Source organism: Canis aureus, chromosome X, assembly GCF_053574225.1.
Source record: "Canis aureus isolate CA01 chromosome X, VMU_Caureus_v.1.0, whole genome shotgun sequence".
NCBI lineage: Eukaryota > Metazoa > Chordata > Mammalia > Carnivora > Canidae > Canis > Canis aureus.
Genome location: NC_135649.1, coordinates 105338338 through 105482516, shown reverse-complemented (window position 1 = coordinate 105482516; position 144179 = coordinate 105338338). Strand labels below are relative to the sequence as shown.

The 144179-nt window shown below is 42.9% G+C and overlaps 1 protein-coding gene, 2 long non-coding RNA genes and 1 pseudogene across 4 annotated transcripts; 3 read left to right on the top strand and 1 right to left on the bottom strand.

Annotated features, from left to right (window-relative positions):
• Positions 1-977: 977 nt before the first annotated feature.
• Positions 978-1298, top strand: LOC144308535 (large ribosomal subunit protein eL43 pseudogene; annotated as a pseudogene).
• Positions 1299-30229: 28931 nt separating this feature from the next.
• LOC144307993 (uncharacterized) lies at positions 30230-72314 on the bottom strand. The gene is made up of 4 exons (XR_013374648.1): positions 72223-72314; positions 51651-51775; positions 49470-49591; positions 30230-30386 (listed from the first exon to the last, which is right to left on the bottom strand). It is a non-coding gene; the product is annotated as an uncharacterized LOC144307993 (long non-coding RNA).
• LOC144307992 (uncharacterized) lies at positions 40110-49803 on the top strand. Of its 2 annotated transcripts, none has more exons than XR_013374647.1 (4): positions 40110-40355; positions 43489-43573; positions 48476-48688; positions 49548-49803. It is a non-coding gene; the product is annotated as an uncharacterized LOC144307992 (long non-coding RNA). The 2 variants fall into 2 exon arrangements; XR_013374646.1 differs by having other exon boundaries at positions 49545-49803.
• A 13400-nt stretch (positions 72315-85714) lies between the features above and the next one.
• Positions 85715-142163, top strand: PTCHD1 (patched domain containing 1). The gene is made up of 3 exons (XM_077890406.1): positions 85715-86093; positions 122708-123368; positions 135271-142163. The coding sequence occupies exons 1-3, from the start codon at positions 85743-85745 to the stop codon at positions 136923-136925; spliced, it is 2667 nt and encodes an 888-aa protein (XP_077746532.1). The 5' UTR covers positions 85715-85742; the 3' UTR covers positions 136926-142163.
• The last annotated feature ends 2016 nt before the right edge of the window (positions 142164-144179 follow it).

The following is a 144179-nucleotide window of genomic DNA, read 5'->3' as shown; positions in this document are numbered from 1 at the left end:
TCTCCATTGTAGAAGTTGAAAGCCCAATACTTCATTTCTTAGCTTCCTTTGTCCCTAGGGGTAGGCATGTGGAATGTGGCCCAGTTCTGTTTAATGAAACAAAACCACAAGCCTAACAAAGACTTTTGGAAAAGCTTTTGATCCCTTTAGAAAAAGACAGGTAGGAAAGGAGAGCTGGTAGGTAGACCATTTTACCCTTTTTTCCCCAACAACATGAATGTAGAAGTGATGACTAACGCTATAGTAGCCATCTTATGACTATGACATGGCAACCATTAGAACAGAAGGCCAGCACGCTCAGGACTGGTTCCCTGATAACATCATTAAGGCATCTTCTGTAAGAAAATTTTTTGTTAAAGTACACTTCTGTGTTACTTGCAAATGAACACAACGTACACAGGCACCCAATGATCTATTTGTAATATCTTAACTCTTCTGCCTCGCTTTCCATATCTTTACTAACCTGGTCCCCATGTGCAGATCCATCGTTTACAAACACACTCCCTCAGGGATCCCGGGGTGGCTCAGCGGTTTAGTGCCTGCCTTCTGCCCAGGGCATGATCTTGGAGACCAGGGATCGAGTCCCACATCGGGCTCCCAGCATGGAGCCTGCTTCTCCCTCTGCCTGTGTCTCTGCCTCTCTCTGTGTGTCTCTAATGAGTAAATAAAATAAAATAAAAAAACACACTCCCTCAAGTAAGACTGTTCTCCTTCCATGTCTGAGTTATTGGATTGCCCTCTCCCTACTCATTTGCCAATCCAATTACAATCTATCCTCCAACACTGAGCTCATATCCAACTTCCTCCATAAAGTTCAACCCAAAATGAATGCTTTCCTTTTGTGAAACCCAGTTGAGAGTTGATCTTCTAAAAACTCAGCCTAGTTTTTGTGTTCTCAATGTTGCTTAGGTGACTGCTTCTTAACATTTAAGTAGAAATGACCAGGCTCTCTGGGATGAGACCTGGTTTGCAGGGACATGGCTAAACGCACCAAGAAGTTTGGAATTATCGGTAAATATGAGACCCATTATGGTGCCTCCCTCAGGAAAAAGGTGAAGAATATTGAAATAAGCCAGCACATCAAGTACACTTGCTCCTACTATGGCAAAACGAAGATGAAAAGATGAGCTATGGAGTTCATCTTTTGTGAGCTTTTGTGGTTCCTGCATGAAAACGGTAGCCAGTGGTACCTGGACCTACAACACCACTTCTGCCATCACAGTAAAGTCTACCATCAGAAGACTGAAGGGGTTGAAAGACCAGTAGAAGCTCCACCATTTGAAACATTGCTAGCCTATAACACATGGGTTAATTTACGTAACAACAGCAACAACCAGAGAGTGACCATTTCTTATGGAAGGATCTCCATGGTTCCAAATGGTACAGGTCTTAGAACACAGCACAACAAATGCTGATTATGATTAACGGGACAGTGTCCCTGGTATACCAACAGGCTGGCTGATACTTAACTAATTTTTAGTTACTCATCTGAAAGTTAGAATGTACTTTGGTATAGAAAATCCAACCAATCTACTTATGTAAACATGCCAAGAGAAGGGCAACTCCTCAGCCCAAGGCAATATTCATCCATTTGTCCATTCATCCATCAAGTCATTATCAGGTATCTATGTCATAGAACAACTTATTTTCATGAGCTATCTTTTTTTTAAGAAAAAGATTTTATTTATTTATTCATGAGAGACACAGAGAGAGAGAGAGGCAGAGACACAGGCAGAGGGAGAAGAAGGCTCCATGCAGGCAGCCCGATGTGGGACTCGACCCTGGGACTCTAGGATCACCCTGGGCCAAAGAGAGACACTAAACCACTGAGCCACCCAGGCATCCCTTTCATGAGCTATCTTAACACATCTCCACTTCCACCTCCCTCTCTACTACTTTCTAGAACACATACATTTTTCTATGATCATAAGCTGTAACTCAGACTTCCTAATTGTTCCATATTGCCTAGGTGATCTACACCAACCCCTACAGAGCCTGTTTTTTTCCGACACTGATCTCAGGTACGTATTAGGAGAAAAGCAATCTGTACGATTCACACCAGCTATGCATCAATGACAGCCCCTTTATGGGTCCCATGTGCTCCTGTCTTTTTAATGGATTATCTTTCAATTCAAAAGAATTTCACTCCGGATGCAAGTTGAGAAAGTTCAGACTACATGTAAGGCAATCTCAGGTATCCAGTAAAATACTTTTCTCTTCTGAGCCTAGCAGCAAGTCAAGCATCAATTTATTTATGAACCTAAAAGATCCTTTTAAAAAACAGATTTATTTAGGTATGCTTGACACACAATAAACCACCCATGTTTCAAGTGTACAACTTGATAAATTCTGATGTGTATATACTCATGAAATCATCAAGACTATGAACATCCCCAACACCTCTAAAAGCTTCCTGTCTTTTTGTATCTACTGACCTGCTGTCACAATATGCTAGTTTGCATTTCTTACTTTATGTAAATGGGATCACATAGTATAGATGGATAGGACAGATTTTTTTGGATTCTTTTCATCAATATAATCATTTTGGCATCTGTTCATCTTGGGTTTTCTTTTTTTAATATATCAATAGACCATTCCTTTAAATTGCTGAGTAGTATTATATGGACATACCATATTTTTCTTATCCATTCACCTGTTGATGGATATTTGGACTTTTACTAGCATTTCCCAGATAGAAGCATCAGAGGCCCTGTTAACAGGTACAGAGGTGAGAACACTTAATATCATGTATTTACAAGTAGGGAATTACCTATGGCTTGGAAACAATTCTCCATGTGTTTCTCACCTTCTGGCAGGTCTTCTGAGCAAAGCATTGAACCCTCTTGTTTCAGAGTAACTCCTCAAGGCTGTTTGCGTTTCACAGAGCCAGGACCAGAAGGAAGCAGACATGGCACCTCAGGTTCCAAATTGAGAGAGATACTCACCCCATAGGTGAGTACCTCCTTCAATGTTGTGCTTCAGCTCCTCACTTGCCTGACACTAACCCTGAACCTAGATAGCCAACAGTCTTGGCAGCTAGAGATAGTGTGTCCCCCGCAGCACCACCCCCACCACTACTACCCAGAGCACAAAGCAGGTGTGTTCGTTCTCCAGGATTATAAAGGGACTAGATCCTTCCAGGGCAAAGGATGGGCAAGTATGCCAACAAGCCCCTTCAAAAGATTGTGTTTCCTATGTTCAGATCCTAACCTGAGCTATAAATGCACCATGCAGGCAACATCTACCCAGCCCCACCTCTGCGTCACCTCCATAGGACTTATAGGAATTGGTTCAAACAGGACGTTGATGCTGACAATAGGATCATGAGTAATGAAGTCTCTGGTCTCTGGCTAGGGAACTAGATACTTCTTTCAGCATCTATGATACTGTGGCTGGCTCAGTTATTAGTCTGCAAACAGAGAAAAATCTCAGGCCCTTCAGTTTTTGACAACGATTACCACAGAGTGATGCCAAATCCATTATCTGGACACCCAGCCGAGAGAGAACTTTTAGGTAGTGCAGACACCTGCTGCATGCTCTTGGGTAAAAAGCTTGACAGAATTCATTCTAACCCCTCTGTGTACCCCATTATCACACACATTTTTCATTTGGCAAGCATTTATTCAACTCTTACTACCTGCCAAACACTAGGTCATAGAAAATAGGATTTTTTGCCCTCCTGGTTTCACTGCCTAGTGGAGAGAGCAGAAAGAAAAAAATTGTAATTCATAGAGATTGCTACTGTAACCAAGATGAGAAGCCAGGGAAGGCTTCAGAGGAGGTGGTGTTTGCATCGAGTCTTGAGAGAACTATAGGCATCCATTGGGGTTGAAGATGGGAGTTGGAGAGAACAGGCATGTTCAAAGTTACACATACATGCAAGAGAAACTTAAGTTCAGAGAATGATGAGGGAATTACAGACGCTAAAGAATAGATGCTAAAGAAAAGTTTGTGTGTGGAGAGGGAGGCAAAAGAGAGGGAGTGATCATGGGAGGAAGTGAGGAGTATTAGGAGAGAAACTCTAAAGATGTAGATAGAAAAGAAGGATCTGGAATGCAAAACTAAGGAACTGGGGCTTTACAAATGGATGCTTCAGGGGCACCTGGGTGGCTCAGTGGTTGAGCCTCTGCCTTTGGCTCACATTGTGATCCCGGGGTCCTGGGATGGAGTCCCACGTCAGGCTCCCTGCAGGGAGCCTGATTCTCGCTCTGCCTATGTATCTGCCTCTCTCTGTGTCTCTCATCAATGAATAAATAAAATCTTTGAAAAATAAACCAAAACCAAAAGGATGCTTCAGAGTTGGCTTTCACCAGTTTTACTTTTTAAGTGGGGAATCCATGCTACTTATGTTTATCACTTTGAATTATAATCATTTGTATCTAAAGAAATTCCCCCACTGCTAGGGTCGAGCTCCTGTGGGACTAAGGGACTCCATCTTGTTCACTTTTGCCCTCCAATTCCACTCTAGAACAGAGTTGCTACTCAAAAAAAATGGTACTAACAAATTAGTTACTCAGCAAAAATTAACTTCTCCTCTCAGATAATCTCTATATATGATGCACCTCAAAATGTCCCATTTGTGAATAATTAAGACAAATAAATAAAAAATACAGATGTTTCTGATATTTTTGAAAAAATTATCATTCCAGGTTATAGCTTACAATTTTTCTCACATTTTTCATTACTTTATTCATGAGTTGGCTTTTTTAAATCACTTTGTGTAGGATACTAATACAGTACTTATCTCTAAAATAAATTTCATATTCTTATTAAATATACTTCTTTTAAATTTATAAGGTGCCATGTATTATTCATTGGAAAGTCTTAGCTCATACCACAGATTATATATCACTTTTTCCATGTATCATAAGTGGTCATTTAGATTGAAATCAAAATTATATTTAACTGAACTCATAGCTGGTGAGTTATCCTCCCTTTTTAAACTTATTTTCTGGCCACATGTCTCTACCAAATGTTATAGATGAAAAATCTTTCATTAAGACACTTGTAGTAAGAAGCAATATACCAATATTTTTTATCCTAAAATATTTTCTTGGGCCTAGAAATTTTGATATGCTCATAATGCAGAAAACCCCTGAGTGAAAACATAGCCTTTATTTACAAAGAAGATAGATTATATGTAGATATATATTCCACTGAGATATTAGAAACCCACAATTTACTGAATTCTATCCTTTTCTCTTTCAGTTCAAATGTCTTTGTTCAAAAAATATATTATAGGAAACTTCTACTGATCAAAATTATTATTTTAAATGCACCGTAACATTTTTAAAAGTTCACATATACAATTTTGCCTGCAATGACAAGGATCTGAATTAAGTGCAGAGTCTTTCTAAAAGTCTTTCCTTTTTGGAGAAAAACTTACGACTTTCTGAGGGTGATCAGACTCAAATGTGAATAAGAAATACCTAACACAAGACTTGATCATAGTAACCAACCAGCCACCTTCTTTTTTCCTAAGGTGATTTTGCCATCTAGAAACATAAGCCCCAGCTTCACTCCTCTTTCCTTGCTTTCTTCTTGAAGCAACTGTAATTGCTTCTTAAAAAATAGCACTATTATGTTGTGCCAAATCTCACCAATGTTAGTTATTACCACATTTCTCATGACATTTTGAAGTCTTGCAAAATAAGGTGTAAAGAATAACCAAGCATGTTTTGTACTTTTATTTAATCAACCATTTTGTTTGCAGAAACTCAACTTAGTTCCATTCTGTAAGCACAGACCTACCCAGATACTCCACTGTGATGGAAGCCTCTTAAGAGTGGAGATGAAACCCAACTCCACAGCTAGCAAAAATGAATGATCCAACTTTAGAGAACAGGGTCCTGTGATGGAAGGAAAAAAGCCTGGAGTCTTTTTTGAACCATGCTGCCTCCTACGCAGATCATAAGGCACCCTAAGCTTCTTTTTTTTTCTCATCTGAATATAGAAATAATTAATGCCTACCTCTCAAAATGGTGTAAAGTTCAAATGGCACAATTCAAGGAAAAGCAGTTCATAAATTCAGTCTAGTTTGAGTTTTATATTTTTCCCTTTGCACACGTACTTTCATTATATCCAAATTACATACATACACACATACCTTTTTAAACACCCATACACACACATATAAATAAAACCTAAGACCCCTCGGACCTCCAGCCTTAATCACAGTATAAGAAAGAATTTTGATGGTTTGAAGCTGACAGTCAAGAAAGAATTCTTTAAAAGTCTTTGGTGCAAAAAGGTGATTTTATTAAAGCACAGGGACAAGACTCATGAACAGCAAGAGCTGTACTGGGGTCACAAGGAGTGGACCATTACATACTTCCAAGTTGGGAGCAGGTTAGGGATAGCATAAGTCCCTAAGGAATTTTGGAAGCAAGGTTTCCAGGACCTTGAGGGGGCTAGCTATTGTTGGGAAAAGGTCATTTATTACTGTCTAATAAAATCTTAGTCATGAGACCCTTCAGATGTATATCAGTGGGCCATATGTTGGGGGATGATTGCCTGCATGTATCTCTGGGGGTATAGATAAAAAGCAAGTTTCCAAATGAATTTTTACATGTTAAAGTAGACTTACAGGATCATGAGAGTTGGGCTAAGATTGACTTTTGTCTTTAGCAAAGTATCAACATTGAGGCAGTAGAAGCACTATATTAACGTCACTCTGCCTGTTTCAAGGACTTGTCAATGCGCTGTAGGTAGTAAGGAAATTTAATAATTTCTCTTCTGCCTTCGTTTCCCTCATCAACAGTGTTCATCTCCCCTTTCACTGAGCAACCATTACCAGTTGTTCATTAGCAAGCATGTGTTTTGAGCACCTGATCACACCGATTGTATGGAGAGATCCACTTCCATATTCTATAATTGCAGTTTGTTATTCCTGTGAAGAGACCACATCTTCTGTATTTACTCTCAACAGATATTTATAGGGTTTCTTCTACTGTCTCCACATAAATAAGACTAAGATTAATATCCTCATACTCTCCCCAGACACCAGTGAGAGTGTACAGGGCATGCCCCTGAAGGTAGAAGGCCTAGGTGAGGAGGATACAGGTATTCTATACTTGCCAACTCACAGCAGTGAAAGCTTTTTCGAAGGGGCTCTACAAATTCACACTTGCTAGCAGTGGACATATTCTCGTATCGTCAGTCTTTTCAGACTTAAGTTTGCTGGTTGAAAGTGAAAATAACTTCACATGTCGTATTAGAGATTTCCATTTCTACTCTGAATTCACTATGTATAGTCTTGCTTGTGTTTCTCCTTTTATTGAGGTACAGGGGTTCTTGATGCATTTTGGATACTAATCTTTTGTTAGGTATGCTAAAAATACTCTCCCCCTATGCAGCCTTTCTCTCAGTTATGTGTTTAATAGTGTCCTCCGAGTTCCAGAAGTCTCCACCTTGATATACTCAAATGTAGTCTTTTCCTTCTATGCTTAGTCATTGGTACTTTAAAATGTCTTCTTCTCTTCATGGTCATAAAGATGTTATTTCACAATTTCTGTGAACATTTTAAAGGTTTCTTTTTAAACTAAACATCAATTCCTCTGGAATTTTTTTTTTTGCATACAATCTGTTGGAAAACATTATCAAAAAGGCTGCAACAACAACAACAACAACAACAACAAAGGCTGTAATCACCTTTTGACCCAGGCACTGGACCTGAAAACTTAAAGCCTCTTCACCCCTCCCGTCCTTGGAATGTGGCTTGCCTTTCCCTCTTCCAGAGACTGTTCCAGAAACATAACCTTGAGACGGTGATGTTATGCTGAAAACAACTACATGGTGGCATCTTCAGCAACTTTTAAGATTTGGATGGCAGGTGTGAGGATCAATGCATCTTGCTGCCCTCCACCACCCCACCACCCCCACCTCAAGACAAGTCTCCTATGGACCTTCCTCTTGTTATTATTAAAACTGCCACCTGCCATCACAGAGTGGTCTTCCTCTTCTGTTGGTGTGTCCCTGCCTCTAAGGGGACTGGTTTCAGAGGACACAGAGAATGCTCCCAAGAGGGTTGTGAACGTACACAGTCTGAGGAAGCAATCTTCTTTTTCAATATAAAATTCCTTTCCTAACAGGATTTATTGAACAATCCAATTCCTTGTTAATTTTTACTGCTGCCCCATAGAACTATCTTCCATTTCTTTCTACATTGTCTATTTGGACTCTGATCTATTGATCTCCTCCTGCACCAATAGTATGCTGAAGGATCTTGGTATTATAATAAATTCCTAAATTAATCTGAGGATAATCAACATCTTTAATACTGAGTGTTCATTCCAGTTGAGTAGTATAGCTCGTATATACTTTTTATATAATTCAGTAATGTTTCGTTTGTCCTTAAAGATCTTCCATTTATATCTTAGGTTTGTAGTTTTATCAGGTTTTGATTTTTATTCCTATAGTGAAAAGGATATTTTCTCTAATCTCTTTGATTGCTGCTGGTATGTGGTCATGTTATTTTTTTTTTAAATACTGATCTTATCTCAAAAACCCTGGCTGAACTAATAATATAGGTTTATCTTCTTGGATTTTCTATAAACAGTCCACAAATAATCAAATTCAGACTTTAAGCACTTAGGAGTTTTCCCTATTCTACTCAATTTTGAAGACCTCCAGTAAAATATTAGGTAGGAGAAACCGACACCCTCATCATGTCCCAGACTCAACCTAAATGGGCATGCTTAGTCATCAAGGTGAAGTAGGATGTCTGTGCATTCCTAGTTCATATTTACCATGAGATTTTATCACTAATGGGTTTTTAAAGCTTTCTTCTCTTTTTGGCCATTGACTGAAGTAGATGTACACATCTGTTGTATTTTTACTTTGCTAAGGTAGCAAATTCCACTGATAAGCTTTTCTAGTGCCTGAACATTCTTGAATTTGTGGTATAAATTCCCTCTTGATTTTACAGCTTTGCTGTTTATCCGATTTTTGTGGGTTTTCTTTTCAATGTTCACAAGGTGAGACTGGCCCACAGTTTTCAGTTGACTTTATTTGGTTATAGCTCTAGCCATAGAAAATGTTTTATGAATTTTTCTTATGCTCAACAGCAAGTCTTAAACTAAAACATAAAAGGGTTGCCTAGTCCTTTAAGTTTTGGTAAAAGTTTACTCCTAAAAGTGGTTCGTCTTCAAGTTATTTTGAGGGAGAGGTTTATTTTAAAGCACAGTTTTTATGCATTATTGAACTTTGTATTCATATTTGCTATTTCTTGGGTCAATAATATTGTGTATGTGTGCATATACATGTATATACATTTATACATTAGGATGTCTAAATGCTTACTTCTAGAAAATCTCTATTATGCAAGTTTAAATTCAATGACCATTTTAACTCTATTGTTCATGTGTATATGCTACTTTTTTTCATTCCTAAATACTGGTTCTCCACCTTATTTTCTTAGTCACTCACCAAAGGTTTGCCTCTGTATCTCTTTTTAAGGATTTAACTGTTGGTTGTATAAATCATGTAAACCAATTTTTATTTTATTAAAAGTTCTATCTTTACTTCCTCTTTGGCTTTACTCTTCTTTCTGGTTTTTCTTTTACAGTTTCTAGAGTTCTATCTTAAACATATTTCATTTTATTTTTAAGGCAGACCGTGAAAGAATTTCTTTCTTTTCCACCTCCCTATCTATACTGTGTTTCAGCCATGACTATGTCCATACCAGTTATGGAAGTCCTTCTACAAGATGCAGTTCCCACAACAGCTTCTTCTGGGAGACTCCACTTCAGGCTTAGATTTGGCCCAATTCCAGGCTGTGGCCCATTCAGGAAGTTAGTTTTGGAATTTAAAAAAGTAATGTTTAAAAGGCACTTTAAGCATTTTTATGGTGAGAATGCATCATCTTATCAACTAGCACAAACTAAGAAACAGTCTTTGGTGTGGGCTGTGAACACTAGGTTTTAACTACTATCTTTTTATAAAAAATTCAAAATCTCTCTACCTCTGTCAATTATACACAATTATCCATTAACATCTCAATATAAAAGTCAGTCATTATATGAACTTAAGTTATGTCTAAGAAATCTTCATTTTGTCAATCTTCATCCCTTGCTTTGAAGCCAATACCTCTCCCAACTTCCATGTATATTCTCAGCTTTAAGTCAACTGCCTTCAACATGAAGGCAAACATCAATGAAATTGCGTTCTATGAATACTCACTTCCAAAACCCAATCGTTTGAAGTGCTTTACTGCATGTGTAACATGTTGTTCTCCTATTTTCTTTGAGAGCAGCAATATGAAACACAATCACTAGAATATAGTCAAAACCTTTAAACTAAGTTGTCCTGAGAGTAACAAAAAAGAGTCTTAAAGGGATTATCTTTCTTTAAAACATTAGACTTCTGGTCATCAAAATCGTTCCTATTTTTATTTAAATTTACTTTTGTAAGTCAGAAGGTTCTAACTGCAGTAGGATTTATAGTGTGCTTTTCTATACATGAAATTTACTCTTCACAAAAGGCCATTATTGTTCTACCAAAACTAAGCGAGGTAAAGAGACCTGTGCAGCAACATAAAGACTGAACCAAGACTCCCATTGAGGACACTCAGACCTGGGCCTTTGCTGCTTCTTCCAGTCAGGCTTTTTAAATTAATTCAATGGGAGAAAAATCACTATAGCAAACAAGACTTAAAAGATTCACTTAATGACCCCTTAGAGTTTGCTACAAGAGTTCAGTGCCACAAAACTGCTAGGTGCAGGTTATTGTAATAACATCTAATTTGCATTTAAACAGCCAACTTTGTGGTCCATGATTTAAGAGATATTCCACCCCAACAGGAAAAACTTTGTTGGGATATCAGCAACAATCACCACAATCCAGTTTTAGAACATTTTCATCTCCTCAATAAATCCTTCCTGCCATTTACATATATTCCCTTCACTTCCCTGTGCCCCCAGTGACTATGTCCATACCAGGCAACATAGGTTGCCTGTGTCCTAGGCAACCATTAATCTACTTTCTGCCTCTTTAGATTTAGAATCCTAATGTAGTCTCCCGTACCTGGCTTCATTCACTTAGAACATTCCTGAGGCTCATCCATGTATCAGTAATTTCTTCCTTTTTACTGCTGAATATACCAAATTGTATCCATTCATCAGTTGGTAGAATTTCCAGTTCCTTCTTCTGGTTCCCCAACATATTTTACTGCTGTGTGGTAGCTCATGGTCCATTTTGGGGGTATTTCTTTCTAGAACTCTAACTTCCTAAATGCTAGGTATAGCTACAGAACATCATATCTGATGCCTCAGCTCCCTCTGCCACCTCTGACCACCCCCCTCAGCCACCAATCCAATGGGTTTTAACAAAATTGGCTTTTAAAGAACCGTAAAACCATTATAGGACTTCATTCACCTCCATTTTAAATAACCAACTATGAACAGGGTCATTTATTTAAGGCATTTTTCCAGCATCTGAAGATATAGTTATCATACAACTCAGTGATTCTACTAAAAGTCATGGAATGACACACATAAAATGGGTCCATTTTAAGGTATATAAATCATTTCTCAATAGTTTTTTTTTTAAGGTTGGGGAAGATAGATGATAAAATAAGGGTATAAAAACCGAAATGAGAACGTTCAAGCTGTCAACCAGAGCAGCTGACACCCCTACCACAGCCTACAGGATGAGTCCATTAGGAATTTATTAGATGCAGGGTAATCCTGCTGGTAGAAACCCACTATATGCTCTGAGCTCTGTACTCTCACTCACATGAGAAGCCTTAGCCTCTTGCACATTGGCCAAATCCATGCAAGTGGATTAAAAAAGCAACATCATACTATGTTATCAGAACAAGTTTTGAACCATCAGAACCACTTTTGAGTAGTGCATTTGCCACTTTTTAAGCAAATTAAGTTACCCAAGATTTAGGATAGATTTAACAAATGAAATCTAAGATACCATGTTAAATTTCAATTTATGATGAACAATCTACCAGTATTATGTATATCCCATGCAACATCCAAGGCATACTTATACTATAGCATACTTGGTACGTTCTTACTGACAAGTTATTTTTTGTCTATCTGAAATGTAAATATAACCAGGTGTCCTGTATTTTAGCTAGCAACCCTTCAAAATCTAGTATCCCCTTGTTATTATGAGACTATTAAAACCACATTATAATACACTAAGATTACATTGCCTACTTAGATATATTAGCAACTTATCTCTAAGAATTAGCTTCTCATTTAATGGTCCTTCTGCCTCAACTACCTGTTTAGATATTCCATCATCCTCTAAGTGTGGAGCGCCATCCTGAACCACAGCTGGCTTTAGTGGGATGTTAAATCACCAAGGTCTTTCTCACTTCATCTCCTAATGGATAAAGTCTTGGAACCCTACAACAAACCTGGTATACACCAGCCATTCACAATGGCTTGTCTTGGGCATAACGCAGGCTGTAATTCCTGTCAAAACAGAATCCAGTCTGGTATAGAAAACAAAGTGCTTAGAACAGAGAGGAAATCAAGAACATGGGTAAGCACAGGCTGACAGCATAGAGAAATGAAGGAAGCAGACATCAGATATGGAGCAGTTCCGGGACTAGCTATCTCCCCCTGGACTCTTAGATGCCACCACCTATTTGTTCCCCCAGTTTTGTGAGGACATCCTTTTACGGTGACACCAATTTAAGTCAAGCCCATGTAGGCTAGATTTTTTTCAGATTATATACATATGTATTTTTATTTTATTTTTATTTAAATGCAATTAACATTTAGTATTAGTTTCAGAGGTAGAGTTCAGTGATTCAGTCTTACATATAACATCCAGTGCTCATTCCATTATGTGCCCTCCTTAATGTCCATCACCCAGTTATTCCATCCCCCCCCCACCTCCCCTCAGTTTGTTTCCTAGAATTAAGAGTCTCTTATTGTTTGTCTCCCTCTGATTTTTGTCTTGTTTTATTTTTCCCCTCCCTTCCCCTAGGCTCCTGCTCCTCTGTTTCTTAAATTCCACATACGAGTGAAATTATGTGTCTTTCTCTGATGGACTCCTCGGCCCCCTACTTAGCATAATATCCTCTAATTCCATCCACATTATTGCAAATGGCAAGGTTTCATTTTTTGATGGCTGAGTAATATTCCATTATATGCATGAGTATATATATATATACACATATATATGGATATGTATACATACATACATATACATGTATGTATATATATGGATATATATGGATATGTGTGTGTGTGTGTGTCTTCTTAATCCATTCATCTGTCAATGGACATCTGGGCTCTTTCCACAGTTTGGCTATTGTGGCTATTGCTGCTATAAACATTAAGGTGCAGGTGCCCCTTCAGATCATTACATATCTATCTTTGAGGTAAATATCCAGTAGTGCAATTGCTGTGTCATAGGGTAGCTCTATTTTCAACTTTTTGAGGAACCTCCATACGGTCTTCCAGAGTGGCTGCACCAGCTTGCATTCCCACCAGCAGTGGAAGAGGGCTTCCCTTTCTCCTATGCTAGATTTCAGACAGTTACTGAACCAACTCTCTCAGGCCCTAGAATAGCAACAATGCAAAGTACACTCATTCATCTACCTTGACAGCAGCAGGATCAGGCAAAGAATCAGATCAAGTAACTCTTTCACCACTTCGATTCTAAAAGCAATACTAAGAAGTGTAGAAAAATTTTTAAAAAAAAATCCACAGGGAACATGCAATTCTATTACCTAATGACAACCTGTGAGGGAAAAAAAGTAATGTTATATGCCATTTTATTAGGATGATACTTTGCTTCACCCAAAAGATTTTCAAAATATTTCCATCTTAATGAGTATTTAATACCCCAGAGGGTAACACTTACAGTAACCATTTGTTGCCCATTTCCTATTAATTGTACTAATAAAAAGTAGTCTTGTATACCTTTATTCACTTTAACCTCATTTCCATTATGACAAATTCCTAGAAAGCCCATTACTAGCTAAGACAATTTCCAGATTTCTTTTGAGATAGGTTATACTAATTTATACTCCCTTTTGTACTGAAGATAGTTAAGGGCCTGCTTTTATAAGCTCCACATCTCCCTGCCAAAGCCTTCTTGCAATTTTAAGGCAAAAAAAATTTGCTGTTATTTTAAGAGCACAAGATAACAGACTTAATCTTTACCTGTGACCCCAGAATGGTCTTGGTCTTCACAGAATATCTAAGAGGAGGAACCACTGAGTCCACAAATATGAAGCCAATGTCTGTACTCCACCCTCTAGTGCCTACAGACTTCTGTGGAAGTGAAATGTAACCTTATATAACATTTAGTGAGCTCACTCTTTGGGGTTTAAGTAGATATCTGATTAAGAATGTGAGAATATGACCAGCCAGTCAGAATCAAAAGCAGTGCTGGGTAGTTATGCTATGTGCTCAGGTATCGGGATTCCAAGAATGTATCACCCAATGGTCCGTGTATATTGCAATCTGTCCATTGGAGGATGGGTGTAGGTGAACCTGAGCAACATGTAGTTCAGAGAAGTGAAAGCCAAGAGCACTAATAGAGACAGGAATTCATGAGTCTTAGTAGTCAATATCCACAGTGTGGTCATAAAAAAAAGTTTATTTTTTAAAATTTTTTAAGCAGCAGACATATTTTAGTCTCCAACTAATTCACTCTACCTGACAAGCCAGCTGGAAGGAGAAAGCTGTAGATTTGTTTGAACGACAGGATACACAACCTTCTATGATAACAAAACACATGTGATTTTAGTTAGAAAAGACTTAAGTAGTCTACAGAACCAAAAGGATTTTAAGACAAGAATCATGGGAACTGACAATTCTAGGAGGCCTAGGCATAGGCAAAAGTAAACCTTCTTAGAGTAAAAGTCTAAGCTACTTCGAGGCTACCTGTGCTTTGGGAATAAGAGAAACTCCAATACAAAAAGGCAGGAATGCAGTAGTTCAGAAGTCTCAGAGTGGTGGTAAATGCTGAGAAAAGCCTTCTGGTTGATTAGGAGGACTTTGGGAGGGGAACAGCTATTATTACATAGTATTCTGTAACAAGGCAAGCTCCAGGCTCCAGGCCACCCTGTTTCCCAAGGATTGCCTCTAACACCAAGGTTATAAGGCATAAAGACTGTCAAAGCCTACAGGCCCTGGTAACCCTAGCCAGGTAGTGGTTCTGCCTGGCTGAGGAAAGCCTGAAGTGCTTCCTAACTTAGACTGCCTGGCCTCTCCAAGTCTGGAGTATTTCATGTGGTTTCATTTTTGTTTTGTTTTAAACAAGGATTTTATTTCTTAGAAAATTCTCTCAACTTTAAGTTGGGTGTATCACACCCACAAAAAACAAAATACGATACAGACCTTAAGAATGGATTCTGATTGTTTAAAAACTCTAGACATTAAAAGTTGTTAAACATAAGTGGGCCTCGGATTTAAAAAAAAATTATAGGGCAGCCCGGGTGGCTCAGTGGTTTAGCGCCGCCTTCGGCCCAGGGCATGATCCTGGAGTCCCTGGATCGAGTCCCGAATCGGGCTCCCTCTGTGGAGCCTGCTTCTCCCTCTGCCTGTGTCTCTGCCTGTCTCTGTCTCTCTCTCTCTCTCTCTGTCTCTCTCTCTCTCTCATAAACAAAATCTTTTAAAAAAATAAATTATAATATCCCCATTTATGCTGACATTTGTAGTTTTGTGTTAAAGTCCTTAAAGATAAGCAAATAAGTCTTAATATCTTGAGCTAATTATTTATGAAGAATTACTTGGCTTTAACATGACTCTGCTACATACTCAACAATTCTGTATTAAGTATTTTCCTACTTGTGTTCCATTCCCTTATTTATCCTCTTCTCTCTTCAGGTTACAGAGACCCAGAGCAGCACAGGCAATAGAAAAGGAAAATAGGTAGGGCAACATTTGCTTTTCAGTAGGTCTTTCATCAAATTCAAGTTGGTCTTTTGCCTTGTCCTTACCTTTTTCTTTTGCTGTAAAGTGTTTTGGAAGAATGATTCAACATGATCTCTGGACAAAAATAGCGTTGAAAATTTAGAATCACAGCAGTTCCCTAGATATACTCACTGTCACTCAACCAGTGGTGCTCACTCTTCATTTTCCTATACTCAAATTAGAAGTGTTGTAGATTTGTATTAATACCATATGCCATTAATATCCTTGGGCTAAATTCTTTCATTTTCATCTAATTGTTGGAGGAAGCCAAGAGGAAGATAGATTCCAATATAGAATATACTTCTCTAGATCCATTTCTGTACAAGCTTGGAACAGAATCCTGAGTTCTATTTTAATGAGTATTAAAATATGTTGTTAAATCCTTGTCTGTTGCTTAAGACCTAAGTAAACCCAAGCTGGGGAATCAGATCAAAAACCTCTGATGTAAGGCAGGCATACATTCGGAAATGATTATTAATAACCAATTCATTAAATCTTTACTTCCCTGCTTGATATGCCATAAAGTCAAAGTAGGGTCTTTGCAGGCTAAGTTCAACCTCAAGAGTTACTTAAGACCTTTCACAATTTTCCAAAGTACTCTTTATCTCACACTGGGAGGTGGGAGGAATCCCCTAGAGCTCTGGCTTTTCCTGCCAAGTTGGGAGGATCTGGCAACTTTAGGCAACAGTCAGCTGGGTCTCCTTAGCTGCTGTCCTCTTAGGACCCAGCACATGTCTCCATTCACTACAATCCTCTTTTCCTTACCACCACTCCCAGCCCACTTCTCTCATTTATAGAACTTTCTTGCCACTGCTGGTCTTTGAATTAGCCACCCACTCTCCTAGGCAGAGAGGGCCTCAGTCTTTCTGGTTCTCCAACACAAGAAGATCCTTAGGCCTCGACAGCCCCTGACCAGAACACAAGGAGGCTAAACAAGACCTTACAATACAGCCACTAAGTAGATAACCACACAGCCCATCTCCCAACTGTCCAGTTGGCCAAAGTTTAACTTCCAGGCTCAGGATTAGATCCAGAGGGTATCGAAGTCAAAGAGGTCAGATGGTAAGGAAACCAGTCCAAGGTCACACAGGCATTTAAAGCTGTGCAGAGTACAGGACCCAGGGGCGTTTTTTGTTTTTATTGTTTCTCATGCTCTGGTAATCTACTGGCCAGAGGACCAAGAGTCAGTGAGGAATCTTCCCCCAAACAATTATTAGGCCTTTCTAGGGGGTCGACCTGAGGATTCCTGGGTTAGACCCAGGGAGAACAGCTGACCAACCCTGGAGTACTCTGTGGACTTCATGCCACCCCACCAGTAAGCTGTCGTTGCAGTCAAGCAGGCTATAGAGCAAGAGGAAGACAACCCCTGGGAGAATAGAGTCTGTAAGACTTGAGTTTTGACATTTGCCACTTTGGTTTTTATTTTCTACTTTGGGTTCCAACAGAGGGATTAAAGAAGAGCAACAAATGCAGCAAACCTCTGGTCTACTGATGCTCTCGCCCAGCCTCCAGGATATCCAAAGGACAGACCAAGTTTTGCCATGAGATAAACCTTTATTTTCCATGATCAAAGCTGCCTATCCACAGAGGTATCCAAGCCATGGAGCCTTCAGAGTAAGGGTACATCCTCTTGAGGCTGACATGAAGGTCACTTTGGCCACTTCTTCCCTTAGGGGGAGAGCAGGTGAGGGAAAAAGGAAGAGGACCAATTTTGAATGGCAAATGGAAGATGCCAGTAGAAGCTGGAGGATAATCAGGCTATAGAAAATGGTATTGAGGGGCGCCTGGGTGGCTCAGTGGTTAAGCATCTGTCTTCAGCTCAAGGTGTGATCCCAGTCCCAGGATCGAGTCCCATATTGGGCTCCCCACAGGGAGCCTGCTTCTCCCTCTGCCTATGTCTCTGCCTCTCTGTCTCTCATGAAAAAATAATTAAAATCTTTTAAAAAAAAAGAAGAAAATGGCATTGAAAACAGCATACAGCTGTGATACTCAACCTGGGGCCAGGTCACCATCAGCATCACCCAAGAGCTTGCTGAAAATGCAAATTCTCAGGCCCTATACCAGATCCATGAAACCTGAGGATGAGGCCCGAGAGTTGAGCTGAGCCAGCCCTCCAGGTGATGCTTTTCCACAACCTAAGAAGAAGAGAAGCACTAACCAAACACAGCTCTACAGAATTCATACAGTGAAACACATAGGATTCCAGGAGACTAGAAAAGCCCTCTCCTAGCCCTTGGGTGACTTTTAGTCTTCCATTGGCATAGGGATCTGCTACTCACACTACACAGATTCACTAGCAAAATAGATCCCATACAGAAGGAGCATGCTCTTGAAAAAGCATGCCTATACATCTAAGAATTCATAATAAAAAAAGCCATTTCAATCTGCTTTCAGACTTAATCCTTTTTGAAAAGAAATATTACAGGTGAAGGATCAACAGCCCCTTTCAATCTAGTTGCTACTGCAATGTGAGGGACTTGTTCCAGAATTTCAGCAGCTTTAAGAGCAAGCATGAGGCTCAACTCTGACATTCAGCCTCAGTCCATCTCCCTTACCACCAGGGCTCCACCTCACTGACCACCTGCAGATCGGAGGTGACAGGGTAAGCTGCACTTCACTTTAAGTCTATAAATAACCACTTACAAATGCTACATACAAGGATGAAAATTATACTGATTAATCTTACACACAGAATTCCCACTAAACTCCATTGTACTAGGAACACCTGTAACAATATGAATTGTCCACTACCTGCAGGGGCATTTCATTCAATTCCCCTATTTACAGATGAACAAACTGAGCAGAGTAATAAACCTGTCAAAAGCCACAGACTTCAACAGCAGCCTACGCCTGTAATCCCCCCTTTGTGACTACCAGTGGCACCATACTGATCTCCATTTTTTAGTGCTGCCCAGTTGGCACTAAGAACTATCCTCGCCTTCTCCAAAATAAGCACACGTGCTTTTAGTATGCACGCTCCATTTTGCCCAGCTACTGGCCATCAAGGAAGCACATTAGTTACCCAAACCTCCAACAATCAGAATTAGCTTTGCTGCTTTAACCTTGCGAACTTGAAGAACCAGAACTTTCCTGAGGTCCCTATGCTGACACAAGAATATGACTGCCTCTAATTATAATAAGCCTATTAGCAACTACTATTTACTTAAGCACCTACCACTTGAAGCCCTGTATTAGACCCTTTACATGAAGTCTTATTTGACTAGGAAGACCATCTGAGGTTTGTTGAGTTATTCAAGGTCACATAGCTAGGAGGAAGGAGGCCTGTGATGCAAACCCAAGTTGGACTCTAGAACCCATTCTTTTTTTTAAGATTTATTTATTCATGAGAGACACAGAGAGAGGAGCAGAGGCATAGGCAGAGGGAGAGGCAGGCTCCCTGCGGGGAGCCCAATATGGGACTCGATCTCAGGACCCCAGAATCACAACCTGAGCCAAAGGCAGACGCTCAACCATTGAGCCACCCAGGCGTCCCAAACCCATTCTCTTTTACCACACTGCTAATAAGGAAGGGCCTATCCACCTGGGTCTCCAGCTTGATGGTCCAGGTTTCCTGCCTCTGGAGATATAGCCCGATTCTGAATCCGGGCAGTCCTGACTGAGGTCCTCATACTCCATACATGTCTTAATCACCCTCTCCCCATAATGACTGGGTCTGACACTTAGACTCTTAGTTACTGGATTGAGTCCTGTTCCTAGAGAGATGGGCAACTGGCAACAAGACCGGTTATTGGTCACTGTTCAGACCACTACTGCTGGCCCCATTCACCATACAAGCCCTGGGGTAGTGTTAGTTCACCCAGGCTGATCCACTTTCAACACTTTCCCCAGGCTAAATGCTGGTGACAGATGTCTGAATGGTCACCTGCTACAGGCCAGCATTAAATTAAGTACTTGGAATATAGTGTTGACTGTGGAGTGATGCTCATCCACCCCAGAACCTCGGGCTGCCTCTCATCCAAGCCCACGTAAGACAATGGCAAACAAAGATATAGAACTATTCATTTGGTGTGTTGATAATATGGGCTAGGCCTTGCCAAAGAAATATCCCAAGTGAAAAATCTCAAACATACACAAAGCACTTCTGGGTTCCTGCACAGTTACGGGTCGTTTGTCATAGTCCATATTGTCAGTTGGAAACCCACCCAAAAAAAGTTAGTAGTAGTTACATCAGTGGTGATTAAGTTGGAAAAAGTTACATGCTAAGATTGAGTCATGAATGCTCAGGTGGTAGCAACTGATCCTCCAGAAGCTATTCCACAGAGCAGTTCTTTCCAACATGCATACACATCACCTGGGGTTGCCGGTAAAATGCAGATGCTAATTCAATAGGTCTGAGGTAGGGCCTGAAGCTACGTACTTCTAATGAGTTCCCCTAACTCAGCTGATGGTGCTGATCCTCAGACTACACTTTGGGTAGCAAGCTCCTAAGCATCACTGACACAGGCTTAAGAGGTAGAGAAGATGGATGAAAAATGCAGCATAGGGAATGTAGTCAATAATATTATGACTTCGTATGGTGACAGATGGTAACTACACTGTTCATGGTGAGCACTGCATAATGCATAAATTGTCGAGTCACTAGGTTGTACACCTGAAATATAATGCTTTATGCTAATTATACTCGAATAAAAAATACAAATACTAGAAAAAACATTTAGGTACCAAAAAATAAAATTAAATAAATTATAATGTACAGTTGATCTTTGAACAACACAGGAGTTAGGGGCACCAACCTCCCACACAGTCAAAAATCTACATGTTGACTGTCCAAAAAATTACCATTATCACACTGTTGTCTGAAAGCTCTAAGTGTAACAGTCAATTAACCCATATTTTGCATGTCATATGTATTATATACTATTTTTTATAATCAAGCTAGGGAAAAGACAAAATCATAAGAGAAAAAACATTTAGGGCAGCCCGGGGGGGCTCAGCGGTTTAGTGCCGCCTTCAGCCCAGGGTGTGATCCTGGAGACCTGGGATCGAGTCCCATGTCAGGCTCCCTGCAGAGAGCCTGCTTCTCTCTCTGCCTGTGTCTCTGCCTCTCTCTCTCTGTCTCTCATGAATAAATAAATAAAATTTTTAAAAAAGAAAAAACATTTACAGTACTGTATCAAAACAAATCCTCATGTAAGTGGACACATACATTTCAAACCCATGTTTTTCAAGGGTCAACTGCATTTACTCTGAACAAAGTTATGTATGTAGGTGGCACTAGAACCTTTCAGCCATGTTGCATGATCTCACCAGAAAAGTAACCATTCAGCTAAGAAAAAGCCAGAATGGAGTCCCAAGACATAAGGGAGACGGAGACTGGGGTTAAGGAGTCTGAAAACAACAGAGAAATCAACAAAAGGAGGAAATAAAGCAACAGATAAATAGAGACAAAGTTGTTCAATTGAATATTCAACATTTACAAAGCAATAATAAGGTAGCCTGGAATACCTACTGAAGTCAAGCCTGCCTAACACAGACAAATGCCCCACTAGAATGAAGCAATTCCAAGATGCCAGACACACTGGCACAAAACAGGCAAACCCCGAAGTCTTCACAGCAAACAAGCAGGAATCAGTACAGACAAACCAACGACACCAGAGTGGGCACAGTCACAGAGAACTAGGCAAACAGATCGATTCCCAGATACAGGAAATAAACTTACCCTGGGATCTCCAGCTTCCAGCAGGGGCTAAGCAAGGGAAATCGAAGTACCTACTCCCCCAGGAACTAATACGTCCAGCAAGGAACTCGGCCAAGGACAAAGTATGGGAGCTGGAACACTGAGCACAGGCCCAGACCCACGCATTACACCGAGCCACCTGCCAAGGTACATGGTACTGGACCAACTAAATGCCACTGTGTGACGCAGAATCAGTGAGCATGAGGGAAGCAGCTGTCATTGTGAACATGGGCAGAGTGCCAGGTATGCTGGTAAAGCGGACTCTCGGAGCATAGTCCTGAACCAGCAGATCAGCTTCACCTGGGAGCCTGTTAAGGAACATAAATTCCCAGCCCTACTCCAAACCTACTGAACCAGAAGCTCGGGGTGGATCCTCGCAGTCTGGGTTTTAGCAAGTTCTCGGGTGATCCTGAGCACATGCAGGAAGCTGTGGGAGAGGTCACTGGAAGTTTAAGGGGACAGAAAAGGCCAGGTGTGGCAAAGCAAAGACTCTATAAGTAGCCTTAACAAGGGTGCTTCTAAAGAGCTAGTAAAGACTGGGGCCTGTTGACAGGGGGAAGGAAATCCAGTAAAGAGAATGTCAGAAAATAATAATAAAACATGCTCGGGGATCAACGAAGTTGGGCGATGATATTCAGTGGTAGAGTTGTCAGTGCTGAAGAATTATCCAACCATGTGTGTGGTACTCATGTGTGATATTTTGATTCTGATGAGAGAAATCGTGAGCATCAAGAAGGATCAACTCACAACAGGCGTTCAGAAACTTTCTCCTGTGGTATTTCAAGAGACTCCCCCAGAAGAAGTCCTATTTGGCACAATGCTTGTGAAGGTATCTTCTCAGAGGGAGGAAAAACAAACTTGAGGAAAACAAATGCAGTGGTCTAACGTGATCAGTTTGAGAGAAACATTGAGAAGCAATTTTGTTTTAAATATGAACACTGGTGTAGGACAAAAGACAAAAAAAGTGGAAGTTTTTAATTATACTGATCGAGTCAGCAAACACGTGTTGAACATCTACTCTTGTCAGAAACTGAGGATACAAGACCAAATAGAACATAATCTCTTTCCAAATATTTGCAGTATAGTGATAAGGGGGTAGAGAAGACAAGAAATTAACGGTTGACACAGCTGCACTAGAGGTTCACCCAAGGAGCTGTGGGAGCATAGTATTTCTCCAGAAAGCACCAAAGACCTCTTTTTGAAAGGCGGTAACAGTTTGAGTCTGGAGAACAGCAGACTGAAAGAACATCTTAGCAGAGGGAATGACCCATGGGAGGATGTGGAGGCAGGGAAGGCCTTCTGGGAAGGAAATATCGGAGGCTTAGAATGGCTTGGGGCGGGGGAGAGATGGCATGAGACTAGAGAACTAGCAGGCAGCTCCTGATGACCCTGGGCGCCACCCTGCTAACACTGGTGGGCCACGGAGGACCAGGAACACATCGGTGTGCCCTTCAGAAAGACCACTCTTAGTCCTATGGTGAATGGATGGAAGAGAAGGTCACAAGGACGGCTGGCAGGAGCAGTAAGGAAAAGGTGGCCACAATGCTAGTGACAGGCTAGGACCTCAGAGCTCAGGAATGCAGAAATGATGCCCTTCTAAGGGGTGGTAGCAAAGCCTAGGACATGACAGGACTGAGACACACTTTTGCACCAGGATCGATTGGGGGATGGGCCCGAGTAATTTGTAACCAATACTTAGCAACAAAGTGGTGATCAAGTTCATTATTTTCATAAACTTTCTAGTTTATAATTTAAGGCCATCCCTGTAATGATGTCAGTTTAACGTTTCAACCTGCTTCCTGGAGTAGAGGAAAAACGTCGTGGGCAGCCCACAATAATTGTTGAACATCTTCCCTGAGCAAGGCATCTGAGCACACAGCAGTGACAGGATGGGGAGGCGCACCCTCCTTCTTGGGAGTTTGCCAGATGCCCGCAAGGAGCAACAGGCTATATACCTCACTGCCGGGATCAAGTTCCCCTCCCCTCAGGCCATCTGACCGGTGTTCCAGCACATCACTGAGATAAAGGAAAGGCAGTCAGGCCACAGCCCTCTTCTTTTCCCTCTAACCTCAAGGGGGAAGAACGCTGGCAGACATTGAGGAAGGTCACCTTTAAAAGCTCCCCAAAACAGTACTCTGGCATTAGAGGCTTCTATGTGAGGAGCAACGTATGTAACCTTTCTCTTCTTCTGCTGCTGGATTCCTTCCCCCTTGGGATTTGTATCAAGAGATGGAAACTGTGGGTGACTTTGGCTAGGGAAAGGAGCACCCTTACCTCGAAAGGCCAAGCAGGGCCAGGGAGAGGTTCTCAGGAAAGGATGTCAGCTTGGGACTGGCAGTGCCCCAAATCTCAGGGAAGAGTAGGGGTCAGGGGAGGATAGCAAGTGATTTATCAAGATTCCTGCAAATTCTGGATCAGCTTACCAATTAGGAAAGAAGATGTGATTCTGCTCAACGCTGAGGTCTGGACTATAAAAACAGAGGGAGGGGTGCCTGGGTGGTTCAGTCTGTTGAGTATTCGACTCTTGGTGTCAGCTTGGGTCATGATCTCAGGGTGGTGGGATCCAGCCCCACCTCACTCTCTGCACTTAGTGCAGAGCGTGCTGGAGGTTCTCTCCCTCCCTCTCCCTCTGCCCCTCCCCCTACTCACACATTCTCAATCTCAAATAAATACATACGTTTAAAAAAAAAAAAACCAGAGCACAGGCTCAGGTTCCTCTGATTATGTCTTAGACTCTCAAACACAGTGTATTCACACTCCAACTCTGCTCCCAGAGTGCTAACACCAAATGAGGTCTAGACGACAGACAGTTTAATACTGAGGAATAGAAAGCTTAAATGTTCTAAAGGCCCTGGAGGGATTTACAATAAAATATTAAATAGCATAGCAGATTTTCCTGTGTGGCAGGATTATAGGTAATTTTAAAATCTTCTTCACTCTGATCATCAGAAACTTTCATAATGAATATGATTTCCATTAGTAAAAATAGAAATTAAAATTACTTAAAAATTTCATTATTTATTATTATCATGCTGGACAAAAAAATTCAACATTAAGAAATTGACATCATTCCACATATATATGATATATATGAGCACATAAGAAAAGAGCAGATGCAGAGGGACAAGTCCATGAGAGGAAGTAAAGATTTGAGAATAACTGGTCATCACTGAAAATACTGGCTGTTCTATGGCTCAAAGATATGTAAAACCCAACCAAATGCTACCAAAGGATTATTATCTACAACTGAGAATATACTAGACTGTAAATTTTCATATATATGCCCTGACATGCTAGTATCCCATTTCAATGCACTGAATTGTATATTAGCTTCCTTAGATAGAAGAACTACAGTAGAAAGCAGCTCAAAGACTTCAAAAAAGAGACAATAAAATAATAATGGTCAATACACTCTGGTCCATTCATGCAATGGAATATTACTCAGCAGTAAAAAAGTACAAACTATCAACACATGTAATACTTCAGGCAGACCCAAAGGCATGATGCCTAGTGGAAAAAAAATCACTCTCAAAAGGTTACATACTGTATGCTTTTATCTACATAAAATCCTCAGCATGATAAAACTATTATAGAGGTAGAGAGCAGATGAGTAGTTGCCAAGGCATATAAACGCAAAGAGGCAGCACAAGGGAGTTACTCTGTGATGATGGGACAGTGCTACATCTAGATTGTACTGGTGGTTACACTGAATAAGACTGAACAGAACTACATACACACAGAGACACACACATACACAAATAAGTGCATGTAAAAATGGTGAAAAACAAAGATCTGTAGTCTTGTCAACAGTGTTGTACCAATGTCAATTTCTTGATTTGATATACTCCAGCTGTGTAATACATCACCATTGGGGAAAACCGGAGGAAGGATACACAGGATGCTATGCACTATTTTTGCAACTTTCTGTGAGTCTGTAATTATTTCAAGATACAAAAAATTTAAAACATGTCTAAGTTGGTACATAAACTCTATGCATATATTTTTCTTCTTTTGCAAATGGGAAATTTCTCTTAAGTATTTAATATTAAAGTAATACAGTATAAGGGTGACCACCAGATAAATTTAGTATTATAGTATAAGAAAAGGTCCTTTAAAGAACTGGCACATGAAAGCAAAGATGAAAATAGAAGAGCCTGATACAAAATGCACTGACTATAGAAATGGCCAAATACAAATAAAACTAGCTAAGTTAACCGTATTTTTTAAAAAATATATAGTGTACCAACCCTTCCTATTTCCCAAATTATCTACACGTAAAATCCTTATAGTTGTGGTTTTATTTCTGTATACAAAAGCAAAGTGTGTAATATATATATATCAGTTCAGCTCAGAGAGGGTGGGTAGCAATGAATATATATTTTTTTAAAGAGTACATCTCTTTTTACAACTTAAGCTTGTAAAGAGAACAGAGAATTACAGTGGATGGTAGAGCGGGAGTGGAGGGCTTCACAGTGAAGGCGGAGAGATAAGGAAAGTTGAGAGGACAGAGACCAGGTCCCCTTGGTAGCATGGAGGAAGGAGGGAGCGGAGATGTGCGTAGAGGCCTGCTGGAGACCAGATGCTCAGGGTTGTGTCTGTGGCCCGCAATGGGACCCTGAGAGGGTCAGAAAGGCAGTAAGCATTTGGATGGAGAATTTTCACCTTAGCCTGCAAGAGGCAAAGTGGAACTATGAACATCTTATTGAAATACAAATTCTGCTGCAGTCAACCCTATACAGTCTCCATGTGGATCTCACCTTGGCCAGTCTGCCCCGTCCTGGGAAGGGGAAGAGTGGGGCCTGGGGCCATGGTAGAAAGGTACATCTAAGAGATTGCTGGGCTCCTCTGGGGAATGTCAGGGGAATCGATCACAAGTCGCTTTTTGGCCCACCATTCCAAAGCATGGCTCTGCATTGACATTGGTTGACAGTAGGTTCTGTTCCTAAACTTTAACCTCCCGTTTCTAAGCACTGTCTGTTTCTAAAAAGCACTGGCAGTAACCACAAGGCGAGTTTAAGTTCATTTTAGTCCTTTGTGAGGTCCCAATTCTTTTAGAATGAATCTTGGCAGGACCCCCTGGTCTTTAGTCTCAACATAATCCAGAAATGAAACAACAGGCACAAGAGGAAGAAAGGGACATTTGAAAGGCAGGATGGACAAAATAATAGCAAGAACATTTATGTAGCACTTACTAGGTGTCCAGTTCGAAGGGCAGTCTTGTGTTACCTTAATCATCACAAAAACCCTGTTAGGCAGGCACTATTATTATCACTATCCCCACCATACACACCAGGAAACTGAGGCACAGGAACATGAAGCAACTTGCCCTAAGACACACAGCTGTACATGGAAAGCTTTGCTTTAAGCCCTGTCTCAATTTGGTGGAAATAGGAAAGTGACAAAGAAATAAGAAACAGGGATTCTCCCCCAAAGGGATGTTGTCTTCGATCAAGTATTTGCCTCTGTTCTAGTGCTGGTATTTCCTACTTAATCCCACATCTTGAATTCATAAGAGCACTTTTCAATAATATGTTTTCTGCTCAGAAAACAACTTCAAAGAAACAAGTGCAATAAACCAAAGATATAGGTCAGAGGCAAGGTAACCAGCATGAAAAGAGATGTAAAACTATTTTCCCACTTTGAGTAATTCAGCTTCAAACAAGCCCAAAGTCTCTTGAAATCAGATATCCTGTAGCAGGTCCGATTCCACATTCCAGAAAGAAAACCCAGAAAATAACCAACTGCCACATATGGCATTATTAGATCCAGTGGAATGGTGTGGTATTGGTCTACAACAGTGGTTCTCAAACTTAGGCGTGGGTCACAATCACCTGGAGAGCTGATAAAGAACACAGAGGCCCAGTTTTGTTCATGTGAAGCAGGGTCTGGGCCTTGGTATTTTACCAGACTCCCAGATGACTCTTCTATCTGCCAAAATTCGAGAGCCACTGTCTACAGGCTTCTGGGTTCTGGTAACTGGTAGAAGAGTCTGGGATGGCAAAGCAGCTCATTTGGCTGATATAAGCTTCACACATCACAGCTATATTCCACCTCTTGGGTGAGTATGTTCAGCACTGCTCTTATCCACCTCATAGAACTGCAGTTTACTTGTCTGCTCCTCCCAATGTAAGCTCAATCTTGCCCAGGCTTATGCCTCCAAAATGGAATCCAATGTCTACACATAATACTTAGCAAAAAATATTTGTGGAATGAAGGAATTGATGGATATCTACCAGTAGTAAAATTATAGAATGGGAGTGTTGAAAATAGTATTCAATTGTCTCTAACTCTAACTCCAAAGAGCATATCATTCAAATATTGAAAGAGTTCTGCAATGTGTGCAGCCACTCCAGGGGTTACTTCCTTTCAGTACCAAGGAACTGATTGAATGACTAGTTAGCGATGCTGGATTCTGAGCCTGCATTATCTTTTTCAGTAGGGAACCTGGGTACATATTAACCTCCTAGGGTCTCCTAAACTTCGCCCTAAAACATGGATTATTCTATTAGTCAGCCACCACATAAGGGGTATTTGGACAAATCAATTAATGACCTGACCATTTACAAAAATACCAAGTGCTTTTTAGATGCTTATTATATGGCCCTGGTCCTAATAATGCTGCTACAGGAATTTCTGTCATTGAATTATATGTTGTTTAAATGTAAAAGAATGACCTTTAAATCATTAAACAAATGAACTGCTATCAATTGAACAAGAGTAGTTTTTTTTACAACTTGAAATAATCCAACACAAGAAATACATACAAAAATGGCATCACACTCTCTCTGAACATGGCTTCTATTGAATAACAGAGCACTTCCCAGTTCTTATGCTACACGGGCATGGTTGCCCACCTAATAGGCTGTGTCAGGGTGATTTAAGAGTATCGGATCAGAAAAAAAAAGATTAGGGTGCCTGGGTGGCTCAGTAGTTGAGCTCTGCCTTTGGCTCAGGTTGTGATCCTGAGGTCCTGGGATCGAGTCCAGCATCAGGCTCCCCACGGGGAGCCTGCTTCTCCCTCTGCCTATGTCTCTGCCTCTCTCTCTCTCTCTCTCATGAATAAATAAATAAAATCTTTAAAAAAAATTAAAAACAAGATTGGTACTTGCTTCCAGCTTGGAGAGCAGTGAACCTGCTTTCTTCATCTTTAAAATGGAGAAAATAATTGTATACTCCTTAATGGGTTACCAGAAGAGATCACGTGACAAAAGTGTTGAGCTTAATGCCTGCCACAAAATAAGTGTTCAATAAATGTTGTACTGTCATTACTGTCATTCTTCCATGCCACTTAGTGTCTAGGGTTTGGATAGCTTCATCTCTCTGCCTGTTAGCTCCCACCCATCATAACACAACACCATCTAGGTCAGTCCTATCCTAACAGCCTAAACTGTTGGGGAACACTTTCTGTAGATGGTAACACTTGAACTAGATCTTAAAAGATGAGCGAGATAGACCAGAGAGCCCCAGCATTCACACTCATCCATGGTCTAGTCAGCTGCAGTCAAGGAGGGCTGAAGACACATGGAGCAGAACATGGCCACCCAAATGAGTTTTCTTTGAGTGGGGACACTTGGTTCTAAAATGGGGCTATGCAGAATGCCCTGCTGAACCACCCTGACATTCCTACCAATCTTCAAGCTTGGTTAGCTTTCCACACTTCCTGGGCATATTTGTATGCCTGTGTGTGTAACAAACTAACAGAAAATACTGGTAGCTAATCCCTTTGTGTTTTACACAGACTCAAAGACCTTCTTCGAATCTGTAGCAGCAGGAAACATTTCCATTTTCAATATGGGCCTGCCATCTGTCCAAAACTTGCTTCTAGAGCACTACCTTTCCTCCACGGCCCTTCCCTACCACACAGGGATATTCCCAGCAGTCTCTCACAGTACCATAAGCAATTAGTTGCTATTTGCTAGGTGCCTACTGTGAGCCAGGCACTTTGCATACAATTTCCTTGAAGTACATATAATTATCCCATTTCACAGATGGAGAAATCAAAGGCTCCAAGAGGTTAGGTAACTTGCCCAAGGTCACACGGTTGGTAAAGCTGAGCTGGGGTTTGAACCGGGATCTGTCTGCCACGGTAACAAGTTCCTTTACTCCCCCCAGTGCCTGCAGTGGGGGAGTGAAGGGATATTTTGCTTTGGGGTACGTCTGCAGCATTTTTTGAACCCACCGTGTCGTGCTCGCGTCACTTTGTTTCACCATAGCCACATAAGCAGAAATTGCTTTGGAAACTGCTGTCCCTGGGCTGGGCTTACATCCAGCTCCAAGCTGCACTGTGGGGGGAGCAGTGCTTCTATTAAATTAATATGCTCCAACACGAGTGCATCATTCCAGTCACCTGAGAATAGGAAAAGCCTTATCAAGAACTTGCTATTCATTTCAAGCCACTTTAATCCCCTCTGGTTTGATGCAAATTCATTTCATTAATAATTAACAGTACTTGGCAATGCTTCCCTTCAGTCCCAGTTCTCGGTCAGCATTCCACTTTGCTGAACCTGAGAGAAATAAGGGTCGAACCAAGGGAGAAAAGAAAATAAGAGAGCCAGGATCCAGCATTAACCCACCCACCCAGACCCCCTACAGAAAAGGCAAGCTAACTATTGAAGCAACAAACATTGGCATTATCTGTGAGACAGTTGGATGATCCCTGTAGTTCATCTTCTTAATATTACATCTTTAATGAGCTCATCCATGCTTTGATAGCATGGCTTTAAACCTTCCTTTTGGGTAGATATTATAGATCAGTGGTTCTCAGCCTTGGCCAGGAATCAGAATCACCTCCAGAGCTGAAAAAAAAATCACATAAAACCTAAAGCTTAACATCCACATACCTTGTGACCCAGCAATTCCACTCTGAGGCATATGCCCTCCAGAAATACACTCACATGTGCACTAAAAATGTATTAGGATGCTCAGAAAAGCACACAGTAGCCCCAAACTGGAAGCCACCCAAATGCCCATCAACAATGGAATAGGAAATACATTTTCAAAGGATGGAATAATATACAGCATGTCAATGAATGATATACAACTACACACAACAGTATAGAGGAATCTTGTATACATAAATAATATTGAGGATAAAGGCAGGACACAAAGGAGTAAATACCATATGATTTTTTTTCAGTTTTTTAAAATTTAAATTCGATTTGCCAACATATAATATAACACCCAGTGCTCATCCCATCAAGTGCCCTCCTCAGTGCCCATCACCCAGCTACCCCATCCCTCCATGCACCTCCCCTTCCGCAATCCTTTGTTTCCCAGAGTTAGGAGTCTCTCATGGTTTGTCTGTATGATTTTAACTAAATAAACAGCAAAAACAGGCAAAACTAATCTGCAGTGGTAGAAGTCAGGATAGTGATTAGAGCTGGGGGATTAGTGACTGGAAAGGCCTTCTGGGCTGCTGATTATGTTCTGATTCTTGATCTGGATGCTGGTTACTTGAATATGTTTACTTGTGAAAATTCAATCTATACACTTATGATGTGTATGTGCCTTTCTGTGTATATATCACCCCCAGTGTAAAGTTTAAAATATACACACATGAACCTATTGCCCCCAGCTGCATAGCCTCTACCCCCTCCACACATATGTAAATACCCCCTTACTTCCTCTGGGGAGCCAAATTTGACAAACTCAAGGCCCTCCCACACCCTTTTCTGAAGCTTCTCCAATAATTTGACATAACCAGTATCATCTCAATGTCCTTAGCTTTTGTTGGCCTTCCACCATTTGCAGTAAACTTTGGTGGGAAAACTAATTCCATTACCAGCTGCATAGTATTAAAATGTGGGAACTGAAAAAAATCAAATCAATTCACTGAGCAAAGTATCAACTGAGAATACCATAGAGGTGCTCATCTTCAACTTTCCAAAAAGGAGCCATGGAGGAACTTGAGGGTTTTTGCTACTGGGGCCCTAGTTAACCTCACATAGCCTGTCCTTCCTAGGAACAGTCGCAAAACAGAAACAGCGTAACACTTATGCAAGGCATTGCTGTAAATGACTTATATAAATTGACTCAGGTATGCATCATAATATTATTTGAGGTAGGAATCACTGTCTCCATGTTACAAATGAGGAAACAGAGAGGTTAAACAACTTATACATGGCCGTGCAGCTAGTAAGGTCGAGAACCCTGATTTGAATTCTCATAGTTTGGCTTTAAAATCACTGCTCTTACCTATTTCACTATATTCCTGTATATGTTATGTTTTTTAGTATCTTCTTCCCATTTTAAATGGACTATATTTAATGCATTTGTAGTAAGTGGCAAGCTATGTCCACTTGAATACTGGCATCTCTGCCAAAAATGACCCGTGAAATGGCTGAAATGAATAATACAGGTTTCCAACTCACACCTGCCAGAACGACTAAAATTAACAACACAAGAAACAACAGGTAGTGGTGGCAAGGATGCAGAGAAAGGGGAACCCTCATCCACGGTTCCTGGGAATGCAAACTGGTGTAATCATTCTGGAGAACAGTATGGAGGTTCCTCAAAAAGTTAAAGATAGAACTACCTATGTGCCAGCAATTGGCACTACTAGGTATTTACCCAAGGACATAAAATACAGACTCAGAGGAGTACAAACTCCTGGATGTTTATAGCAGCATTATCAACAATAGCCAAACTATGGAGACAGCCCAAATGTCCATCAACTGACGAATGGATAAAGATGTGGGGTGCGTGTGTGTGTGTGTGTGTGTATTACTCAGCCATTAAAAAGAATGAAATCCTGTTAAGCAACATACGTCAATCAGAGAAAGACAAATACTATATGATTTCACTCCTATATGGTATTTAAGAAACAAAACAGATGAACGTATGGGAAGGCAGGGGAACAAAAAGAAGAGAGAGGGAAACAAATCACAAGAGACTCTTAACAACACAGAACAAACAGAGGGTTGATGGAGGGATGTGGGTGGGGGATGGGATACACGGGTGAGGGTATTAAGGAGGGCACTTGTGATGAGCACTGAGTAGTGTATGTAAGTGATGAATTACTACTGAATTCTACTCCTGAAACCAATATTGCACCGTATGTTAACTAACTAGAATTTAAATTTAAATTTAAAAATAACCATAGTCACATTTCTCCAAAAAATAATATAGGTTTCACATAAATTTTTTCCAGCTTTATTGAGATATTACTGATATATAATGTATTTAGTTTAAGGTGTACAGCATGATGATTTGATACACATATATATTATAAAATGTTTACCACAAGAAGGTTAGTTAGCACCTCTACCCCCTCCCATAATTAACATTTAGCTGTAGTGATAACATGTAAGATCTCTTAATAATTTCCAAGTATATACACACGCAGTATTGTTAATTATAATCACCATATACTATACATTAGATTCTTCGAACTTACTCATCTTATAGCTAGAAGTCTGTAATCTTTGACCAATATCTCCCCATTTCCTTATCCCTCAAATTCCTGGTAACCACTACCACTCTATTCTCTGTTTTGATGAATTCAGCATTTTTAGATTCCATATATAAGTTAGAACATACAGTATTTGTCTTTCTCTGTCTGGCTTAATGTCACTTAGCATAATGCCCTCAAGGTCCATCCATACTGTCCCAAAGGACAGGATTTTCATTTTTCTGGCTGAATAATCTACCATTGTAAATATATACCAAATTTTCTTTATCCATTCATCCACTGACGGACACTTAAGCTGTTTCCATATCTTGACTATTGCGAATAGTGCTGTGATGAATATAGAGGTGCAGTTAAATATTCAAGATAGTAATTTCACTTCTTTTGGGTATATACTCAGAAGTGGAATTGCTGGATCATAGCTATTTTTAATTTTCTGAGGAACCTCCACTCTGTTTTCTAAAGTGGCTACACCAATTTACATTTCCACCAATAGTGCACAAGGGTTCCCTTTTCTCCATATCTTTGCCAACTCCTGTTGGCCCTTATCTTTTTTATAACAGCCATTCTACAGGTGTGAGGTGATATTTCACTGTGGTTGTGATTGGTATTTCCCTGATGATTTGTGCTATTGAGCATCTTTTTATGTACCTGTTGGCCATTTGTATATCTTCTTTGGAAAAATGTCTATTCAAATCCTTTGCCTATTTTAAAATCAGACTGTTTGGTTTTTATGTAAGTACTATACATTTTTTATTACTATAGCTTTGTAATAATGTTTGAAATTAGGAAGTGTGATGCTTCCAGCTTTGTTCTTTCTTCAGATTTCTTTGGCTACCCAATGTCTTTTATGTTTCCAGAAACATTTTAGGATTTTTCTTCTATTCTGTGAAAAATGCCATTGGAATTCTGATAGGGATTTCTTTGAATCTATAGATGACTTTGGGTAGTATGGACATATTCACAATATCAACTTTGCTGATCCATGAACACAGAGTATCTTCCTGTTTATATGTGTCTTCTTCAATTTCTTTCATCAATGTCTTGTAATTTTCAGTGTACAGATCTTTCAATCACACACATCCTTGGTTAAATTTGATGCTATTTTATCAAAAGTAATGAAATCCTTAGGAATAAATTTAGCCAAGCATGTGATTAGGATTTTTGTCTCTTTTTCTTTTTCAGATAGTTCATTGTTAGTGTCCAGAAATACAACTGATTTTTTTAATATTGACTTTGTTTCCTGTGACTTTACTGAATTCTCTTATTAATTCTTACAGTGTTTTGGTGGAGTACTTCAGGTTTTCTATATATAAGATCATATCATTTACAATCAGAGAATATTTTACTCCTTCCTTTCTGACTTGGATGCATTTTTAGTTCTTTTTCTTGCCTGACTGCTCTGGCTAGGACTTCCAGTACTATGCTGAATAGGAGTGATAAGAGTAAGCACCTCCGTCTTGTTCCTGATCTTGGAGGAAAAGCTTTCAACCTTTCATAACTGAGTATGTTGGCTGTGGGCTTGTCATATGTGGCCTTTCTTATGTTGAAGTATGTTCCTTCTACACCCAATTTGTTCAGAGATTATATTATAAAAGGATGTTGACTTTTGTCGAATGCTTTTTCAGTGTCTATTGAGATGATCATATAATTTTTATCTTTCATTCTATTAATATATATAGTGACTCTCGCTCTCTTGTTTTTCCATCCCTTCACTTGGAACCTATGAGTATCCCTAAAGCTGAAGTGAGTCTCTGGAAGTCTTTGGAAGGCAGCATGGGGTTTGTTTCTTAATTCATTTGGCTATACCTTTGGATTAGATCATTTTATTCATTTGCATTTAAAGTAATTATTAATAGGTAAAGACTTACTAATGCCATCTTATTAACAGTTTTCTGGCTCTTTCTTAGTTCCTTTCTTCCTTTCATCCTCTTTTGCTGCCTTCTTTGTGAATTGATATTTTTCCATATTAGTATGCTTTGACTCCCTTCTCTTTATCTTTTGTATACCTACTGCATGTTTTTGTTTCATGATTATCATGAGGCTTACAAAATATCTTACAACAGTGTATTTTTTAAGACTTTATTTATTTATTCATGAGAGACTCAGAGAGAGAGAGGCAGAGACATAGGCAGAGGGAGAAGCAGACTTTCCGCAAGGAGCCCAATGTGGGACTTGGTCCCAAGATCCTGGGATCACGATCTGAGCCAAAGGCAGCTGCTCAACCGCTGAGCCACCCAGGTGCCCCATAACAGTGTCTTTTAAACTGATGAAAACAGGGACACCTGGGTGGCTCAGTGGTTGAGCATCTGCCTTTGGCTCAGGGCATGATCCTAGTGTCCTGGGATCGAGTCCCACATCAGGTTCCCTGTGAGAAGCCTGCTTCTCCATCTGCCTATGTCTCTGCCTCTCTCTGTCTTTCATGAATGAATAAATAAAATCTCTAAGAAAAATAAACTGATGAAAACATAACTTTGATCACATACAAAAAAATCTACCTTTTTACAATCCACCCCATATTTTGTTTTTGATGTCATAATTTACTTCGTTTTATATTGTATATCCATTGACAAATTATTGTAGCTATAGTTATTTTTAAAACTTTTTTCTTTTAAACTTTTAAGCTAGAATTAGGTAATTAACATACCACCATATTACATTATTAGAGTATTCCAAATTTGACTCTATACCTACCTTTACCAGTATCTTTATATATTTTCATATGTTTTTATGTTACTAATTAGTATCTTTTCTTTTCAGTTTGCCAAACAAGTATTTCTTGTAAGGCAAGCCTAGTGGTAATCACCTCCCTCTGCTTTAGTTTATTTGGAAAAGTCTTTATCTCTCCCTCATTCCTGAAAGACACATTTGTGAGGTGGATTATTCTTGGTTGGTAGTTTGTTTTTTTCTCCCAACACTTTGAATATATGATACAATTCTATCCTGGCCTGCAAGGGTTCTACAGAGAAATCCACTGAAAGCCTTTTATGGGTTCTTTCATATGTGAGATTTTTTTTTCTCCTGCTATTTAAACATTTCCTATTTGCCTGAATTTAGACAGTTTTATTATAATGTATCTTGGAGAAGACCACGTGGGGTTGAAATTTTGGGGTGAACTGTTAGATTCATGAACTTAGATGTCTACATCTCTCCCCAGATTTAAGCAGTTCTCATCCATTATTTCTTTAAATAAGCTTTGTGCCTCTTTCTCTCTCTTCATTTTCTGGGACTCCAAAAATGCATAGATTGTTACTTTTAATAGTGCCCTTTACTCCACAAAGGCTTTCTTCACTCTTTTTCACTCTTTTTTTCCTTTTGCTCATCTGCTGAATGATTTCAACTGATATGTCTTCAAGTTCACTAATTCTTTCTTCTACTTGACTGAATCTCCTAGTGAATCTCTCTATTGAATTCTTCAGTTTAGTCACTATAATTTTCAACTCTAGGATTTGTTTGCTTATTTTTAATGGTTTCTATTTCTTTGTTAAACTTCTGATTTTGTTCATGCATTGCTTTGCTAATTTCATTTGATTGTTTTATTGTAGTTCATAGAACTTCTTTAGGAAGATTACTCTGAATTCTTTGTCAGACAATTCACAGATCTTCATTTCTTTAAAGTCAGCCATTGGAGTTTTATTTGCTTCCTTTGGTGGTGTCATGTTTCCTTAATTATTCATAATCTTTGTGGCCTTGCAATGGTATCTGTGCATTATTTAAGGAGATAAACAACTCTTTCAATCTTTACAGACCATCGTAGCAAGCAAAACTCTTCTCCAGTCAGCTGGTCCAGAGACTGTGGGTGGGCCATCTGGTGGTATCAGTGGGCTGGCTTGCTGCTAGAGTCACTGGTCAGGCAGGTCTGGGGCCTGGATCAGCAAGTGGGCAGACCTGGTGCACAGATACACAGGGACCAGCCTGACTGTGTCCATGGAGTGGGCCTGGTGCTAGGCCTGCCAGGGGGACTGGATTCATAGGTGCCCACCTGGATCTTATGTTTACAGGGAATGATTGGGAATCTTGGGCCACAGAAACTACCTAGACTTGCAGAAGTCAGGTGATGCTGAAATATTCCAGGAGCCTGGTAGCACTGAAGCCACCCTGTGTCATGGCACCTGGCCAGCAGGGTAAGCTGGGAGCCTGGGTTTATAGGAATCCAGTGGAAGCCTGGTGTCACAGGGGTTGCCTGGCAGCCTGAGTTTCCAAAAGCCCATCAGGAGCCTGGGGCCACAGGAGCAGCCTAGGGCCATTGGAATCTGCAGGTCCTGGGGTGAGCTGGAGCCTTATGTCAAAGATACCACCTGGGCCCATGGGAGCAACCTGGGGCCATAGCAGCTACCAGCAGTTGCTAAAGCCAGCATGGACCAGGGTGATATGGGGGCCTGGTTTCCCCAGAGCCTACTGGAAGCCCACAGCAATTCCTCAAATGTTGGGAGAAATGGCAGGTCAACCATGAAACAAAAATTCCCTGACCTCAAGAAATGTAGTTAATTACCCATTAGCAAGCAGTTAGTGAGTGCCTCCTCTGTGGTAGGCATTGTGCTGATGCAGTGGACCTAATGGTGAGCACAGTCAAGGGCAAGATCCAATCCACCTCCTCATCCAACAGACAGACAGTGATTCAATAGCAGAGGAGTTACTGTAAGTGATCACAGTACCACAAAAATTTATAAGATAGGGAAGCATCCTAGTTAGGGAGATCAGGGAATGCTTCCTTGAAGAAGTGATGATGACATGAAATCTGAAGGATGAGTAGGAGGCCAAAGGGAAGGTGGGTGGGGCTATAGAAAGAGCTTACTATGCATGCATAAATAATTGTAATGCAAATCAGAATGAACAAGTATTATAATAGACATTAAAAAGCACAATAGAACTTCAGGATCTTTTTCCTTTTTCATTATATAAATCACATAAAATTATCATATTTCAAGTATGAACCCAGAAACCCTAGCATTAGTTTTGTAATTGGTCTCAAAAGCCTGGAACACAATAAGACAAAAACCCTGCAGGACAGGAATTTGAAATAATACTTTTAAGTCAGCAAATGTTGAAAGATCCAAGACATCAAAGCAAAAAGGGAAATAATGGTATTTACCTTTTCTGATGAAAACTAGCAACATAGAAGGAAAAAGAAAAGACTAAGATGCTAAAATCATCAGTCACAGAAGGTATTCCTACAACACTATAGGCCAGAACCTCCCTACCTCATCACCCACCATTGCTGTGGTTAGCTCTAGCAGAAAAGTAAGGACATCTCATTAGGCCAAAAGGCCTAAGGACATCTCATTTGGCATGAGGCCAAAAGACCTCATGCAAGATACAAAGAATCTGGTTAAGTACAAGTTCTGAGACTGCTCAATAGGTTCAGAATAAATCCAGAAGGAAATAATGAATAGTCTTTGCAAATCCCTACCATCTCTTGCTACAACCCCCATCCAAACTGTTCTCTATTTGCCACAATCAACTAATGTGACCTTTTGAAAATATAATTCTGTCATGGGCCACATACATCTCACACAAAAAAAACAAGCAAACAAATAAAAAACAAACAAAAAAACAGAAAACTTTCAGTGTCACACACTTAAGGTAAAGATATAGCTCCTAAAAGTAGCCTGCAGGGGCTATCTGGTCTAGCTTCTGCCAACTTCTCCAACCCTATCTTGCACCTCACCCACTTTCTCCTTATATGTTTCCCCAACGACAGCCTTCTTTCAGTCTCTCATATTCAACCGTAGTCCTTGTTACCTCAGGGCCTTTGCATATGTTGCTCCTTCTAACTGGAATGGTCTCTTTATCCCTAGTTGATTGCTGCTGCTCATTCTCTAGTTCTTGGCCCCTGTTTAAGATAAACTGTTTCTCTGCCTTAACTCTCCCTATTACAGGCTCAAGTATCTCTTCTCCATGGCACATGTACATATATCATCTTGATTATTTAACTAATGTCAGTTCCTCAAACAGAAAGGCTGGAATTTTGTCTGCTGTAAAGTACAAAGAAAGCAAAAGAAGAGTGGGATTCCAGAAGGCCCTCCGCTGCTAATAATTTACATTTTAGACTAATGTTTGTTTTTCTCTTTTATAAAATTAAACATAATTATCTGTATTCCCTACCTGTCCCATTGGGAGTTTGGAGGAATTAATGAGATGATGTTTGTGGAGTGCCTGAGGCCCCTTGGATACACTATTATTAGAACTGTTAGGTAAAACATTGCTTTTGGTAATCCATGGGGTAACATCCAGATGAGAAAGTTGACACCAGGAAAAAAAAATGGTAAAGTGAAACATTAAAGACAAATTGCTATTTGGTGATTTTTCAGTGATGAAAATCATCCTTTCCTTCTGAACTTCTAACAGCACTCTCCCATCCAGTAGCCACTAGCCACATATGGCCATTTAATTTAAATGGAGAAACTGAATTTTAAATAGCCTCACATGGCCAGTGGCTTCCTCATTGGATAGTGAAGATACAGAGCAATTCCATCAACAAGAACAAAAAAATTCCAATGGACAGAACTGTAAATCTAGGAGGGCACTCTCTTGTTGATGCTTCACATGTGAATCCTGTTATGTGACACTTTTAAACCCTCATCCAGAGTAGGGGTTTGGAACTTTATCAGCTAGGAGAACAATTACTCATAGAACTAAAAGTACATGGTTTCCTTTCAAACTCATTTGTTTTGCCTTTTGTGTGCTGCCTTTGCCTGGCTGACACTAAGAACATGGGCAGTGCAGAAGGGGTTAAATGTTTCTCGTTCCCTTGCCCCCCCCCCACCTTGTTTCTCAGTGTCCTATCTACAAAATAAGCACTGAAGTCTGGGCAGGTAGTAGAATAAAGCCATCTGAGTGACCATGAATACAGAGTTTCATAGCTAAAAACTGCTATGTCCCCTTGTCCATAAGATGACATACAGGTCATTAATATATTCTCATAGGGAACGAAGCCCCTCTGGTATGAAATGCTGCTGCATCTCATTTTTCTCTTTATACTATTTTAATCTCATTGGATTGGGGGGTGGGGTGGGGAACAGAAATGAGCCCAATGCATTCTAACTTTGTGTGGGTGTCTCCCTGGCTTGGTTACCAAAGAAACCATTATGTTCCATACTATTGAAATAATGGCTCTACCAGCACTCTAAATCCTTTCTTCTTTTCTAGCCTGACTGCACTGCACATTTAAAGCCACCATTTATTGGCCAGCAGAAGAGAAGGGTTTCTGGAAATGCCATGGCCTTTCCTATACTGTTTTAAGCCTCAGTCTCAAGATTTCAACCTGAGAAGTCAGCTTCCAAGGCCAGTATCTCCCAAGCAGAGCCAGGATGCTGTCTCCATGCGCCACTGCACTGCCAAACTGCATAAGTGAAAGGTATTTGCAGACATCCTGTGAGGCTGCCAAAAGCCTCCTGCCACCCGTGCTGTGAGGCTTCTCTCTTGCTGCAGTCGTGAGGACACTGCTGCTCCAGCCCAGAAGCGTGGTGGGGAATGTGGCTGTGATGAGCACTGGCCTGTCATCCTGGGTGCAAGGGATCACCCTCTCATGGAGGCTCACGGCGGATCCCTAGAGCAATGAATACAGCGGCTGGGACCACCTGTTACCACGGCTGCCAGGTGGTCGGGCTGTGTCCTCCAGAGAAAACCTCTCACTCCAAAGAAAACCCGGGAGCCCAGGATGCTAATGTCTCTAGGGAGGTTTTCTAGAAAAGGACTCGGTTTTCACCCCCTACTGACATTTGCCATCTCCACCCACTTTTTTCCTGGCTTTACTGAGATATTACTGATATATAACATTTGTAAGTTTAAAGTGTACAATGTGATATCTTGATACACATATATACTGCAAGATGATTACCACAGTAAGGCTAGCTAACACCTCTATCACCTCACATAATTAACTTTTTTGTGTGGTGAGAACATTTAAGGTCCCTCTTACCAACTTTCAGGTATATAATAGAGGATGGTCAGCTATAGTCACCATGCTCTACATTAGACCCCTAGGACTCATTCATTTTACGATTGGAAGTTTGCACCTTACGACCAACTCCTTATGTGTATATGAAGGCCTGATGCACTGGGCAAGTTCTCCATGAATCTGAGGCAGCCAGGAACTAAGGAGTGAAGTCTTTTTATAAACTTCCAGGTCTCTGTAACACAGGGTTCCGAGCTACTCTCTCTAGCAGTGTGGCTACTCTTTTGGAGGCTTTACAAAGATGTTAGAGAGCTTCCAAATTTCTCTCTTATAGGCATCTAAGTATAAATCTGGTGAAATTTTGCAATCTGTTCAACCACAAGAATGTTACTGATTACAACTTGAGAACAAGCAATTATTCTTAAAGCTAGTAGTTGCTTCCACCAAGACAAACCCACACCCCCACATATAAAACAAAATTTTAAGTGAGGGGCCTCCAAACTATTTGGATAAAGCAAGCATCCTACCTGTACGAGAGATTTTTGCATACCCCTGAATATATATACGCTTATTCATAAAGCACATACATGTTCTATTACACTAATATATTATCACATTATAAAACATGTGCCCAAAATTGAAATATCAAAAACATTAAAAATGAAAATGTAATCTTTTAAAAATTATGCTTAATTTTGTTTCATTCATTAGAGGTACAAAAGTCACTCCTGCTCTCACTGGCAAAATATGAAATTTTTGAGTAGTATGATCCAACATACTCTTCCTTTCTTAATTTAGTTCAAAAGTCACATATTACCTCTCTAGCACTCATTAGGAAATTTTAGATTGACTTTTTTTGGTATATTTTTTTATTGGAGTTCGATTTGCCCACATATAGCATAACACCCAGTGCTCATCCTGTCAAGTGCCCCCCTCAGTGCCCATCACCCAGTCACCCCATCCTCCTGCCCACCTCCCCTTCCACTACCCCTTGTACGTTTCCCAGAGTTAGGTGACTCTCGTGTTCTGTCACCTTCACTGATATTTCCCATTCATTTTCTCTCCTTTCCCCTTCATTCCCTTTCACTATTTTTTATATTCCCCAAACGAATGAGACCACATAATGTTTGTCCTTTTCCGATTGACTTACTTCACTCAGCATAATACCCTCCAGTTCCATCCACGTTGAAGCAAATGGTGGGTATTTGTTGTTTCTAATGGCTGAGTAATATTCCATTGTATACATAGACCACATCTTCTTTATCCATTCATCTTTCGATGGACAAAAGTCATGCTAAATTCCGCTAATGCGGATTCTTAATAGCTATAACTTAATAGTAATAATAATAATAATAATAATAATAATAATGATGATGATGTGTTTTAAAAATAGATCATATTTATAAGCCCTTAACCGGGTACATGTAAACTTTAGTAAGTGGTAACTACCTAAAAACATATAATGAGCCATGGACCCACTGTCAATACCTCTTTGCCCTCAGGATATGTGATAGGGTGACCATGTAACATACAGACCAAGGAGGGGCATCTGTGTCCTTCTGTATATTAAATACTAGCAGAGTCATAGCAGAGTCATCATATTATGAAAATAAAAGTACTGGATGCCTAATTAAATTAGAATTTCAAATACATGACAAACACTACTTTATCCCAATGGGGGCATACTTAGACTTAAAAATTGTTGTTTATCTGAAACTCACATTTAAGTAGGCAGCCTGTCTTTTATCTGGCAACACTAAATATTAGAAAAGCTTAATTTGTTTCTTCTCTTTTTTTCCTTTTTTTTTAAAAAAGATTTTATTTATTTATCCATGAGAGACACAGAGAGATGCAGAGAGAGAGGCAGAGACACAAGCAGAGGGAGAAGCAGGCTCCATGCAGAGAGCCCGACGTGGGACTCGATCCTGGGTCTCCAGGATCACGCCCTGGGCTGAAGGCAACGCTAAACCACTGAGCCATCCAGGCTGCCCTTTTTTCCCTTTTTTTTAACCAAAAGTAAATACACATTGGAGTTCTAATATTTGTTTTCTGCATGCTCAGAAGTGGAGACCCCTTCTAGGAAGCTCTCACCAGAGTCCATGAGCAAAGCAGTAGCTTCCTCAAATACCTAACACAGCCAACGCTGATTAAAAACACACTCCCTTTCATTTAAGTTCCTTAAAGTATTCCCTCCCAACGCTCTCACTATACTTTAGTAGCATCCCAAGTCAATGATATGACTGATTGATACAGAACCTTCATTTTTCTGGCCAGTAAGTATATTCACAAGCAGAGTCAAAATCACAAGTAAAGAAGGAGGTTGGGGCCACATGTGTGGGTGTGGGTGTCAACTCACCCACCCTTGCTCCACCTCTAGTTACCTGTTCCACCACCACCAATGATACCCAGTATGCTGATCAACATCAAATCGGACCACAATACAGAAATGCAGTGATTATGGCCTAAGGAGTTCAAGAGAACACATGGTTGGAAGATGTGTCTTTGTGCATTAACGCTATAAAATTCTGAAAGGTAAATTTAACATGACCCTAAAATTACTTCTCGTTCACACTTTCCTGCCTACTTTGTCCAGCATCGACAAAGCCTGGTAGATTACCTCGGGAAAATCCGTGGCAGCTGGGATCTGTGGCAGTGTGACGGCTGATGCAGTATCACAGGTAATGAAATAGCCAGCATTAAATAAGGGTCCCAGGGAAAATGAACGGCAAGAAGATCTCGGTTGTTCCAATATAAACAGGTTCCAAAGAGCCATGGTATTGTGAGTCTATCTCTTTCTCAGGAAGTAAGCAAGGGGTGCTAGGTGACACAAGCCAGGAACGGTGTATTTGACAATAAAGAACACTAATTAGGTGGTACCGAGATCTGAACGAGAAGACATGATGGCTGGACACAACAAAGAATCTTCACATGTATTGATCTGACAATAAACACATATGTAAATAGCACATCTCTACTCATCCACTGTCCTAAATCTTCATCAGTAAAATGCTAAACCTCACATGCATCCATGAATTTTTATAGTACAATTTTTATTCAATTGCTTACATAGATAGAGGTCACACACAAAATATTTGTCAGGTGCCCCCCTGACATTTTAGGGGCAACCCTAATAGCAGGCAATCCCAAAGTTCTACTGTGCTGCTCTAATATGCAATTTCAAGATGGTGCAGAGCCTCAGGATATGGTCATGGGCAAGGTCATTCTCTACAAAGGACAATAATTATGGAGTGCCAGCTCTGTGCCTGATACTGTGCTCAGGGCTATGCATACATTATCTCATTTTCTACTCACAAGAGGCCAGGAGAAATAGTAAGTTGCTTTGTTTTGAGCCACCGCATGTGAGAATACTGTGTTAAGCAACAATATGTCATTGAAAGAGGTTAATCTGAACTTTTTGTTTCATTCATTTGCCCCGAACTGCTGTGGAGCAAGCAGCTCTCAGATCCTTTCATCTCCTGTTTACGACTGCAGAACTAGGAAGCAACAGGAAAGACACTGGCAAGAGCAGGCCGACAGATTTCCCATGAGGAGGTATATAGACGGCAGAGGCAGAACAAGAGGCCTTGGACCCCAGACTGGACCCTGACCCTGCCTTTGGACCATCCCGCCTCACTAACAGGGCAAATTCTGCAGTGACCTGACTGCCCTGGGCTCTGCTGCCCCTTAAGTGTGCCATGCCCAGACTAGGAAAGTAGGTCTTACTTTCCCTGGAGCCAGACGCATAGCGTCCTGGCTGGGGTCCCCTGTCATCTCTGGGATGGCCCTTTCATTATCAAGCAAAACTTCATCCTCTTTTTTTTCACACCACATGGAGGCAAGAGAGGAACAGAGAGTGAGTCTGGGCCCTGCAAATGCATTCAGACCAACTAACATGGAACTGGGGGCAGGTGACATGAACAGCTGGACCCTGGTGAGCTTCTTCAGTCATTTCACCTAAGACCCCAGTGCTACTTACTGCCAGCTCCCTTCTGAGAGTGGATGCCTGACTGAGCCTTTCTCCTCTCTTACGTGACCTCAAACAAGACAATGCACAGAGGTCATCATTAGTGCCTGGTGCCGGGAAAAATGAGGACTGCTTCCCAGCAAGTCTACATCACACAAAATGCTCCGGCATGACAAGACACAGGGGAATACTGGGAACTTTGTCCTTTCTCCTTGCCGATTGGCATTTGACCTTTATTTCTAAGGTGTTTTTTAATTCAGTAAGACATGGGCCAAAGAGAACGGAAGTGAACTTATAATAACAATGTACACATATAATGCATGTCTGTGTGTATGAGAGAGAGAGAGAGAGAGAGAGAGAATGAATACAGGCCAAAGGAGCAGCAGAAGTGTCAGTCACTGCTGGTCTCTGTGTTCATTTCTCTACAAACTGAATCGTTTAGGAGGAATCAGATCAGAGCATACAGCAGGGAATGAAACAGACAAAACTCCTCACAGAGCTTAATTTAAGATTGTGGGGAGAAGTGCAAGAGAGACACAATAAATAAAATACATAAATCATACGGTATGTGAGACACGGATAAGTGGCGTGGAGAAAAATAAAGCAGTAAGTGAGGATGAGGGAGTAGAGGTAGGGGGGTACATTTTTAAATAGGGTGGTTAAGGAAGGCCTCGGTGAGGATAGGGCAGGCAGCACTTATCTAACTTCTTTGCCCAAGGAAACGAGCTTGGGGCAACTCACAGAAAAGAGGAGACGCTGCTTTGAAAAGCAGTTTCAGCTGGGGAGGAGAAGCATTCCCAATTAGGAATTGTATTTGGCTGCTGATAAGTAAAATACCAGTGGTTTAAATAGGATAGGGGCTTTTTCTCTTGCATAAAAGAAGCATGAGGATAGGCACTTCAGAGACATGGGACGTCTCCATGTTGTCATCCAGGCCTTGGGCTCCTTGTACCTTTCTGCCTCCCCTGCCTGAGCTCTCAGCTGTCATTTTCAAGTCTGCTGCAGGCCAAAGCAGTTGCTTTATCACCAGCCATCACACCTGTGTTCCAAGCTGACCTGTGCCTCTTATAGTGTCTTCCCATAGGTCTCAGCCAGCGTGTTTTGCCTACACATCATTGGCCACCCCTAGTTATAAGGGAAGCTGAGAATGCATTTTAGCCAGAATGTAACTTCTCATAATAAGATTAAGCTTTTAAAAAAAAAAACTAAGGAAAAAGAATGGCAATTAGCCTTACAACTCAGGAAAGAAGGGTAGGGTGGAAGGAATGCTCCAGTCTACAAAATGGAGGCTTTCTATTCTATCGCAGCGGATAGCACAGCCTCCCAAAGACTAAGGCTGTAGCTGCAGAGCCCATGGTACCTGCAGGAGTCTGTGCGTAACACTTCATGGGATAGAACCTCCAGGAGCAAGATCACCAGCCCCCTATCCCCGGGGGGCGGTGCCCCCCCAGCTCCTATTTTGTCTTGCATCAAATTGTGGCCCTTAAGTTTCAAAGAACCCGAAAGCTCACCTGGATCAACCAACACTTGAATCCTCCCTCAGCATTCCAGAAAGATCTCTACCCAGCAGTGCATACCAAAAACCTAGGAGTAATCTGGATTCCTCTTCTCTAACAACACTTTCCTAGGGTAGCCAACCTCCATCAAAGATTCATCACCCTTTCTGACCTTCCTTCTGCTACCAGTGTCTACAAGCAGCAGCATCCTTGACCCGGTGGCCAGCAGCCCAGAACTGGCCTCTCTGGTTCCACTCTCATATCCCTACATTCCATGTACCACACAGCAGCCAGGACGCCATTTGAATCATGTAAACCCAGCCACATCACTTTCTTTTTTTTTAATAAATTTATTTTTTATTGGTGTTCAATTTGCCAACATACAGAATAACACCCAGTGCTCATCCCGTCAAGTGCCACATCACTTTCTTACTTAAAACCCTTTGCTGGCCTCTCAAGACACTGAGATCAAAACCCAAACACCACAATCTGGATGCTCCCCATCTCTCTGTCTCTTTGCGACCCAGCCCCCCAACCCCTGCTCTGCTCAGGCACTTAAGTCACACTGGCCTTTTTGTTACTTGAACACACCAACGTCCTTCCTCCCTTGGAGTTTATACTGGAATGTTCTTCCCCCACAAGGCTGGATCCTTCTCACCATTCATATCTCCACTAAAATATCCCACCTCCTCAGAAAGACCTTCCCTGACTAAGTCTGCCTAATGACATCTCATCCCTACTAGACACTCCCTAGCACATCACTTTATTTTCTTCAGGAATACACTAGTTAAATTTAACATGTTCATACATTGGTTTTCTTGTTCACTGTCACCATTACTAAGTTCCGTGAAGGCAGAAATACTGCTTCTTTTGTTCTATCTCTAGCACCATGGTGAATGGCACATGGTGGGCCCTCAACAGCAGTGAATGAATAATATCATTTGAAATGCCCTCATTCTCCTAGTCACTCTTCCCTGGACACACCGCAGTCTATTATAAGCCCTCAAACAGGCTCCAAGAAATACAACTCAATTCTTAGAATTGTATCATTAGCAAAGAACAGCATAGCACTTTTGAGCATTACATAATGTCCCCTGACCTGGTTCAGTGGCTGATTTAGAAAATGAGTTGTTGATGGGGTGCCTGGGTGGCTCAGTCCATTAAGCATCTGCCTTTGGCTCAGGTCATGATCCAGGGTCCTAGCATCAAGCCCCACATCAGGCTCCCTGGTCAGTGGGGAGACTGCTTTTCCCTCTCTCTTTGCCCCTCCCCCTGGCTCATCCTCTCTCTCTCAAATAAATAAATAAAATATTTTCTTAAAAAAAAAAGGAAATTAGTTTTTGCATATGGATGGCATGGATCCATTTTGAGAATTTTCAGGGGTCAGAGACCCAGGTCAGAAATCACTGCCCCACAGCTGGTCCTTTAATGATATCTGATTAGAGTCAAGTTTCCAACAGCCCAGCAACTGAGAGAGTCTCCCTAAAATCAGCTTGAGATACACAGGTATACACTGGAGATATCTCAAAGCCAAAATTCTTATCATGTAACCATTCTTCTGATTTTAATGTTGACTTTCTATTTTTAGAAATAATCTAGATTTTAGACTTTTATTGCCTATTATTACAATTTTTTGAGGTGCTGTAGAGACTTCTATGCATTCATAATACATCATTTCTCTTCCTCCTGGGCAAAGAGCTAGACAGACAGGAGGGGCTACGTCACTGAATTCCAGCCAACAAAATCTGGGTAGAAGTGATCTACACCACATGACAGAAGGGCACTGGGTCCCTGAATGATTGAGTGGAACAGAGTCACCAACACTCTCTACCTGAGCTGGAATGTGACATCAGTGAAAAATAAACTCTCATTGTACTAAACCACTGAGATTTTTTGAATCGTTTGTTATGACACTTATCCTACCCTGATTTACACAGAGGAATAAAATAAAGACCCTGCAATAATAATAATGTTAAATTTTCAAAGAGAAAACAATTCAGCTTTTTGCAATCTCAGCTACTGGGGTTGTTACGAATAATGTAGTTTTAACATCAGTGGGTGATGAGCAGAAAGCTTTGAGGCTTCTCAGATGACATAAACATAGTGTATTTGCTTTTCAGGTGCTGGAAATGTGTCTGACTAATACATGAAAGAAATATTTTAAAAGGCTGACTTGGAGAAAATGCTCAACATGGAGAGAACAAAATTTTTCCAAAAAGGAAAACAACTCAGTCTGGTCCCAAAGCCTTCCCCAGGCTCTCACAGAGGGACATCAAAAGTGAAGTAAAATGCCTGGACTTATTCTGAAATTTAAGGAAAATTTTCTCATGAAGGTAGGATGCTACTTAGTTATCATTTCATTTATTTTTCTAAAGTGATTTTTTTAGGGGGAGGAAGAGGGGCAAAGGGAGAAGGAGAGAGAGAGAGAATCCCAAGCAGTCTCAATGCCCAGTGCAGAGCCCAACCTAGGGTTTGATCCCATGACCCTGAAAGCATGGCAGGGGCCTGAGCAGAAATCAAGAATCAGACACTTCACCAACTGAGCCCCACAGGCGTCCCAAGTGATTGTTTTTAATCAAGGAAAACTGTCCAAAGTCTTTATCCTGAACTCCTTGGGATTCATAGGATCAAACTGAACCACTCTTCTATATGACCACCCTTCAAATATTGCCAACTAACACTTTATACTCAGGCCATTAGATCTTCCTGAGAATCAGGAAATTCTATGCAATTTCGGTTTTTCCTACAGACTTCCTGCCTCTCCATATATTTAGTAAGAATAATAGTCATGAACAGTAATAATATTAGCATCTGTAGTGCACATGATAATTGACAAGTAGCTTTCATGCCCATTATCAAGTTATACTACTTGGCGATACTCTTCATTATCCATTTCTTTCTGTTCTCCGTGTGTGGCATTTGCAAAATTGTAATGTCCCAACTTTGTAATGTTTCCTGGACTACCACGGCCCCACTCACTAATTACATGCAGTAGAGTTAGCATGCATTACAATTTTATTCGTAAAATATGGATGTATTCTACCAGAAGAGCAAAAGCATCAATTATCTCCATCAAAAATTTAACTTGCACTGTTTTTCTAAAATTATACTTACCACATTTCTACAGTTTCCTTTTTCAAATCCTTTGTTTCTCTTATCGTTTCCAATATGCCCCACTCTCTTGTCCAGCAGGATCAAGTTTCCAGGTTTCCAGCCTGTGTTGTGAAGCCCATGGCCTGCCAATGTTTTAAATAAAGCAGAACTTTAGAAAAATGATTACATGAGTACAGATGAAAAGGCTATCTTTGGGTGGTGTGACTGCTTTCTGACTTATGTTCCTTTAGGTTTTCCAAGGTGGTTTTTTTTTTGTTTTTTGTTTTTGTTTTTTGTTTTTTGTTTTGTTTTTGTTTTTGTTTTGCATTGAGCATGTAATTCATTTTGTAAGTAGAGAGAAAGTAAAAAAATAATTAACCATAAAGCACTTCTTTGAGCCATGTAGCTTTACTACCTCACTACATATTAGAATTGGTTTGGGTTCATTTTGGTCTTGGTTGTCTCTTGTCCTAAACCTCATAATGGAAAGAAGTGATAGAGCAAAATGCGTTGTCTCTGGCAGAATTCTCTCCCCTCCAAAGAAGACTGTTTAGAAATGAACATTTTTTGAGGCACCTGTTTCCTTTCCATGAGGATGACAGATAAAGCTTGATTGAGAGAAATGCCAATCGTGTCATGAGGCAGATGAATTAACTTTCTAATATTTCTTTCCTGACAGTAAATCTCAAGTTTTACTCCTCTGCTTAGCAAAATATTTTTAGAAATATCGTTTGTTCAATAGAGATGATGCATTTTACTACTTTTTAGAGCAAACCATTGATCCCTATCACCGTGGCATTAGGTAGGCCTCACAAATCATCTCGGCATGTGCCCTCAGCCTCAAATAAATCACTGACAGAGTGGGAAAGCAAAGGGAAATGCCAATCAGAACTAAGGAGCCAAGAGGAAAATTGTGCGGTATCTCTATTTATGAAATTTCCTCTCTCTTAAAGTCTTTGGGTATTCTAATTTTTTTAAAAAATTTATGATTAGGAACAGTTACCACTGTCAAACCAAGACCAACCTTGACATGATAAATTTTTTAAAAAATTTATGATAGTCACACAGAGAGAGAGAGAGAGAGAGAGAGGCAGAGACATAGGCAGAGGGAGAAGCAGGCTCCATGCACCGGGAGCCCGACATGGGATTCGATCCCGGGTCTCCAGAATCGCGCCCTGGGCCAAAGGCAGGCGCTAAACCGCTGCGCCACCCAGGGATCCCCTGGGTATTCTAATTTCTTTTGCAATTTCCTTTTGAGAATTTCTCTCACTAAATACATTTTAGTATAGTGCAAATTTTCCCAGCAGGTACTTTTGGGTTCTTGAAAAATTCTATACAGATTCCCACTAAATACCACCCAGAGTGAATCTCTACATAATAGGTCAAGAAATGATCAACAGGATGAATGGACCTTACATGTATGTATGTACATATACCCACACACTGGTATTTATTGGCTCAATTTTATAGTTCCTATCAGAAAATCAACTATTGTCCAACTGAAAAATTTTCATCTACTTTGTTTACATTCGTTTTATAATCAGGGAGGCTTGGGTGAAAATCTTTAAACATAGATAAACTCCCTTCAGGTTCCTAAGGATTCTCTCTCAATTGCTGGAGACTTCCTTCCTGGGTAAAGTAAAGTAAGTTTCTCTCCATTTTCTCCCGCCTTATTACACAAAGTTTTTCATCTCCTGAGCTCAAGGAACATACTGCTGGGGCTTTCTTAGCACAAAAAGAAAGAATAGGGAGAGGTGCTGGCTCTCAAACCAAGGACCCATGATTCAGCAGCCATGTCAAGGTTGGTCTTGGTTTGACAGTGGTAACTGTTCCTAATCATGGAGATTTCTGGCTACCAATAATACTATCTTGCCTTGAGAAGGTTTGGCTAGAGCAAAAAAGGATTAGTGATCTGTCCAGAACCTGCTAATATTTTCCCTTAAATACAATTATATTCTGTTACAATATTTCCACAGAATCCCACAGTAACTTTATTCCCCACTACAAAAAGAAAGGTGGAAAGGAGAAAAAGAAATCAATAGAAGTGTTAGCCACAAATAAAAAAAGAAACAAAATTCTGATTAGTAAAGGTAAAAGTCCTATTGCAGTGGCATTTGAACTAGGGTAGGATAGACTGCTGTCATAAATAGTCCCGCAGATATATAACAGTTCAAGCACAATAGAATTGTATTTCTCGCTCACAGGATAGTCCAAAGTATGCTTCCTGGTCAGTTGGTGGCTCTTCTTCCATGAGGCAATTCAGAAATTCAGACTCCTTTTACCTGTGGTTCTGGAATCCCTGGGGCTTTGTAGTTATCTGCACCCAGCTGACAAGGAAAGAGAGTATGTTGGAGCTGACTAAGGGAGGAAGTAACAAGTATCTTCTACTCATACTCCCATTGGCGAGAACTAGTCACGTGACCAAACTTGACTGCAAGGGAAGCTGGGAAATGCAATCAAGCTGGGTGCTCTAGAAGAAATGAAAAAATAATTTGGTAAACAGCCAGCAATCTCTGCTATAACTGGTCTGAAACCACCGGTTTTATTCATTTATTTTTATTTTCTGTTAGTCACTTTTGCATTCCGGAATCCCGAATATTTCTGCTCAATACTTAACAGGGCAGACATCTCATAAAATGCTCGATGAATGCTGCAAGTCAGGAAATGAATCACTGTGAGATTTCATTCTATTATTTATATTTTATATATAGTATATTCTCTTTTTATATAATTTTATATATTTAATGTAATATTTAATATTAATCTACTATTAAGACAGTCTAAAACTAATTCCAATCTCATATTTGATTCAATCTTCCTCCCGTTCAGGCTGACTAGTGAGTGGCTCGGGAGACTTGGAATTGGGCGGTGGGAGGTGTGGGACCCAGGAAATTTAACAAAAATCCCCTACCCCTGGACAAGCAGAGCAGGACTGACTCCATTTTGTGCTGCACCTGCCTTGTGCCGACCTGCTTAGGGCACTGCCCCGCCCTAGTCAAGACCAGGGCACACCCTAATCGGAAATCGGCTCAGTGATAGGCCAGTTCAAATGGATACTTTAGGGTAAAATGTAATTCAATCGGCCACCTGCGTGTGGACCGACATGACTGTGCAACTCTCTGTGTATCCCATTGGCCACTGGTCCCTATAAAGCTGCTACACCTCTTGGTCTCGGGGTCCAAGTCCCTGCTCCGCTGTGTCGGGTACGCTCGGACCCAAGCTCGAGCTTGTAAAGAAACCCTCGTGTGTTTGCATCGGTGTCGGCTCCTCTGGTTTCTCGGATTCGCAATCTCGGGCACAACAGGAGGAGGTGTCAAACCAAAGTGAGAGGAACCGCTCCCTCACACACTGCCTTCTTCCCTCCTTAGGGCTGAGGCAGTGGGCTGGCAGTGGATGAATTCTTTTCATCCCTTCCCTTTTCTTTCACTGGTTATAATTACCGTTCTCTTCTGTGGGGAGGTGAGGTGACCATCACTTTTCGATTGGTGTCACTGTCGTCCTGTACAACCCTGACTGCCCTGAGGTCCCTCTGTGAGTGGGGAATTTAAAATGCTGGCTCTCTGAAGAGAGAAAGCACCCTGGCTCCTCGGAAGACCCCGTGGGAGGTCTCCCCTGGACAGTGCCCTGTGGTGGAAGATCCAGCTGAAGTTGGCCTCTTCCTCACCCCTCCAGGCGTCCTCCCCATAGCGACTTGTTCACGGGACTCCTTCACCGAGGTGGCGGCCCTCTGGAGGGGGTGGGGGCGCACAAACAGGAGAGTGTATGTTCTAGCCACTTTCCACGGTACACCCCCGCCCCGCCCCGGACACAGCAAAGTCCCACACTCTTGCCATGCCACAGGGTAGGAATGCTGGCTGCGCCTGGCACTCTGCCTCTCGGTTCTGATCTCTCATCCCTGCCATACCCCCTGGGCCCCAGAGTCGTCATCCCAGAGCCGCGGGATGCATGGGGCATTCTGCTGGCTTGGGCGCTCGGCAATCTGGTATAGGAGATACTCTTACTCTCAGAATTGGAGTGGGGATTGTGGGAGTTCTGTCACCCTGGGTCGTGCAGAAGGAACAGACAAGTCAAATGCTCCACGGCCCGGGGGCAGGCGCTGGTTGCCGCTCCGTGAACCTCTACCGACTCCCTACCCAGACGGCCTCACATGCCATAGCCACATTCGCCTGACGGAGGGAAGCAGAGGGAGGCCCGCACTGGTGCCTGCTCTGCTGAAATGGTGCCTCTCAGCAGGCAGACTCTGGAGGAGCAGACTATTCACATGCCTTGGTAATTCTCTGAACTTAAAATTCCGAGGACTCAGTGCCTTTTGTTCTCAGATGTGAGTTCTAGTCAAAATTCCAGGAAAAAGCCTACTTTGCACTTCACACCATGACTCTGAAATGATTTCTTTGTCGACTGAAGCTCTGACATTTTGGAGCACTGAATCTGATTTCTGGCTGTCTAATCTGTGGGGTACTTCCAAGGGAAAGATAGCAGTCCCTTATCCTTTATTCTGTACAGATCATTCCTACCAGCCATCCAGAAAAATTGCTGACCTTTGGACATATAGCCCCGCAAAAGGCAAAATCTGGAGCATTTTCACTCCCGATGCCTTATCTAGGATAAACATAGAAATGTTTATGTGTAATCCACCTAGCATGTGCTTAGAAAATATCACTGAATTGGCCCAAATTATTAGGAAGAAATGAAGCTTTTCATTTCAATTACTCTATGTAATTTGACTACAAACTCTCCTCCCCTTAATCCCTTGGGAAGATACTTGCTTTAAAAAAAAAAGTGGTAACACTTTGCTCTAAAATCAATTCTGGGAAACCCCAAATGAGTTTCACAATTTTAGGTTCTAATCATAAATTGCTTTGGGAAATAACCATTTTGTAAAGCAATGTAGAATGGGCTAGACAAACACATCCCTCCCAGAAATACACACACACACACACACACACACACAATGCATATATATATATATATATATATATATATATATATAATATATATATACATATGTATATATAGGCCTGTAAGTGGTGGAATTCTATTTCAAATTTTTCTTTGTACTATTGTATACCTTACAAATTTCTACAATTAATGTATATTAATAATAATATTAATGATAGCATTAATTAAATGCTTACATCTGCAAGTCACTGTGATACATTTCCTTACATATACCTTATTTAAACCTCAAAACAGGACAATAAGATAGGAACTATGATTAACCCCATTTTGTTGACGGGACAATGACAACTTACAGATCTGTCATTGCAAAGCTGGAAAAATGGAACAGCTCACATGGGGCAAAGTCAATATATGAATCCATATCTTTTTTTTTAAAGATTTTATTTATTTATTCATGAGAGACACAGAGAGAGGAGCAGAGACACAGGCAGAGGGAGAAGCAGGCTCCCTGTCAGGAGCCTGAGGCAGGACTCGATCCCAGGACTCCTGGATCATACCCTGATCCAAAGGCATGATATGTATACTCTTGACTGTGGGCCCAAGTCTTTCATTTCCCTTCACTCCACACCTGGAGTGGAGTGCATCGGTGTCCCTATGACTCCACATCTATTTGGATCTGGGTCTGTATTCTTTCCACTATACCATGTGACATAACTGATTTAGGAGGACTTTAGTTGGAGCACAGATCAGAAAATGCCTCAACCATGAACAGCATGCCCAGGTTTATCCTCATGAGGTGAAATGGAAAATAGTGCTCTCCATCTGAAGGCAGAATGGGAGATAGAGAGGACACAAAGTAGGTGTCTGCAAAGTTGGCTCTGTTTCCCCCAAAATGCATATAAAGCAATGTGGAGTGAAGGGAAATGAAAGACTTGGGCCCACAGTCAAGAGTATACTAAAACACAGCTGTGCACGGGAGGCCAACAATTCAGGAATACCTCACCTAACCAGAAGTCCAACTTGCAGCAGCCTCAGCCAGGTGTAACCCACGGAACTCCAAAATTGAAGGACTTTTGTGCAGCAAAGATGCCCCCAAAAGCTATGAACTTCATAATATAAATACATGGAGATACCACTGGTCTCCTCCAGATGACCGTGTGTGTGAAAAACAGAACTGGATTAGATACAGAACACACCGTAGCTAAAGAACATCTACTGGGATGAGGAATGTGAGACCAACGCTGCAAGCAGAAGCATTCAGGCAGAGCAGCTGGGTGAGGTGGGGATGTTCTGTGAATGGACCCTGTGAGTCCTCCACCTTTCAATAGCTGCAAAAGACATCACTTCGTGGCAGCACAATAAAGGACCAATATTAGAAGCAGAAAGGATACTGGAGGTCACCAGACATCAGATAGACTCCTCCCTATCTTACAATTGAGTTGATGAAGTAACAAATTATTGCTGCTCATAATGACAATCCTGAGTCTTTAAGAGGCAGTGATGATTATATCCCAACACCTATGCTTATGCATGCTACGAAAAGTAAAAATAAATGTAATGGCATTTACATACAGAAACTGGGATTTCCTGAAAAAAAAAAAAAACGCTTTTGTGAACTATCTCATTCTCTGATGAGGTCAGATATATTGGTCATTATGGTAAAACCTGGTAATAACATTAGCAGAGGACATGGAGCTTTTGCAAAATCTACCAGCGCTTTTCATCTTCACACCCTTCCTCTGAAATCCCCAGGTTATGTATTTCGTACAATTACCCTTACTCTATGGATTTGTCTCAGTGAAGCCACTTAAGGCTGACTGAGCCACTGTTAAAACCTGAGTCCCCTAACTAAGAGCTCCAGGAATCTTCTTCCGGGTTTCCTTGCCTGATAGCTTCTTCAGAAAAGTGATGCTAGAAAAAGAAATCTGTACCTAACAACAGCTGGCCATGCCACACCATTTATGCATTAATTCCTTCCGCAAAGATTCATTAAGCATCTGACGCACTTGGCCCTTGCCACAAAAACACTACAAAACCACCTCAAACTAAACAGCTTTAAACAGCAGTTATTACGCTCTCACAAATTTATGTGTTAGTTGAAGGGCAGATGATTCAGGCTCTGCGGGCATGTCTGCAGGTCTCAGCTTCAGGCTAGCTGATTAGGCCCGGGCTTAGCTGTGGTGGTACCGCTGTGCTCCACGGGGCTCTCATCCTCTTCCTGGGGCTGGAAAATGAGCCTAGGCAGGTACCTCTCATGGCAATAGCAGAGGTACAAGAAGAGAAGCCTCCTTTTCAAGTGCTTTCCAAGCTTTTGGTCTGGCCTCCAAGCTTTGGCCACTTATATTCCATTGGCCAAAGCAAGTCAGCCAAGAGGCAGAACAATAGAGTCTGCCTCTTTAATGGGACAAACTGCAAAGTCAGGTGGCAAAGGATGTGGATATAGGAGGAAAGAAGCTTGGGCCCATTAACGCAGTCTACAACAGCACCTACCATATTCTAGGCACTGTGCCAGGCACTGGGGATACAATGCTGATCATAACAGAAACCAGCCTCCTGGAGCTGACACTCAAAACCTGACCATTAGGGGCAGCCCTAGTGGCTCAGCGGTTTAGCGCCGCCTTCGGCCCAGGTCGTGGTCCTGGAGACCTGGGATCGAGTCCCACGTTAGGCACTCTGCATGGAGCCTACTTCTCCCTCTGCCTGTCTGTCTGTCTGTCTGTGTGTGTGTGTGTGTGTGTGTGTGTCTCATGAATAAATAAATGAAATTTAAAAAGAAACCTGACCATTAAACTTCTACCCACATGAACTCCACTGCAGCCTGTTACAACTGTAACCAAAATTTAATAATGAAGTTGGCTACCTCTCATGGTATTTTGCATTTCTGGGAGGAATAAGTGCTTTGAGGGATTATCTATTATTTTGAACTCCTGTCACCACTGCTCCCTGTGTATTGTCATGCATTATCAAGATGGTCTCCTCTGATAGATTCGTTCATGTGCATAACTGGATTTATTAAGAGAACCTGTCGAATAGCCCTTCTCTACTCTTTTGGCAATGGGTCCATGTAAGAATCCGCTCAGGTAGGACGGGAAAAGCCTGCCTTTTAGAAGCTAAAGATCTGTATTCCAGGCCTTCACCCTTTACAAGCATCCTGTTGCATCACATAGCTGCTACTTAATTCAAAAACATTTCCTGAGAGCCATCTATGTACCAGGCTCAGTGATCAGGGTTTTTCCATCTAAAGACTCATCTAATCCTCATGATAATGTTGTGAGTAAAATTAGTGCAAGATTTATCACATATTCAACAAATGGTTATTAAAGCACTAATTATATGCCAGGCACCGGGCCTGCCAGATGAGAAATACATATATTTCTGGCCATCCAGGAGCTCACTTTCTATTAAAAGTGACAGACCTGTGAACAATACAATTAAAATATAATGAGGTAAGAGTCTTTATAGGAGACAATGCACTTTAGAACATTATGCAAATATAAGGTATTATAATTAAGCATAGCTGTAGGTCTCAAAGACCTCCTCCTGTTTTCAGAAGTGCCTAATTTATCTACAAGGAAATCCGTGGTACTGTGACAATTTAAAGCCAACGGAAATATAACCTGACCCAAAACCATATGCCACCACTGTTTCCATCTTTCTGAGAAAATCTAATCAAAAGAGAAAAAAAAAAAAAGCCTGATGCTTGCCAGCTCAGCAGATAAGCAACAATCTTTGGGGATTCAAGAGAGGACTGAAGAAACAGATGTACTCAGGACAAGGAATAAGAAAAGGGTAGAAATTTCACAAATCCCATAGATTGAGGGAACTTGGGGCATAAACCTAACAAACAAAAGCATGGAGTGATCTTCTCTAGGTGTTGGTGGTAATTTCCTTGATATGAAATCAAAGTCTGGGAGATGGAAACACAAAAAAAGCGTCTGTTGGGGCACCTGGGTGGCTCAGAGGTTGAGCATCTGCCTTTGGCTCAGGGCGTGATCCTGGGTCCGGAGATGGAATCCCTCATCGGGCTCCTCACAGGGAGCCTGCTTCTCCCTCTGCCTATGTCTCTGCCTCTCTCTCTGTGTCTCTCATGCATAAATAAATAAAAGCTTTTTAAAAAGCATCTGTTTATCAGCTCCACCACTTCACAGATAAACAACCAGCCCAAATATTTCTCCTCCCTGTAAACTTTTCTTCTACTTTCATTGCTCCTCCAAGTACTCCCTAAGGTAAAGCATGCTAATTGCTGGAAGGTACAGGAGAACATCAGCCACTGAGTCAGCTCATCTTCTCAAAAACTGTCACTGACAAATAGGAAATGTTTTTAATAAAGCACATACCCTTAGACATCATTTAATCACAAATTTAAAACCCCTGTGAAGCCCAATCACTGATGGTTATGAGATGTTACTTAGAATATCAGTGCTACCATCTCAGTACTGCTTTCATTAAATGACTTTGCCAAAGTTATGAAACCTTCAAAACTCCATGAAAAATGGGCGTCTCTAACAATACCATGTATAATTAAGCATATATTGCTGTGCACTTGGAAAATTCCATTGTCACCTGCATCAGCCTCGAAGATCAATTTGCATATGTGGATCGAAGGCAACCTTATAGCCGGTTCATTTAAAAGAGCGTTTCCCCTAAGATCAGGAACAAGACAGGGATGTCCACTCTCACCACTGCTATTCAACATAGTACTGGAAGTCCTAGCCTCAGCAATCAGACAACAAAAAGAAATAAAAGGCATTCAAGTTGGCAAAGAAGAAGTCAAACTCTCCCTCTTCGCTGATGACATGATACTCTACAAAGAAAACCCAAAAGACTCCACCCCAAGATTGCTAGAACCCATACAGCAATTTGGCAGTGTGGCAGGATACAAAATCAATGCCCAGAAGTCAGCGGCGTTTCTATACACTAACAATGAAACTGAAGAAAGGGAAATTAAGGACTCAATCCCATTTACAATTGCACCCAAAAGCATAAGATACCTAGGAATAAACCTAACCAAAGAGGTAAAGGATCTATACCCTAAAAACTATAGAACACTTCTGAAAGAAATTGAGGAAGACACAAAGAGATGGAAAAATATTCCATGCTCATGGATTGGCAGAATTAATATTGTGAAAATGTCAATGTTACCCAGGGCAATTTACACGTTTAATGTAATCCCTATCCAAATACCATGGACTTTCTTCAGAGAGTTAGAACAAATAATTTTAAGATTTGTGTGGAATCAGAAAAGACCCCGAATAGCCAGGGGGATTTTAAAAAAGAAAACCATAGCTGGGGGCATCACAATGCCAGATTTCAGGTTGTACTACAAAGCTGTGGTCATCAAGACAGTGTGGTACTGGCACAAAAACAGACACAGAAATCAATGGAACAGAATAGAGAATCCAGAAGTGGACCCTCAACTTTATGGTGAACTAATATTCGACAAAGGAGGAAAGACTATCCACTGGAAAAAAGACAGTCTCTTCAATAAATGGTGCTGGGAAAATTGGACATCCACATGCAGAAGAATGAAACTAGACCACTCTCTTGCACCATACACAAAGATAAACTCAAAATGGGTGAAAGATCCAAATGTGAGACAAGATTCGATCAAAATCCTAGAGGAGAACACAGGCAACACCCTTTTTGAACTCGGCCATAGTAACTTCTTGCAAGATACATCCACGAAGGCAAAAGAAACAAAAGCAAAAATGAACTATTGGGACTTCATCAAGATAAGAAGCTTTTGCACAGCAAAGGATACAGTCAACAAAACTAAGAGACAACCTACAGAATGGGAAAAGATATTTGCAAATGACATATCAGATAACGGGCTAGTTTCCAAGATCTATAAAGAACTTATTAAACTCAACAACACCCGGGGTCCCTGGGTGGCGCAGCGGTTTGGCGCCTGCCTTTGGCCCAGGGCGCGATCCTGTAGACCCGGGATCGAATCCCACGTCGGGCTCCCAGTGCATGGAGCCTGCTTCTCTCTCTGCCTGTGTCTCTGCCCCTCTCTCTCTCTCTCTCTGTTACTATCATAAATAAATAAACTCAACACCCAAGAAACAAACAATCCAATCATGAAATGGGCAAAAGACATGAACAGAAATCTCACAGAGGAAGACATAGACATGGCCAACAAGCACATGAGAAAATGCTCCGCATCACTTGCCATCAGAGAAATACAAATCAAAACCACAGTGAGATACCACCTCACACCAGTGAGAATGGGGAAAATTAACAAGGCAGGAAAACACAAATGTTGGAGAGGATGTGGAGAAAAGGGAACCCTCTTGCACTATTGGTGGGAATGTGAACTGGTGCAGCCACTCTGGAAAACTGCGTGGAGGTTCCTCAAAGAGTTAAAAATAGACCTGCCCTACGACCCAGCAATTGCACTGCTGGGGGTTTACCCCAAAGATACAGATGCAATGAAACGACGGGACACCTGCACCCCGATGTTTATAGCAGCAATGGCCACAATAGCCAAACTGTGGAAGGAGCCTCGGTGTCCATCGAAAGATGAATGGATAAAGAAGATGTGGTTTATCTATACAATGGAATATTACTCAGCCGTTAGAAACAACAAATACCCACCATTGGCTTCGACGTGGATGGAACTGGAGGATATTATGCTGAGTGAAATAAGTCAATCAGAGAAGGACAAACATTATATGGTCTCATTCATTTGGGGAATATAAAAAATAGTGAAAGGGAATAAAGGGGAAAGGACAAAAAATGAGTGGGAAATATCAGAAAGGGAGACAGAACATGAAAGACTCCTAACTCTGGGAAACGAACTAGGGGTGATGGAAGGGGAGGTGGGCGGGTGGTGGGGGTGACTGCCTGGGGAGGTGGGCGGGGGGTGGGGGTGACTGCCTGGCGGGCACTGAGGTGGGCACTTGACGGGATGAGCACTGGGTGTTATTCTGTATGTTGACAAATTGAACCCCAATAAAAATAAATTTATTAAAATAAAAAAATAACAATAAAAAAATTAAAGTGAACCAGGATGATTTTAAGACCTTAATAAATCCCTCAAATTCATCAGAATAAGAGTGTTCTGTCTTGTAAACAGTCAAGTATTTTCTAAGGGATTACTAGGGAGACGCATTCATCTACTGCTTGGGTTGAACTTTCCTAATGTGTTCATTTTTAATTCCTTGCCTCTCTCAAGCCTCAATATCCTTGGATCCTGTTCAAATTAGTGATATATTTGAAAGTCAAATCACAATTCTATTGTTCCGTTCAATCTAACACACGTGGCTTCGGCAGGTCCTCCAGCAGGGCCAGCGCAGAGAAAATCCTGCTGCTGTGCAGGAGAAACCGAAGGCTCTTCATCTTCATTTCGTGCAACGTCCTTCTGGGAGGCCACGCGGGGAACAGGCCAGGCTGGGGAGTTCTTCACGGCCAGGACAGAAGGAAGGGATGCAAAGTACCGAGCAGAGGAAAGGACACAGGCCTACTCCCGTCGGTGACAGAGGGTCGCTGTGACTGGCCTGTCCCCAGCACCCCCCTGCCTGCCCCGCTTGCCGTGGGCCTGGAGCTGGGGCTCCCTGCAGGCCATAAGGCCCGGGTGCCCGTGCTAGCTGCCGTGCTAGTGGCTTCCTGGCCACTTCAGCCAGTGGGAGAGCCATGGAGGATCTCCCAGAGGAATCTGGAATATGCGAAAAGGGGAGAGGGACTTCGTCCTTCCGTCCTTCCTTCCGGTTCCCACAGCGGCCTCACCTCGCGCTCCTTGCTCGCTGGGCCGTTGCCATCCTGGCCTTCAGGCTGCCACCGCGCGGCCTCCTCCTCCCCCTGCTCCGCAGAGCCCCAGGCGCCGGCCCCCACGCCCTCCTTTCTCCCTCTCCTCCTCCCAGAGCGGGTGGGAACTGCTTCCCGCAACTATTCTCTGGCTTCCCCACACTTTCCCTTTTGCTCTCTGGCCTTCTGACACCTGGGTCACGAGTTCCCGGATGGAATCCCTACCACTTAGAGTCCTAGTGTACTTTCCCTCTTCCTAGGTAGACCCTCACTCATCTTCTCACCAAGACCGTGACTGTCCATGAAAGAAGAAAGCGGACTTTTCCCTTGCAGGCGAGGGACTAGGGAAAGGTCGGTATTTTATTTTTAGAAGCCTAGAGGGGATTCTGAGAGGCTCGCCATCCCCACCATTACTCTCGCTGCCTTTCTTCCTCTTTCAACCGAACTGTGGTTTCCGGGCCATCTGACAAGGGCATGCTGTGCACATCTAAAGGTGGCTCCAATGGAAGAGATGTACAGGAGTCTTCGAGAAGTCCCTTTTCCCAGTAAGCCCATCAGCCAATCCAGCTAGTGCACACGTGTAGGCAGCGGTGATCTGTAATGACCTTAGACCACGGACCACCGTGCCTCCCTCACTATTCCTCTCAAAGGCCGTCCTCACCTGCCAGTCAGGGCAGGGGCACACGAGGTACTAACCCGGACAGAAATTAGAGGCCACACATGTCATCGAGCCTATACTCTTCCACGGGGACACAGCCAGTCCCACAGAGAAGACCACGAAACAGAACCTTAGCATGGGACTTAGGAAGATGTTCCCAGCCCTCGGTATCTGGCCACCCCAGTGGTAACCGCACTTTCAAAAACAGACTGAACACCTTCCAAGATGGCATAGATCAGAGCCCAGAAATGAATGCAAGCTAAAAGCATCATTTAGAAAACTGAAAACTCTTTAGTATTGGTTTTTACACATGAATGCCATAATTATGTTGTTCTATCTGTAGCATATCTTTATTTCTCTAGTGTTTTGGTCATGTTGTACTTTGATTAAATATTAACCAACAAATATTTCAAGAAATGTAGGAAGATGATTCCCTAAATAAATAACTTAGGTTTTAAAAAAGATTGCATCTAAAAATTATTAATGCAGTGAATCGAGGTGAGCACCTTAAAACCAAGCTTGGGCAGATGTTGGCTGCAGCATTTAGCTTCCCTCTCTGAGCATCACTGGGCCCCCTCATGCCCAGAGCTAATATGACCTCAACAAAATGAAGCCAGTCTTTGGCTCAGTGATTTAAAGCAGTGGGGGGAGTTGGGAATAAACACTAATGGTTTTCAGTTGAACCCAAAGCACAATACAAGCCAACCAAAGTAAATATTTTTTTTTCTTATGCTTCCAGTTGACATTTGTGTGTCAGGATAAGGCCTTACCCAGATAAATAATATTTTGAATTAACAGCCTCTGCTTCTGCTTACTTTTTAGGGGGGGGAAAACATAGGAAATCATATAAAGGAAACAGAGTATAAGACAAACATTTCACAATGGTTCTATTTTATTTACCAATTGCTTAGGCTAGCTGCTGACTCCTCTTCAATTCTTGCCTTTACCTCCACCTGCCTCTAGCACACACATGACACACATCTCCTTCGCACACTCAGAGCACATCAATATTTTCTCCATTATTTACCACTATTCTTCTCAATTCTTCTTCATTGTATGTCTCTCAAGTAGGGCTAGTATCATAAACCCCAATTTGTAAGACAACATTTGGTGTAACAAATCTTTGACTTGTATGAAGCAGGCAGAAGAAATATTTTTGATAAGCTTATCAGTTTAAAACCATCTGTATTTTTCCTATCAGTTGTTGGAAAGTTGTATATAAACTATATACATTTAAGGATGCATATTTTCCTGACAATTGTTTTGTAATGTCTTTGAGATTTCTTAAGTCTACACAATCCCTGAATTCTGCAAGTTTATCTACAGAATGAGAATGGAGCTAGGGTTGACTAGTGTAATATACCAGTTTGTATTCAGGGTACATTCCTTCTCAGTCTGTCTACTTGTTTGTATTTGCTGAAGGTATGTGTATGTTCTGAACATTTACTATATATGTTATATATATATGTCTGAGTCATCATCTATCTGAACTCATAAGCCTCCAGCAAAATAGTTAACTTTTTTGCTACTCCTAGCAATGTGGCACACATGCAGAGATCCTCAGTATAGCAGATACAGCAGAAACTGCTGGCACCCTATCTATGTCCTCTTGCCATTCACGATTCTCTTACATGCCCATGGCTTTCCAGGCAAGCCTCTGTGGCCCCCTACCTAAAAGCCTGTTCCAGCCACAGGCGCATGCTCTGTCCACACATGGGGCAGGCCAGAAGGGCCAGGAGTTAATGCCTCCTCCAGTAGCTGTCAACCAACAAAGGATGGGAGTGGGGGATATGCACCCCAGCTTCCTTACCCCTTAGGTAGAACAACTCTGAGCCATGGTGTACACAGTCACCCAGAGGCCCACAGCAGGACTGAGGGGCAGCCACCCACAATAGTAACACTATCGTTAACGTGTGTCTGTTTAGGCTCCCTTCTCTCCCCTGTCTCACTTCACCCCTCCCCTACCAGTGCTTCCTGGGACCACTCCCAAACAGATTATCTGCATCCACAGCTCATCTCAAGGTCTGCTGATGAGGGCCTCCATACTAAAACCACTCAGCAAAGACTTTCAGTGATATGCATGGTCTTTCTGCCCTACAAACACAAAAAAAATGAAAGATTTCAGAGGGGGGTGGGGGAATAAAAATGACCTCGAAGCTTTGTTTTCTAAATACACCACTCATTCCTCCTCATGAAGTATAGCCAGCCACCAAAATCATACTATGTATAACAGTGAATATAATATTGCTCTTGCCCCCTAGGCCACTGAAGCACTTTGTTGAAGAAAACACTTCAACTAAATTGGGGCTTGGGCCAGTGCAGTTGAGTCAAGCCCCCAGCACAGACACTGGTAATACTGTCTAGACAGATAGTCCCAGCTCCTCAGTCCTTGTATCAACTCGTAGGCAGGAATTTACATGGCAGCTGTACAGAGTATCTTAGAAAGAGCACTCCAACATCCCAAATTTTTCTGTGTGGGGTTCAACATTATTAAAACCACTTCGTGGTCCTGACCAAGGCTAGATAACAGAAGAGAACACTGAGGCCACAAGGGTGGCTGAGAGTCACCAACTGACCAAATTAGGCACCAAGGTCCCAGTTTGGAAAAGGTCGGTCTTGGAGCCCTTTGGGAAGCTGGCACTAGAATGTTTCTCCACCCATAGCACACTCCTGATTGAGTGTAAGGCCCAGGGAAGCCATGTTCACCACCGCACTTACTCAAACAAATCTTGTCATACTGGGCCAGGCAGTGAGGATTCAACGGAGAACAAAACAGACCCATCCATGCCTTTGTGAGTTCACAATAGAGTGTGGAAGGCAGATACTCCACAAGCAGGCAAAGAGGTAGATACCTACGAAAGGCAGATCAAAACACTTTCGGGAGTCAGAATTTTGGGGCAAAGGGAGTGTGAAGGGGGCTGGCTGGAGGAAATAACACATGTGAAGGCCCTAATGGGGCAGAGAAGGTGGGACGTTTCAGGGACTGGAAAGAAGGCCAACATAGCTAAGGTGAGAGTGAGACAGACATAGAGATGGAGGTGGAGAGAGAGAGAGAGAGAGAGAGAGAGAGAGAGGCCCTGTTCAAGTTTGTCCTCTTGAAGCAAAGTGCCATAGGAAGCCACCTGAAGAGGTCTGAAGCCTGGGAGTTCCACGGGAAGCATGCAGGACCGAGCACTGACACACTGATACACGAGTATACAACAAATACTAGCTAAGAGGGACTCTTAATAGAAGCCCTTGTTTCCTCAAGTGAAAGCTTCAGCTTGGGGTAAATCTTTAGAACCCCTACCATTTTTCTAGAAATGCTAGTGGCTACTGAATGATCATTGATGAAATTATGACTGCCCATTAATTTAACAGGGGTTCTCAAACATAGCTGCTCATCATAGATACCTCGGGAGCTTTAAAAAATAATGACCCTTTGACACCCCCAACCAATGAAATCAGAAACCCTAGGAGGTGGGGTGTGGGTTTGAGTATTTTTTAGAGTTCCCCAGTTGCCTGTATGTGGGGCCAGCTTGGAGAACCAGGACAATATCTCTATGTGATTTAGTTTATTAGTGAACATCTGGCCAGGCTGTCACCAAGCCAAGACCCAAAGAGAGTGCGAGAGAAGTAAACTGAATCTGAAGTTGGGATGAGCTGACTCAGCGCCTGCTCTGGGCTGGGCACTTTTCATTCATCACGTTATTCCGTATTCAAAAAACCTACATGGTAACTCTTTTCATCCCATTTCACAGATGACAAAGAACTGACACTCAGAAGCAAGCTGCCCAGGTCACAGAACAAGTAAATGAGGTGGCCAGCATTCGAGCTCTAGTCCTTTTGTGTTCCAAACCCTACCCTTTCTCCCTACAACCCTTGACCCTCATACTGCTTTCTAAGAAAGAGGTGTATGGTTATAACCCTGGAAAAGCCAAAAAGGACACTGGAGACCTAGAAGGTAGTGGTATTGCGAAAGGTCATGGGGGGCAGTTTCAGAGGCCACAAGAAGAACCACACATAACTCATCATGTTTCCCGTGGACAGTGCTGCCACTTACAGCAGATCTTTAGCTAGTGTTCTCTTGCTCAGAAACCTCTCCTCACGTTTCTGAGGAGTCATCCCTGATCCCGCTCTTCCTCTCATATGTCTAATCTAATTTAACAGTAAGTCCTATAGTCTATGCCTCTAAAATATCTCCAGAACCTGGGCCCTTCCCACCATCCGCACAGCTACAGTACTAGTCCAAGTGGCCCCGACTCCCCATCAGGTCACTCCTGACTTTGGCAGTCCTCACCCAGCAGCTAGAGCTAGGGTGGAAACGGAAGTCAGAGCTTGCTCATCGAGCCAAGCCGGCTGCTCTGCTTAAAATCCTCCAGAGGCTTCCTGTTTCAAGTGGGCCACAATCCCCACTCCTCACGGTGACCTCCGGAGCCCTCCCAGCTCTGGGCCTGCCTATCCCTCTGCTGCATCTCCTGCAATGCTCCCTCTCACTCACCCTGGCCTTCCACCTGGCCCTGCCCCTCAACACAGGCTGCCCTCTGGGGGCATTGCCACTCGCCACTCCTTCTATTGGGATCTTTGTGTGGCTGCTGCTTTTCCTCATTGGGCTCTTGATGACAATGTCACCCCCTCAGAGAGGCCATGCCTGACCATCACAGCTGAAGAGGCCTCCAGCCCCATCTTGCTGGGATCATGTGCCATGCATTCAATAATTACTTGCTTACTGGTGGACATGCTTTCAACAGTGTAACTAACTGCATCCATGGCCAGAAGGATTGTGATTCTTTGGTTGGAAATTCTATTCATCACACCCTGTTTGTCATGCTCCTTGGCCTTGAACTCATTGCCCGTCCTCCTTTTCAGTTTGCAAAGTGAGAATAATGATTAACGTGAGTCTTGAGGTGACCTTCTGACTGAAGACTTGATGTGTATTAGCAATTAGACTCCCAGTGCCATATTCAGAAAGAGGGACGACCCAAAGCCAAATCTTTTTCTTGCACCTTTCCGTTTGTGTTTGATGTTGCCTTTTCATTTGCATTTAGCACATTCATGGAGGAGGCAAATAAACATTACACGGGCTGACACAGTGTGAACGCTTCAGAGCCAGTCAAGGCAGGAAGGCTGAGAGCAAACCTTCACCAGAAGCCCTCCCAGGCTTGGAGCAGACTCTAAGTCCATTAATCTCCCGCAAGATAACCAAGTCCACTGCCAATAAAAAATGAACAGCACCATTTCCCGGACTTGGCATTACTGTGAGTCCAAACAGACCCAGAAAACGGAATGCAGCTTCTACTCCAGGCCATTCACGGAAGGATGGATAGTGCCCCCATGGCTACTGTCTGGTCTTCTGCATGCCCTCCTTAATTGTAGCATTAACCTGCCACTGTGTAGTCTCCTCTTTTCTCTACCTTGTAGTCAGGACTTCTAAATCTGTGGCCCGCCCCCCGCTCACCCCACCACCATGAGGTCTATGGGTAGAATTCAGGAGGCCCATGACTTGGATAGGAAAATTTTACCTTTTGGGTTTCAACCCTCAAGTGAAATTTGGCATTCCCTTCAATTCAACATAGGCAAGAAACCTCAAAAGTCCTCTTGCAGTGGCTGTGACTTTGTCCCCAATAAAGCTCACAGTTATCTTCATATTTCACATCTCAGTCATTGCAATATCTCAAAATACTGTTAACACTTATCACTGCTTCAAAATTACAGCAGTTGTTAGAACTGTTGCTAGATCTTATTTAACATGTTAATAAGGAAGCACATGTATTTGTCTATTGCAGACCTGGGTATTTTTAAATTTTTTGATATCTGTCTTTCAGTATAGTTGACTTTTCATTGTTATCCTACGTATTTTATTTTATGCATGTAAGATCAGTTCTTGAGAGGGAATTCATAGGCTTCAACAGACTTCCAAAGCCTAGCTCCCCCATTAGGTCACTCATTCAAGTTGCCAAATCCTCTTACAGGTACTTCAGAGAAGTCTTTGCGGGCCATGCTGCCTCTTAAAAAAACATCTATGCCTACCTTTAGTATCCTCGGACATGCAAAATAAACACTGTGATTAAAAACCACTCCATGGGGCAAAGTGCTGCTTTGTTTTAAACCATAACAGGTCAGCTTCACCAGAAATTCTGATTTCCCCATCTCCCCAGGGACCCTGGTTGAGAGTCCCTTCAAGACGGTAGAAATCACCCTTGTCCTTGGCTCCCTTCCCCAAGATAGTTATTCCACTAACCACCCTCTTCTTACCCAAATTGCAGGCTAGGACAGGTTGTCTTCCCCCTTCCTGGCTGGGGAGGTAAGGAAGAGGCTCTCGTTGGTGTGATGTGGGTAATTCCTTTTTTCTTTTCATTCTGAGATGATAAGGGTGGGGGTTTTGGAAAAGCATACCAAGAAACTTAAGGGAAAGGCAGAAACCAAGAAGGAAATACACAAGTCCGGAATCCAACTTGTCTTTAGAGAACAGATTTCTTATCCCAGGTGACTACAGTCTGGCTTCCCACTGACTGGCCTGGCACCAATCATTGGGCTCTCGAGCCCCTGTTATTTTCCTCCTCTCTGGCTGGCTGGGATGCGAGGCTTGGCAAATCCGAGCCTTACCCAGAGGGAGCTTATGGTTGGCACAGCTTCTAGGCCTGGCAGGAGTCTCAGGCCCTGCTAATGTCGGCTTTCTGACATCCCTCCAGGTGTGTGCAGAGTGAGAAGAGAGAGAGGCCAATGGCAGCATCAAAGAAAAAGCCAACATCTGAGAGAAAGGGCGAGGATCTGGATTAAGGGCAGAGGTAAAGAGGCAACGATGGTGGAGAGAGACCCAAAGAGTCGGGAAAGGAGCACTGTGTGGGGACCCAGCCGCGTGTCCTTCCCTTTGGTTCCCCCTTGAGGCCGCTTCTGGTACTGCACCTGGTCCCTGTACCCCAGCTCAAGCTACAAATAGCCCTAGCAATTCCCCATGCTTCCCGCCCCTCCCCCCGCCCGCGCCCCAACACACATATCCCAGTTCCTGCTTGGCCCTCCCAACACTCATTTATAAGCCCCCTCTCCCTTTTCTTACAGACTAAAAATTTTAAACTCTTTCTCAACCTCTCCTGATTTTAGGAGTGGCAATGTACTACAGGTCTAGCCATGAAGACACAAGGGGAAATCTCCTGGGGTGCTTCTGGAGAAAATATTACTTTCCTTATTAAAGAAATAGACATAACCTTCCCCCTTTTTCCTGCCCGCAGTGCATACCTGATGTCTAGAATTGGGAATGTTATATTTCAACCACGAGGCAACAAACATGAAGAGAAGGCTGAGAGAATGGGAGAGATGCCATCTCTGACATTCTTGCACCACTAAATCAGTGCCCCAGTGGCTAACTCCAGATTCTGAAATATACAGGGAAAATCAGTCCTTTTTTTGTTAAAGTCATTCTTAGTTGGTTTTTTTCACTTGCAGACAAAAGCATTCCTAACTCATACACTATGATAAATAAGCCCCCTTCTTCCAATATCCATCCATTACTCTAGGTAACCACACTTCCATTCCCAAATCCATCTGCTGTGAAGCCTGCCCTTCCCCAGAAACGCCTGACCCCACACAAATACTGATGACACAGGTGACAGCTCTTGGATAGCATGGCTAGCTGGGCTCAGATTCAATGTTAAATCTCTCTCTTCTAGCTCCAACCTGTACAACACCCCAGGATTGTCTCACCACCCAACTCCCCACAGATAGTTTCCACAATGCCCAGTTGCAGAGTGGCCAGGTAGGTACGGTTGTTGACATTAACTTACACAGTTTATCTCAAACCTCACTCCTCCATGAGGTCATCCCTTGTCACCTCAGCATGAAGTGACCTCCCCATCTTTCAATGCTACTTACACCTGCACCACCCAGTGAGTGCAGAACACTTATGGTGCTGTAATGCATTGGTCTTAGTTTTCTGCCACCTGCAGGAAGCCTCCCTGGCTCTCTTAGTCTGAGTTAAACATATCTAACACCAACTCTTGCAATGCCCTATGTGTTCCTCTATTAAAGTCTCCACCAGACTTTTGTCATCTTTTGTCAACCTCTCTACATCCTCCAGTAAGCTGTGATCTTTCATATAGGGGTAATAGCTTACAACATATATCCTTTCTCAAATTGGGCCTGCAATGTTAGATGTTTAAATTTTTTTCTTAAAAAAAATAAATTTTTTTCTTGAATTAATGAACAATCACGTCTCCCCACTAAGACATCAAGCTCGTTGAGAACAGAAATCTGGATTTTTGCCTCCTAGCACCCCCCCCCATTGATACCTACAATGGGCTTATAATGTATATTTTGTCACTAATTTGTATACAGAGACATCCAGGTTTTACTTCAATAACTTCTGTTTGACAACTAAACAACATGATTTTGTTTGTATATGTACATATGTAAATATCTAATCATGAAATGTGTATGTATAAATATATGCAACACTTAGCCAAGAGGTGCCAGATGAAAGCTTGGCCTGATGATTCTTTCCCACCGAACTGCCCAGTGGTTTGACTCAACCCTTCAACCGTTCTTGCATTATGCATACATAGCTGCTATTATTGTCTTACTAAAAGCTTTGTAATAAACATCATCAACAATTAAAAGGAGCCACTTCTGAAGAAGTTCTCAGATGAAGCAGAGCAACATAAGAGGGCTTCACACAGGTAAGAGAAAGGTGTCTTCGAAGGACAGTTTAACACTGACACAAATATCCTCTGACGTTACTCACTGGAAGTCCAAGGCACCGCTGGTGATGTTCTCAGGCAAGAGAGATCCTTGCAAAACACAACCCATCACGATGCCAAGGGCTGACTTCTCAGACAGGATGGTTCTAACCAAAGTGTTTGGGATATTTAAGAGGATGCTCACCATCCCCTTTCTTCCAAGTGGAAAATGGTAGCCCAGTGATTCTCCCAAATTCAAGGAGAAAGCCCCACAAGGGTGAAGATGGGGTGGAGTCAGCCATGGTGTTGGCTGGGGAAGGGAGTGCAGCAGGGAAACTCGAGCATGTGTTTTCAAATAAAGTAGAAGGAAGGACTCTGAGAGCTCATGTTAGGTTAAGAATATGAAAATTCTTGGGGAGAATACCTCCTGTGGGAGAGAGTAATTTTATAAAGAGTAAAGAAAGAAAATACCCATGTGTCTTCTGACACAAAACTTCATGCTAGCCTGGAAAACATATGGAACACACTAAGGAAGAATATTCTTAGATTATGATCTCCAAGGCTGGGGGAGACCTGAAGCACCCTCAGAAAATGTGAGTGATTCACCAAAGTTCAAGCAACTTTTAGTCCCAGTCCTCCCAAATGTGGAGAGGAAGTAGAGAGGGGCATAAAAAAATAGGATTAAATGGTCCTAGCATCTGGTTGACAGTAGATTTCTACTTTGCCCTTATCTTTCCCCAAAAGCATCTAGTCAAAATGACCCATTGTCAAACCTGACAGAGACCCCTGGGCCCCTGTGGAAGTCATATTAGTCGCTTACCAGATGTTATAGACTGAATTGTATTCCCCCCAAAATTCACAGGTTGAAGTCCTAAGCCCCAGGATCTTATTTAGAAGTAGGGTCCATTAGAGATATCATTAGTTAAGATGAAGTCACAATGGAAAAGAGTGGGTCCCTAACTCAATATGACTGATGTCCTCATAAAGGAGGGGCAATTTGGAGATGGACACAGGAGAACAGCATGTGAACATGATGAGTCTCCAGCAAGCAGAGCCCAAGGTTGCCAGCAAACGACCAGAAGCTAGAAGAGAGGCATGGGACCTATTCACCCGCACAGCCCTAAAAGGAACCAACTGTATTGACACATTGATCTCAGACTTCCAGCCTCCAAAACTACAAGACCGTAAACTTCCATTGTTCAAGCAACGCAGTTTTGGGCATTTTGTTAAGGAAGCCCAAGGAAACTAATACACCAGATTAATCACTGACACCTCCAATGTTCAAATTGCCAAGTGCCATCTCCTCCACAGATGATCTTACCACCGCTGAAGAATTACCACCACCTCAGTGTTCAGAGTTCTCTTTAGGTTGCCTTATGCCTCTGGCCCCTTCTTATGTATTTACTTCCTTTCTACAGCTAGGAAAATCTGTGTTTACTAATTTCTAAGATGGGATTGATGCAGAGCCATCTGCTTAATGAGAAAAATTCCTGTATATATGAGATAATCAACAAATATGGCTCCAATTAATGATTTTTCAAATTACTATTTAAATATTGACTTGGACTGTGCCCATATGATGTCAAAATAACTGATTTGCATGTGAATATTTCAGTCAAACAATTAGCTGTTTTGTCTACATAGCTCCAAATAACGTGGTTGATTGTTGTTCTATTATCAAATTGGATTGACCAGTGATTTTTGGCATCATAAAGCACAGCCTAGATTCCTTTATGAGTACCAGGAGATCAAGCCAGAGAAATAAAAAGGTATTTCTTTTCTTTAAACTCCCAAGGACTATTAATAATGAAATATTACAGTGAAGGGAATTCTCATTAAGAAAGTATCACCTAATAACATTAGTTAATAGTCCTTCCTGTGGGATTTTGTCACCACCTTATTTCACCTTTATTGTTCTATAGGGGAGTTCATTACCATGGCTTAGGTGATTCTACAGCTTTATAGAGATCAAAGTGTTACTGCTTCAGGTAAGGCAAATTAAACAGAACGCCTACCAGATTGATAATAAATAGGGAGGTGAAGAAGTGGAGGAAGGGTCATGAACACATATGTTCTCATTCTTCTTTTCCCCATTCCCCAATTTGCCTCACCACCCACTGGCCAGAGTGATGGGGAATGGATGGATAAATGTAGGGTGGAACTGGAAGAAGAAAACTGGGGAGAGTGGTCTGAACTGGACAAAGGAGAAGAAGTGAAATAACCAAGCTCCCAAGTGGTCCAAACCAGACCCACTACTGTACCTCAGGCCCTGGCCCTGCGCTAAGGTCAAAGCTTAACAAAAGTCAGGACATTACATCTTCATGGCCTTGCCACAACTCCTTCTCAGTCTTTCACCTCCTTTTGGCCCTCCATCCTTTCTTTCCTCTTCCCTGTGTAAAATGAGGGACCATCATAGTAGTCCCCATATTCCATCTTTGCTGTTCTGTGGGTTAAATTAATCTCCCCTGGGGAGAGGGAGGTCTGGGTGGCTCAGGTGGTTAAGCATCTAACTCTTGATCTCAGCTCAGGTCCTGATCTCAGAGTCATGAGTTCAAGCCTCACATTAGACTCCACATCCAGTGTGGAGCCTACTTAAAAAAAAAGAATCCCCCCAAGTTGGAGACTCCATGGAAGATTTGGTTTTCCACAGCAAGATGTGAACATCGCAATCTGAAATTCAGAATCCCCAAACAATGAGCTAAGTAATACACTGGTCCAATCTAGTATAATTTCTAGATAATCTCATTATCCTAATTCTTATTACATTATTACAGGGATTTTCAAGTAACATTCTAAGATGTTTTAAAAAAAAACGTATTTCACCAAAAAGAATTTAGAAGGAAGACAAATCAAGAAAGAGATTGCAAAGGTTTTGTGAAACTAACATCTAACAATAGAGAAAAAACTACATATAATGATTATAATGAACAAGCAGACAAACATAAAACATTGCTGGTAAGAATGTAAAATGGCTCAGGCCCTTTGTAAAAGAGCTCGGCAGTTCCTCAAAATGTGAAGCTTGGAGTTATCATGTATATTCCAGCAGTAGTTACATGGCCAAGAGAAACAAAAACATACATCCACATAAGAACTTGTACATGAATGTTAATAGCAGTATAATTTATAATAGGACTAAAAATAATTCATTAAAATGGTTTCATATTTACAGTGCCCCCACACAGATGTCAGGGAAAGAATGAGTCGCTAACACTGCAAAACATTGGTGCCAGTATTCTTCAATGTGATTGCTAATTGTGTGAATTAAAGCACACACGTGTGAAATATGTGCCTGTGTGTGCGTGACCTAACAAAGTATAAGCTGCCACCAGAAATGGAGGCCTTATGTAGAGACATTATGCTCTTTGGTCACCTTCAGGGATGGGTTCTAGAGATTCAGTAGAGGGGAAATCACAGGGGTGCATTATAAAGATGAAGTGAATTGAGATGAAACACAGAGGGAGGTTTTTGGGGAATCTCACCCATGAAAGCCACACATTCCATTTTCCCAACCCCTGCTTCTCATTGATCTCCTTTCCTTCTTCTCCAGATGAAACTGTCTTATGTAAGAAACAGCCATAAGATATAACTCAGTTCCCTTTGAAGCAATGACATTTATCAATCCACGTGAATCACCATATTATGGATTTGACCTAATCAGTTTTATCCTCTACCTTGTAAACTCCTCCAGGCCACTAACCTCCCTCGTCCAGCTCTCATGTCCAAACCTTTACATTCAAGCCCCATTTGTTGTAGCTTAGAGCTCAACACAGTCCCCCCACTCCTTCTTCCTCACCCTGACAAGAGGCTCTGTGTTCCAGTGGAATTTGGTAAAAATGCACTAATATCTCTAGGGTTGGGCATGGCTTAGCAAAGCCCTTTGGAACAACACTGTGTTTTCAGAAATCATGATGCAGTATCTTGGCTCCATTCTGCAATCATCTAGGTCCTGGCAGTTCTATCTCTCAAAAAAACTATCAGTGCTTCCCTTTCCATCACACTGGCCTCTACCTTGCTTCAGGTCCTAATCTCTTCTCATCCTAATTATTATCATGACCTCCTAACTGGTCTCTTTGCCTCTAGACTTGTCTTTCCTTTATCTATCTTCTATGTTGCCACTGGAGTAACTTTATAGAACATAAGGCTGGCCATAAACTCCCTCATTCAAAGCCCTGGAATGGCTTCTGGTCATCTTCAAAATGAACACCCAGCTCCTTATCTAGGTTTATAAGTCCCCTTTTAACCCAGTTCCTGTCCACTTTTCCAAACTACTGCCTGTCCATCCTGAACTATTTGTAGTTCCCAAAACAAGCTAAGCTCTCTATCCCATCCTTATAATTATTTCAAATGATATTTCCTCTGCCTTGAATACTCCAAGAATTCTTCCAAGTAGCCCTGAAAACTCTTTCCCTCCATGGGGGGTTAGCTAATTCTCTTCTTTCTCAAACAGCTCTACTGATGCATAATTTACACACCATTAAATTCACTAGGCTAGACTAACTATTAACCTTTGAGACTCCATTTGGATGTCATCTCTTGTTTTTGATTGGACTCCCTCAGAAACAGATCTTGAAACAAAGGTGTGGGTGCAAGTGGTTTACTTAGGAGGGAATTCCCAGAAAGCTCAGTGAAGGCATAAAGATGGAAGATGGAGAGGACAGAAAAGCCAATTCAGGGTGTGTTCAAGAGTGGGTTACTGCTGTGGGCAACTAGGGTGATCAACTCTGCTGGGAAGTCTTGAGAGCCTGAGTGAAACACATTTCTGAGTTGTCCCACAGAAAGACAAAGAAATCTGGGTACTTATTTTTCCTATTCCTCATTAATTTAGTTACTTCAAGGGGTGTTAGCCCACTGGCATTTCCAGCCTACCCCATGGCCAAAGGATATCTCAAACAGAGAAAGGCAGGAAGCCCTTAGTATATACAGAAACCACCTAGAGTGAACTTCTAGGCCAAGAGGGTAAGGATGGAGCACCAGACAGCATCTCTACACATGCTCTCCAAAGCTTCTACAAACCTTACCTTTATTTTTCAGATTGGGTTAGGGAAACATTCTCACTGGTCCCATAGTACCAACATCCTTGCTGCACTCCACAATTTTGTTATTTCATTTGGCTTCAGTCCACTTCACTGTGCACTCCTCAAAGGCAAGACCTTTACATGACTTCATGCTCCATATTTAGCATGTGCCTTGGACCTTCTACCTGGCCCAATAATGTGTCAGGTTATTTCAAAGCACTTTACATTCATTATCATATTTTACACCTGAAAATCTCCTTACCAGGGAGATAGCATCATCATCTTTCTCATTCTGATTTTATAGACAGAAAGCTAAAATATAGTGATAAGACAGAGCTAGATGAAGGACCACATTTGCTGATGGATAGGCCAGTAGCCAAACTACTTTAGTTTCTGCTCCTTAGCACACTACAGGAGGTAACGGCATTCACCTGAGGCTAAGTATTTCAACCCATGGTAGAACAGACTTTTCCATATCTAGAATAATCCGCTTTACAAAATTCAGAAGATGCCCGAAGGTGGAAGCAAAGCAGCCTAGAAATGCCAAGTCCTATGCTATATCTGAAAAAGGAACCTTTGATTTTTTTTTCTCCTCTCACTTAGCTTCTCCAAGGAGCTGTCTCCTGATGTAATTTTTCTACAATTCTAATATTTGTGAATATGTAAATCAGATTTTACTATTAATTAATTCACCAACATAATGCCATTCACTGGAAGGAAGTGATCAGCCATGGGGAACAGAATGCCTTGTAGCTCTGTCATTTTTAAAAGTCAAAGCAAGAAGTACACAGTTCTAATAACAGAAGGGATGAAGTGCTTTGTTCTTAGGTTATGCTCTGGAGTACAATTTTTAAAGGGATTAAATATATAAACATCAAAGAAAGACTGCCCTGAAGCTAAGAGTTGTATCAGGAAACCCCCTGCTTTTTTATGTCCCCTATGTTCATACATAAGACAATGGCTCTGGTGATTAGAATGATCTCTATTCACTTTACAGAGTAAAGTAAAGGAAGAGAACTAAAGAATGTTTCCCTCTGCAGTATAATGTGTGTTGGTGAACCACTGAAAAAATGGAAGCATTTCAACAGGCATAAGGTCAATCTATTTGGTTGCTTTTTTCATTATGTATTTTCAAACCAGTTGACAGTTTTCCATTTTAACATTTTGAGTGATTTTCTTGTTAGAAAAATCCAGACAAGCACTGCAAAAGTTTTACCATCTGCAAAAAGAGTGGGTTGGATTAGATCAGCAAACACTTTGGGTTCCATAACAATATTTTTGTTGGTCCACAAAAATCCTCTGAGGAACACCAACATCAGAAATGAATCCAAACACTGAAAAACTGATTAATGGATAGGCCACAAAATTGCCACCTTACAACACTATTACATGAACAGCAAATATAGAAATAGCATTAATTGTTTATAATATTCATGGCATATTATGTTATCGGATTAAGATGTTTTTGACGTATTATGATACCCAGTCAAGGCATTTTAGGAGAGGAACTAAGTCAATTGTGCTTTGAAGAAGAATGATTGAACAGAAAAACATAGATTTTGATATGACATAGGCCTAGATTCTATTTACACTTCCACTGCAGTGTAATCCTGCACAGGATATTTAATGTCCTTAATCCTCAGTTTCCTCTCTTTCTAAAATGGGTTTGACAATTCTTAACAGCCCACAGTGATTTTGCAAATCACAAAGGTAAGGTATGGGAAAGTGCCTACGGTAAACTTAGCACATAAAATGCATTAAAATGTTCTTTTCCTCATGTTCTATTCTGTAAATTTTCCGCTAAATTACTCCTGAAGTTCAAGAGGTTGTATTTTAGAGTCAGCTCTAATGTATCCCTTTAAATGCCCCCCTCCCATACAAACACATCACAAAGCCATAAAAGTATTGGGCACAATTTCAAATATGATTCTATTGAATTTGGTGGTCCACTAATTTATATACATTTTCATTTTAATTGTCCTGGCATAGAAAAAAAATGATCAACCCCCTGGATTATATTATTCTAAATAATCTCTTTAGCTCTAATTTTTCTCTAATAACAGTTTAGAAGAGATGGGGGCTGGAAGGGGGAGGAGTAACTAAGTTTACGTGGATCTGTCCCTGGTGCTGAAAGTGAAAAATGTATGTAAACTCTCCTCATTTAGGTGCAGTGGAAGGAAAGCTAGTTTAACTTAATGAAAAAACAACATGAGTTGCACTTAATTTGATATCGAGAAAGTGGCATTACTCAGGACTTCCCAAAACTTTAAGACGATCCCAAGGAAAGAGAGAAGGGGTCCTCTGGCAGCTCAGCCACATGATCAAAGGCTATCCAAAAAACTGACACATAGTATCATTAACATGTAGGTATCTATAATATTAGATAACAAAGACGCTCAAACCAGCAAGATGCTAATTCTAGACTAAAGACACTATAAAACTAGAGACCAACCAGATACCATCTATGCCTTTTTGAGACCCCACACCATTGTCATGACCTCTCCTTGGGCATCTCCCTTGCTCAGGTTCATATTTTAATCCTCGAACTTATTAAACTAAAAATCCCTTGAGAGTAGGGAATCTCTTGCTCTATTTCTCGTAGTTGTTGACTACTGTAGAAACTTACTGCTAATTGCAATAAGATTACTCAATCTAGTTAAATTAATCAACGTTGGTGTGCCAGAGAAAACTTATCAGATATGTGAGCTAGGATTTTATGAGAACCTTGAAGGATGGAAGGATTTTGGAAAGTAAAGAGAAGGTGAGGCTTTCTGTTAGGAGAAAAAAAGCAAATTTGGACGTGGGTGAGCAAGACACCCAGCTAGTGTGTTCCAAAATGTCTCTTCCTGAGAGGGAAATAAGCCATAAGAGAATCTTAACAATAGAGAACAAACTGACTTTTGATGGAGGGACATAGGTGGGGGATGTGCTAGATGCATGATGGGTATTTAGAAGGGCACTTGTTGGGATGAGCACTGGGTGTTGCATCTAAGTCATAAGTGACTGAGTTCTACTCCAGAAACCAATATTGCACTGTATTTTAACTACCTAAAATGTTAATAAATAAACAAATAAATGAATAAGACAGAAAAGTTCTTTAAAAATCCCATTTACAAAAAACAAAAACAATACCCAAAAAGGTCTCTCCCTGAATCAGTGCAGGAAAATAATTCTGCATGACTTTTTTCCTTATGTCATGATAGATCACTTTAAAAAAAGATTTTATTTATGTATTCATGAGAGACACACAGAGAGAGAGAGAGGCAGAGACACAGGCAGAGGGAGAAGCAGGCTCCATGCAGGGAGCCCGACGTGAGACTCGATGCCACACTCGATTCCTGGACCCGGGATCACGCCCTGAGCTGAAGGCAGACGCTCAATCACTGAGCCAGCCAGGGATCTCGATAGATCACGTTTTAAAAAGACTCATGACAATGCTGAGATCCTACTAAATTGGCAGAGTACTCTGAAAAATCCAATCAGCACCCTTTTGAATGGGTATCATCTACACATAGCAGTGTGGCTCTTTGTCTTAAGCAGCCTATTAGGACTTGCCACACATGCTCTCTCCTCAAGTGCAAGTTTAAGCTATCTTCAGAAGTCTCTCTTTGGATAAAATTTCAGGGAGTACAGTGTTGTTGTACATAAAATAGCTTCTTGGTCAAAACAGGACTGAGTCCCAGCAGATACTTCATGGAGACATCCTCATTCAAGATAACACTGATATTGGCCAGGGTTGCTTCCCTACTCTGAAAGAAAAACCCTTGCTATACTTTGCCCTTCCCTGCATGTGTTTCCATTCTCCAAGAAATCTTACCTAGATCCTTTAGGATGGCAGAAACATGTCCCACTTAAAAAATATCAGTGTTACTGAGATTAGAAATGTAAAAAGGAGTGATGAGCACACCATCCTAAGAGCCACCCTAAATTGCAGCTGCCCGAATATCATGATCCTGCTATGCATACTGATTTCATGGTTAACATAGAACTGTTTAGATTTAACATATATGCATAAAAATATTTTGTTGTTCCTCTGGCAGAAAATGGTGTTGTGATATTGAAAGCTAATGACTGACACACTTGCTACACAAGAGTAAACCTGTTTCTAACCTTATCAAACAATAGGCTTTTCCTTTGAGCCCACACTCTCTCCACACCATGATTAATCCCTCTGGCATTTCTGAGCAAGACTGAGCCAACAGACTTACTCCTAATGTAACAGATCATTCCTATGATCCTCTCCCAAGTGAGAATACTTCATTTATTTTATCAAAAAATTTAATCCCTGTGAAGTAATGCCCTTGTCCCTTCCAATTTAACAATGATTAGAAAGTCAACTGTAAGGAGCAGTCTACTTAAACAGCAGTGGTGGATATTTGACCCTAAGAAAATAGAGATGTAGTCAGAGATTTACATGAAGGATGTTCATCTCAGTGTTATTTATAACAGTAAAAATTTATTTATTTATTTGTTCTTTTGTAAACAGCAGGGGGAGGGGCAGAGGAAGAGGGAGACAGAGAATCTTAAGCAGGCTCTATACTCAGCACACAGCCCAGATGCAGAGATCCATCCCACAACTCTGAGATCATGACCTGAGCTGAAATCTAGAGTCGACGCTTAAGCAACTGAGCCACCCAGGCGCCCCAACAGTAAATTTTTTTTAAAAAACCTAAAGGCCCCCAAATAGAGTATACATTAAATAAGTTGAGTTTTAGCCATTGATGGAATTCTTTGCAGCCATTAAAAGGTTTTATAGCAATATTAAGCAATATGAGAAAAAGCTTACAATCTATATAATGAAAAAAAAATGTTTACCAAACAGAACATTTACTATGACTTTCAATTTTAGAAAAAGAGAGTGTATAAACATGCCACATCCATTGCCTAAACCCTCCTGCTTGAAGACTACCAGGAATGTATCAGTAGTTGAATGCCCTGGGTTTATTTTTCACTGCAGTGAAGGAGAATCTGCATCATGGGGAACTGAGGGCCATCTCAATAAGAACCATTTGGGTTTGTGTTAAGTAATTTGGGGAAAGATTTAAGATAATGGGGCTTCCTGTGGATTGGATGCTGTCAAGAAACAGGGGTAGTTTTATGATTGGGTGTTTTAATAAGTCTTTATCTGGGAGAGAAGACTAGACCAAAGCGATAGCTGTAATTTGTTTAAAAATTTTAAATTAAAAAAAAAACCACAATATTCACTCCTGCTAGCCAGGATAGGGACTTGTTTGGTCATTTTGGTATTCAGACAATACTCATGCTTCATCTGTGTTCAGACATGATTATGGAGTGGTCCTAATTTTGTCTGGATCCATCGCAGTTACTCAATGATCTTATCTGACACTAGTGTTTTGGAAAATAGTTGTTATTCAAAAGGGGACCATGGAAGCTTAACTATGAGTACCAGGGCAGCTCCTAGCAACACTAAGTCCCAAATTATAATACCAGGCCAATTCCTCGATGGCAGGGACTGATTTTCTTTTTCACACACACATATCCAAGAAAGATTAGAATTCTGACAAAGATCATTAACTAGGTGTCTGTGATATTCCAGGCACCTTTTTAAGTGCCTTCCATCTTTTAACGAATTTACTCCTCAGGACGACTCTATGAGGTAGGTACTATTAATTATTCCCATTTTCCAGAACAGGAAAGTACTGCATAAGGAGGTGGAATTACTCACCCAACCTATCATAGTAAGTAGTGGAGCATGGATTCAACTCATTGGCTATGGAACCAGCAGCCTGAACTTCTGCATTATATTGTCTTTGAAAGGTGGAGAGAGTAACAGGGATATGGTGTCCTTTTGTTTCCTTCTTTCTCTAGTTCTTATTTTCTAAATTCTCTACAATTAAAATGTAATTTTTAATCAGCAAAAGGAATAATTTACAAATGTCCTGATGGAAGCTCTATTCCCAAGGTCATTGTCCCAAATGCGAATCCAGATCTTTCTTTGGTGGCGGCAACGCTTCCCTGAACGTCTGAATCAAGAGAAGAAAAATCAAATCGGGAGGAGGAGACGCTCCCCCCCCCCAACTCAATTTAGGTAATACTAACTGAATTTCCCGCAAGAAAAAGTGGCAGCGAGATCCACCCTCAGGCTATTCAGTGCCTCCGAATTAAAGCAGGCGGGGTGGCCATTGCCCCACACACATATCCATAAAGACGATATAGGAATATAGAGTTGGAAGGACTGGAAGCAAAAGCCCGGGTCTCAAAGTAAAGGCCTTTCCTTGTGGGAGGACAACACTCCCACCCGGGCCAGCTGAGCGACACTGGGTTTCTCCCGCTCTAAGATTCAGCCCAGGCACGGAGAAAGGGAGTGACGGCTCTGCAGCCTGCTTGAGGGCTCACATTAAAAAACCGGAAATTCTAGGGACGCGAGTGAACCTCGGTTAGGAGGAACCATTTGGAGGGACAAAGATTTGAGTATGCAAAGAGCTTCGCCAAAATGTTCAAGGCTCCCAAGGAGACCTGTCGGTTGGCTTCCCTGCTTACTTTTGCCGCTGCGCTGGCATCAGGGCACATGAAACATCTCGGTTCGCTCCCCGCTTAAAGATCGACTTAAGGCCTCCTGAGAGGTGCCCACCCACCAGCTGCCGCCAGCTCAGCGGCACAGAACTGGGCTCGCGGTATTTCCCACTGCCACGGCACTCCCACCCCCCGCCCGCCCTTTCCGCCTTTCCTTCTGCCCCGGCTGAGCGCCACGCAGGGCATCCACCCTGCCATTTAGCACCTCGGCTGCGCAGTGGTGGGTGGTTTCCCAAAGCGTGTGCCCTCGCAGCCACTTGCGCTTGCCTCGCCAGTTGCAGGGGCACAAGTCAAAGAGGCTTTTCCCTCCGCGATCATCGTGAATCAGCAAAGCGCTGCAGAGGAGCGGCGTCTCCTCCAGCAGAAATTACGATGCTGGGGGAAGGGCACAAGTGGAGTGTTGCCGGAGAATTTCCAGCCCCTCCCAACATGTCCCTCTCTGGGACGAAGATATGGGGCGGGGGTGGGGGAGGTGTTGGCTGGATGCTGCCGGTTGAACCTAGGCGCCAGGGGGGAGCCTTTGGAAACAGAGACCCGTGTGGGGAATGGCAGGGGTGAGCCGACAAAGTGGACTAGAGTACGGATGGGTAGAAGGACCTAGGGAGCAGGGGGAGCTGAGCGGGTGCGCCCCCGGGGTGGGCAGCTCAGCAGTTGCAGGTGTTGCTGAGGGAATGTGGGAAGGAGGGTCTGGTGTGGGGGAAGGGAGGAGAAAAACCTAAAAAGGAGGATTTCCCAGCCCAAGACTTCCAGTTTCGAACATGCAAGTTCCCAAGTTCAGTTTGAGAAGTGAAGGGCCGCTTGGCATTGGGGAGTCTTGGAATGGGAACGTTAGGGGAATACCTCCCGGAATCGCGTTCTCCCACCCATTGCTGTCTCCCTCTCCTCTTCCTCCTCCTCCCCGTCCTCTTCCTCCTCTTCCTCTCCCCATTCCGCCTTCCTTCAGCTTCAGTACGCTTGTCCACGCTCTGTAGTGCGGACTCCCCTCCAGGGCCCGCGCCTCCAGTCGCCACCGCCTCTCCTTTGACCCTTGGCACTAGGAGGCCAAGCGGGACAGACGGGAGGCGCGGAACGGGAAAACCGAGCGCTCAGAGCGCAAAACCTCGGGACCCTTCACGGCGCACCGGTCCCCACCCCGTTAGCCGGACTGAGCGCCTCAGTGGCCCAGACTCCGAGATCCGGCTCGGTTTGAGTTGCAATGGATGGACCCCGGGGCTTAGAGCGCACAACGAAACGCGCTAAATTGTACCTGTGCGTGGCCGTTCCCGCCGCCGCCGCAGGTCTATCCCGGGCCCGAAGCCGGCGCCCGCCTTCTCGGGAAATTCTCTGGAGGGGGAGTGCGAGGGGAAACCACAGTGGCTGCCTGCTAGCTCAGGGCTGGCGCGCACACGCACACGCCCAACTTTGCCGAGACGTCGGCGCCCCCCGGGCTCCCCCGCGCCCCCTGCGGCTCGGCATGCTCGGAGACCAGGATCTCTCCAGGTCTGAGATAAGGTGTCCCCCACTCCCACACTTGCGTCTTTGAGAACGAGAGGGCGGGGTGTTGGAGAGAAGGGGAGTAACGCTACGGATTCCCGGTTCACAAACACTCTACGCCCTCCCGCAGGGGCGCCCGCTCCAGCCCCGCCGCACCAGGTCCCCCAGACCCGCCAGTGACGACACAGGGAGGAGGAGGAGGAGGCAGGGCGGAGAGCCGGGAGTCCGGGAGCTCCACCGACTGACCAGCAGTACCCGCACTTTTGTTACTGGGGGACCGGGGGGCGCGGGTTGAGGGGCGCGCAGCAGAACTGCCCAACCCCAATACACTCTGGAGCGACCCTAGATAAGGGCAAGAAGAAAGGTTCTCCACGGACGCCTTCTGGGTGGACGTGCCCCAGACGCACACTCGGACCCCGTGGTCCCGCGGCAGCTGCAGTGTTGGGGATAATTTAAATGGCTCTTACTTGAGAGGAGGCGTGATTTCCACGTTCGAGCGTCTTCGCTCCCCACCCCCTCTCCGCACCAGCCAGTGCGCGCCACCACCTGAGCCTGGCGAGAGCCGGGGCGCACGCAGTCTTCAGCCTCCTCCTTTCCGCCTCTGGGGGTACTTGGCTCTGAGCGGGTCCACCCGACGCCCCCCGGGAGAACTCTTTACTTTTTGTTTGGAAAATCAGGGCCATTTCTTTATTCATCTCTGGGTCTCCCCGGAGGAGGACCGGGGAGGGGAGGGCGTGCGAGGCGGGCCGGGCCGGGGGAGGGGAGCGCGGGGAGGGGAGGGGACTGGGTGTAGCCTGGAATTCTCCGTCCTCGTGTTCCTAGGCTGGCGCGCAGAGTCTCCCCGAGATAGCGCCGCCGCCGCTCCCCGCGCCACCCCGTCGTTGGCCTTGGGGGTCGGGTGAGTGGGGTCATGACGCGCCGCGGGGGCAGCTCCGGGCCCCTCCCGCGCTGAGCCGGGACGCGGCCCCGCCGCGCGGAGCCCCTCGGGCTGGGAGGCGGCGGGGGGTGGGGAGGGCGCACGGGGTAGGGCGGGGTGGGGGCGGCGCGGAGGCCGCCAGGCTGGGGGGCTCTCTGGGCCGGCGCGGCCGCGGGCAGGAGGGCGTGTCTCCGGCCCGAGGGGACCCTCCCGAGGCGCGGCGCGGGACTCCCCGATGGTGGTGCCGCGGCTCCGGGAGAGCTCCGGGTCTCGCCTCCGCCGCCGCCGCCGCCGCCGCCGTCGCCGCCGCGGGCGCCACCACCGCCGCCGCCGCCGCCGCCGCCGCCCGAGCCCGCGCCGAGCGTGCGCCTCGCCCTCCTCCCGCGCCCGCTCTGCTCTAGGATGCTGCGGCAGGTTCTGCACAGGGGCTTGAGGACGTGTTTCTCCCGGCTTGGCCACTTCATTGCCAGTCACCCGGTCTTCTTCGCCTCGGCGCCCGTGCTCATCTCCATCCTGCTCGGCGCCAGCTTCAGCCGCTACCAGGTCGAGGAGAGCGTGGAGCACCTGCTGGCGCCCCAGCACAGCCTCGCCAAGATCGAGCGCAACCTCGTCAACAGCCTCTTCCCGGTCAACCGCTCCAAGCACCGACTCTACTCGGACCTGCAGACCCCCGGGCGCTACGGCCGGGTCATCGTCACCTCCTTCCAGAAAGCCAACATGCTGGACCAGCATCACACCGACCTGATCTTAAAGGTGAGAGGGGGGCGGGCGCGGGCAGCCTCCACGGGCGCCGCTGCCGCGGCTGGGCTGGCTCCGCGCGGGGGTCCGAGCAGGGAGCGCCGCCTCTCCCATCCCAGGCGGCTGCCGCAGGGGCTCCCCTGCACCGCGCGCCCCTCGGAGGCCGCCCGGAGCCTCCTAGACTCCTGGGCGGGGAGCGTCCGGGTCCGGGCCCGGCCCTGCCCTCGCCACTGTCGCCGCCACCCCGGCAGCTGCTGCAACAGTTGGGGCGGCGGCAGCCACGGTGCTGTGGTCGGTGCGCTTGTTTTGGTTGCAGTGGTCTTGCGGGTGGGGAGGCTTGGGGGGTTACTGGGCCAGGAAGGAGCGCAACAAGAGAAGACATTCTAGAAAGTCCTGGTACTTGGAAACAAAATATTACGCTTGTGGGGGGGGGCGGTATTCAGACACCCTCCTCTCCCTTCTCCCCATTTCTTTACTCCCTTCCTGTGGCCTTTGGAGTGATTTCGGAAAGGCTGCTTTGAGGGGCCGTGAGGGGGCAAAGGAATGTGGGGCGGGATGGTGAGGAAGAGGCCTCATGCCCAGCCAGAAAGAAGTGTGGTCCCCGGCGAGGATGTGGGGCTGCCCCGCCGCCCTCTTCCCCAGAGCGAGGTGGCCATCTCTGTCTTCCCGGGGTAGGAAATGATGTCTGTCATTCGCAGTTATTTCGCCTTGCACAGTAGCTCCCTTCTTCTGAAATGCCCAAACTTCTTTGGGAAGACAGAGATTTGGTTAATCCACTTTTATTTGGGTGCATTTGGGCGTCAGGGTGAGGGGCAGAGCCAGAAGGGTGAGGACAGAAGCCAGGCTATGTGGCCCTACGGGGAGAGCACAAGAAACCAAGCAGCTGGTTAGAGGGTAACACTCTTGGAAACAGGTTGTGCCGTCAGCCCGAGGTGGAAATTTGATGTGAAAAGTGAGGTTAATGGTGATAACTTTCAAGAAGTTCCTTAGAAAAGCAGAGGAATGAGGACTAGAGATGGTAAAGTGGAGACCTTCAGAGAGGAAAGCAAAAATAGGTGAGAATGTTCCATCCAAGTCCCCAGTGGGAATTGTGGGGCTTGTTTACTCACGGTGCCCCTCTGCGGAGGACTGGTGAGAACCAGTCCCAGCTGGAGCCCTGGGGCAGAGGCACAAAAGGTGCTGGTTTTGTCAGGGTCTCAGTCCAGATATGGGATTAGACGACACTTAGACTTCTAGTCCGTTTGTGCCAAGGGGAGGCAGCCAGGGAACCTGGGGAACTGTCTCCTCTTTCCTCTACAGGTAACCCTCTATCCCTGGAGACATGCTCATTTTCCTGTGTTATTTCCTTGCCTCTCTCTGTTGAGGTGATACCAATCAGCAATTAGGAATGAGGGGAACCTGAAGAGGGACTCAGTGGAATTAGGACCTTCCCACGTCCAGGTGGCTTGTGATATTTTCAGTGGCACACACATCATCACAGAACCTTAGTAACAGTGGTCCGGAAATACTTGCTTTTCCATGATTATGCTTCTAACCTCGAAGTGTTTTTTTTTTTGGGGGGGGGGGTCCCAATACTTCAGTGAACATATTCTGACACACAGTAAAATACTGCCCCAAATGCTTCCTCAAGAAAACACGTAGTAGTTTCATCACAGGCTTAAGGAAACTATAATTTAGCCAGTCCTGACAGTTGGAAAGCTGCCCCATGTTTTGATAGATGATCTACTAAATGATGTTTCTCTTTGTATTTATTTTCCCCCGAGGTGATGTTTCCACTGGCTTTTTTTCCCCCCTAACAAACCGTCACGCCACTGTGACGGGCAGTCACCAGTTACATTCACTCTCAAGGTTAATGAGACATCAACAGGCACATCAGACCTCTTTTCAACATGACTGTTTCTCTCCTATTTGATTTGGATCTGTCCAGGACACAAAACCATATTATCAGAGAAAGTTGGGTCTGGAGAGAGGGAGGCTGTCTTTGCCTCCATGGCTAAAGGGCAACTTTAAAGGACAGCGGTCTTGTCAGTAAATTGTTTTCAGATTTGAGATGGTTTTTCATGTGCGAGGTGTCTGGGGAAAATCAAAAGCAAGTCAAATAGTGGTCAGAAGCCATTTCAAGCTGATGGCTCTCTGGTCAAATGAATTCATACAGTTTATAAAAACTCAGACCTAGGAAACTGAGGGAATTGCCTCAATTTCACATATCCATTTTGCCTTTCCACTTCCAACTCCTATATCTGGTGGGTGTGGAGCTGGGGTCCAGGAAAACTCCAGCAGTCATGGTGATTTAATTGGGGGGTGGGGTGGAGAGCACTTATCATTATTTTCCTTTCTTTCCATTAGATGAAGATTTGTCCTTTATAAAAGGTGTTTGTAGTCAAACAGTCCCTGTTTCTGCCCGTACTAGTGTTATACTGATACTCTGCTGCTGGCATCGAGGATGGCCCTGACAGCTAACACTGCACACAGCACCATCCGGCTCCTGCCCATTTGATGGCATCACATTTGAAACAAGGTGGACAGAGCATAAGCAGGGTTTTATAAGGCTTCCTCAGGCCCCGTTACGAAACCAGAGGAAGGACCTTGCAGGGCTGTGTCATTTACTCCTCCCAGTGCTCTGCAGTTGTACCCATTTTATGAAGGAGATCCTTCTTGGGACATTAGTCCAGGTACTTTCTGAGCAAAAATAGACTGGGAAGCGATGACGACAAAACCCAGGTAGATTATTTTTTTAATATAATTGAGTATCACAAAGAAAAAAAAATGTCCACATTTGAAAATCCAGCTGATCTCACTTGGAGAAGCTTTCTCAGATTTGTGCAAGTGACATAGTTGCCATCCTCAGACTCTGCAGCATAGATTTCCACCCCAAACTATGAGGGGGTGACTGTCCTTAGCAGTGGTTTCCTCTGAAGTCTGTGGGACAAAGATGTAATTTGGGGTGAAGGTGGGTGAGACACGATGGTGCTGGTGAAGGATCAACGATTAATTTCTGGACATCCTTAAAAGTCTTCGTTTCTCTAGAAGATTAAATTTAGTTCATTATTGTATTTTAGCAGAAAATCCATGATGTTCATCCCAGAGCAAATTTCAGAGCAGCGCCTAATGAGCTTTTATAAATATGTTTCTTCTTGATCACCGAAAATGAAGTGTAAGAAGGTCTTATTGGTAATTGATCAGGGCTGTGACCAAGACAATACTTGATATATCCCAGAATCATCCGTGTAGAATGAAGAACCAGTTTAGCCCAGTCCTTATAATAACGATATCACCTTTATGCCACTCTGTAAGTTAGAAACACATAGTATGTTTAAATACAGCAAGAGCCTCAGGGTAAAAGTGCTGTGATCCCATTTTACAGATGAGAAGTCTGCTCCTTAGAAATTAACTGATTTGTCCATGAAAAGAAGATGAGGACAGAAACAGGACCTGACAGGGTTCTGACTCCCAGTCCAGTACTCTTCACTATAATTTACTGCCTCCCATTTGATAAACTACTCGAATAACTTAAAATGTACATTTTCTAAGTCCAAATGAAATATATTTGACTGAAGTCTCATTCTGATCTCATAATGTTGTCTTAACAGTGGTAACTGAGCCATGAGGACATTTTCTTGACTGATTCTGTCCAGTGTCAGTGAAAATCCACATAGAGAAACTCTAAATGCCCAAAGTGAAGTGTAAGATATCTGGAATTAGCAATACACAAGAGAGAAAGAGATAAAATTTTCCTGGAAAAATCTCTGGGTGAAGCTGTTTCCTCTTTGAGCCCTGCTCACCGTCCAGGTGGATTTGACTCCAGCGCCTGACACAGTCCCTGGCACATTGTAAACCCTCAATAAATACTTGTCAGATGGACCTGCCCTAGTTTATTCAGACATTTTTGTGATGGGTGAAGACAACTCCATAGAAACTACTTTGAAATGTATTTTCAAAATGACATGTCCTTATTTTTGCAGCTTTACAGGCAGTTTCTAGGCTTATCTTTTGCCATGATACCATTCTTCCTTCCTTGATATCCTCTGTTATCCTATTAAAACATCTTTCAGTTTTGAAATTGTGTGTGGGGGGTGCATTTCCTTTATACAACTTCTTCTTCTTCGAAGGAACCTCATAGGATATTGTATTCCAAACCAGTGGAAGGACACATCCTCACTATGCAGACATTCTTCCACTTACAGGAGAATCTCATTTTGTTCAAATATTGAGTTTCTATTTTTTTTTTAATTTTTATGTTTGAATACATTAAATAGAACTAAGTTGTAAAACAAGATTAACAGAATTTAACTTGGAACTAATTAATTCAGGCTTTCCAAGAAGGGCAGCAGAACTGCTAGCTCACGGTCCTAGAGACTTGGTAGCTGGATCCAGATCCCAGGCGTTTCCAGATACTGTCTCAGCACTTGTAGTCACTGCAGGAAGGGCCATCACTCCTCTCTCTATAGGCTGAGGATGGGCCCATTCCAGCCTACTTTTTGAGTTCAGGGGATGTTTTTATATTTTTTTAAATATTGTAACAAAAAGAAACAAAAACAAAGAATATGAGGCAGAGATAGCATGTGGCTCTCAAAGCCTAAAAATGTTACTCTCTGGTCCTTTACATCAAGAAGTTCCCATACTGTCTTCCAACCCCCTTTACTGGAGCAGTTTCTGGACGAGAACACTGTTAAGTAACCTGGAGGGCAGCGGTTCTCACCAAGGGGTGGTTTTGGCCCCCAGGGGACACTTGGCAATATTTTTCACCATCACAACCTGGAGTGGGCTGCTGCTGGCATCTGGTGGGTGGAGGTCATGGATGCTGTTAAACATCCCACGGGCATAGGACAGCGCCCTGTGGAAAAGAATAATCTGGCCCCAAACCCTGCTGGAAGGGGTTCCTTTGTGTTCTCTGGTTTTATTAGGGTTTTTTTTTTCCAGCTGCATTGATTACGTAAAATGAAAAAATGCCAAAGAGAAGTTCACATCTTATAGAACTTTGGCTGGAGACAAATACTATGACCTCTGAGGAGATGCTTTTTTGGGCGGTTGGGCAGAGATCTGATTCTCCGTAATCCTCCCCAAGATGGAGTTCTCTTGCTTTCTCTCACACCTCTGTCCTTTATAGTCTAAACCCTGCTGGAGAGGAACCCAAGAAACCGAATGCAGTCTAGTTGCCTGCACGGCAGAGCTGCTCAATGCACCCTGGGCTTGAGACTTGTCAGAGCATCACCAGCAGGCCTGACCCTCAGTCTGTAGCAGTCACCCACTATGCTAGGCTTCTCCTGACAGCAGGTAAGACCCCACTGTGAGCGGCAACCTGCACAGGAGGCAGGAGGCAGTGCTTTGTTGCCTGGTCCAACTGCTTGCCTTTTCTGAACACGAAATGAAAAAAGAAAGAGCCCACATCCAAGGAACAGTGGACCAAAGACTCCTGGGTTTGGAGGCCATCGTAAAGATCCTCTCTGCAGATGCTGACACTGGAATCTGCTCTTAGCATCTGAGGGTGCTTTTTCTGGTGACAAGTACTATGGTGACTGGAGCGGCCCAGTCCCTTCGGTGAATGATCTGAGTGGCAGATACTCTTAGAAAAGATTAAGCACGAGCCTGAGAGGGCAGCATCTATGCATCTCCTGGGCCAGCCAATTGCCTTTTGCATTTTCATTTTGCACTAGGGGAAAATCACGGAAAGACTGAGATCACTATTCGTTGTCCTTTCATGTCATAGGAGGAGCATCACAATAATCCAAGTACGGTGTCATCCTGGGGTTGTCTGACTTCTAAGCATATTTCTGTGGTGTGAGGAGTATCCTCAAATACCCACCCTGCCTGTCTCATTTAGATTTGGGGAGCAATCTCTCACTTCCCCATGCAGGTGAGCACTGGGGACAAATCTGGATAAACTGCTCATTTAAACTGAAATGTAAAAATAAAGCTATAGTGCTAGAGGAAGCCAACCTTTCTAATGACTCATAGTATCTTAATAGATGCCCCATTTGAGTAAGAGAAACATGATTTTGAAAAATTAACACAAAAACTGAACCTCTCAGGACTCACCAGACTTGCAAGCCTCACAGAACAGCTGAGCATCTGACTGGTGACTCCGTCCACTAGCTAGGAGATGGAGAAGTAAGCCAAAAGGAGTGATTTGTCTCCTGCCTGACAGGGTACAGCAACCTTCGGCACAGGAGCTAGGGAGGTGCAGGGTGCTGGGGAATCTGATCAACTTTGACTTTGTGAGATGTGCCATCTGGTAGCTGACTTTGGGGCTCAGTGTGAGCCCCAAGTGATACTTGAGATAGGCTCAAAGCAGACCTTTGAAGTCACCTGCTTGCTAGCACATCACAGCAAGCAGGGCTGTCTGCACACATGCCCGGAAGGCCACAGAACTTCCGAGGATTCCAGCCAGACTGATTTAATGACCAGCAGGGGAGGTGAGTAATCTCTAACCTTTAAAAGACAAAAAAAGAAAGAAAGAAAGAAAGAAAGAAAGAAAGAAAGAAAGAAAGAAAGAAAGAAAGAAAGAGAGAGAAAGAAAGAAAAGAAAAAAGGAAATCAACACAGTTGTTATTTGATATGGGAAGCCCTGAATAATATGTCATGCCTTCAACTTCAGAATTCATATTTTGAACAAAAGGAGGCAATGAGGGAAGAGGGAAGCTATTTTTATCTTCTTGCTCTCTAAGAAATCCTCTTGAGAATGTTGTCTCTGGTATTTTGAAAGATCCCCATTGTGAGGTCTTCCACTTTAAGTTTAACTTGCAGGTTCCAAGTATAGTCGAGATGAGGATTTTAATGTAGGCACATACGAAATCTTGGGAGGTGATAGCCAAAAATCCCTGTGAAAAAGTGGGGGCACGAAACAGGGAGTAGCAGGCAGCCAATCAGGGGAGCCAAGGGTCCACTGTGGGCACCTGGGGCTCAGTGTCCCTGGGGAACTCTGGGAGACCCTGTAGAATAGACGTCCAGATTAGCGCACCTGTGGGTGAAGAAGCTGGATATTTGTTCCTAACTGGCTAGCCACTGTCAATTGATTAGCTGCGGGGTGGGGGGAGGCACTAAAGAAGTTTCTGACCATTCCAGATGCTGTATGTGTCCCTAGAATCAGAATTGTTGCTCTAGAAAAGCCTCAGGCAAAGAGCTGCAGTGTTTACAGTAAGAGGACTTGGGATGTGGAGGTGAGAATGAGCTGAGAGAGTCTGGCCCAAGGGTCTTATGCCCATCTAGAGTTACAGGCCTCAGGAGCTGAGGGCTCACTTTCTAGGGGATGTTCATCCCTTCACTCAACAAAATGGCCTGTGACCCCATCTTAATGAAGCTTGTGGGCAAGAATGATCCAGCATAGCTGTTTTTTCTTGGATTTGAAAACCCAGTCATTTTCATTTTCAGTTCTGTCACTGGATGGTGATAAAGATGATTCCCAACAGGGCCTGGATGCCACCAGGACTTGGGGTTTTCTATGCCAAACCCCCAGGTCTGAGTGGCCCGGATCCAGCCCTTCTTCCCTTCGTGAATACAAGAGAAGTCTGCAGGCCTCCTTCTCATAACCCCGTCTCCATACATCCACTTTTGTTGTTCTGCTCCCTAGAAATGCATTCACTCCTTACTTTGGGTCTAGCTCACATGCTTCCTACTTGAGGAGGACTTCCCACAGTCATTGCTCCTTCCTTCCCTTAAATCTATCTGGCTTACAGTCATGTCCATACTCCTTAATGCTTTATTATACATTATTATATAATCTGCTGTATTGTCACAGGATACTTTCTCTTAAACAAGATCATAAGCTCTTTAAGGGCAGGAACAATGTCTCATGCTCCCAAATTTCTCCTAGAACCTAACACAATGTGGAGTATGCAGCAGGTAGTTAATAAATTATTGCCAGTTGACAGTTTATAGGATGGGAAATGTGCTCTCCCTTCTCTATTGATTTATTTTGGTCACACTAGAACTGCTAATTTCTCAGCATTGAAGGTGAGATTCCTTTGCCCGTTTTCCCACGGGCCCCACGACTTTGCCAAATACCACAGCTGCGCCAAATCTTTCTAATTGTCTCAAGGAAAAAAAAATTCATCTCTGCTACAGAACGATCACTACAAGTGCTCAAAAAATCTTTATGATACCCAGTACTTCAATTTTGTGAGGTTTGCACTGGTGCCTTTTGTTCTCGTTCTTGTTTTGGTTTGGCATCTAAGCGAGTGGTTATGCTGAGTAAAAGATGAATTGTTCTTGGACTCTTTAATGTATCCACACATCACTTGGACACCTTGTGAAAAATAAAGACCCTGATTCAGCCCAGGATGGGAGGGACTCCCAACTCTAGATTTTTAACAGGCTCTCAGGTGATGCTGCTGGTCAGCGGAGCACACGTTGAGTAGCAAAGCTGAGACATAGCTGTTGTGGACGGAACACTGGATTTGGAGTCAGGAAAGCCCAGGTCAAGTCCCAACTTCCCTATATGACTTTGAGTAACTTACCTCATCTGCCCAGGTTCCTCATCTGCCCCTGAGTGTAACAGCGTCCTCCACACACACTGATGATAGGAACGCACTAAGATCCGGTATCTGACAAACCCATGGTAACCACAGCTTTCTGTAGGGTGTGTTAATCATTATTGCTCTTGGCCCTGAAAATGCCTGTTATTCCTCCATAAGTGCCAACTCCTCCAGAGCCACCATCGCCTGGTGAGTAAATAACGTGCAAGCATTTTTTTTTCTTTGACCCAGCAGGCCATAATGGGTGCTCAATCTACATTCTTAATACTCAGATTGGCCATTTGTTGGTTTTTAATGACTCCATTGCAGTCATGACAGACAACTGGACTGGATTCATGCTACTGCTGAACATGCAGCTCCTAAGCTCTTAGGCAGGCAGAGCTGTCAGTGGGCACGGGGGTGGGGGCTGCATTTTACCTCACCAAGGTGGTTTCTTGGGGTTCAGAACCTCATCTTCATGCTTGACGGGGCTTCACACACAAAGGAAGCCTTCCCTTCGGGCCGAGGAAGTGTCTGAGGAATCAAAAGCTCTGGGAGGCTGCAGGCTCCTGTTGCAAGGGTTCCTTCACCTCTCCTCACAGCATGCCAGACAGGGACTCTCCAGCTATGGAGGTGAGAGGGTTGCTAACTCTCCTCTCTCGCTTAATTTACATGACTACAGTGTCTCCCAGAGAAATCTTGCCGACATAAGTAGATCTGCAAGCACTTCAAAGGGAAAGTGTCCTCGGAATTGCTAGAGATCAGGAGAACCAGGCAAAGTGATCATTGTAAAGCCCTTTGAAACTGTGAAATGTAAAATTTTGCTGACTGGGGGTTTTAATCATATAGGTCAGTCCATTTCCCCTACCTTCCCCTTTCTAAAATTTCTTTTTGTGGGGTTATAAAAGAAATCTGTAATTATTTAGGATCAAAATCAAATCCACCAAAGAAAATTCTCCTGCCTACCTGGTTCTCTGTGCCTGAACTCTTCAAATGGAACTAACCTCAATGTAAGTGAGGATTAGCACTTCTCAAATTTGAATATGCTTTGGAATTCCCTGGGAATTTTATTAACATGCATATTCTGATTCAGTGTAGGTCTGGGACCACAATTCTAAGATCCTACACTTCTAACAAGCTCCCAGGGCTGCTGCTGCTGCTGGTTTGAGGACCACACTGACTGGAGCAGTGGCTTGGTAGATCCGAAGAATCTGTGTGCATCCTGACTAATTACTCAGTGCCATTTCGTTGCTTCCACGCTCTTCGGTAGTGGCCCTCCAGCTTGAGCGGGTATACCCTGGAGGGCTTGTCCAAATTCTGGGTCTCCCTCCGAGTTTCTGATCCTATAGGCCTGAGGTAGGACCTGAAAATTTGCATTTCTAACAGGTTCCCAAGGTGATGCTGTTCCTGTTGGTCCAGTGACTCTGAGAGCCACTTCTATTAAAGCAGCTCAGTAAGTAGCTGCCAGGTCTAATTTCAAAAATCCAGTCTCCCTCTCTGTAAGAACCTGGCCCACAGATATAAGTGGGGTGCAAAATATATTTGCTTAGCAGTTAATTCTGAAGGATGCTGCAAAAGCTACTGTGTGAAGGGTACTATGTAAGTCTGAAACTTTTAAGTTTGCAATTTAAGGCGAGTGTATTGGACAGAAGGCCTTCTCTGCTGCCTGTCTCAGGGCTGGAGTTTAGGGGAAAGGGGCTGAGAAGAAGAAAAGACAGTCTGAGATGGGGCAGAGGGGAGACAGAAGCCCCCTACCCACACATACATACGCTGCGGATGTTGTTGCTACCGTCACCGTGTGATTACCCAAGTTTCCTTTTTCCAGAGACTTCCCACACAGGGCCACCTGCCATTTACCTTGGCAGAAACTTTCTTTATATCAAACCAGAAGGCATGGTGGGTACAAATAGGAGCTGCCTGTTGCATTTTTGAGGCAAGGACCCAGCTCTGTGGTTGCTAGAGGTGAGATGTCCACAAGGAGGGGCCCTGGAAGCTAATGTTCAGTCTCAACTACTGTATGACATCAGTGATGTTAAAGAGAAGTAAAGTAGAACTGGAGTGCAGTTCAGTAAATAGTGGTTTAGGCATAGTGGAATAAGCACTTCAGAGCCCCCAAAGGTCTGTTTGAAGCTGTGAACCATTAATGTGTCCTTCATCAAGTCACTTAAGCTCTCTAGGGTCTCAATTTCCTCACCTGGAAAGTGGGATCAGCAACATCATCATCACAGGGTTGGAAAATAAAAGGGGATACATGTGTGAACAAAATCATAAAGTGAAATGTGCCTAAAGCCACACTAATCTCAAAATACCTACACCAAATACACACGTTTGTCCAGTGGAAGAGAACAAGCCTCTGGGTATTCCCAGGGGAAAAGACTACCTTCATCGGCTGACATGTTTCACATCACCCATCTCCTTTTGTAAAAAGTACCTGTAGAGTCAGTGACTACCTTTTATGAAGCAGAAGCTTTGCTGACATGGTCTCAAACTCCCAGATAGTATAATATTGCACGCATCTATATTTTTACTTTGAAAGACCCAATGAGAATAAAAAATAGGATATCTCCTCATCTGCTGTTTACACTTCTTTCGTCCATTTCAGAAGCTACTAGCCACATGTGGCTATTGGCCTTAAATTTAAATTAATAAAATTAGAAATTCATTCCCTCAGCTGCAGTAGCCACTTTCCAAATACTCCATAGCCACATGTACCTGTAATGGACAGAACAGGTAAAGAATGTTTTCATCATCAGAGAAAGTTCTATTGAACACTGCTGCTGATAAAATACTGATACATCCTATGGCTTAACTAATAAGCAGTGGAATCAAGATGCAAACACAGGACTGATTTCTAAAGCATCATTTAAAAAGAACTACACCAGATTGTCACCACGAAATACAGAAATAGATGAGTGAGGCATCAGGCCCTGGTGTCTGATGGCCTTGAGGCAGTATTTCAGTTGGTAACAGAGGAAGGGGGAGAACCTTCAGTTTCCACTTCAACATGTAAAGAGTTTGGAAGTTGTCACTCCCATCTGTACACTAAGAAAAACATGGACAAAATCAATGACTCCTCTTGGACACATCAGAGAACTGAGGTCACAGAGAAACTCACCCCAAAACCTGTAGAAGCAGGAACATCCATACAGACATAGACATAATCTGCTTAACTGAAGCATAATGCTCTGATAGAAATGCTTAAATGGTACTTTTGACAAACAGATGGAGCCTGAGTGTGGAATAGCATGAGAGTGAGAGACTCCTGGGAGCTACAGTCACTCTCTTTCAAGGGAGAGGAATCAGGAGGCTCATGTTTTCTTGGCTTTCATCTCCAGGAACCCTAACAGATTCCCAAGGTGAATCTCTGACAGGGAGAGGTGGAAGAGCAACCACTGTGAAATCCACCCAGTCTTCTCCATACCAGAGGCCTACTTTCTAAAGAAGAGGATTTAGCTAGAGCACAATTCTGAAACTTTTGTCCTAGGTTCCTTGCCACTGAAGCCCCCATCAGCCTTTCTGTCTCACCTAAGTGTTGGGGGAGGGGGAGAGTACACAGGTGTCAAGACTTTAAGGAAATAGACTAAAAGTGCTACATCCAGGGAAGGAAGTAGGGGAGGGGGTAAAAACTACCCCTGGAGAAATATTTGTGAAAGTCGTAGCCTCAAAACACAGGGCCATTTAAAGACTGAAATTTCATCAGATTATTATATAGCATTTCCCCTCTCTAAATCTCACTACCAGGTCAATAAGGTTCCAGTATAATAATAGTGGATTACAGCTGCAAGACAAACTCTCTCTGTGAAAGAGTACTTAGGGAAGCCCAAGGTCAAGAGGACAAACAAAAATAATGACAATGGAGGAATTTGAAGCTTCTGGTATATACAGCCACAACAAACATTAAATACATCCCAACTCCTAGAGTAACATAAATCCTCACTGTAAAGGCCTCAGTTGGTATTAACTGATACAACATGTCCAGTTTTGGAAAAGGAAATTACATGGATGCCAAAAAGAAAAAAAATATAGTCTGAAGGGACAAAGGAAGCTTCGGTACCACACTCAGATATGACACAGATGTTAGAATTATCAGACAGGAAATTTAAAATAACTACGATTAATACATTATGGCCAAGAACTTTCCAAAATTAATGATGCACACAAAATTACAGATCCAGGTAGCTCAGAGAACAGGAAGGAGGGTAAGTACCCATAAAGCCACACTTAGACATATCATATTCAAACTAGAGGAAATCAAAGACAAAAAGGAAATCTAGAAAGAAGCCTGGTGTAGGGCCAGAGGAGGGGACACTGTACACATAGAGAAACAAAGATAAGAATTAGGGATGCCTGGGTAGCTCAGTGGTTTAGTGCCTGCCTTAGGCCCAGGGCGTGATCCTGGAGTCCCAGGACTGAATTCCCATTTGGGCTCCCTGCAGGGAGCCTGCTTCTCCCTCTGCCTTTGTCTCTGCATCTCTGTCTCTGAGTCTCTCATGAATAAATAAACAAATACAATCTTAAAAAATTTTTAAAAGATAAGAATTATATCAGAATTCTCATCAGAAACCACACAAGCAGGAAGATAGTGGAATGAAATATTTATAAAGAGTTAAAAGGAAAAAAATCTCACCAATCTAAAATTCTAGATTCAGCAAAACTATGCTTAAACTATTTCTCAGACAAAAATTGAGAGAATTCACTGCTTGCAGACCTCTCCTGCAAGAAATGTTCTTCAGCCAGAAGAAAAATTATATGGGTCAAAACCTCAGATCTATCAATGGAGTGTGTTAGAGAAGGAATAAAAGGTGAAATAAAGCCCTTTTAATTTTCTTATTCTTAATTGATCTAAAAGATAACTTTTAAAAGCAATAATAGTAACAACGTATTTAGGTGATTATAACATATAGATTAAGTGGAATGAATGTCAGCTATGTCACCAGGGAGAGGAGAGAGGAACTAGAAATACTCCACTATATCCCAAGTGTATTACACATGAGGAAATTACAGTATTATTTAAAGATAAACTTAGATTAGGTGTAAATATATATTGTAAGTACTAGAGCAGCCACTAAAATTTTTGGAAAGAAGTAAAATTTTTGTAAAGTTTTAAAAAAAGATTTTATTTATTTATTCATGAGATAGAGAGAGAGGCAGGGACACAGGCAGAGGGAGAAGCAGGCTCTCTGCAGGAGCCCGATGTGGGACTTGATCCCGGACCATGGGATCACACCCTGAGTCAAAGGCAGATGCTCAACCACTGAGCCACCCAGGCGTCCTGAGGAAAGAAGTAAAATTGATATACCAAGGGAAGAGATAAAATGTAATAACTTAAAATTCTCAGTTAAAACCAGATAAGGCAGAAAAAGAAGAGGAAAAGAAAGAACAAATGAAATAGCAGTTACAACCACTGTAGATATTGATCCAACTGTATCAGTAGTTACTTTAAATGTGAATGGTGTAAATATACTAATTAAAAGACAGTGACTGTCAGAGGGGACCAAGAACAAACAAGATCCAACTCTATCTTATCTATAAGAAACCCACTTTAAATATAAAGACGGAGGGGATCCCTGGGTGGCTCAGCGGTTTAGCGCCTGCCTTCAGCCCAGGGTGTGATCCTGGAGCCCTGGGATCAAGTCCCTCATCGGGCTCCCTGCATGGAGCCTGCTTCTCCCTCTGTCTGGTCTCCACCTCTGTGTGTGTGTGTGTGTGTGTGTGTGTGTGTGTGTGTGTGTGTGTCTCGTGAATAAAATAAATAAATAAAATTATAAATAAATAAATAAATAAATAAATAAAAAGACGGATAGAGGAAGCTATACCATGTTAACACTAGACAAAACAAAGATGGATAGCTATATTAATTTCAGATGTGGCTGACTTTGGAACAAGAAAAATTATCAGGAATAAAGAGAGCATTACATAATGATAAAGGGATTCGATTCTCCAAGAAGACCTTAAATCCTAAACATGTATGCACCTAACAACAGAGCATTAAAATACATGAGGCAAAAACTGATAGAACTGAAAGAAAGAGACAGACCCATATTATAGTTGGAGACTTCAACATTCCTCTGTGAGTAATTGACAGGCCAGGCAGGCAGAAAATCAGTAAGGGCAGAAGGAAGGGGAAGGATGTCTAATAATCCGAGGAGAGTCATGATTCAATTTTTATAAGGATAGCTCTTATAGAAGTGTAGGGGTTAAGTTGGAGAGGCAAGATATTGGAGACAGGGAGATTCCCTCCTCCACCCAGAGAACTGCTTTAAGTCTGTAAGCAAGAGGCTTTGAATAGGATAGCTATAGGAGAAAAAAGGAGATAGATTAGACCACCATTTTCCAAAATGTGTTTTAGGGCAGTTTCCTTTGATGTTGAAAAAAAGAAAAAAACTGGGTTCTGTGATGAAATAACACTGGGAAACAATGTTTAGGGTATCTCCATGTCAGATCCCCCATACTGAATGCACATTAGCATATCACATTAGCATATCAAAGGCTTTCAAAGGAAATCTATTTAACTGTCCAGTTCAGCAGTTCTTAAGTTTATTTGGTCGTGTATACTCTTTATTTTTTTGGTGACCCCTAATGACAAACAACCAAGGAACTGATAGGCTTCAAAACACATGGAAAATACTACCCCTAAAATAGGGAAGTGGAATAAATAGGACTTGAGGTTATTGGATGTGCAAGTAAACAAAGGGAAAGGGGTGACAGTGGCCTAGAGTTTTCCCACCTAGGTAAGCAGAAAAAGGACGCTGTTGACCATAATAGGAAACAGGTGGGAGAAAAATCTAGAGGAAAAGATTCTGCTGTTGGATATATACCAGTTGAAACAGTGCCATAATATGGATTTGCAAATCTTTAGGAGACAGCTGGAAATTCAGATCTGCAGTCTGGAAGAGAGGTGAGGTACTGATGTGAACCAGTGATTGGACAGCATAAAGGTAACAAGCCAAACCTTGGCAGTGGAATTCATTGCCTAAGAGGAGTGCATTTGCATTGAAAAGATCAGAAGTACCAGAGACAGAATCTTGAGTACTATCAGGTTTACAAGGTAGGCAAAGGTAGAGGAGTCAGAAAGACACTAGAAAGCCAGGTGAAGAGGTAGGAGGAGAGGAGAAAATCGTGTCAAGGGATTCATCATGGCAGAGAGGGAGGGTTTAGGTCAAACCCCACATATTTATTGAGCACCTCAGCTTGCCAGGCACATAGTAGAGGATGCAGCAGTGAAGAAAGCACACCCACACTTCAATGGAGCCGACTGGATTCCTTTTGAAAAGCTCAACATGCTTAACCACCTTAGATATTTTTAAAGTGCTACTTTGACCCCACATTATTGCCCTAACTGTAAGTATCTGCTGGGAGTTTAGGGAAGTGAGGACTGAAAAGTAGCCATTAGTGCATGCTTAGAAGTCATTGTTGAGTTTTGGTTGAGTGCTGGGGTAAAGTCTAGTCTGGAGTGGTTTGAGAAATGAGTGGGAGGTGAGGAAATGAAGTTAGCAAGCATGAATCACTCTCTGAAGTGTAGCTGGAGACAGAAAATGTAAAGAGCTCCTTACAGAAGGGGAGATATGGCAGAAGCTGGAAGTGAAGTGGGGTCACTGAGGCCTTTATATATTTTTTTTAACTTGAGAGAGGCATGAGCATATTTCAAAGCTCTTGGGAAGGAACTAGTAGAAACAGAGGAGATTAACCGGACTAGAAGAAGGAAAGGAAAGCCAGAACCCAATGGAAGAAATGGATCTTAGAGGGAGGGTCATGGCCTGATTTCCACAGATGAGAGGACAGAAACAGATGGATGTGGATATTTGCATGGATGTGGTGGCAGCAATTTGAAGGTAATTTCTAACTGATGGCTTGGGATTTTCTCTGCAGGACAGAAAACAAGGTTGGTAGCTGAAAGTACATCTTGTCAAATGCTAAAGAAAGTGAGCATGTGTCTAATATCTGTGGGCTTCAAGGGCAACTGACAAGGGAATGAAAAGAGATTAGGTTGTAAATCGGAAGCCATCCCTTTAGTAGAATTTGAGTTTGAAAACAAAGAGTCTCACCTTCCCTTTGCCTACCTTCTCAAGGTGGGCAAAGTATAGCGAAGAAATTGAAGTGGAAGTGAAAGGCAAGTTGAGAGAGTTCACACTGGGTACTTTTGAATTTCAGAAAAACTGAGTGGGTTATGTAGAAAGAAGGATTTCTTAACTCTAAAAGCTGGTTAGCATTTGGATGGCTCATCAGAGGAGATGGACATGACCTAAAATGGTTCTATGTGACCTCCAACGGTGACATAGGCTTTAGATTCCATCATGTACCTAAGCAGTTCTCAACCCTGACTACATGGTTAGAATCATGAGAGGAATCCACACATACTGGGTCTAGGACTCACTCCCATAGATTCTCATTCTGTGTGTCTGGGAACAGGGTGGCCTCCTCCACATGTGGTCCACAGACTGGCAGCAACAGCAGCCACATCCCCTGGCACCGTGTTAGAATCTCCAGCTCCACTGAGACCTACTAGATCAGAGCCTGTACTTGTAAAAGATCCCTAATTGATTTGTGTACACATGAAAATCTGATAAATGCTGGACTTAAAAAGCATAGTCTAGAGTGGGGCCAGACATGGTTACTTTTTAAAAGGTCCCCTAGCAACTAATACTGTGGGAACCCTGGTTAAGAACCACTGCTACATTTAAAAAAGATACTTTTTAAACTGTATTTAGCCCCAGGGATAAAATGTCATAGCATTCTAAGTGCATGCCCACACATACAAACCTAGAGAAATCCAAGTAAGACCTGTAGTTAGTAGTATTGTACCAAAGTCGGTTTCGTGGTTTTGATCATGTGCTATGGTTATGTAAGAAGTTATCATCGGGGAAGCCGGGTGATGGATACACGGGAACTCTGATCTATATTTACCTCTTCTTGTGAGTCTTAAATTATTTTAAAATAAAAAGTTAAAAAGAAGGCACTTGAAGCCAAGAGAGAGCCTGCTGCCTAGGATGAGGAGCAGCTGTTCTCCATCATCATCTAAGAAATAAACAGGCTCCGTCATTCATTCGTAAGGGAGCCATTGGAGGATTTAAAGCAGAAGGATGACAAGTTTGAATTTGTGTTTTAGAAAAATAAATCTGGTGGCAGTTGGGAAGACTGACAGTTTCCGTCGGTCCAGGTAGATTACCAGGGCCAGAAGCAAATCAAGAGCAATGGAAATGGAACACAAGAGGATGGATCTGAGAGATTCTGGAGGTGAAATCAACAGGATTTGTTGAGTGATTCAGGGATTGTCAACGTTGGCTGTGTGTCGAGGTCCCAGAGAAGCTTTTTACCATACAGATGCCTGAGCCCTCGCCAAGAGCCTGGGATTCCAAGGGGTGAGGCCGGGCCCAGGCATCTGAGTTTGCAGCACTCTACAGGTGGTTCAAATGAGCAGGGTTGAGAGCAGCTGGCTCTGGCTGAGGAGGCGGGAAGTGCAGGGTAAACCTCACAGGTTTTCCATCCAGTCGTGCTGCTAACCAGCAGAGGAGGAGGAGGAGGCAGCAAAGAGACAGCCAGGATAAATTAGGGAGGTAGCCCTTCCTCTTCCACTTGTTTTATGTTGAGTAAAATTGTAAAAACTTGGGAGTGAAAAATGTATAAATCCATAATCATTGCAACCTCGCTGTCTTCCCGTGGCTCATCTAAACAAATAGATTTTTAAATGAAAATAAAACCTTAGTTCAATTGTTCGTGTCATCTAAACATCACCTTGTCTTATTAAAAACAACTGTTAGCCCCCAACTTTGAAATATTTATACAAACAAATCTTCAGGAGGCTGCGCTGAATGCTTTGGGAACAAGGGGGAGTTGCTTCTTTCTGACTGCTGCTCTCTCCACAGATTCCAGAAAGCCACTCCTGACCTCTCTCCTAAACCCACCCAGATACTCTTTCATGTCAGGCGGGGTGGGTTTTGCTCCTTTGAGGCTGTGTTTTGGAATCCATCCAAACTCTGCAAAGAAGTGTGGAGTGTGGTCACTGGCCCCACTCTCCTGGGGCAGCAGGGCAGCAGGCACATGGAGTCTCTGAAGTCAGCACTCTCTGCTAATAAGCCCCCAGGTTCCACGGAAGGTGTTCTGGGAGCATGTACCAGGCCTTCAGAGCCGCAAGTGGGAAGCAGCCGATGGCTAACGGATTGTCTTTTACAGGGTAACCTGCCAAAGCCACCAGTCTCCACTCATAAAAACAATCTGGGGTTTCCCTACTGAGAGTTGCTTGGTGCCTATTGGGAGCTGTCTTTATAAAGTTGTGTGCAAAGCACCGTGAAAATGCTTCCATTTCAAAATGGTCTGCTCTTTAGTATTTGAGTTTTCCCCCCTTTAAGGGCATTTCTGCCCATTTGTTAACTTAAAAGGAGAAGTTACAAAACCCACTCGTTTCCACTATGATAACACATAAGCACATCGCAGGGTTTAACGATTCTTTTAAATGGTTGATGTAAAAAAAATGTTAAGGTGGCATTTACAGGGATACTTCTGTGTTCCAGGTTCTTCTATTCCATCTCAGCTTTCTACTCACTATGTTATTTGCAAGGTAACAGAGTAACACCTAAGCTCATCCATTTCTTAAATGAATCTAAACTTAGTTGGAGATCTGCAGGCTTGTTTATATTGATTCTGATAAAGCTACTAAAGCTTGGAAAAAGGAGAGAGGAAATGATAGACTGAGAGTTTAAAAATCTCTTTATTCCTAATTCTAATGTCTTATTCTTTCAGGAGCTGCATATATTAATATCTGGCTGTGTATTCCCCTGAGGGCTGGGCTGGAAAAGCACTGCTATGCTACTTAGTTTTGTGTGTCAATTGCAGAACACCTTTACCTTCAGACATAAAAAGTACATATACTGATTGTAACAGTCATCTTCCAATGTGTTCAGTTCCCCTTGTTGGTTTGCCTTTTTGTTTGTTCTGTGTTTTTCTGGGAGTCTCCACAAACTAGCTAGTACTTCTGCTCAGTCCAATCAGTCGTAGTCTTTAACTAGGTCTCAGGACACCGATATGAAAGCTGTTTAATGCATGCTGGTGATGCCAAGGCAACTGAACAAAAATTTGTTGGCTTGTCCAGAATGTTTCAGTCTTGAGTACTGTGTGCCTGCACTGTGCTGGGAGTAGGCATGTAACAAAGAATAATATTCAAAAGTGCTGAAAGACAATGTCCTTATATTATGGCAAGTGATGACAGATACAGGGAACCAGGGAAGACCTCATCTGCTTTCCCAGGGCAGGCTTCCTGGAGGAGGCGACATGAGAGCCAGGCCCATTACTCCTCCCAAGTCCAAACTCCTGGAAGGGAGGGCTGGGGACTGGGGCTTGACTGCTCACTAGGCAGCCCTTTCCAGAGCCGTCTGCCTCTTACAGCTGCTGCCCTGCAGCCGCTTCTCCCTCATAGAGGATGGGGCTCTAAAAAGTGCCCTGTAGATCCTCCCTTCCTCACATCAAATGAGGCATGCAGAATCTCGTGATATCAACCCTTGCCATCGTGCCTCCCACAAAGAGACACATGCCACTTCTCACAAAGAATGAAACTCTCACTTCAAGAGACAGGCAGTAGCTCTATGACAAGAACACCACTAAGTCGGCCAGGAAGAACATGGGATTTCCAGGCATCAAATGAAAACTATCATGTGTTTCATGAATAGCAAGCAACCCATGGGCAAAAGTGCCAGCTATGCTTTCTGACTGAGGTGGGGAGAGGTTCCAACATTTACTAAGAACCTGTGATGTGCTCCTCTGCCAGGCACTCTCACTCCATTGTCCCATTCAGAAGGAAACCACACTTCTAGATAGTGATCCCATTTTGATGACGAGGAAACAGGCTCAAGAAGGGGAATCTGCTCAAGACTATCAGGTGGTCACTAACTTAGTTTCTTAACACACAAGTCTGTATGATCCCAATGTCAGGTTCTTTCTAGCATGCCAGGCAGCCTCTGGAGCAATTGTCTTGATTTAGATATCCTACAAATCCTACAAATCAATAAGGAAAAGACAAAACCACCCAATATCCAAAGGGGCAAAATTCTCAAACAGGCTCTTTGGAAATGAGAACAGCCACAGGACTAATGTGCATGGGCAAGGGTGCTCAGCTTCAGGCATCATGAAAATGAAAATTAAAACCAAAAGGAGACACCCGTGACTGCTCACCAGAATGGTAAAAATTTCAGACTGATAAATACTAAGCACTGCTGAGGATATGGGGCAATTAGGACTTTCACCCATTGCTGGTGGGAATGTAAAATGGTACAATCACTTTGGAGAACTTTAAATATATGCTTACTTTCTGATCCCCAAATTCCACCCCTGGGTCTGTCTATCCACCCAGCGGTATCCTGAGGCTGGCTCCCCCTACTGGCCCCTGAAAGCTGCTTTGCCATATCTCTTCCTAACTGACATCCCCTAGGTAGCTTGAAATTGGCCACAGTGGAGATATTTACAAATGCTTAGGAATCAGAGCTGTTTTTGTGAGAGAATTTACTGTTAAACACGTAGCAATGCGCCACTATATATACCTGAAAGAAAAGACTGCGTATGTCCACCAAAGGATTTGCACAAGAATGTTCACGGCAGTTTTATTTATAAAAACCCCAAACTGGAAACAAACCAAAACGTCCTCCAGCAGGAGAGAAAAATAAATTCTGCTATCTTCATGCAGTGAAATACTACACAACAAAAATAAATGACAGCCTACTGATAAACACGACATGGATGAATATCACAAGCTGTGGGTTGAGTAAAAGGCGGCAGACGCAAAACAGTACATGCGGCATGGTTCGATTTATCAGAAGCTCAGGAATAAGCAAAGCTCATCAATGTTGACAGAAATCAGAATGATTTTGCCCTGGGGGTTGTGGGGGTATCGACTGGGAAGGGGAATGATGGAGCCTTCTGGGGGCTGCAGTTAACCTGTCTTGATCTGAGCAATACTTATGTATAGGTATGTACTTGTGAAATTCACTGAGCTCTACACTTGAGATTTGCATCCTTTACTATAGAAATGTTATACCTCAATAATGAAGAGTATACACACACACATTCTCTTCAGTGATCCTGTTAATAAGGTGCAAGAGTGAGACTACCATCCCAGCAGTGCAGAACATCTAGTGATGGTGAGGAACGACAAGAAAGACGGCCTGAATCTTGGCAGACAAGTCGGCTCAGTTTTCCTGACATCCGACACACTGCCATCATGGAGCCTTTCCACACCTGAACCGGCAGCAGGGCCGACGCATGAAGAATCTGCCTCCACCAGCACGTACTCCCCAGGCACATCACTGCCTGGGAAGGAATCCAGTGAACACATCAGCTGTCTCTCCCACACACCGACCGCCATAACAGCAGAAATCCAGAAATGTAAAGATAGGGACTCTCATCCAACTTGGGCAACATTCCAGCATTTGCTGTCAACAGAGAACACCGAAGCCTGAGACCTTACCTGCTGACATACTCCAGAAGGATGCAAAGAGGCTGCTGTGTCTCTGAGTGGTTTTTTTTTTTTCCAAATAAAGTAAAAGCCAAAGAAATGCTTGCTTTATCATCAGCAAGAAGAAAGAGGAGAGATCATGTCACTTCGCAGTTCCCTGTTCCCGGCAGGATGCAGGCCTAAGCCATTCTTGATGAGTTATGGTGCCTTCTGGTCATCCGTATACCCTGGACCCAACATGTGATTAGCTTTAAACCTTAATGAAAAGATTGGACTATATCCCAAATGAGGGGGAAGTGCAGCTGACAGCATCGGCATCTACATTCATGAACTTAGCAGAGCCACTGGAGAAATTTCTGTTGTGTACCTACTGTATGTAGTTGGGCATCATCCCCAAAAATGTGTCCACCATCAAAAGATTGAGTATGAAGAAGATCTCGAAAGATATTAACTTTACTCCCTAAGGGTTGTTTTATTTTGACATGACCATATTGGTGTTTGGGGGGGGGGTTGTGGTGGGGGGCTCTAAATACTTTTTTTTTAAGTTCTTATTTAAATTCCAGTTACTTGACATACAGGGCAGTATTAGTTTCAGGTATACAACATAGCGATTCAGTACTTCCATACAACACCCGGTGCTCATCAGAACAAGTGCCTTCCTTCATCCTCATCACCTTTTTCACCCGTCCCCCACCCCCTCCCCTCTGCTGACCAGCAGTGTATTCTCCAGTTAGGAGTCTGCTGCATTTGACTAAATAACTGTATTTGAATACACAGGAAATTAGCACTTGGTTTTAGAATGCTTTAGTGTTTTAGTGAGAACAATAGAAAACTCTAATTCCAGAGGCACTGACCATTGTTAGACATTATCTCAGTTTGGGATCCCCCAGGCGCAGACCTTGAAACAAGAAATCAAGTAAAGGTAGTTAGTTTGTTTGGGAGGTGAAGGGCAACCAGAAACAGGGGGCGGGGGAGGAGGGGAGCACAGGGTAGCAAGACAGGAGGGGGAAGGAGCCTCAAAGGCTGTGTGATCAGGTAGGCCAAGGCTGGAAGCAAGTGGAGCACCCCCCCCCCGCCCTCCCCCCAAGCTCTGGGAAGCGATTTCAAACACACTCACCCATGAATAGTCCCACCCATGGGGAGGGAAACCAGGTATTTCTATGCCAACTCCCATCTGTCATTGGTTGAAGTCTGTTCCCAGGGGGTGTTAATGCCCCAGAACTTCTGGTCTGCCGAGCAGATGGCAAAGTGGGCTCTCTGACAAAGAAGCATGGGTGCTGGCATTTGCAGTCAGGCAGGTGTGCTCTCAAGAGGTAAGCACTAGAGGATATGAACAGGATGCCAAGTGCATCTGCTACAGAAGAACTTGAAGCAATTGGCCAAGAACTTCTGTACTTGTGTGGTCTGTGACTGCACTTTAGCAGCGTACATGCAGACAAGTCCAAGGCCACATGACAGCTAGGTCTGCACATTTATAAACCGACAACTGATAGATGGCACATTAAGACCCAGACCTAGGAAATGCAGCTCAAATGTTTAATCGGTACCATGGAGCTAAACGTTGTCATCAGATTTGACTACCTGGCTTACTCCCCAGGCTAAGCTGTCCAGATCTCTGGAAAGGTAGAGACACCCATGTTCTTCCTGTTTCATGCCAGTATGTCCACTGTGGTTCAGATCTTTTCCGTCTCCCTGCCTCTGCTCTCCAACCTTCCCAGTCTCCCACACTGCAGATAGAGTCATCTCCCACAGTTCTGATCATCTCGTCCCCTGCTTGAAACTCTTCATTGGCCCCCAGCGACCTGCAGGACGAAGTCTGTCTCTCACGTTTAGCAAACAAGGCCCTGTGTGATTTGGACTCAGCCTCCAGCTCTCCTGTTTTCTCTCACCAGCCTGAACCACTTCCATTTCCCCTGATACCCATTTTGTGCCTCTCAGACTTTGCCCATAGTGTCTCCACCAGTTCCATACTCCCATGCCAAGCTTCTGCCTGCGGTTAATTTCTCTTCATTCTTCAGGTGCCAATTTATAAGTCACTTCCTCCAACAAGTCTTCCCTGGTGCCTGAGAGGTTGCCACAGGTGCTCTTCCCTTACCATCTAGCACTTCTCCCATATTAGAACTCCATGCAAATCTTGAAATTGCCTTGTTGTTGTCTGTATCTCTTAGAGTTTGAATGTTCTGTGAAGGCAGAGCCCTATCTGTCTTGTTCACGCAGCTTGACGTCAGATTAACTAATAGCTACTAATAAGTATTCACTGAATGGGTGAATAGGAAGATCTTCCCTCAACTGGTCCCACTTCCTCTCCAACTTTGTATTTCATTGTGCCCCTCCCACTGCTACACACATGCTGTGCACATGCACTTGTACATGCACACACTCGAACATATACTAGTCTCTCTGTAGCCCCATTACACCCCCTAGCTACGTCTATCATGGAATTGCAACACTCCATTTTGTGGTTTGCATGTGCTAACCAATTCTGAGACTCTGCCTGAAGTCCTTCTGCTAGACTCTAAGTTTCTTGAGGGTAAAACTACGTCTTGATGTTCTTTATCTTCCCAGGGTTTTTTTTTCCCCCAGGGTTTATATTAATATCCTACATAGTGGGGATCCCTGGGTGGCACAGCGGTTTGGCGCCTGCCTTTGGCCCAGGGCGCGATCCTGGAGACCTGGGATCGAATCCCACGTCGGGCTCCCGGTGCATGGAGCCTGCTTCTCCCTCTGCCTGTGTCTCTGCCTCTCTCTCTCTCTGTATGACTATCATAAATAAATAAAAAAATATATATATAAAAAAAATATCCTACATAGTGTAGGCAATACAGGTTGAGTAAATGGTTCATTGCCATAATTGGTAATGAAATAGAGACAGCTTTCTCCCAACAAAGCAGAAATGCTCTGGTCTCCCACCTGCTGCCTATCTGAGGCCCATCACAGACTTTACATGTGCAAGCCTTGAAAAATTTAATCAGCCAAATTTGTGAGCCACTGCCAGCATTAAACCAAGACAGAATCACCCAGAGTGGCATCTTTGGGCACGAAAGCAATCTTTGCTCCTTCCTGGGTGAAGCCACATCACTGAGAAAACCAAGTGGAAGCCATCTGCCTATTCCAGCATGGCTGGTGCTGGTGTCCTTAGGGCAGGTATATGGAATGTTCTGAGGATGCTAAAGATGCACTTCACCTCTGCATTAGAGAGCAGAACTGGGCTACATGAAAGCCAAATTCTGCAAAACATCAGAGCCTTACCATGGAGGGAAGTTGCAGTGATGGGAGAAGGGGAAGTAGTCAGAAATGGAAGTAGTTTTCCCAGATGCCTTTTCCTGGAGGACTGTGATTACAGGTTAGTGTCACCTACAGTAAAAGTCTAGGTTCCATCAGCAGTGATGGGTCTGCAAACCAAAGGATTTCCATCGCATGCCCACAGTGAGGCATAAATAGATGAAGTCATATCAGTAGTCACATTCTCTGAGACACTCATAGGTAAGGAGAACATCCTGTTTTGCTTGTGATGGTCCCACATTATGCCTGGTGTTTCCATGAAATTAACAGTGCCCTCCTGCACTCTCAATGTTCTCAGTGTTCCAATCTGGATGATAAATTATATGATCACCCTGCCCACTGACAGCATTAACATGGGGTGGGGACACAGAATCTTCAAATAGACATGACATTGGACATAGGTACATGAGAATTTTTATATTCATCTCTAAACTTTTCTGTATTTAAAAAGAATTCCCCTCCAAAAATATAAATCCAACAAATACACAATAAAAATTCAAGCTACTCTATAATTAAGTATAATAATTATTTCAGTACCCAATCTCCTACCTAAATTGTTTCTCTGCTCTTATATTTTTTAGATTATACTCTAACCATATCCATTTATCTAATGAGATCAGCCATTTGTCTGCAGTGTGTAAGCGACAGGACTAAATTCAATGTCATCTGTTTATTTAAGATGGAAATGATATGCATGTAGCACAGTAGCCTTTGGGTACAAATGAAGTATCATTCAATGTCACCAGAGAAAATATAAATCAGCAAGAAGGAACAAACACAGAAGGTGCAGTCAATATATCTTTGTTGGGCTTCCAGTATGTGCCAGGGATACAGGATGGAGAAAACAGAGCCCTTGCCCTCATGAAGAGTATATATCCTGGTGTTAAACAGCCTTTGGGGAGGGGTGATACCCACATCCTGTAGTATCCCCAACTTCAATCCAGAATTTTGCAATAAATTCCCAAATTGCCAGTCCTTTCTACTAGTATGTTCTGTAGAGTATTGTTTTTTCTCTTTTCCTTCTGCATGTGCGTGGGGCAGGAGGTGGACAGTGACACAGGAAACATTCAAGACAGAAAGGATGCTATTCAGACTGATGAAAGTCTCCTCTCTTTACACATCTGTCTTCTTCATCTCCAGTCGTGCATGCCTGTCATTGGTAACGGGGTTGTGGCTTCTCCCTGAGGTTTGTGTTGTCAATGTCCAGCATTTGCTGGGCCTCGGTGTTCAGTACTTGAGTCTTGCAGCTTCCGCAAGGATGCTTTGTCATGTTCTACCCCTTGACTTTGCTACATCACCACCACTTTCAATTCAAGATTGCTGCTAAACATCTGACACTGTGGCTGGACTGTGCTGAAGCCTAATACCCAAACACAAGTTCATCAGTATCCAAATGGCCAAGGCACAGAAATTAGGTGTGAAGTCTTTACCAAAGGAACTCCCACGAGGGAACAATGTTTCAAGCCCAGGATTTACATGTGGGCTGATCCACATACTAAATCTGTGACCAGGGGCAAGTTATTTAAGCTCATTGAAGCTCAGTTTCCCCACACGCAGATATGGATGTACCATCAACCTGCCTGAGTTGCAACGAGGATTAAATGAGGTAACAGATGCTGCATTCTCTGCACAAAACCCAGCACATAGTAGGCACTTCAAACCTTTTAGTTTCCTCCTTTTGCCCCACCACGGTTCCCTGCCTGGTCTGATGTGCACCATAATCTCAGTAGGCAGTTCACCTGGAAAAGGCGAGACGGCGTGCCCAAGCCAGCATTCGAGCCCAGGCAGACCAAGTCCACCAGGCCAAAATAGGCCACCAACATTAGCACTTCCCAGAAGGGTCAGGGCCAGGGCAAGCTGAATCACACAAACCATCACAGCCTTCACCATCTACTCCACAAGGCCTCTTTTCAGATCCAGAAAAGGAGGGCAGTAGCTGGGGTCACTCCTGTGATTCTTAAAGGCAGTAGTTTTGTTAGAGAAGCTTGATAACAAAACAAAAAAATATTTCCAGTGAAAAATGCACTATCACATGATACACTCATTTATGAACTACATCATGTGCTCAGTCTCGTAAAGCTCATGGTCCATCATTCAGGAGTGTCATGACCATGTCATTAGGTGGGAATTTTTTTCTTAGTTCTTTTATCAGCCATAATTTACACAGTTCTCAAGTTCAGTGCTTATTAGAAACTTAGTAAATCATTGGAAGGAAAAAAAAATGCCAAAGGAGTTCATTCGATAGAGACACTTTTTCATAATTTTGTAGATTGAACATCGTTATTAATTATTGGCAGTTTCAAGTATTTCAAGGATGTGGGTTCTATGGCATTTGACTTTTCTTAAACCAAAACTGCTAAAAGTGTGAATTCTGATTGCATGCAGGCTTTGCATGCTCATCATGCAGTCTTATTTGTGGATGTGTGAGATCTTTCCCAGCACAGAACTGTTGTCTTTTTCCTAAAAGCCTGTCCTGGTACCACCAAACTGTACCTTGAAAGCCTAATAAACTTGTCTGGTACTCCAATGAGGGGAGCCCCAGTTCTGTTAGGACTCTTGGAAAGGAAGAGGGGCCAGGAAGGGGCAAGAATAGACCCTCACCGGAGGTCAGTTGTTAACTACATACAATTGCCAATACTAAACCACTCTGTTACCTACAGAAATGACCATTCCATATGGCTTAATCCAATCATAAATTCCCAGGTAGACACCTTTTAGATCTTACCACACTTGACCCTCATAGTGACCCTATGACCCCACTTTACAGATAACGAAACTGAATTAAATGCCTAGTCATTGTTTTAGTTTGGGTTCCTCTAAAAGTTGACCCAGAGTCAAGGACTCAAATCAAGTAGTATATCTGGAAGACAATCCCAGGAAGCACCGATAAGAGAATGGCAACATATAGCAGGGAAGGCGAGCAGTAAGTTATAGGGCCCTTGTCAAGCTATTTACCCTCTGTCCAATGGTAGCCTAATCCTGCTGAGGAACTCTGAGAATCCATGAGGAACACGTGCCACAGACTCACCCAACCTTGGGGACAGGGAGCCGGGGTATTTATACAAACTGTTTTTAGTCCTAGCTCCAGGCTGCTTGGGACTAAGATAGCATGTTAATGCCCCAGGACTTTCACATCAGGCTGAAAGTAGGGCCAGTGTATGCTGAAGTCGTGAGAAGACAGGGCCCAGTCGTGCCTGCAATGGTCCCTTAGGTAGAACTGACAGAGGAAGAATTTGAACTTGGGGCATTCTGACCTCAGAACCCATGTCTTTCCCACTAAAGCGCAAAATATCCTCAAAACCCAGGAAAGATCAGGGCCTACAGAACTATTCAGGAACCAACTCTAGGTCATATGTGGACAGCTCTTTTTTTTTTGGCAGAAAAAAGAGCACTGCATGCTTCCCTGCTGTACAATAACTGCAGTCACCTTCATTGCCCTCTAGAATTTACCAAATGCACACATTCTATCACTTCCTTTGGCCCGCCTCTTGCCCATGAGACAGACTAAAATCCACTGAGTCACAAGATTATTATATTCATATATTTACTCCATAACTACTGAGTACATGTAGTAGGAACTGTCCTTTGCAGTGAAGATGTAGACCAAATGGACAAATACACCAGCATGGTATAACTCCTGTTCTAGTGGGGGCAGCGGAATAAAGAAACAGAGATGCGTAATGTAACATCCTATCACAGTGCAGTAAAAAACTCTTTTTTTTAAAGATTTTATTTATTTATTCATGATAGACATAGAGGGAGAAAGAGGCAGAGACACAGGCAGAGGGAGAAGCAGGCTCCATGCAGGCAGCCTGATGTGGGACTTGATCCCGGGACTCCAGGATCGCGTCCTGGGCCATAGGCAGGCGCTAAACCATTGAGCCAACCAGGGATCCCGTAAAAAACTCTTAAGAGAAAAAATGATGGTGATGACGAAGGATACTATTCTTTTTAATTGAGGGTGGGAAGCCAATTACATCGGAGCAGGGAAGTGAAAGAAGCAAGGCTGTGTGGAGAAAGGACATTCCCTACAGAGTTAAGAGATGGTGAGACATGAGTCCCAAGATGTCAGCAAGGACAGTGTACCATCTTGTTGGCTACAGTCAGGACTTAGGTGTTGGTTCTCAGTGCCATGAGGAACCATTGGAGGATTTAGAGCAGGGAAGTGCCATGATATATATCCTTAAAGGCTCATTTTTTAAAAATTTATCTGTAAGTCATGTGGTCAGCAAGCCACAAAACCAGGATTTAAATTCAAGTCTTCTGACTCCTGATCCAGTGCTCTTCCCACTCAGGTTTCACGGTCATTTTCCAGACCTAGGTGTCCTTGGTACTGTTTTTCCTGTCCCTTAAAGACTTATTTGTGCTCTCCTGACCAAATCTTAAAACTGCTGTTGCATATTCCCCAGGCATATGGCTCTTTGGGACTTCTCTTTGCCTCTTGGCCAATCAGCTTTAACATTCTCCCATTTCTGAGAGCATCCTGTCATCTTACAGATAGTCAGCAAAACTCATGACCTACAAAATTGCTCCACCAGAGCCCAATCCTGACCATGAAAGTGAAGTGAGGACAATGGGATTAAAAGATAACCACCCCGGGCAGCCCAGGTGGCTCAGCGGTTTAGCACCTGCCTTCAACCCAGGGCATGATCCTGGAGACCGGGGATCGAGTCCCACACTGGGCTCCCTCCAGGGAGCCTGCTTCTCCCTCTGCCTCTCTCTCTCTCTCTCTCTCTCTCTGTGTGTGTGTCTCATGAATAAATAAATAAAATCTTTAAAAAAAAAAACCACCCTAATCAGAAAGTTTAACATAGCACATTTCCAAGGGTCTTTTCATGGTATCAATGGATTTTTTTTAGTTAAGACCACATGAAAATTTGCCCCAGACTATGGAAATAGAGGTTACCCAATCTCTGCTTCAACACATTGTCTTTCTCCTCCAGACCAATGTGGAATTGGGCCAAAGTTGCAAGGAGATTTTATACTTGCCTTTTCCTTCATCATCACTGTTTTTGGTTTCTAAAATCCCAGATTTATTCACTTCAGATCGAAAGCTGGATTGCTTTTTCAGCCAAGGCTGCAAAGACAAACAGCCTGTTTGAGGAATTACAATGTGGGGCTCTCTCTTGGCTGCTTTTTAGTGTCAACATCAGCAACAACAGTGTTTACCCCCCGGTGGTAAAGCAAGGAGAACAGACACATCCCACTCTCCCAGAGCTCCACTGACTCTATGGTATTGACAGAAGTAACCATTTTCTCTTGTCACTCGGAGCAGGTCAGCCTGACACTGGGCACACATGTATAGAAGAAGCGTGTAGACAGATAGTCACTTGTTTGGCTACATCCACAGCTTAAATTTGGTGTCCTCCAAACATGTAATGTTTCAAAGGCAGAATGATATTTCTGTTCACTTATTAAGGGATGACTAACTTGCTTTTGGCTGCGCTACAAATGAATCACGGTAACAATCCCCAACTTGCGACTTCTGGTGTTCTGATGTAATGCTCTTCTATTAAAAGAAGAGGAAAGAGAGTGGGTGAGAGTGAGATCATGCAAAGACAGGACATAACACTGAGGGAGCTAGCGTAATTGCTGAACTGCGGAGACCAGGTCCATCCACTTCAAGCTGTTTTCTCGTGTCCTGGGTGAGGATCCCTTGCCAGTCAGTTCTTACCCATCTACAGTTGCAGAATATAGGCCCAGATCATGACGTGGAATTTGGAACGATTCGAAGAAGAAAATATTTCATTTGGGGGTGAAAACCAGATATTCCTTGAAAGCAGTTTTAAAGCCATTTTGATTTAGTGCCACTTTGAAGGTAGTTATTTGGGGACAAATGATAGAAGTTAGAAAAGCTAACTAACCAACCTCCCTTTTTAAAGTGTTTTAATGGGGGTGCCTGGCTGGCTGGCTGGCTGAGCGGGTAGAGCAGGTGACTCTTGATCTTAAGGTTGTAAAGTTCAAGCTCCACCTTGGGTGTAGAGATTACTTAAAAATCAAAACCTTTAAAAAAAATTTTTTTTTCATGAATGCAGCTTATGTGTGACAGGCAGAAGGAGGGGGTAGGAAGTCAAGGAAAGGAAGGCAGCTGCTAAAGGTGGATCATCAGACCGATTCCCTCTGGGGAGCTGGGGACCCTCACCTCCTACCAATCTTGCCTCCCAGGCCGGGGGAGAAGTGGGGGGTTGGACAGCTTGTGGCTGCTCCCAGAGCCTGTTAATTTCCCTGCCTGGCAGAGTGGCCCTCTGGTCTTGACTCTCTACCTTTGCAATAAAAAAAAGAATACAAAGACGAGCCGAAAGGTGTGAAAGATCCCGACAGTGCACGGGGATTTTTCCTGTGTTAATCACTACTCACTCGGGAGCAGACACTTCCTTCCTCCCAGACCCCTTCTGTACTCTCTACAAGGTGCCCCTGCTGTCTTCTGAGGAAGATCTGAGTGTGCCAAGGAGAAGCAGAGAGGAAATTAAACTCTGGCCTGTCGTGACCAGCAGCCCACACTGGCTTTGTCCCAGGCTCTGGCAGAAGGGGATTAGAAGAGCCAGTGCTTCCCCAGAACGGGAAATCACTCAGAGGAGGGAGTCTTTTTTTTTTTCTTCAGTAAACCTATTTTCCCTACTCTGTGGTTTTCTTTCTGGGTTTCATCTACCATCAGATCTGTCATTGACCTAGAAAGAACTTCAGTGTGTTGGAAAAGCATACTTCAAGCAGCTATAATAAATCTCAAATTGATATTTATGAAGTTAACTTTCACTCAGCATCTGATCATGTAGTATGTGGATGTCACTCATCTTAGAATTATGTCGTGTGAGAACCAAAAGGGTCTGTCCGTAAAGATTAGCTAAACCAACCTCCTGTTTTTTTACTGATAAATCCGAGACCTGAAGGAATGACATTCTTTAGGGTCTCTGACACTCCCACGTAAGTAGCGGAAGCCAGACTTGAAGACAAAACTCCTTATTACTGGATTCCATTGTGTCCCACAGCATTTCTGCCTAGTAAGCCTGTCTATGAAAAGTTTTATTTGGCAACCACAGAGGCTGCATGGAGAACAAGAAAAGTCAGTAAGCTCAAAACCCATCCCCTTCGCTACCTGTTGATATTGTCACCTATAGATACTGCCATCTACAGATGAGCTTTGGCTGTCTGGATTATGTCTGGTCTCTTCTTAATGGGCCCCAGATCCCCAAGTATGGCCATCCCACAGCTTGGTCACAGCCATGGCCAATCATCTGAACTGGGCGAGCTGACGGAGCACCTCTCCCCAAATCCTCTCTGTCCCCACCCAAAGTTGTGCTGGGCTAGGGCCACATGGCCTGCCGCTTGCCATCCGCAAAATCCCACCCCTGCCCTTCATTCACTGGGTCAGCATAGGTGGGCTTCTGACATTCTTTAGATCTCAATTGCTCCAGCTATAAAATGAGGATAATCATTTAATCATTTCCATAGAGTCTTGTATCAAATAAAATATTAGAACTTTGAAGAAAGTACTTAGCAGACTACTTACTGTTACTGTTATCATTCCTAACCTGAAGGGTGATGAGGGCAAAGAAGCTAACAATTTAAACTATATGTTCAGAGCCTGGGAATGAATCTCCATTTAACATTCAGTCCTGGCCTCTTTGGCAGCAAATACAGAACAGAAAATATTGTGATCGGGATTGACATTGGATTAGACTTTACTAGCACAAAATGCTTGGCATTGTCTACTGTTAGAATATTCTTTTTGTTTTGAATGTTGTATCTCTTCTGTGATTTCCCATGTGTGAGCACAGGCTTACTACATTCAGAGAAATTATCCTATTATTGACAACAATATCCTATTATGGTAAATTTGATGAGTATTTACTGAATGTGTGTTGAGTGAATTATCTAGAACCTATACATAGTTATGGAAACATGGATTATGTGTAGATTCACATGATAGATTCCAACTATACTAAGGTCAGGACTACTACTTTGTGTCACTTGCGCTTGTTTTTTTTCTGAGGGCCTCTTCCTGAGCTCACCAATAAGCTTGTGTAGCTAGAGGTTGTCCATTTTGTAGATGGAGGTGTCTCCGTCACCATTTCACTATCATGGTTTGATCTTTCCCCGGCTTGCTTTCCCCCTTCTGGCCCCAAGAAAAGACATTAATTTAAAGACAAAAATGAAGTCACTATAAACTAACAACTAACCTGTTATCATTTTCACTTTCATTTTCCAGTGCAGAAATTTCAAGTAAGTATACAGAAAAACAAAACAAAACAAAACAAACAAAAAAAAACAGCAACACAGCTTCAATCTCTGGCTTCCTTTTTTCCCCAGGGAATATATCTAAGAACGCCTACTAATGTCTCTGTTGTCCTAAGTGGGGCTCCTTTAGGAGGTTAAATCAGAGCACTCTAAAACCCTACACAGGCTGACACCCAGGTAGCATGTCAATGTACCTGCCAATGGCAAAGTGGATGGCCAAGACTAGATTGTGTGTGTACTTGACATGTAGTCATAAGAACCAAAGATCAGATGAGGACTCTCAGAAGCCACAGAAGGGAGTCTCAGTTCTCCATGCCTCTTATTATCCTCTCACCTCTTATCCCACAGTAGAAACCCACAGACACCTCCTGCCAGGTAGGCGGCCTCAGCCAACACCCCCTCTCTGGATGCTTTGTCACTCAGCATCTCCCTGCCACTCAGAAGCAAGAGTGACACATGTTCTACCCACCTCTCCATTGGAAATTCAAAGCAGCTGCATCTCACAGAAGCTCTGGTACTGAGAATTAAGAAACATTCCTTCTCAAACTTCACTAAGAACTCCTTTCTCCCAAGTCTCCATCCTATGATCTGGTGTACAGGAGTTAACATGGTGCATGCTTTCTTTGGCCTATGGTCTCAGGGATCATAGCAGCAGACCTTCAGAGTTGGCACATCATTAAATAGTTTAAAACTCCCCACCCAGCAGCGCATGGTCGCCTTAGAGAATGGATGGAAACTATCCCTTTGCTATAACTGGGTTCAGCCCTGTGGCTTAACACCATCTTATTTGGCAATCTTTTTCTCTTGACATATTTAGTAATCACTCTAAGGGAGATTTATTAGACTGCTCATAGGAACAAACAATGCACTAAATATTACACATATGCATGCTTTCAATACCACTCCTTTTCTAGCCTATTCTGAATCTTTCCCCAAAGTGTTTCTTTGAACACTTATCAAAACTCTCTCTTGTCTTTAAATTCCTCTTGGCTCTTCCCTCCCCTAAAATAACTTTATATTTGAGATTTATTTTTGTAGTTAGAAGTTCTTTTAATCAAAATTTACTGGGCCATGCTTAGAGAAGAATGGATAAAATGGATACACTCAGTTTAAGATCATTGAAGATATCGTGCCCATCATTAATCCCAAAGCACCAAAACAAAAATTTAGCATATGGTAAGGGTTTTGTGAAAATAATCTCTTAGGTATCTCTGGGAGATCAAAAGTGTGTGTGTGTGTGTGTGTGTGTGTGTGTGTGTGTAGGAAAGAACTCAAAATTTTCAGCCAAACATAATATAGTGAAGCATTTCCTGAACCTGAGGGCTGATGCCCATGAGGAGATATGGGGGAGGGTGCGCTGAAAATTAGGATTAGCAACTCATGCTCTGTGCTAACTAGAGGACTTTGACAGCTGGTACCCCTCCGACATTTTCAAAAAGCATAATAAATATCCCACTCACCCTGGCACACGCACAGCAAAATGTCTTCACAAATAATCCATCCAGAGCAGATTTAAGAGAAAATATATCAGGGTCACAGAGATGCTCAGAAGGTTATGAGTAATAATGGCACAGTCACGGTGTGGCAACTGGATGTTAAACTTTATTCCCACTACATATGAAATGTTCTTCTTCACTAGAAGAAGATACACAGTGAGTATCTCTGTGCCTTTGAGAACCCACTCAGTGCTAGCCACAGGCATAATCATTTACTTAACACTCAATTACATGTCTACCACTAGCCTCATTTTGCTGACTGGGCACATTTTACAGAGATAAGGCCTTATTTTCTCACCTTAGACTGTAGAGTACATATACTCCTACATATCTGAACTTGAGCACCTGTGATTTTTTAGGCAACCTTATCACTTGGCCAGTGAAAGCACCAATTTAAGCATTAGTTGCTAGCAAGAACTTTGATTCAACTACCAGCGTTATTAACCTAGAGGTGTGTGGTGAGGGGCCAGGAGCACAGGTTCCAGAGCCAGGCTACCTGGGTTAGCCTATGTGTCCTTACTATGTGTGGGACCCTGGGCAAGCAACTGTGTCTCACTTTCCTCATTTGTAAAATGAGGCTTTTACTTGTACCTACATCATAGTTTCTTGTAAGGACAAAATGAGTTGATCTGCGTAAAAGGCCTAGAACTGTGCCTGGCATAAAGGAGGAGCTGTTAAATGAGTGCTTGTACTCCCACTGTCCACTGTGACCACAGGTGTATAGAGCTTGGACATGGCAAGTCTGACTTGGGGAGGGGTGTGTAGAATACATCCCACTGTGCTTCTTTAGCATGACCACCATGTATCCCAGCCAGTCTCTCGCTCTTCCGTTTCCCTTCCCATATAAGCAGACAAGGAAAGCCAGAGAATATGAGGTCTCTCAAGGTGAGCCTCCTGCCTTTTATGGCACCGAGTGACAGAATTGGATGGGGAAGTCATTTAGGGGCCCTAGAAGTTGGCAGCAGGGGATGGGCCTACCGAAGACCTCTGCACTTGAAACTGTACCCTAGTTCACTTTGTACATTATATCTTCTAGATGGTGGACGTATGTGAGATTTTCAGACATTTATAGACCAGTTTGGTCACAAATAAAGAAGAGAACCTGTGGAAATAATGCTGTGCCTTAACCCAGCACTGCGCAAACAGTACCTTTATCAGAATCTTCCAGAGAGCTTGTGAAAACCCAGATTCCCAGGCCCCACCCCAGAGCTTTCTGATTTAGCAGGTCTGACGTGGAGCCTGACAGTTTTCATCTCTGACAAGTTCTCAGCCTCTGCTGATGCTGCTGGTTTTGCATCCTTACTACCTAGTTTCTTTTTATTTATTTATTTTTATTTATTTTTATTTTTTTTTAATTTTTATTTATTTATGATAGTCACACACACACACACACAGAGAGAGAGAGAGAGAGAGAGAGAGAGGCAGAGACACAGGCAGAGAGAGAAGCAGGCTCCATGCACCGGGAGCCCGATGTGGGATTCGATCCCGGGTCTCCAGGATCGTGCCCTGGGCCAAAGGCAGGCGCCAAACCGCTGTGCCACCCAGGGATCCCCACTACCTAGTTTCTAACCTAAGGTTATAACATTTAATTTGAACTCTTTACCTTAGAGAGGACACAAGTGACTCTGTCACTCCCAAAAAGAGAGATCTGAATCCACAGAGCTAATGCCATGTATTAATGTCTTATTTTTTGGAAATAAACACTGACTTTCATTTTTTCTCCCATAGTTGCATGCTGCTGTGACCAGGATCCAGGTTCCAAGGCCTGGTTTTAATTACACGTTTGCCCACATATGTATCCTGAATAACGATAAGACTTGCATCGTGGATGACATAGTGCATGTTCTGGAGGAGCTAAAGAATGCTCGGGCCACCAACCGGACCAATTTTGCTATCACATACCCGATCACTCACTTAAAGGATGGGAGGGCAGTGTACAACGGACACCAGCTTGGAGGCGTCACTGTGCACAGCAAGGACCGGGTAAAATCCGCAGAGGCTGTCCAGCTCACCTACTACCTGCAGTCAATCAACAGTCTCAATGACATGGTGGCTGAGAGGTGGGAGTCTAGCTTCTGCGACACTGTCCGACTGTTCCAGAAATCCAACAGCAAAGTCAAAATGTACCCTTACACGTCCTCCTCACTGAGGGAAGATTTCCAGAAGACCAGCCGTGTATCAGAACGTTACCTGGTCACCAGCCTGATCCTGGTGGTCACCATGGCCATCCTGTGCTGCTCTATGCAGGACTGCGTCCGCAGCAAACCCTGGCTAGGCCTGCTCGGGTTGGTGACCATAACCCTGGCCACTCTCACCGCGGCCGGGATCATCAATCTTACTGGTGGGAAATACAATTCCACCTTCCTGGGAGTCCCTTTCGTCATGCTAGGTAACTACTGCCCTTCCTTTCTTTTATTTCCTCCTTCTGGTGGTGGTGACTGGGTTCCTAAAAGACAGGGAGTAGCCATCTAACAACTTCGTTTTGTTGATAGTGTCTTCCTTTTGCCCAAAAGCCCTGGAACTGATTCTATAATGTGCTGGCCATTGGCAAGGGGCAACCTTATTTAGTATTTACCAAAATAACTTATGCCACAAGTCTAAAGCCCTGAGTCTCAGCCTTGGTTCTCTGTTAAGTAGCTGTGTGGCAATTAGCAGATATTTATCTTCTCTGGCACCCCATTGTCTTAGGTGGGGCTTCCCCAGAAGCAGACCCTGAAACAAGGATTTAGAGAGAAGAAGTTTATTTGGGAGGTGAGCCCAGGAAGCACCAGCGTGGGAGTGAGAATATGAGTCACAGAAGGAAGAAAATTCAGACTATGTTAATGGGCAGGTTACTGCTTTAGGCACCTGTAGCTCAATCCCACTGGGGGCCTTTGGGAGACTTAACAGAACATACCTGAGAGAGGTCTTCCATGAGGGGTGAGGAAGCCACAAGCTGGGCCATGTACCCAGAAACCCTGTGTGATTCATGGACGGCTCTCCCCAAGGAAGACTGAGTACATTCCTGCAGCCACAGAAACCCTCAGGTGGATGGCATGTGTAGTGAGAAGCCTTCTGTGAGCTCAGGAACAGTGAATTGGAGGGCACATGGGTTGGGCACTGACAGGGTCTGCTCCCCTCAGCGTCCCCACCCTATGGATGGAATGGATGGGAGTATCACAAAAGGGGGTGTGATAAATGTACAAGAACTCTGAAAGCAACAAGTGAGACATAAATGAGAAGGTACCTCTTTCTTTGTCCTTGCTGTATAAACTCAGGAGAATGCTTAAAAATGATGGTATGAGAGTCCCAGTATATTTTCTCTCGGGGCTGCAGGAATTTCCTGATAGAGGTAACGATTAAAACAAAGCCAGAGTGATTACAATACAACATCAGTTGCTCTGTTCATCTGGTCCTGAATGTGGCATATCCAGCAAGCCTGACGGCAGGGTTCTTGTGGACCAAGGGTTCCAGGGGCTCACTTCTCCCTTTTTTTTTTTTAATTTTTATTTATTTATGATAGTCACAGAGAGAGAGAGAGAGAGAGAGGCAGAGACTCAGGCAGAGGGAGAAGCGGGCTCCATGCACCGGGAGCCCGATGTGGGATTCGATCCCGGGTCTCCAGGATCGCGCCCTGGGCCAAAGGCAGGCGCCAAACCGCTGCGCCACCCAGGGATCCCCCTCCCTTTTTGTGACCATTTCTCATTGGTTCCTTTAGCAAAATTAAAATGTCATTGGGAATCAGATACTGACATGACAAATGAAGTGACACTTTTCATTGAATGAGAAAGAACTATGGTTGAGTTCATTAGAATGCCTAATGCCCTGTTTGGGGGGAGCGGAAGGAAAGAAAATAATTTACTTAGGAATCTCAGCTGCATTATGGTTACATTATAAGCAGGGTGGTGGAGTTGCAAGGTCGCGGAATGCGTGCTGCCCTCCATGCTCTGAGGCCTGTGGGAATGCAGACTTAGGCAGTAAAACATACATGGTAGCTCCTGGCAAAGGGGGCGCTGCGGAGACCAAGCAAGTTGCACATTCATCAGATGGCTTGCTTATCGCCGCCAAATACGAGAGAAGGAGGCTGCCATACTTCCTCCCTAATTCAGTCCGTGAAGAAGGCAGCATAACTTGCCTCTTGAACCCCAAGACGTCATGCACCGATGATGGGATCCACGGTGGTTCCTTGAAGACTCAGTGTACCTGGGTAGTAGCTTCCTTGGAGGTTTGAGTCAAGGCTTCTTTAAATGAAGAGGTTTTGCCCATGACTAATTCCATGCTTGGGTTTTATTTTTTGGCTTTTCATTTTAAAAATGCAGCACTTTTATTCTGATTGTTTTTGGGGCAAGAAGAAAAACAGGAATAAGGAAAGAGTGGGGAACTGATGGGAGACAGTGGGTTTTTAAGATCATGAAGAAAGAATGTCAGGGCTAGAAAAAGGATTATTGGCCCAGGTTTGATGACACTCCAAGATGTGACCAGTGAGCCCAAAGTATGATATGCTATTTACAACTTCCTAAAAACTAATTGCATAAAGTAAAATAAAACTTCAATATTTAAAGCTTCCTAAAAATATTTTTTAAGTAAAATAACATAGCAATAGTCAAAACTTCTTAAAACTAATTTCACCAAGTAAAATGAAATGGAATATTAGAAACTTCTCTTAATTAATTTTATTAAGTAAACTAAGTTATGATATTTAAGATTTCTTAAAACTTATTTTTGTACTTCCTAAAGAAGTTTTAAGCATCATAAATAAAAGCACAAAAAGGAACATACCAGCTAGTTATCGGTGCAAAGATGTAAGAGATTGGATGCTGTTAGCTGAGAAGTGGCTTCAGAAAAGTCCACAAATAGTAATGCCACAACTCCACAGATACTGGCTATCACTGAACTTGACGTCAGAGTTCAATTCAGAAAAATCTGGCATTTGTGGTGAAAGAGAGCAAGCGCTGCAGGTACCCAATACTTCCTTGTTTGCAATTTGAGAGGAAAGTTACACGCATTGATTTGATGGCAGTTTTCCCTGCTGACAATCAGTATGCAACCTTTCTGTACACTTTCAGCCCAAAGAGATCTCAAATTACTTAGTCACAACATGAAAGGAAGCTATGCATTTTAGTAGCTAAAGGCCCATTTGCAATAAATATTTTGCACCATGTAATGGGTGCTTAATAGGCTCATAAAACCAACAGTGCCTGGATTTAGGATGGTCACTCTTCTGTGTTTCGCAGATAAACTTCATTCTCAGAATGTTATTGTGAAATGAAATACAAGCAAAAACATGTTCGTAAATGTTGCAGTTATGGCCAATGTTTAATTCCGGATTTTTGATGACCAGCCCTAAAATGCCACTAAATATTTCAAATGACCAAGGAACAATGCAGTGCTAAGGGTTTTGCAGTATGAGTCCATAAACTGTCCAGTTTTAAATTTTGTCTGTCTATAACATAGAATGTCTATACTTAAACTAAGATTTAAGCAAAACTTCTTGATTTTCTATGTTATATAAATACAGTATCAAATAAAAACTTAAAACTATATGGCCTCATTTAAAAGGAAAAGTATCTTAGAAAAAGTCTTTAATACAGAGATTTCCTTGGCCAACAACAGGTCTATAATGTGATAAACACTATATTTAAAATTCAGCAAACTAAACATTCTCAGTGTGATGCCGGTCACATAAGGCCAGATCCAGCCAAATGCCAAAATGGCAGTAGATTTAGAATGGAAAATTTTAAGACCACGTGTGTCAAGCAGTATTAACCTGACAAAATTCCAGAATAGGAAAGAATTTGGATAAACTCTGAGAGTTCGCCATAATGGGATGTGACTGTGTGTTTCTAGCCAAGATGATACGTGACATCTCTGGCAATAAGAATATATCCTACACAGATGAATCATTTTGGCAATGATGTAAGCATAGATACATCATGATTTAGAATGTTTTTAATCAGTGTCATGCATATTAGACAATCCTACTTCTGCCAAAACCCCTGTCCATATGAGTCAGATCAGTTTATTTAGAGCTGAAGTCCTTAAAGGTCTATAGCATTATAAATGCCCATTGACATTTTTTAGTTACTATAAACTTGAGGAAGAGTTTATCTCATCCATACCTGTTATGCATAAAGTAATATCCTTTCTTTCCAAACTATATTAATATCAGGTACTGAAGTACTTGAACTGCCAATGTAAACATATGACACTCATCATTTTAATCCATTATGGAACTTCCTTTAAAGGATGAGGATTTACACCATTGTCCTCCAGTTGGCTATGATTTAAGAAATTGGCAAAGATTCTATGCATGCAAGCTCTCCTCACAGGCTTACTATTTCCACAGCTTTCCTGGTCAGACACAAATCAGGAAGGGAATGGAATGTTGGAGAATGTAGAAGGGAATGGAAGGAAGGTCTCTTCCTTCATTTGGAAGGTTTGTGGCTTCACGTACATTCTGACCAGCTGAAAGGGCAGAACTGAAGTTGTGGTGAAAAATAGTTTTGATATTAGTTTGTACATTATAAGGGTTGCTTTGCATTTATCAAGATACAAGAGGCACGGAGATAAGATGAGACAAAAAATATCATTCAAGAAAAATATTCTTCAAGCCCTTTCACAACAGACTGCTAACCACTATATGATCACAGTGACCTACTAAAGAGTCACAGCCCTTTCAAATGTTTGGGACTTTGAGAAGGTCAAATGCCATGTCCAGGGTGCTCTTTTCCTTCTGAATTATCAAGCCAGGCAACTCAAATTCAAGAATGGGAAAGGAAGAAAGGATGTAATTAAGTTCTAGGAGGAGAATAATAGCAGGGGCGTTTGGTTCCTTTCAGGTATATTCTAAGATTATCTGTATTTAGCAGAAACCAGAAGATCAGGTTCAGTTCTCCAAGAATTTGTCCTCATTTGATGCCACCTGGAATGTGATGCAGTGTATGGAGCTCAGGCTTATAAAGAGGTGAAAGTTCCTGTGCAGGAAAGTCAGTTCTGGGAAATCAGAACTCTTAATTATTTTTGCTCTAAACTCAAGTAAACCTGAAAGGTTTTGCTTTCCTGGTGAGTATTCTGCTATATCTCTTTTTTAAAAAGTAATCTCTATACCCATTTTGGGGCTCGAAACTCAGGACCCCCAAGATCAAGAGTACCATGCTCTACTGACTGAACCAGCCAGGTGCCCCTTTCTGGTATATTTCTAAAGTCATGAGACATGTGTGTGTGGGGGGGGGGGATAATAATAAAGTTCAAACCATAGGAAATTGCCAATATTCAACTATTTTTGACCTACAAAATTGGTATCATTTTTGAACTACAAAGCAGTAATTTCTTATGGTTCAACCTAATACATTATTGTAGAAGTCCATTATTCGCAACAATATGACAGTCTACATGATGGAGTAGAATGCTGTGGAAATACTCTGCTTGGATATAAATCACTAATTGGTTCAGTAATTTCTGGAGAAAAAAACCCCTAATTTATAAGGGCTTTATTGTTTCCGGTTTTGTTTACATCTCATGGAGTTTTTTTTCCTGGATATCTTTTTCATAATGTCTGATGGTCATTTGGGGCCTACTTACAAGGAGATTGTGCAGTCTACTTTTGTGGGTAGTTCTCACCTTCTTGTTATGCTCCACCCATCATATAACAGCAAGGGGTGGGTGGGGAGAAATAGGTCTGGGAAGATGGAACAAAACATGTTTGATTGTTCTATTCATAACCATAAAGGAGGGCAAGAATAGGACAGAGAGGCAGGTCCAGGAACTCAGAGCTCAGTTAGGCAGAGGAATGCAGTGACACTTCTTCTTTGACCCTGGTCTCCTGGTACAATCTGGGTGGGCTTGCCCCACCTAGTCTAGGGAGTGGGGGATTGGCAGATTTTACACAGGCCAGGCAGCAGGAGGCAACATCACAACACTGAGCTGGTAAAAACAGACCATGAAGAAAAATACCTAGTTTGCTGTTGCATTTGGACCAGCACCTCAGAAAGTCACTGCCGGGGCCAAGTAGTATTGACCAAATGGGTCTACAGGAGCTCACAATGCAAGCAGATGCACAGTCATTGTCAAGGAAGCCCTGCATTTCACCTAGGCTACTTCAGCAGCCAAGACCCAAAACATAGATGGAACATAAGAGAAGGATTCTAGCCTCTTCTCTGCCATCAATAGTATAATAGCACTAGCATTTCTCTTCCTCAGCAGTAAAATACCTTTCAAATCAGCCTACAATTCATCCTTTGTGTGTGTGCACAGTATATATTACATATCACATGAGCTATATTATATGTCATATGTAATTTGATGTGTTATGCAATAAGTTCATGTGCATATATATGAATTTCATGTGTTTATAACATATCATGTGGCATATACTGTTTAAATATTTGAATATAAATACTATGTATTTCCCTATTATATAGTATATATTCACACATTTTATGTGTAAATATATAAGATGTTTGAATAGGATATGATATATATACATATATTTATATATTACATATGTCTTCTATATGTAAAGATATTATACAATGACCAGAGCATATACTCTGGGCCCCATTTACAGACACTGATTTTATGTAGCACGCATACACACACACACACACACACACACACACACACTCAGTATCTAAATACCTTTCTTTTGACAAGGAAGAGCTATTAGCATATTCATTTCTTGGACTCTTATTTGCAACTCTCTAATGAAGGAAAAGCATTTCTCAGGTTAAAATCCACTGCTGTGATTAGAATGCCAAACTGTGACAAGTCTCTGGTAGAAAGCATAAGATGTGTGTATCCGTCTTAACTTAGGCAGAGTACACCTTCCTTTACTCTCACTCTTAACTGTGACACAAAGCAGGCTGTGATAAACCAAACAATTCAGCATAGAGAGTAAATGTTTATAACTGGCAAAGTGTAAATGTAACCCAATTAATGAACTTCTCCCTGAAAATAGATGTTACTCAACCCAGACATTCATATACTTTAAATTTCTTCTCGAAAAAACAAAAATCATGAATTTATGGGGATGTCACTGAAAGAAAAGCATTTTATGAACATGAGCTACTTAGTGAAGCTCATCTAAGAGTAAAATATGTTTTAAGCAGATTTTGCTCATGCATTCATTATACTCTGGGTCTTCTAGAAGAATGTAGTCATTTTCATTTTATTTCCACATAAGAAATTTGGCATTGTGCAGGCATGCTATAAATGGCTTCATTGTCTCCTAATACTAAATGTTTTTGCACTGAAACTAAAAGACCATCCATCAGCAAGCCATCCCATTTCACCTCCTCATCTTCTCAGCTACTCCTTGTGTTCTAAAAGTTCAGATGAGGAAATCCTGCTAGTAGGGAAAGGATGAAAATGTGAGCAGTGCCCAAAGGCATCAGCCTGTGTCCGTGTGTGCTGGGGAAAGCAGAAAAGTCTGAATCCGGAGAAAAATCTGCCTTACAGAATCCAGATGCACAAAATAGATCAATTAGCTTGTGAATTATCCATTGACAAAAAGGTAAACAAATCACCAGACTGCCTTTGATAGCAAAACCATTCAATACCTTGAAAATATGATTTGTTTTATGAATAGCTTTCCAGAAGCACATCTACTGGGTAAAGCTGGGTTAACACTCAGCTATTCGGTGGTGGATTCTTGCATTAGTGGATTATAAACAACCCTGAAGGCTTTGGTCAGGCCCCAGAAAAGGGTCTGAGTGAGGGTGAGATTTAATCTGTGAGTGTTCCTGAGACTCACCCTAAGTGACTGGAGGATTAGCCAGTTGAGGTTTTTCCACCATTAGTGCTATTTATCACCCATGCTGCTTTTTCTCTTCATGGCCCCAAAGCCTGAAAGTCATGTGCATGCACAGATATAAAATCACTTGGAAAAGAAGAAAAATTATTAGCCTAAATCCCCTAGTATTTACTTTTACTAGATGACAGTCCCAAACTCTACTGCTAATAAAATGTAAATTGTGTGCCTAGCACCAGCTGTATCTGAACGCTGGTGGAGAGCTCCACTGTTCTTATCCCAGGACCTGGCTAAAAGCCCCCATTGCCTCCAAGTGTTCACTCATGAATAATTAAAACTTGGGCCTGTATGTATGTCCTGACACATACTGATATGCACGTAACTTCATAGACAAGCAATGTACCAAAACAGAAACAAACATCTTGCATGTGCTTTTAAAAGACCAGTGAATACTTTAAAAGCATCTTTATCTTAAGAATTTGATAGAATCAATATGTGGTGTTTAGCAGTTCCCTCTGGCAACTCTTCAGCCTTAAAACACTGTGACTGTAAGAGAGGGAATGCCTGGGAATATTGGTTGGTCCCTGGCATGCTCACCAGGATAGTCTTTACTTTCAAGTCCCAGGCTATGGACCTGCCATTGTGATGCTGAGCTCCAGCTCCTATTATCACCACAGGGCTTCTGGTCACCAAAAGCTAAATCTGTTTGGAACTTGAGGTTTAGATAGCTCCCTATGTGGGTGCTGCTGCGAGGAGAGTGCTCGTGAACAGGCTTGCAACACCAGAGACGGATAATGGTCCCTTGCCAAAATGATGCTTTGCACAAATGACATACATCTCTTGGTTAGATTTAATAGAGAGGCTTCTAGAGTTCCAACTTCATAGAGAAAATTTAAAAACTAGAGAGCAGAGAAGACAGCAATATTTCTGCTCTTTTTTTTAAAGATTTTTAAATTCATTTATTCATGAGAGAGAGAGAAAGCAGGCTCCCTGTGGGGAGCCTGATGCAGGACTCGATTCCAGGACCCCAGGATCATGACTGGAGCCAAAGGCAGACGCTCAACCACTGAACCACCCAGGTATCCCAATATTTTTGCTTTTAAAGCACCTTTCAAAAATAGGGAAAAAGACAGCCAAACCTCTGCAAAGTATCTTCAATCCACATGCGGTATCTGTTTGCCAACATCTGTGAGACTTGGCCTCAAAGTCCTGCTTGCTGGACCCCAGCCCCAAAGCTAAGAGGATGATGGATGATGGTGACACTGAAGAAGGGAGGCACCTGCTGAGACATGAAAGTGGAGAGGAACGGAAGCTACCAAAACCATTCTTCCCTGCATTTCCTGGGTTTCACTGGCCCGTTTCTCAAGTAGCTACAAAAGATAAGGCCAGGGCTGGCTGGAGGAAAAAATGCGAAGGATTCAGTCTCTGTGAAATCCACCTACCTCTAATTTCCTCTTCACTGCCTTCCCATCTCCAGGCTCCATCCCACCCCCAGACCTAAGGGAAGCTGCTTCAGTAGACCACTGTCCCAGAAGTCTTTGCACCTATAAGAGCACCCTCGAAGGCCAGAACCAAAGGGAATTTGGCTGTAATTGTGGGCATAGTAGGCATTCTGGGGGATTGCAGGACCAGGCAGGATATTCCTAGGGCTCCTGGAATATGACTCCCCTTGAGTCTCGGCCAGGAAACAGAAACTCCATGGCTCAGCTTTCCTTTAGGGGAACAGACTGACCTCTTCGATCTAAGTACTCAGCTGTGAATCAGGTGCAGTGCCAGCTAGGTGCTCCAGGCTGTTAATCCCTGGGAGGCACCTACAGCTATGCTGGCACTCAGCCTTCTCTGGATTGACTAAAAATCAGGAGGGAGGCCCAGGTATGATGTCCACAATTGTCCCTGAAATCCAAAGAGCTCTTTAAAGACACCACACACCTCCGATTTAGCATTTAGGGTGTAGGCATCCACCAGAAAGGTATGGTTTGAGAAACAAGAACCTGGTATATTAGGAAGGATGGTGGGGGTCCTTGGAGGCAAGATCAACAATGACTAGCAACAAATTCTGAGTGATGAGGTAGGACAGATTCTTTCTCAGGGCCATCTCTTCTTGCCTACATGATTGGTCTACATGTGCACACCACTGTAGCGAGAGAAAGAGGGAAAGGCATAGTTTCCAAAGGCCCCTAAGAATAAAACAAAAATTCTCTCTGGAGCTGTCCCCAAAACCAAGAGCATATGCAAAGAGAGTCGGGACTCCATAAAAATGACCAAACTGTAGAAGGACAAGGCATTTAAAATGCAGCAACAGAACTTGGGAGACAAGCTCACAGCCTATTTCCACCTTTCCTTGAGTTTGATTATTTTCATTCTGGACCCTTGAGCCTCACTCTTTTCACCTAACACCTCTGTTAATTCCAATTCCTTTCCCTCACTTAGCCTATAAGACTACTCAACAGCGTGGTAAGAAATGGATTCTTACAGTATTTTCCAACAAGAGTCAGGGTCAGATAATGTTGGAAAACATCAATCACATTGACTTAAAAAAAGGACTTGCAGAACAGATTTAATTTAAATTCTACTATATGACTAATTCTAATCCTGCTATATGCATTCTTATATTCTTACCATATTTAATGACTCAGTACTAAAGCCCTGTTTTAAAACATTTTCCTTGTCTCTAGCATGTAAATACTATTTTTAAAAAATCTCCACTTGCTATTTCCAGTGAAACTCTAAAGTGTGTTTTAGCCAAGAGAACTTAGTCTACATGGCCCCAGATGAAACGGTCAGTATCATTTCCCCAGGGTGCAGATGCCTTGGACGTACCAATCCTCTTTTTATTCTCATTGTCCGGGGATCGGTTACTAATTTTAATCAAAGGTCAGTCTGTCCTTCCTGAGGACAGCGTGGAAACAGACTTAATAAATAGGCCTCCCTCCTGAGACTAGACGTTAACTTTCTAAAACATAATTAACAGGATGCCAGTCAATGAGTGCACTTTTCCCTTCATGTCTGGGGAGTTTAGGTGACTCCAATTTAACAGGGGCCACAGTGCCAGTTATCAAATTGACAGTCTTGACCTTACTTCTAAAAGTGGCTGCAGAATGATACCTCGTAAATTAAGATAAACACCAAATCCTTCCGAGGAAACAGGTCTATATCACGACTATGAAATGGGCATTCAGGTTGGAGACCCAGCAAGACTTCACAATAAGGATATAAATACCAGCCTGGGAACAAGGGAAGATGTTCACCCAGTTACTGTACATACAAGATAACAGTGACTCACTTCACTCAGCATTACGCTTGGCCAGAGATTTTAAATTCCTTTTTAAAAACAAGACTATTGTACCACCGGGTAAAGATTTTATTATCCTCGATAATGGGACTGAATATGCCAAGGCATAGAAGCAGAAAATTAGATCTGCTGATCCTAGGGCCAAGAGAGGGGTTACTGAAAGCCACAATGGGGCACTTGCGGTGGGCTTTTCAGTGTTTCAGTGGCCTGAAAACCCAGGGAGAGCCATCGGGCAAGTGTCTGCCTCCAGCCAGGAGAAGTGGGAGAAATCCAAGCTAGATCCAGCCTCAAGCAGAATTGAGTCAAAACATGGGCACCTGCCCTGCTTCTGCTATTCCAGTGTTACTGGAATACTAACCAAGGGTGGCAACGCACAAAGTAGTTAAGGAAAGAGGTTACTGATCTGGCTCTCTTCCTCAGAGGCCATTGCCAAATAGTGCAGAGAAGCCGGCAGAGTCACCCTCTGCTTGATACGTCATCAACAAACAAGCAAAATTGGTCAAACAGGTCCCCGAAGACAAAATGCAAGCTATACACCTGCAAGCAGAATTTTAATTTTTAAGAATTGTAGGGAGAGTTCATGTGAATCGTGTTCCATCTTTCGTGTTTCCTATTCACTCAAACTCACTGCTATTTACTGTGCTTCCCTCTATGTCTCAGATTTATTGCTTCCTGGACAGATACTTGGGTGGGGGGGGGGGGGGGAAAGAGGCTGTGATTTAGGTTCCTGTCAAAGCTCTAATTAAATACAGTGACTCTTTGTCACTAAAGCCCTCCACTTGGCCAAACTTAGATGAGATGATGAGACTAACTCAGAACCCTCTGCCCACTGCCTTCCTCTGTGCTGACCTCCAGCCAGACCTGTGGGGATGACAAGCCAAGTCATGAGTGGCCAAGAACCTTCTCTGGAGTGTTCTATCAACCACGGGAAACAAAAACTCTGCAAGCTGCACTAACAACCCTGAGCTTTCGCTGTATATAATCCCCAAGAGGCTCAGCTTTCCACAGGCAAAAGTCCATCCGGCATTCTTAAGCCAGAAGGGAGCACGAAGATCTTAGCTCCTCTGTCTTCTCTTTCGCTTGCCATTCACATTCAGGATTCATTAAAGTACAGGTCTGTCTTCCACAAGAGAAACTCTTGGCATTGACCTGTCATCACCAAGGCTGGTTGTATTTCCCTTGGCCTGGTAGTTCCCCATGACCAAGGTGGTTCCTCTCTTTAAAGAGGTTAGTCTTTTCAACTTCTGATCTGGTCTTTTTCTGCCCCCTCAGGTCATGGATTATATGGGACTTTTGAAATGTTATCCTCCTGGAGGAAAACTAGAGAAGACCAACATGTGAAAGAGAGAACTGCAGCTGTCTATGCAGACTCCATGCTCTCCTTTTCTCTCACCACTGCCATGTACCTGGTCACCTTTGGCATAGGGGCCAGCCCTTTCACGAACATTGAGGCAGCCAGGATTTTCTGCTGCAATTCCTGTATTGCAATCTTCTTCAACTACCTCTATGTACTCTCGTTTTACGGTTCCAGCCTGGTATTCACTGGCTACATAGAAAACAATTACCAGCATAGTATCTTCTGTAGAAAAGTCCCAAAGCCCGAGGCATTGCAGGAGAAGCCGGCATGGTACAGGTTTCTCCTGACAGCCAGATTCAGCGAGGACACAACCGACGGCGAGGAAGCGAACACTTACGAGAGTCACCTATTGGTATGTTTCCTCAAACGCTATTACTGTGACTGGATAACCAACACCTATGTCAAGCCTTTTGTAGTTCTCTTTTACCTTATTTATATTTCCTTTGCCTTAATGGGCTATCTGCAGGTCAGTGAAGGGTCAGACCTTAGTAACATCGTAGCAACTGCGACGCAAACCATTGAGTACACTACTGCCCAGCAAAAGTACTTTAGTAACTACAGTCCAGTGATTGGGTTTTACATATACGAGTCCATAGAATACTGGAACACCAGTGTCCAAGAAGACGTGCTAGAATACACCAAGGGGTTTGTGCGGATATCCTGGTTTGAGAGCTATTTAAATTACCTTCGGAAACTCAATGTGTCCACTGGCTTGCCCAAGAAAAACTTCACAGACATGTTGAGGAATTCCTTCCTGAAAGCTCCCCAATTTTCACATTTTCAAGAGGACATCATCTTCTCTAAAAAGTACAATGACGAGGTTGATGTAGTGGCCTCCAGAATGTTTTTGGTGGCCAAGACCATGGAAACTAACAGAGAAGAACTCTATGATCTCCTGGAGACCCTCAGGAGACTTTCTGTCACCTCCAAGGTGAAGTTCATTGTCTTCAACCCGTCCTTCGTGTATATGGATCGATATGCCTCCTCTCTGGGAGCCCCCCTGCACAACTCCTGCATCAGTGCTTTGTTCCTGCTCTTCTTCTCGGCATTCCTGGTGGCAGATTCTCTGATCAATGTCTGGCTCACTCTAACGGTTGTGTCCGTGGAGTTTGGCGTTATAGGTTTCATGACATTATGGAAAGTCGAACTGGACTGCATTTCTGTGCTATGCTTAATTTACGGAATTAACTACACAATTGACAATTGTGCTCCACTGTTATCCACCTTTGTTCTGGGCAAGGATTTCACAAGAACTAAATGGGTAAAAAATGCCCTGGAAGTGCATGGGGTAGCTATTTTACAGAGCTACCTCTGCTATATTGTTGGTCTGATTCCTCTCGCAGCTGTGCCTTCAAATCTGACCTGTACACTGTTCAGGTGCTTGTTTTTAATAGCATTTGTCACCTTCTTTCACTGCTTTGCCATTTTACCTGTGATACTGACTTTCCTGCCACCCTCTAAGAAAAAAAGGAAAGAGAAGAAAAATCCTGAAAACCGCGAGGAAATTGAATGTGTGGAAATGGTGGATATTGATAGTACCCGAGTGGTTGACCAAATTACAACAGTGTGATGGAGTCTGCTTGTTATATTTTCACCCTAGGTCTTATGGAGAGCAAAGAGATTATGTTAATGAAACAAATTCAAAGTTGTTCTTTCTTTTTCAGAAACAGACATTGCCAAAGTAAAGGACAAGGGGGGGACATGGGCATTGCATATTTTCAGTCTTTAAAACAAAAGGATTGCTACCAGAAAGAATTTACACACACACACACACACACACACACGCACACACACAGTCTCTTAAACTAAGATCTAATAGAAGAAAGCTTATTAGCAAGCAGAATCCTATTTTATTCACACTGCAGATGTTGCTGGTATTGTGACAGAAACCTACTGATTGAAAGGTCAGCTGCCAAGGCAGAAATAGCTTTAAGCATTGTTCAAACAATAAAGCTTCCAGAACTTCTGCAGAGCAGTAGCTCCAGGCAGAGTCTGTGGTTTGAGGTCTTAGCCGTCTCATCTAGCTCCCCAGCACCCCAAGGAGATGCTTTCAAAAGTTCTAGCCAGCAAAAGCAAGCCAGAACCTTGGAAGTGACACATGGTAGAGTGGCCAGCATCCACGGAATGAAATTGAGTGATCCCTAAATTCACCCAGGTGAGGCAGTTTTGTTGTCTAGAATGAATAAATCATATCCCCCCCCATCAGTATACTTTTAACATTTGTATGATTTGGCTAATACACCTTTAAACCAATGACAGCTCCAGCACTGCAGTGTTGGAGCGATTCTATTTTGGAATATCTTGTTGCTTGTCACCAATGGATCTGCTTTATTAGTTACAGCTCTTGGCAGAAGGCTCTGAGTCCCCAAAACTGCAGAGCCAAACCCAAATACCTGGCATCATGGAGGAAAAGCAAGTGTCTACTTGAACACAGAGGCAGTGTCTCCATTTTAACAAAAAAATATGGCCAGCTGGTACAGCTGTTTGTGGTTTGACCCTACATGCTGTTTTTGCACGGATACCCAGAAGCAACATCTGCCTATGCATAGCTGAGGAAGGAGAAATGAACACTGAAATGGTTACCTGCCATAGCTTTCAACTGGTAGAGCCAGTCTGCCTTCGCTATGAGACATGGCCGCTCAGAGACACAGAGGAGAAAAGGAAGTTGTCTGGTGAGTGTAAGTCCTGACACTGAGAAACCTCATAGAAGTGCAGACAGGGAGATGAAGGACGGAAGGGGAGACAGACGGATGTAATCGCCAAGACAAACTGATCAATGATGATGGTCAAATGTTCCTGCTGAGCTGGCTGGACTTTCATCTTCCTGGTTCCCCCCTACACCAACACACACACACACACACACACACACACACACACACACCCGCTGCCGGTGCCCCTCCAAAGCACTGCATGGCCCTTCTGTACATTAACGAGCCTAGATGTTTATACTGTTGACTGCAGTCTCTACAGGCTCTAAACAGAAACACTCTGATTGGAAGAGGCTGTGTATGTCGCCCCAGACTCCAGCGTTTCTTTACGTCTATAAAAATGAAGCTAAATCCTGGTCACATTTGAGGCAAATGTCTACAGTATTTTTCCCTTTTAGAAATGTAGCTTATTTAGACATCTATAGTGGTAAGCATTTCCCAAAAGCACCTTTGCTCTCTGGACCTTAGCGGATGTACTGTGCAACTTCCCCCATCCTCCGCAGAGGAGGAAACTGAGACCTAGGAGAATAAAGCGACTCAGCCAAGGTCACACCACTAGAGGGTTTCCATCTTTTCAGCATGCCTAAGACAGGGCAGGCCACTTTTAGATTTTCCCTTAAGAGGGCTATTACTCCCTTCAAAGTACACTTCCAAGGAAAGAACATAGGACTTTATCGGCCACAAGGCAGACTCTTTTTTTTGTTTTGTTTTTAAATGTCTGGGTAATGTTTGGGATTTAGGTTTGCCATTGTCTTTCCAAACAGCAAAAATGCCCAAATGATTCAGATGTAACTGCACCAAGTGCAAACCTGTGCTTTCTATTTCATGTACTGTTGTTCACACAGTTCTAACTACGTAGCTAGTGCATTACACACTTGTTCAGTCTCTCCTGCAGACACACTAAGCGATCATACCAACGTGTTATGCACTCAACTAGAAGATAATGAGCTTTAATCTGGGGACAAGTACAGTCCTCGAAAAAGGGCAAGTTCGCATAATAGATCTGCGATCAATTCTCTCTCCAAGGGGCCTGCAATGAGGCTATTATTTATAAAACACAGCTGAAGAGGGGATTGGTTTTATTCTTAAATCATATGTTGCTAAATCATTTTCCGAACAGTGTGTTCTAAATCAGCCATTGATTTAGTGTCGGCCACGTGGAGCACCTCGGGTTAAAGCGACTCCACAAAACTGATGCGACACACACGCCAATTAAATGGATTTTGTTGAGAATTTAATCATTCAATTTGGTCAACCAGAATGACTTGCTGTGGAACTTTGTTTTATGACAGATAGTAGTTTTCCAACTTGACTGAGTCTCTGTATACCTTGGAATATTGTATTTTTAAACGAAGGGCATTTTCAACCTTGTCAACTTCCCTTTTCAGCACTTGAAATCAAGGCTTATGGAATTCTGACCATGGAATGAATTTTTTTTCTACTAGGGGGCTCTGCATGCCAAGATTTATTATTTATTGTTAGATCATGATTATTTATTCGTTAATGATTATTGCTCCGACAGCACTGGTTTAGCCCCACCACGGAGAAGACACTTTAGAAGCAACTCCGAATCACATCCCCATAAAATTTAAGTCTTGACTTCATGAAGTTTTACTTTTTTAATTGCTATAAAGAGGGAAGGAACGATCCTTAGCAAACACTTGCAAAAGTTTTCTTTTTCAATGAACTCCAACCAAGACATTAATGTTCACTTTACCAAAGAAACTTATTTGGTTGGTTTTGAGTTGGTGTTTGTTTACCAAAGAAAACATTCCATTCATCAAAAATATTTCTCCTGGTCAACTAAAAAAAAACTGTGATACTTAGGCATTCTTGGCCAGTTGTAAGGAAAAAAACAAAAGAAAAGTCAGGGTCAGGGTGATATTCTTTATTGAATAGAACTCAGCAGAAAGTGTAAATTCACAAGAAACTTGGGGTTTGCAAGAAAGAAAATGATACTACAACAGGGCATTATTGTTTAGCCCTATGCCAATGGTCCAGCAAGTAGCATGAGGCCTCCTTGGGCTAAAAAGAGTACATTTTCTCCACAGAAAAAATAAGACAAATCCTCGTGAAGCTCCCTCTTCATTGTTCCAGCTCCTAAGTTTTGGTTTGGTTGGGTTATGGGGTTTGGGGTTTTGTTCTGCTTTGGTTTGGTTTGTAGTGTGTGTTGTTGGTGTTTGCTCATTTGGCTTCCGTCTTTCCTACCATATTTGCCCCCTCAATTTTCACTCAGAAGGGAGATAATCAGATGGCATCCTCCATGGCTACAGTTATTTATGCAAAATACTGCTCTAAATGAGGCCCTTCATAACCCTGTTATTCTAACTAACCACCGCTCAATTGTTCTAAGTGGCACTCCAGGACCATGGCACCACGTGCCCCCAGCCTGAGCAGTGGAGCTTGGCTGTGTCTATCTCAAGAACAGGTGGGTTGGGCAGCCACCCTGGGGGTGTGGCAGAGGCAGAGCCTCTTGAACACAAATGGTATCCTCCTCATAATGGCTTTATTCCTTTGGATCCTATTAAAGTAGCCCTGCAGCTTGTAGTAGTGTTTGAACTTTGTGAATCTCTGTTTTCTCATCTGTAAAATGGGGATAACTATCTCTAAATTCATCAAATATACTGAGTGCCTAATATCACCCAGATACCATTCTAGAGACTGGAGACAGAGCAGCGAACAGATCAGATAAAATGTACCTGCCCTCGGAGAGTCTACATTGGAGCGATGTTGCAGATTTACCATGAGGACGAAGGGAGAGGATGTTCAGAAAGCACTCACAGCAAGGGCTGGTATAGAGAAGAAACTCAAGACATTATTTGTAATTTCTCTATCCCACACAGTAGCACTAGGTAGGGCCCATGAGGTCAAGCTACAGAGAAGTACATTTTTGCAGATTTGGGCACAGAATTAGGGCTACATGAATATGCGATGGGTTCTCCTGTTCATTTCAGGGTATTCAGAATTTGCCTGGATGACCAATTTGTTGGGGCAACTGTCAAGAGGGCACAAGCTCTGGATGTTGGGGCTGGACTGTAATCCTTGAAAAAATAGGATATAGGCACTTGGGGATGAGAGTCAGGAGGGAAGGGCACTTGCTATTTAATTACTATGCCTGACTTGATTGAAGATATTTGAACACTCCTGCTGGGTAATTTGCTTTTAAGTTTGTGCTACACAAAAAGCACCAGGTATCTGAACACAAAGGTTCTCACTTCTTAAAAGCATGATAAAGCTGCAACACAGAGGAAAGTATTAAATTAGTACTAGTGGATTCTCTGGCAAAGACCTGACGATGGCTGCAGCCAGCACATGGCAGAGTTCCTCCCTGTGGTGGTTACAACTGTTTCTTTCTGTTTCATGCCAGTCCAGGAGAAAGCAAAGAGGAAAGTGAATGAGCTAGAATCGGTTCACCTGAATAGGCAGTGTCAGGATGTCTTCCCCAGCCTTGCCTCTCCCCTGCCCCCCTTCTGCCCAGGTGATCTGTTTCAAGTCCTCTTTGATATCTACAAGCATACCATGCAAGGAAGAAGAAGGGAGGCAACCAGAGAGCTATGGCCTCTGTGCAGATTTTCAAGTTAGATTAAAATTAGCAGGGCAAGCATTCAGAGGAGCCTGCCTGATAGGGAAAGAAGGCTTCTTTTCAAAGTACATTCCTGTGGAATGTGCCAGCCTCTTCTCCCTCCAGAATGTTGACATCAGATGAATCTCTGGATAGAATGAAGCTTACTCCCTCATTTTCCATGTGAGATAACTGAAACCTGGATCAGTGAAATCACATGCACAGAGCTAGTTTGAAGCAGATACAGGACTACAAATTCAAGTCTCCTGGCCTCAGTCCTTCCTCCATTCTGCCACTTTACTGCCAAATTCTATGTATCTAAATTATGGGATCTTAACCTGGGGGCCATGAATGACTTGGTGGGAGGGTGGGACTCTGAACTCCCTAAAACTATATGCAAACGTGTGTGTATGTTTAATATGTGCATTTTCCTAAAAAGAGAGTTCATAGTTGTCATCAGATTCTAAGAGAGGTCTGTGACCCAAAAAGGGTGAAGAACCACTGTCTGAAATTAATAAAGACCTCACTGGGAGTGTGATTCTGGTGTCCTCATTTTGGCTAATGGGCAGTCAAGAGTTTCTCAACCACATTTTTCCCAAGAAGCCAAAACTGCTTCCAAAAATTGGTCCCTCATGCCCAGCCAAGTGCCTACTTCCATTCGTTTACTCCACATTCATTCATCTATTCATTTATCTTTATGTTTATGTTCCAGCACCAGCTAAACCTACTCTCCAGGGTAGAACTGGGGAAAGGACACCTCTGCACTGTGCTCTTCTTGGCAGAAAGAGTGCCAGGCTGCTACCACATTCTCACTGTTGCAACAAAGTATATGTAGCCTCAACATTACAGTGAGCACACCCCACACACAGAGGGGGCATCCAGCAAAGCCAGCACATGAAAGTGGGCTCTGTTAAAGAACCAGGGTCAGAAGAGCCTACTTCCAAGTTATACAGGTACATGCTGTGTGGCAGCAATATACCACATGCTCGGAAGGGCTGCTCCCAGGCTATGCTAGATGTCTACACGAGGCATGTGTGCACACACTTGCAGCAGCTGACTCACCAACAAATGGGGAGAGGCTGTGTCTCATTCATCTTGATAATATTTGTAGTAGGCAAATAGGAAATCATGGCCGTGGACATATGGTTACATCTAAGGACAGGTGTGTCTTGGACACAGATATGCAAATAGAAGCCCAGTTTTCTTGACTCCTAGCCATAAGCTAGCTATGGTGTACACTGACGGAGGAAGCTGGAAAAGAATCGACTTATTTGTACCTGTTGCTTGTGCTTTTTCTGGTATAACTTTAGGCACAATGGAATGTATGTGGATTGTCCTAACGGCATTGCTGGCGGAACCACTGCTTGGTCTTCCCTGAAGCACAAAGAAGGCACTGGCAGCCAAATAGTGCCATTTATATGACACTCTGCCCAGCCATGGCAAGGAGGGCCTTCTACTGAGATAGAAGAATATTAATTCCACTTTGTAGCATCTGTTGTGAAGTTAGAAGACTATTCATTGAGATCTATTAAGTGCTTTGTTTACTTTCTACAAAATGGCAAAGATTCAGCCCATTTCCATTACCCATTCCAGGCTGGGAAAACCCATGATTCTCTTTGGCAAAACAATGTACTTAATTTCCAGGGTGAGCCCTCAACATGTTTAACTCAGACTTTCAGACCTTTATTCTTTAAATTAACATCCTGCCAAAATTGACTTTGCTCTCTGTCCAGAATCACCAAGTCAGATCCTATAATGCCTTTCAGGGCCATGGATGACTAGTCAAAATTGGTAATGACCTGTTGACTCTGTTTCTCTCTCTCTCTCTCTCTATCTCTCTCTCACACACACACAATGTATGTACACTTAACATACCCATAACACAAGTACAACACATAGACATACATACATGCATGCACACACATAATACATGTACACTGCCTTTTACAACATATCTGACACATCTTAAGGCACATTAAATGCTTTAGCAGCCCCAGCCCTGTGGTTCTGTGGGGTTTGGCAGGCCAAGGACTTCAGCTATCTGCAGGGAACCATAAAAAATATTACCTTCCCATTCTAGTTGTTTCCTGTATGAGATGTTTGAGACCAGCCAGTACACTTTAGAAAAAGAAACCAGAGAAGTGAATGTTTCTTGAAATTTACAAATTGCTAACAGTTCTATAGCAGGAAACAGTTGATGGAGTTTCCTAAGTCATAGGTGACAATAGCTGAGACCCAAAACCACAGACATCACTCTCAAGGTCTGGAATTGTGGAAATTCATCTAAAATTTTTCTTTGTGATTGAGACAATGGAAAAAGGAGTGGGGAGGAAAGAGGAAGGACATGCCAGGTGGTCAGTCCATCTTACCAATTCCCAGTCTTAAGAAGGACTGGGCATCATTCATTTATTCCCAGCATTAATTTGGTAGGTAAGCCAGTACCTTTCATCCACCTCAAGGAAAGAAGGTGTCTTCCTGGGAAACCTGGTAATAGGAAACATCAGTTTGGGAGAAAGGTCACCCAGGTAACAGAAAGAACTATTCAAGACCAAAA

Coding starts and splice junctions, on each gene's coding strand:
- PTCHD1 (XM_077890406.1), top strand. CDS start 85,743: ATGCTGCGGCAGGTTCTGCACAGGGGCTTGAGGACGTGTTTCTCCCGG. Junction 86,094..122,707: donor ACACCGACCTGATCTTAAAG/GTGAGAGGGGGG, acceptor TTTCTCCCATAG/TTGCATGCTGCTGTGACCAG. Junction 123,369..135,270: donor AGTCCCTTTCGTCATGCTAG/GTAACTACTGCC, acceptor CTGCCCCCTCAG/GTCATGGATTATATGGGACT.